The 123,227-nt window shown below is 43.3% G+C and overlaps 2 protein-coding genes across 7 annotated transcripts; one reads left to right on the top strand and one right to left on the bottom strand.

Annotated features, from left to right (window-relative positions):
* The first annotated feature begins 9,326 nt into the window (after window positions 1–9,326).
* On the top strand, window positions 9,327–30,242 carry FAXDC2 (fatty acid hydroxylase domain containing 2). Of its 3 annotated transcripts, none has more exons than XM_082211817.1 (9): window positions 9,327–9,413; window positions 14,702–14,758; window positions 17,833–17,924; window positions 18,016–18,119; window positions 21,873–21,994; window positions 23,711–23,916; window positions 24,689–24,794; window positions 27,443–27,609; window positions 28,689–30,242. In XM_082211817.1, exons 1-9 carry the CDS (start codon window positions 9,342–9,344, stop codon window positions 28,843–28,845), a joined length of 1,083 nt encoding a protein of 360 aa, XP_082067943.1. In that variant the 5' UTR covers window positions 9,327–9,341; the 3' UTR covers window positions 28,846–30,242. The 3 variants fall into 3 exon arrangements, with proteins under 3 accessions (XP_082067943.1, XP_082067942.1, XP_082067944.1); XM_082211816.1 differs by having other exon boundaries at window positions 9,327–9,422; XM_082211818.1 differs by lacking the exons at window positions 9,327–9,413; window positions 14,702–14,758 and adding an exon at window positions 17,533–17,684.
* LARP1 (La ribonucleoprotein 1, translational regulator) lies at window positions 29,631–97,822 on the bottom strand. 4 transcript variants are annotated; one of them, XM_082211749.1, is made up of 19 exons: window positions 97,024–97,822; window positions 61,820–61,881; window positions 58,107–58,172; window positions 53,218–53,392; window positions 52,720–52,860; window positions 52,179–52,331; window positions 51,402–51,564; window positions 49,889–50,033; window positions 49,218–49,392; window positions 47,094–47,263; window positions 45,471–45,824; window positions 42,566–42,689; window positions 41,530–41,735; window positions 41,286–41,392; window positions 40,831–40,982; window positions 39,524–39,668; window positions 39,171–39,280; window positions 38,493–38,620; window positions 29,631–36,863 (listed from the first exon to the last, which is right to left on the bottom strand). In XM_082211749.1, exons 1-19 carry the CDS (start codon window positions 97,514–97,516, stop codon window positions 36,618–36,620), a joined length of 3,315 nt encoding a protein of 1,104 aa, XP_082067875.1. In that variant the 5' UTR covers window positions 97,517–97,822; the 3' UTR covers window positions 29,631–36,617. The 4 variants fall into 4 exon arrangements, with proteins under 4 accessions (XP_082067875.1, XP_082067876.1, XP_082067878.1 ...); XM_082211750.1 differs by having other exon boundaries at window positions 53,218–53,389; XM_082211752.1 differs by having other exon boundaries at window positions 52,729–52,860; window positions 53,218–53,389; window positions 97,024–97,821.
* Window positions 97,823–123,227: the final 25,405 nt, after the last annotated feature.

The following is a 123,227-nucleotide window of genomic DNA, read 5'->3' as shown; positions in this document are numbered from 1 at the left end:
AATATTGTTTTTCTCTTATCCTTGATTGTTTTCCTATCTGGCAGGTTACTTGATTGGATTGCCTGAGGAGCCTGGTCATTCTTTTGTAGTGATAAATAGTGATGAATACTTAGTTCCTGGGCCATGTCACAGGCTCACACCCTATTCAAACACATCAACATACCCCTAAGACAGGATTTGTGAAGGAAAAGACAATGGGGAGGTTTTTCCACTTTGACCATGCAGAGAAACATTTGCTCAGTTTAGGAATAAAAAATGGCTTCAGGTCAGTCTTCCTGTGCTTGATCTATGTACATGCAGTTATGAACATTACCATATATCTAGACCTCAAAATTCCTATCACACAAGGTAAAGTCGGATCATTCTTCGAAATAGAGCCTGCAAGTTGAAAGTTTCCCTCACTACGATTTGTTGTTGTGACCCCATGGACCAGAGCACGCCAGGTTTTCTGCTGTAGATCGCCTCTTCTATGATGAATATATGATGTATAGGTCTTGAGCTACAGGGTGGGCAATTTCAAAAGTCTATATAATGGCTTGCACACCATTGTTCTGGGTTCCTCCTCCCTCCTGCATGGGGGGGGGGTGAGCACCCTGTTGCAACAGTTTATTAAAGATCATACTTTGCTGCTTTACTTCTCAATATTCTCTGGTCGGCCTCTGTTATTTTATCCTACCTATAGAGAACCTACATAAGGGCTCTGTATGGGCTCTTGGGTACCCCATAACGAAAAAGGGGCAGCTTTTTCTTAGAATCTCTTTATTTAGCGCTCTACGTGGGGCTACCTTTGAAGGTGACCCGGAAACTACAACTAATCCAGAACGCGGCAGCTAGACTGGTTACTGGGAGCGGCCGCCGAGACCACATAACACCGGTCTTAAAAGACCTACATTGGCTCCCAGTACGTTTCCGAGCACAATTCAAAGTATTGGTGCTGACCTTTAAAGCCCTAAACAGCTTTGGCCCAGTATACCTGAAGGAGCGTCTCCACCCCCATCGTTCTGCCTGTACACTGAGGTCCAGCGCTGAGGGCCTTCTGGCGGTTCCCTCATTGCGAGAAGCAAAGCTACAGGGAACCAGGCAGAGGGCCTTCTCGGTAGTGGCGCCCACCCTGTGGAACGCCCTCCCATCAGATGTCAAAGCGATCAACAATTACCTGACATTCAGAAGACATCTTAAGACAGCCCTGTTCAGGGAAGTTTTTAATGTGTGATTTTAGTGTATTTTTTGTTTCTGTGGAAGCCGCCCAGAGTGGCTGGGGAAACCCAGCCAGATGGGCGGGGTACAAATAATACCGTATTTTTCGTTCTATAGGACGCACATTTTCCCCTCCAAAAATTAAGGGGAAATGTGTGTGCGTCCTATAGAGCGAATGCAGGCTGCGCCGCTAAGCCCAAAGCCAGAACAGGAAGACGGAGCACTGCGGAGCGCTCCGTCTCGCTGCTCTAGCTTGGGGACGGCTGCCCGCAAACCTCTGCAGGGCAGCGAGGTGCCTTCACCCCGCTGTCCTGCAAAAGCTAGCAAAGCTGTTCCCAAGCCAGAACAGCGAGACGGAGGGCTCCATCTCACTGCTCCAGCTTGGGGACGGCTGCGCGCAAACCTCTGCAGGGCAGCGGGGTGCCTTCACCCCGCTGTCCTGCAGAAGCTAGCAAAGCTGTTCCCAAGCCAGAACAGCGAGAGGGAGGGCTCCGTCTCGCTGCTCTAGCTTGGGGACGGCTGCGCGCAAACCTCTGCAGGGCAGCGGGGCGCTGTGCTCCAAAGGCTTCAGGGATCATAGAATCATAAAATCATAGAGTTGGAAGAGACCACAAGGGCCACCGAGTCCAACCCCCTGCCAAGCAGGAAACACCATCAGAGCACTCCTGACATATGGTTGTCAAGCCTCTGCTTAAAGACCTCCAAAGAAGGAGACTCCACCACACTCCTTGGCAGCAAATTCCACTGTCGAACAGCTCTCACTGTCAGGAAGTTCTTCCTAATGTTTAGGTGGAATCTTCTTTCTTGTAGTTTGGATCCATTGCTCCGTGTCCGCTTCTCTGGAGCAGCAGAAAACAACCTTTCTCCCTCCTCTATGTGACATCCTTTTATATATTTGAACATGGCTATCATATCACCCCTTAACCTCCTCTTCTCCAGGCTAAACATGCCCAGCTCCCTTAGCTGGATCTTTGAGGCTGGCGGTGGGGGAAAGCAGCGCTTCCCCCCACCACCAGCCCCACAAGCTCTGGTGAATGAACGCACCTTGTTTTAGAGGGGGAGAACAAGAAAAAAAAATTCCCCCCTGTTTTCCCCCTCCTATGGTCCAGTGCGTCCTATGGTCCGGTGCGTCCAATGGAGCGAAAAATACAGTAAATAATAATAATAATAATAATAATAATAATAATAATAATAATTATTATTATTATTATTATTATTATTATTATTAGTTTGATCAACTATCTAGTTTGATCAACATGCCCCTGTCTGTGTCCACTCTAGGCAAACAAGGAATGTTGTATTTGACTGATCCAATGGATTACATCCCACACATATCTCCACCTTTGATACTGCCCTGAGCACTTACTTGATCTGATCTCCTGTCTCTTCCTCTGGTATGGAATTTCTCTATGTGGTCATTACCTCCTCTTCAACAATGCTCATTTGCCTACCCTTCCCACATTTTGCCTCTTGCTCCTGTTACCTCAGTCCACTGACCCAGGAGCTTTCTCTGAAGCACCATCCTCTCCCTTCTTGCCTGTAGTTTATGACCCATTATTCCCAGTTTTCCTTCACCCTTTATGTCCAAGAAATGGAGTATTTTGCTTACTCCAGTTTTCTGGAGTTTTTCTTCTCCAACTAACTTCTGCCCTCAGCATTCTATTCTATCAAAATAATTGATAATTTCCTTGTTCTGTAGGTGAGTTGAGTTCAGCACACCCCATGGCTTTCAGTGCCACCTTTATGCTGATAGCTCACTTCACTCCTTTCTTCCTTTATCTGTTCTCAAATCTCTAAATGCCCCTCTCATGTAAGTATTTTTCTAAATGATGTTTCATTGCTCCCTTGTGCTCAAAGAAAAAGGTCTTAACCATTCTTTCCACTCAATTTACTCCAGCCACACACAGATAGATGACACTGGTGTATGTTTCAATGGAATTAAACTGGCTTAAATCCAAGGATTATTGACCTGTGTACCAGAAGAGGGTGTAGATTATCATTTCATATCAACAAACAAACACACACTGACATCCCCTCCATCAGCAAAATTTCAATGTCTTCTTTACATAGAATAGGAGATAGTTGTTCATGTGCTATTCTTGGTCAGTGAAAGAGTGAAGCATATGGGAAAGTGTCCATGACCTTAGTTCTAGTGACATCCATATCACATCATCTAATCACTGCAGATAAACTTATTGATGTTAATTAAGTCAAAGTTTTAGCAAGAGATCATCAAGTTGGACTTAGCATGAGGTGTCCCCCGCCCTTGAGAGCGATCAAAACAGAACATTTTCTGCTGGGTGTGCCTCTGCCCTGGTTGGCATCTGCACTATGATCTGCAATAATTGCAGCATACCTCCACTTATGACAAAGGGACACGGGTGGCACTGTAGTCTAAACCACTGAGCCTCTTGGGCTTGCTGATCAGAAGGTTGGCAGTTCGAATCCATGCAACAAGCTGAGCTCCCATTGCTCTGTCCCACCTTCTGCCAACCTAGCAGTTCAAAAGCATGCCAGTACAAGTAGATAAATAGGTAGTGCTGTGGCGGGAAGATAAACGGCATTTCCTGAGCCTGAGAGAACTCCATACCATAATGGTGAGTGTTGGACATCATCTGGAGGGGCTATTCCATAGAGTTCAAGAGCACCCCGAGGGACAAATGGTGGGCTGCTCTGCCATCATGGAACCCATAAAAGCTCCAGAGAACCTGAAAGCTAATTTACACCTCCTTGAGAGAGGCTGTTACCGGAAAAATCTGAGGGCTCTCTTGGACAAAACAAAGACACCAACCAGGATAACTTGGAGCAAAACAGCAGCCTGTAGGCTTGGCCTTTATTGAACTGTTGCAACAGGGTATTCCCTTCACTTGCAAGAGAGAGGAAAAGACCCAGAAAGATGGTGTGCAAGACCTTATAAAAGCTTTTGAAATTCCCCTCCTCTAGGTCAAGCCCACCCCCAGAAACATCATGCATACATTACAGAAAGGAGGGGTTGACATCATGCATACATTACAGAAGGGGTTGACATCATGCATACATTACAGAAAGGAGGGGTTGAGGGAGGAGTTGTGGTGGTAACCTGAGTGTCCTGTCACCCAGCTGGTTCCTCCTTTCCCCCTCCCCATGAGTACTTTCCAGGTGACAAAAGGGAGTTTGCAGTTTCCTGCCCCCAGAGGGAAGAAGGGAAGATCTGATCATTGTCCTTTGTTTCAGTCTGTGCTGAATCCACTACCATATGCAAGTTCTTTGTCATTTTGATGGTCTTCTGTCTGGGATCATCAGGGTTGACATAGCAACTGGGCAGGGCTCCTGTGGATGTGCTGGTATGCTGAAGGGATTATGGCCGGACCAGAACCACCACCACCCCCTTTGATAGTCTTTGTCATATGGAGTAAAATAAAAATGGAACAGTGCAAATCCGATGTATGGTTGATTTTTCTATGAATTTATAACAGAAATGTGGCGTATGTAATGTGTGAGTGTGTGTGTGTGTGTGTGAAGTTTGTACAAACAGAATGATTGGGGTGGGGGGGTTCCTGCTACAAGGCACCATAGAACCATTTCCACAGCATCAGTGTTCCTCCAGAGTCTTCTAATGGTTCTCAAGAAAAATAATGATTTCTGCACCATTCTGATCTGCTTTCTTGAACTGTTCCATATAGGTCTGATCCATTTCAGAGGCTCTTCAGCATGGAGATTACCTCGTCTCAATAGACTTCATGGAAGTATACCACCATATGCCCATTTTACAACAGCCTAATCACTTCCTGCACTTTGCCCATGGCCAGGAGAAACACTCCCATTTGACCTCTCCGCAGTACCCCAAGTTTTCACCAAATTCATGATAGCCCACCTATGCACCTGGTTGCCCACCAATGCACCTGATATGTTCACATCTGGACAACCTTATGGTTACCAAACCTTCTCAGTCATGGGAGCACAGAAGGATTGGGGAACAACCATCCACTGCCTAAAGGAACATGGCTCCATCATCAACAGAGGCAAGACCCTACTGATCCCCAACCAATGTCTCCAACATATAGGAGTGGTGATAGACATTCCAGGATGAGACCAATCTATTCAAATGTGCTGAGTGACATTTGACATCCATCTCAGCCTTTCATGCGGAGAAGGGGATACTCAGCAACAAGGCCAACTGGCTGAGGCTCCAGCAGATTTAGCAGGATAAGTGGACTCTGCACAGGGAGGAGTCCCTCCAGATCTCCCAGAAGTGGGGCCTCCTGTGCATAGCCCTGTTCATTTCAGCAACAAATATGCAAGTGGACAGGTACGTATTCCAAGTCCATTATCAGAGGGCAGAGGACATGGATACCTTCACTGCCCTAATGGCCACAGGGGTTGTTGTGACCCCTCCACTTCTGCCCAGGTTCCTAAGCAGAGTCCAGGTTCTTCACACACAAGTGGTTCCAAGTTTCTTGGACTTGGGATGGACCTCAGCTCCATCCTACCCTGGCATCTCCCTTTGAGGTTACATCTCCTCTCTCAGAGGTCCATTCTTCATGTGGATCTGGAGTGTCCACAGTTTCATGCATGGAAACTAAACACCAGAGCCTGAAAGAGGGACTGTCTAACAGAGTCATCACCACTCTCCTTGCCTCCCTCTGGGACTCCACCTAGTAGATCTATGAGGCTGTATGCCTCCTCTGCTTTTCCAATAATGCTTCCTAGAGAGTTGATGTCCTGCATTCTTATCTCTTTCCTCATTCCATCTCCTTTCACCCAGTGTCCTAGATTAGCACAGTGAATCTTAATGTATTGTTTGTCAAGCCCTCTGTAAGATAGCAACCCAAAGCCAATAGTGAAGCCCACAATGAAAGTTCTACCTCACCAGCCCCAAATAGCAGTGCCCTGCCTGAACAATGCCTTGATGATATGATGAATAATACAAAACAGCACCCACATAGAAACACCACCCCATTCCATTTTACCGCACCCACATTCAGCTGCATCAAGCTTCAGAAGGAGGAACTGTATTTGAATGCTGAAGCTTTTCAAGCTGCATCCCACATACTTTCCAGAATATCAGGAAACCACGCCAACAACACAGAAACCAATAAATTGCACTCAAAATTCTAACAATCACTGCATTGTTACTATCATCAGTACAATTATTTTTATTTTATTTATGTGGTACTCTTCATTTACAACATCACAAAGTAGTGATACGGAAGGGGGGGCATGTCTTCTTCACCTCCTTCTTCGCTACAATATATCCATTTATTTTCAATTGTCAATGTCAAAAGGGACTAAAATCTATAAAATTCATAGAAAATCAACGTGCCAATTTGCTCAATTTCTCTAGGACTCCATGACACCTCCCCTGTCCTCCATAATCCCTCAAGCAAGGTGTCAAGACCCTAATCCTGTCAAACCACTCTGCCAAGCCTTTCCTCGGGCAAGGCCAGGTGGCAGACCACGCATACATGGACCATTGTCTTCTCATCAGGTACTCAGGATGTGCTTATCTGCGCATATCTCCAGCTCTGCATATTCCCCCCTCCCTCCTCCATATGTTAATCCTGTGTGACCCAACCTCTTCTTAATGTATTCATGATGTAACTGGGATGTATTTTGCACTGTATTCTGGGACATGGAGGGAAATTTCAAAATTTCATGTCACCCCTTTCTCGCTGTTCAATCTCGTCTTGAACCTGTTGGCAATAAACTTGGATCTTCTGCAGTTTGCTCCTGTCTCCGGCTGAGCTCATTTTCTTCCGCAGGGACCCACGGACTTAGTCCGACGAGCTGGGTGGCAGAGTAGCCTCGCACCCAGATTTTACCGTAACAGTAGTAAACCAAATAAAACCATAAAATGATGTATAAACAGGCACATAGACATCCAAATAAATCAACCCATAATCGCAAACAGCAAGTAAAATACATACTAGACTTATTTGGTGATCACTCGTAGCCGAGTAAGATTGTCTTCCATAAACACAGGTTTAACAATGAGTCCGTAAGTGACCGTGGAGGCCAATTCTGGATCCACACGTCCTTCCACAGTGGGGAAATTGGTTTCCAGGCGGGAGTTGTTCACAGTGTGGATTTGCCAAGCGTGCCTTCCTCTTAGCATGTTTCTCCCTTGCGTCCTGAGTTTGAGTGTCTTCAAAGCCCATGACACCTTTGGTAAATTGGAGGGGTCGCAGGCAAGTGTTTCCCAATTGTTAGTGTTTATACTACATTTTCTTAGATTTGCCTTAAGACAGTTTTTAAACCTCTTTTGTTGACCACCAGCATTACGCTTTTCATTTTTAAGTTCGGAATAGAGTAGATGCTTTGAAAGACGATCATCAGGCATCCACACAACATGACCAGTCCAACAAAGTTGATGTTGAAGAATCATTGCTTCAACACTGGTGATCTTTGCCTCTTCCAGTACACTGGTATTTGTTCGCCTGTGTTCCCAAGTGATGTGTAAAAAATTTTGGGGACACCATTGATGGAATCTTTCGAGGAGTTGGAGATGGTGTTTATAAGTGGTCCATGTTTCACAAGCATACAGGAAGGTTGGTAGTACAATAGCTTTGTAAACAAGAATTTTGGTTTTCCTGTGAATGTCCCGGTCCTCAAACACTCTGGACTTCAATATCGGGAGAAAGCTGCAGACATACTAGATTAATCCTACACCAACAGTGTAGGATTAATCCTACATTTCCCATCAGCTGCAGCAAGTGTGGCTGGTGATGATGGGAGTGTAGTTTTACAGCTTCTGTAGGACTAAAGCAGGAGCAGGCAACCTAAGGCCCGTGGGCCAGATGTGGCCCAATCGCCTTTTAAATCCGTTCCGCGGACAGTCCAGGAATAAGGTGTTTTTACATGAGTAGAATGCGTCCTTTTATTTAAAATGCATCTCTGGGTTATTTTGGGGGCTTGCCTGGTGTTTTTACATGAGTAGAACATGTGCTTTTATTTAAAATGCATCTCTGGGTTATTTGTGGGGCATAGGAATTTGTTTATTTCCCCACCCCCACCCCCCAAAAACATAGTCCGGCCCACCACATGGTCTAAGGGACAGTGGACAGCCCACGCCTGGAAAAGGTTGCTGACCCCTGGATTAAGGTTCCCCATACCTGTGATACAGCCTGCTCTGCTCTGAACGCTTCAAGAGGTCCCAAACGCCCTATTGAATAGGTGTGTCTTAATGGTGAAAGTACTGGCAAACCTCTCAAGACAGGGAGTTCCATAAATAAGGCAGCACCACTCAGATCACTCTTCATTACGTAATTATCCTATGGCAGTAAAAAGTACCACAAGAAGACTCCCCACAGCACATCTTAGTGGCCAATGGGTAAATACGAAACTCCATCAGATATTTGGGTCCCAATCCCTTTTTAGGCTTTACAAATCAACTTGGATTTCAAAACAAATAGGCACCCAGTGCAGATGAGGATCTATAGAAGGCATGCAGGAGAGATAGGAAAAGGAGGATTGAATGCAGGAGCCTTAGTGAAATTCATGAGGCTCCCTAAGTAAAGCTGGAGCAATGTTGGTTGTTTGTTTGATGCCATTGTCCCCCCCCCCAAAAAAAAATATAAACAGTTCTAAGGTACGTAGATATATGTTTGCACATAGCTGAAGAGGAGGGACAATTTGGCTGATTTGAATGTGCTAATTTCATCAGGAAAAGAGTCAGTTTTCATCAGACAAAATTCTAAAAAGCATTCTAATTTAGCATGCTTTTTAAAGCTTTGTTTACTAAATACAAATAAAACAGAGTACCCCATGCTAATTTCCCCCCATTATACGATTGGTATTTGACCTGAAATATTTGAGGGGGTTTTAAAACACACACTAAGATTTAAATATGATTCTATGATTCTATGAATAGTGTGTGTGTGAATATATATATATGAATACTTGTAAAAAGGCAAAAGCATGCACTTCCCTTACATTGTTTACTAAACTTAAGGGGGGGGAGGTACTGAAAACTGCTGACACGTTAATACATGGGTGACATGTTGCTATAACCTCTTACATAAGCAGCCATTCATGTTTGCCAGCACTAATAATGGACGTATCTGTTACTTTATGTGTAATTACTCCATGCATGATGTTTAAGGAAAGAGGCCAATTATCTGCTTGCTTGCAGGCTCGCCCCTCCTCCTTTTCCTTCAGCTTGCTGAATGCAGCTACCAGCAACCACAACAGACGAGACAGAAGGCAGAAATACTTGCCGGAGCAGTTGGCGAGCGCCGGTTGGTCAGGTAAATAGCTAGGGAAGCAAGAAATTGGAACGGAGAAAGCACAATTAAAACAGTTGTTTTCACTCTGGAGTACCTAAATTTATTTTAAGAATAGTAGCTGCGTTGCTTTGAGAGAGAGAAACTGGGATAATTCAACTTTTGCAGATTTGTAACTAGTGATAGGTGTTACGACTGCAGTCCTATAATTATTTCCTTGGAAGTAAGTAACACTGAACTCAGTGGGAGTTGGTTTTGAGTAAACCCGCAGTTTTCCAGTACAAACTGCCTACTTAGATCTCTCATTCATTTCACTGAGGCTTGTATTAGGGAATGACTATTATCCCCGTGGCAGTTTCCTGTAAAACAGTAAGTTCTCAGAGTTTCTGTCAACTGAGCTGGGACAGTCAGGGGGGGAAGGAGGCAGAGTATATTTTTAATGACAGTTTGGAAAATTTCTTTGCAGCTTGAAAGTCAGAATACTTACTCCACCTTAAACTAACAGTATTATAGTGACTCTAGTTCTTTCTCGAACGATGGAGAAGATAGGAGGAGATATTATATTGTCCCTTATGCTTTTCAACACCTACCTGACATCCTTGGGGGAGGTCATTAGGAGGCTTAGGCTGCAGTGACACCAGTATGAAAATGATACAGAATTCCATTTGCTAGTCCCAGGGAGGCACTTTTGAGATAGATAAGGGGAGCAAGCTGAATCTTAATCCAGATAAAAAGGGTGTGCTGTTGTTTAGGAAAGCTGACAGACTGGGTGGTTAAACTGTGGCATTTCTTTCTAAACAATGTTAGCAAATTAAGAAAGATTTAAAAGGCGATTACTGTAGATTAAATTGTGCAGAATATTGCAGTTACTAGTTGTGATAGCCTCCAGCTAGAGGCAGCATTCCAAAGATGCTTGTGGGGACCAAGCATTTTGATCTTGTTGTTCTTGTTTAGTCGTGTCCAACTCTTCGTGACCTCATGGACCAGAGCACACCAGGCACTCCTGTCTTCCGCTGCCTCCTGCAGTTTGGTTAGGCTCATGTTTGTAGCTTCGAGAACGCTGTCCAACCCTCTCGTCCTCTCTAGCCCACTAACCAGGGTTCATCAGACTGATGTGTATGAGAAACTGTCTCTTCATTGGTGCTCCCAAATTTCTAGAATCCTATCCCTATATGGCTTTGTCTGTATCGTGTCTTTTTTTTCTTTTAACCCTCTTCATTCAGTGTTTTTGTGATCGTTTCACTGGTCATTAGCTATTGTTTTTAATCTGAGTTTTGGACTGTTCAGCTTTCAGAGACATAAAGAACCCAATAAAATACAACGTTAAAGGTTTGGGGGCTGTTACACTGCCTGGTTTCCAGTCATTGCATATCCTGCAACTTCTGGCTAAAATCCCATAACTTTTTACTACCACAAAATGTTCTAGTTTATTTTCCCCTTGCCTTTGGTTTTCCTATAGCCCCTCTGGGCAACAGCCTTGGTGAAACATCACAAAACTAATAAAGCAGATTAAATCCACCACTAACGCTCTCGTATAGTGACAAAAAGAGCATGTTGCAGAATAAACACCAGTCTGGAGGGGGCGCACGGCTGAATGGTCCAGTGGGAAAAGAAACCTTTAAACAGTTCATAAAACGGCACTGGAAAGGCAGGAGAGGCATTGCCACAAGTCGCAAATGATGTGAGAGGTATTATTCCATGAGTGTTTTTGACTCTGCAGCATGGAATGGAGGTGTTGGGTGGAGGTGTCAAGCTGTGGCTGAATCTGCATTAACATACAATGTTATCATAACATATATCAGCGCTGTTTGAATACTTGAGGAAATGTGATAGCCCAGAAATACTGCCTTAATGAATGACTTGAATGAGGCCCAAACAGGAATTTATCCTTGACTCTTAGAGAAATTAATGAAGGGATCAGGTAGAAAACGTAAACTCCCAGGTTTATTTTATTTTTTGCTAAGTATGCACATTCTTAAAACAAATATCTTAGCTTATCTTCTTTCAGAGATAACATATCTATATTTACAGAGAGCACATTAATACAATCTGCATTGATAAAGGCAGTATAATGGGCAAAGGGACTTATGGAAAATGAGGTAAAAGGTCTTTTTTAATCAAGAAAAAAAGCCTTACTTCAGCAGGAAGATTAGGCCTATTCTATGTAATTGAGTATGTTTTAGCAGATGTGTCCATACCAGAGCAGTTTCTCCTTTCCCTTTTTAAAGTTTTCTTTCTAGTGAAAAGCCTTTTGGCTCAGAAGATATGAGTCAGCAAACAGAGCACAAAGTTCAGAAGAAAACAAGTCAATTGTCACTTTATAGTCCTTCGGGGTTCTCTCGGACAGTTTTTGGTCCAGCACAGAAACCAGGCAGGTTGCACTTTTCCCTGACCTTGTATTTCTGTCAGGATTGCCAACACCTGGCTGTCACCTGATCTAGGGGCATGTCAGATGAGGTCCTTTGAAAATCCGTGTTCTGTATTCTGAAAGTGTACTAAAGATCAGACCAGACATCTATGCCTTCTAGGCCAACCACTTATTCTCCAGGGTGATCTTATAATGATATAAATTTTAATGGGTCTACTCTGAGGAAAACTTAGTTGAACAACATCCAGATTGTTTGTGTTATGAAATAATATATTCTGGAAATAATATATTCTCTTTGGTCCTTTGAAAATGCACCTGATTTTGCTCTCTGCTTTGTCCTTGAAATTCCGTTGACACAGAGGGGACTGCAAAAGGTTCAGGATTCAGAGAGAATATAAAGCATGTTCACAAAATAAACTACCCCCATATCTTCAAAATGACATCACTGGCATCCACCATTCATGCTCAAATGTTCATGTTGTCTAACCCACGTTCTTAAGTACAGGTGTACCTTGGACCTTGGATTCCTGCAGCCAATCAGAAGCCGCAATTTAGTTTTCGAACGTTTTGGAAGTCAAATGGACTTCCGGAACGGATTCCGTTCGACTTCCAAGGTACGGCAGTATATAGGAAGAGTCATAGGAGAACCTTGGGTGTGCATGTGTTTATGAATCAATAATGGGCATCTGAGACAATAGCAGAAGTGGGGAAACATGCATATGAATTTGTTCTTTGTGAAAACTGCTATAGTTTTGCCTAGAAGGCTGTTGTGTAATGCTAAGGGATGGTCGAGAGCCAGTGTGGTGTAGTGGTTAAGAGCGGTAGATTCGTAATCTGGGGAACCGGGTTCGCGTCTCTGCTCCTACAGATGCAGCTGCTGGGTGACCTTGGGCTAGTCACACTTCTTTGAAGTCTCTCAGCCCCACTCACCTCACAGAGTGTTTGTTGTGGGGGAGGAAGGGAAAGGAGAATGTTAGCCGCTTTGAGACTCCTTCAGGTAGTGATAAAGCGGGATATCAAATCCAAACTCCTCCTCTTCTTCTTCTTCTTCTTCTTGTATGTTGAGAGATGTCCAATATTTTTTCTCTCTCCAATGGCACTGACACAGAATAGGTGTGAACAGTGTTAGAAACTCAGATATATAAGCTAATCACCAAATGGCAACTTACACCTAGGTTACAGTCACCACAACAGAATATCTAGGCACCTGTTTAGCAGTAGTGGTGGTGGTGGTGGTGGTGATCATCATCATCATCTATACCACTTTGTTTATTTATTGATCTAAAAAAAAATCTCAAAGTGGTTTACAACACAATAAAACATCAATGCAGAATAAAAACTAATTCAAGCTTCAAGGGGAATAGTTCAGATCCTTCTCTAAGGGACATTGTCCTTTCCCCATATTTATTTACCTACTTAATTTATATAGCTGCCCTATAATAAAATAATAATAATAATTTTTATTTGTATCTGAGGCCAGGCTCAGAGCGGCTAACATCATAAAAACAACACAATATGCATAAAAACAGACATCAATTAATTAAAATACATATTAAAATTAATTCAGACAAGTTAAAATCTGGGCAGGTGGCAGTTGTCAGGTTGGAGTTGAGAGTGGTTAATACTTTTCCAGGACCAACTGTTTTCACTGATTGTACAAGGACCTGTGAGCTGGTTAGGGGCCTCCTTCAGGCTTGTTTTATATTAAGAAAAGCACGCCAAACTGCATCCTGCCCAAAGGCCTGGCGGAACAGTAGAAGTACTCTGGGAAGCCCATATGGTGTAGTGATTAGAATGTTGGTCTAGGACTTGGGCGGGGAATCAGGTTTCAAATCCCCACTCAGTCATAAAGTTCACCGGGTGACCTTGGCTAGCCACAGCCTCTTAACTTACCTCACAGGGGTTGTTGTAGGTATTTACTGAGGAGGGGGGCGAACCATGTACACCTTAGAGAAAAAAGTGGGCTATATATGCAATAAATAAATGCTTCTGCTTACCTGCCGACTGGAGGGGCCAGCCAGATAGAGATGTCAGTCACCAACCTGGTACCCAGAGATCTCCATGTGGTCACAATTTGACACTTGCCAGTTGCAAAACACGCCTGGCTAATTTCTAACACTGGTTGCTGGGGATCGTGAGCAGCAGAGGGCTATAGTACTCGTATCGTGCTTACTGGCTTCCCACAGGCACCTGGTAGGCAAAACTGGCGTGAATGCCAGTGACAGGGCAGGAATGGCTTTCCTTCAAAACTCTTGTGCAGCGTTGTGTAAGAAGTTGCTTTAAGCAATTAGGCAACTCCCGTAATCCGACAATGGATTTTGAAAGAGAATTTTCTCAAGACGTGTTCTGTTTATGAGGACGAGAATGGGTTTGTGTACTCATTGAAGATTGGCATCGTTTCAATAATTACAGAGGCGTAGTGTGGGAGAGGCATTGGGGCCATGGCCCCGAGCCAACATTTTTGAAGGGGTGCAATCAGGTGTCCCCATGACAGGCAAGGAACCCTGGCAGTGCGCACCCCAACCCCAGCTGCCCAGTCTACGGGGGGGTGGGGGTGAGACCGCCCCAGGTGTCAGCAATCCACGAGGCCGCTAGATGAGTACAGTGGTACCTCTGGTTATGAACTTAATTCGTTCCGGAGGTCCGTTCTTAACCTGAAACTGTTCTTAACCTGAAGCACCACTTTAGCTAATGGGGCCTCCTGCTGCTGCCACGCCGCCGGAGCACGATTTCTGTTCTCATCCTGAAGCAAAGTTCTTAACCTGAGGTACTATTTCTGGGTTAGCGGAGTCTATAACCCGCAGTATTTGTAACCCGAGGTACCACTGTATAGGCTTTTCCCATGGCCTTGACTGGCACAATCAGATTATAAATCATGAACCCTCATCTTCAATCCCAGTTTCAGTTTAATTTTGTGTATTGATTTGCATTTCAGATGATGAAGGAAGGTGCTACATGCTGGGAACCTAGCTCTCGAGGACGTCAGAGACAGGTAAAAGGTACCACTCCCACAGCTTTCAGTGGTACAGTTTTAAAGTTGATAGGGAAAGGCGCCGAATTCCAAAAGCAGAGAATTCAATCCATAGCTACAAAGGAATTTTGGAATGCGCTCAGAGTGCGCTCCTGATGCTTCCTTTTGAATTCGCTGCATTATTTTTCTTTATTCATTTTTATATACCACTTATATCCCAAAATATAACTGGTGTACAACTACAAAATCAATACACAGTAACAGTTCCTTTGGGGCGTGCAGGCCTGGATTTGGGCAGGGAGAGCAAGATAGCTTTCCATTATTTTCATTTATTTCATAAAATGTATCTAATGCTTGATTGTATATATATTTAAAAACCTCAAAGAGATTTACAAACAGAATAAGACAATAACATGCACTAAATGGAGGTGCCAGGGAATCCTCACATACAACACATTACAGTAATCCAGTCTTGAACTATCCCATGCATAAACTACTGTGGCCAAGTTTCCCAGTTCAGGAATGGTCATGGCTGTTGTACCATTTTCAGTTGGTAAAAGGCACTTCTAGCCACTGAGGCTACCTCCAATGATCCAACTACCTTCTGGAGTTGGATCCAGAAGCTCCCCCCCCAAAAAAAAAACCTGTGAATCTGCTCTTTCAGGGGCATTGCAACCCCATCCAGGGTAGGTAGGCAGTTGACCAATTTCTTGGACGTGGAAACGATTACCCACAGTGCCTCTGTCTTTACAGGATTAAGCTCAGCTTGTTTTACTCAGAGACTGTACATTCTGTTCAGATTAAGATGCTGTGGAGAGATAGAGCAGCTTGTCATTTGCATTCTGAGGGCACCTCCCTACAAGATTCCTAATAACCATTCCCAGTGTCTTCATATAGATATTGAATAACAGTGGAGATTAGTTCAAGCCCTGTAGTTAACCCTTTTAATTATGGTGTGTGTGTGGGGGGGTGTGATTGACGAAATCGAAGCTAAACTAAACTAGGGCGTCACCTTCACCGGTCAATAGAATTGGTGTTAAAGTCCACTGCTTATTCCAGCAGATCAATGCTAATAATTTCTCATCAACATTTCAGAACAATCCTGTGACACACCACCCCAATCTCTACAGCGGTGTGAGATTCCAGGGGTCCAGGCACTTAACCCAGGGCCTGAGTTTCCTTAGGAACTGAGGCACCATGGGGACTGTGGTGTCTTTATAATATATGGTATATTTGCACATATGTACATACCTGAGCCTACATTGGGAGGTAAAAAACATTACCCTCCAAGCAGGTTCCGTTTCTTCCATGGCTGCTGCTTGGATTCAAACTGTCATCCCACATTGCTCTGATTCCCCTTTCTACAGCTTGGAAACTCCCTGCAAAGCACAACCGTTTTTCCTTTAGCTTACTGTATTTTTTGCTCCATAAGACACACTTTTTTCCTCCTAAAAAGTAAGGGGAAATGTCTGTGCGTCTTATGGAGCGAGTGTGTGGTCCCTGGAGCTGAATTGCCCGGGGCGAAAAGCAGATCATGCCTTTTTTTTTTTTTTTGAAAGAGGGAAGGGGGTGTTGAAACAAAGCCGCTGAGCAGCTGATTGGCAGGGAGATAAGGGACTCTAGCGAGAAGTGCTCTGATGGTGTTTCCTGCTTGGCAGGGGGTTGGACTCGATGGCCCTTGTGGTCTCTTCCAACTCTATGATTCTATGATTCTATGAGAAAGGAGGCTGCCTGGGAGTGGGGAAGTAAAGACAGCAAACTTGCAAGGAGAGGAGACAGGAATACAGTGGTACCTCTGGTTACGTATTTAATTCGTTCCGGAGGTCCGTTCTTAACCTGAAACTGTTCTTAACCTGAAGCACCACTTTAGCTAATGGGGCCTCCTGCTGTTGCCGTACCGCCAGAGCACAATTTCTGTTCTCATCCTGTAGCAAAGTTCTTAACCTGAGGTACTATTTCTGGGTTAGCAGAGTCTGTAACCTGAAGCGCATGTAACCTGAAGCGTATGTAACCTGAGGTACCACTGTATTAAAACAAGGAATGAGGAGAGAAATTAGAAGAAAAGGAGGAGGATAAAACTGTTCCAGCTAAGGAAAGGATTCTAGGGCAAACAAGAGGGAAGGGGGTGTTGAAACGAAGCCACTGAGCAGCTGATCAGCAAGCGATCAGGAGAGAGATAAGGGACGCTAGCGATAAAGGAGGCTGCCTGGAAGCGGGGAGGTAAAAGCACATGGATCCTCAGGATTTTTGCATTGGGTCACCCCAAATTAACCATCAAATCACATAGCATGTCCATGGCTACAGCCTGCACCCAAAAAAACATGCATCCACTGTTTCGTGGGGTCGCAATGGCGCAAAAACCTGGTTACAAAGCACGGATCCACATGGATTCTCAGGATTTTTGCATTGGGCTACCCCAAACTCACCGTCAAATCACATATCATGTCTGTGGCCACAGCATGAACCACAAAAATCATACACCCACTGTTTCGTTCAGAATATTTTTTTTCTTGTTTTGCTCCTCTAAAAACTAGGTGCGTCTTATGGAGTGAAAAATACGGTGCATTGTTGCCCACAGCAATCGTGAACCTACCCCCTCCCCACTCTGGCACTGTCTTTCTGGCTAACCCAGGGCTCAGGGCGGGGCTCTAGCCATGGCCTTGCACTTTATGGGCCTGGATTAATGATTCATCTTCCAGGTTATCACCAGGCTTTGCTTACCTAATAATCAACATGAGCTGCATCCAAACCACAGACTGACTCTCCAACCCTTCATTAATTCGAATTAGGGTGCCTCATACCCTACAAACTCACAACAGTACTCTGCCTACTGATATAACACTCGTCATTCATGGAAGGAGGTTGAGAGCAAACACCTACAGAGCTTCCAGTCTGTCTTTCCCCAAGGCAAGGAGCAGTAGCTTTTTGGAGAGTGGATGAGCCGGGTGTAAGTTCTGTCAACCTTTCCAAGGTTTTATATAACTCCTTTAAACTACATTCATACTTGCTAGATTCCCATATTCTGTTTCTCTCATTCTCTCCATTTTTTGGCTTATTGACATTGAATATGTCCTTGTGTTTTCTTGTATTCTCAGGTATGGAAGTTCTGGGATTCGATGAAAATCGCTGCCTTTATACTGGGCCCTGCCCTGCTCATGTTTGTTGCTTTCAGGAACTCAGTCACATGGTAAGTCCACCCGGTCCCTGGAGCTCAATAATGGTTTGGCCAAAAGGAAAGCAGCAACTACTACTGTCACAGGATCTCTTTTGTGTTTCAGGCACCTGGAGAAATTCTGGGGAGCCTCTGGCTTGTTCTGGCAGACTCAGTGGGAGAACGTTTACCACCTCCTAGGGAGAAATGAATGGGCGATTTTCATAGTTTGTGAGTCACTTTGAACTGAAGTCAGTTATTGTCTGTGTTTTTAATGGCTCTTTCAATTCTGTTAGCATTTAATTCCATTTTAATAATGGTCTTTTCTATGTTTTTAACTTGTTCTATTTTATCTGTGTAAGCTGCCTGAGTCTCAAATTGGGGGAAAAGGCATAAATAGTAATACTGTACTTATAATAGTAATAATAAGCTCATTTCTTATTTATGTATAAGGGTGGTTTTGAATATAAAAGTATTCCTGTAATATAATACTTTGTCATATCTGTTCACCATTGGGCGTGTGCCCCATTGAACCCAAGCTTGCTGATACATAAGTTAGGCCAGGGGTCTGCAACCCGTGGTTCCGGAGCCGCATGCGGCTCTTTTACATCTTTGCTGCGGCTCCGGGGCGGATACTAGCGAGGGGAGGAGGCGCATTGTGCGCCCCGACACTCCTCACTGTGGCGGGCGCTGTACTGGCTGTAACGTTGCATGGGGCGGTGCGTGCGTTAGTCATGCACCGTCCCGACGTCACCTTCCCACCCGCTGTCAGATCGTGGCTCCAGAGATATATTTGTTTTAAATGTCGCAATGGTTTTGCGGCTCCCAGTTGTTGTTTTTTCTTCGGAAACGGGTCCAAGTGGCTCTTTTTGTCTTAAAGGTTGCAGACCCCTGAGTTAGGCAAAACGTCCTGATTGACCAGTAATACATACTGTCCTTATTCCTCCTTTCCTTCACAACATGCAGAGTTATGTGAAGTGACTTAATTTAAAAGTTTGGGGCTGTGGCCAGGGCACAGATTATTATTATTATTATTTTAATATGATATTTATTGAAAGTTTTTGAGATTACAAAGAAAAAACAAAACAGAAAAAGAAAATAGAAGAAAACAAAGAAAAAACAAACCACATTCAAAAAACAAAATTACCCCGCAGACAAACAAAAATAAGTCCATCATTCTCAAATCCCCAAGTCTCATCACCTTCTTTCTTAGACCTCCTCCTCCTCCCTTTTTTTGTATCCTGGTTATTAATTATGCAGCAAATCCTTTCCATATTTCATAATATTCTGTCATTACTTTACCTTAATCTATTTTCATCTTATCTTATAAAAAACCTTAAAAACTTAAAACTTAAATCTTATTTTTACCGACTTCTCACAACCATAATTCTTTAAACATTTTTGCTAGAGCCAAATAATTTCATTCCAGCATTTTTCTAACATTCATCAATTTTATAAAACCATCCTGTTAATAAAAAGAGAAATAAAAACAATCCAATCTTCATCCAGCGTCCCTTCCTCCTGGTCCCAGGTTTGTCAGTCCTTTTTATCCCATTGATCTAGCGCATTAACCTGGCAACCTTATATCCGAGGCCCTTAAATCTCTTCCAGGTCCCTTCTGCAGCTCTTCTTCATATTCTCCTTTCACTCGTGGGAACTCCAACTTGATGATGTTTTTGACCCTTTTCAACAAATCAGCCGCTTTTCCATGGTCCAGACTCAACTCCATGTGGCATTTAGGAAGATGTTTCAGAATCCCTCCAAAATTGAGAGCCCCCACAGCTCCAAACATCTCACGGCCCATTGCCAGACTCGGAAAGTCCAAACATCCTTGCATAGGGGGGTCTATCCAACCCCCCATTTGCAAACCAATCCGAACTTTATCTTTCCAAATCTGGCTTTTTCCAAGTTCATTTGTCTTGTTCCTGCAAGGCCACAGCTCCTTCCATCTCTGGCTCCCAAGATTCAGCAGCATCCTCTTCTCTCATCTGCTCTGTCAGGACACACTCCTGATCTAATTCTTGGGTGGGCTCCACATAGTTTCCCACTGTCTGTTCAAAAATTCTGGCCGCATTCGTCATCAAATCCATCTTCTCACTTAACTGTTCCAGTAGGGCACTTGTTTTACAGAGAGCACACAACAGAGCCTCTGGAACATTGTCCCACAAGGTCACAATTCCTTTCCCACGATTGTAATCTGAGACAGCTGCAAGCTCCCTGGAATTAGTTACAGTTTCACAGTCTCCTTCAAGAGGTAGAACTTCTATTTGTTCTTGCAACAAAATATCTTTTTTGAGATATTTTGTCAATATTTGTTCCTTTAAAGTGCAAAAGGAAACAAAGGAATCGCTCCACAGAAATAACAGTTGACTCACAGCACCACGCCACTTCCCCCTCTTCACTTCGGAGCCCGTTTGTGGGTTCCTTTGCGGGTTGGCCAGGGCACAGATTAACTCTCCAACCCTTCATTAATTCTAATTTTATTGGAACATTATGGTGCCTCACACCCTACAAACTCACAACAGTACTCTGCCTACTGATATAACACTCGTCGTTCATGGAAGGAAGTTGGGAGTCACTTTGGACTCACAGCTATCCATGGAGGCGCAGATCAATTCTGTGCCCAGGACAGCTGTCTACCAGCTCCACCTGGTATGCAGGCTGAGATCCTGCCTGCCCACAGACTGTCTCATCAGAGTGGTATGTGCTCTAGTTATCTCCCGCTTGGACTACTGCAACGTGCTCTACGTGGGGCTACCTTTGAAGGTGACATGGAAACTACAACTAATCCAGAATGCGGCAGCTAGACTGGTGACTGGGAGTGGCCGCCGAGACCATGTAACACCGATTCTGAAAGACCTACATTGGCTCCCAGTACGTTTCTGAACACAATTCAAAGAGTTGGTGCTCACCTTTAAAGCCCTAAACAGCCTCGGCCCAGCATACCTGAAGGAGCGTCTCCACCCCCATCGTCCAGCCCAGACACCGAGGGCCTTCTGGTGGTTCCCTCACTGCGAGAAGTGAGGTTACCGGGAACCAGGCAGAGGGCCTTCTTGGTAGTGGTGCCCACCCTGTGGAACGCCCTCCCATCAGATGTCAAGGAAATAAACAACTATCTGACTTTTAGAAGACATCTAAAGGCAGCCCTTTTTAAGGAAGGTTTTAATTTTTGATGTTTTGTTGCTGTATTATTATTATGGGTGGGGTATAAATAATAAGGTTGTTGTTGTTGTTGTTGTTGTTGTTGTTGTTGTTGTTGTTATGGTGCTGCATCTCACCAAGGAACCTTTTGCATCTCTTCCTATGTAGCCTACTGGTATAATGCAAATAGCAGGGGAACTTGTGGCCTTCCAGAGCAGGGGTCAGCAAGGTTTACCTCGCCTGAGCTGGTTCACTTCAGTAGATCCCTCCATGGGCTGGATCGCGCACAATTTCCAACATCTGCGTTATGCGCAGATGCAATTTTCGGCGCTGCGCCGGTTTAGCGCAGCATGCGGGGACTCACCGAGCGGGCGGCTCGTGGGCCAGTTAAACGACCCCTGTGGGCCGCTTGTGGGCCTTAGGTTGCTGACCCCTGCTCCAGAGGATGTTGGACCACAACTCCTATCAGCCCCAGCCAGCATGGCCAATGCTCAGGGAGTTGTACTCCAAGAATATCTGTAGGGCCACAAGTTCCCTACTCCTACTATGAAGCATCAGGCGTGAACGTAAGAGTCTCTAGCAACGTAAGCTCTAGCAATTGCTCAAGTGAAAGCCACAATGAAATTCAGTCAACAAAAATAGAATTAGTCTCTCCCTTCCGCTTGTCCATTTGAACAACATCTATGACTGTGGTCTCTTCCCATGCCGCTCATTTCCTGCTCTTATCCTTTTCTTATTGAGCTGCTATCCTCTGGTTAGGAAGTTTAGGTTCCATCTCTTGTGTCTGAGCCCAAAAGAAGCCCTCCTGTCCCCATTCACTCTTTCCCTCTTCTTGTACTACAGGCACTGGAATAATTCCTGCCCTGGTTTTCTGGAGCTTCAATGGAATCTTGATGGTAGCAGATGTGACTGGGAAGCCGAGTTTCATCACCAAATACCGCATTCAGTTAGGAAAGAATGATCCTGTGGGTATTTTTTTGCACAAATATGGCAGCCCTGTGTTTGTTTGTTCTGAGTGGGAGCTGTTGATTCCTCCCCATCACAGATAGCCTTTCTAGCCTTGTCAGGGGATACATCCAGCAGTTAAAAATATGTTGATTTGGGTAGATATCATTTTGTTATTTTTATCTGTTTCTCCAAGAAGTGTCTTCTTCCCTTCGTTAGCTCTGTGCAGTAGCGTAGACTGAGGATAGAAAGTGACTGGCCCAAGGTCACATTCAGAGTGAGCTTCAACTCCCTGCATAGGCCCTACGGAATAAAACTGTTTTCAGCAGGCATTTAAAAATTGGAATGGAAGGCGGTGGCATTTTTAGTGACTGCTAGTTATTCTAACATTTTCTTTATAGTGGTGGGTAAATTTATCGTCCCAATTGTCCTAACAGAAGATGCACCTTCAATAAAATAAGAGAACTGTTTCCCAGTCCCACAAAAAAAGGATCAGTGTTGTTCCTATGCCTTTATCCTAATAGCTCCACAAGGACCATGAAGCCTGAATATGCAGTGACTGAAGATTTAGAACTTACCGCATTTTTTGCTCTATAACATGCACCCAACCATAACACGCACATAGTTTTTAGAGGAGGAAAACAAGAAAAAAATATTCTAAACGAAACAGTGGATGTATGATTTTTGTGGTTCATGCTGTGGCCACAGACATGTGATCTGATGGTGAGTTTGGGGTAGCCCAATGCAAAAATCCTGAGGATCCATGTGGATCTGTGCTTTGTAACCACGTTTTTGCACCACTGCGGCCCCAGGCAACAGTGGGTGCGTGATTTTTTTGGTGCAAGCTGTAGCCATGGACATGCTATGTGATCTGATGGTGAATTTGGGGTGACCCAGTGCAAAAATCCTGAGGATCCATGTGGATCCGTGCTTTGTAACCACGTTTTAAGTGAGGAGGGAAGGAAAGCACTCAAGGGACAAGGAACACGCGTGGGGTGGGTGGAGCAGGATGCTGTTAATAATGCAGAAGAGGGGTATAAGAGGAGAAGGCTCTTATAGGAGGAGTGGGGAGGAGAGAGGAACAGAGAGCCTGCTTGCGAAAAACTTTGCTGTTATTTAGCGAGTGGGGAGGAGAGAGGGACAGAGAGCCTGCTTGCAAAAAACTTTGCTGTTATTTAGCGAGTGGGGAGGAGAGAGGGACAGAGAGCCTGCTTGCAAAAAACTTTGCTGCTATTTAGCGAGTGGGGAGGAGAGAGGGACAGAGAGCTTGCTTGCTTTAAAGGAGCCAACCGGACAGGAGCCGCTTACACTTGCGTAAGCGGCTCCTCTCCTCTCCCGCTTTGCTCCTTTAAAGCAAGCAGGCTCTCTGTCTCTCTCTCCTCCTCACTCAGCGGCTCTTCTCCTGCTTTGCTGTTTCAAAGCGAGCCATGGAGGAGGGAAGGAAGGGGAACCATGGATCCTCTGCTCACGACTGCAGCAGATCCCCCCGCCCCGCCATCCGTAGGCATTCGCTCCGTAACACGCACAGACATTTCCCCTTACTTTCTAGCAGGAAAAAAGTGAGTGTTATGGTGCAAAAAATACGGTAAAGCCTTTTTATTTGGCAAGTAGAGAGGAAAAGCCACTTCAAGCCTCTAACTGTAGCCAAGAGTCTTCCAGGCTTGCAGAATGTTCCTCCCAGCATAGGCGGTGCTGTTCCACATTTTGACCCAGGTTCATTTTGCCTCTCCCCCTAGGTGGACAGAAAAAAACTGCAGAATGCCATACGAACAGCCCTGTTCAATGATTTTTTCATCTCTCTGCCCATGATTATCCTCATGCTCCCTATCATGAAATGGAGGGGGGAGCCATGCAATTTGCACTTGCCCACTTTCCATAGGTTTCTTCTCGAGCTGGCAATCTTTACGCTATTGGAGGAAATTCTCTTCTATTACTCTCACCGGTAAGGCGCACATTACATTGAGGTAACATGCTGGGCTCCCCTCCTGGGAGAGCCAGTGTGGTGTAGTGGCTAAGAGCGGTGGACTCGTAATCTGGTGAACCGGGTTCGATTCCCTGCTCCTCCACATGCAGCTGCTGGGTGACCTTGGGCTAGTCACACTTCTCTGAAGTCTCTCAGCCCCACTCACCTCACAGAGTGTTTGTTGTGGGGGAGGAAGGGAAAGGAGAATGTTAGCCGCTTTGAGACTCCTTCGGGTAGTGATAAAGCGGGATATCAAGTCCAAACTCCTCCTCCTCCTCCTCTTCTTCTAATGTGCAGTATTCTACAGGCTAGATTTAGACTGGCATTTTAAGGCTCCGGTTTCCACGCCTTCAAAAAAGTTATTTTCTAGTTAAACATAGCTAACAGGATGCGATAGATTAGATAGTGGTGGTGGTTGTTTTACTGAAGTGTAGTTGCCACAATTGCACATGTAGTGTGAAGTAATCATGCTGTTATCCCCATCCCCTTGTATTTACTCAAATCTAATGCTCACCTTTTTTGGCCAAATTACATTGCGAAAATTAAGGTGCGCATTAGATTCGATGGCACATTTACATTCGCCAGCAAATACCATTTTTGGCTTTAAGGTTCTGAAAATTGAGGTGCGCATTAGATTCAATTGTGCATTAGACTCGAGTAAATACGGTAGCTGCCTTGCATGGTGCCTCAACACCAGCTGTTCTGCCCACAGATAAAATATGGCACATTGTCTCTGCTTCTTCACCTGCAGGCTTCTTCATCACTCTCTCCTATACAAACACATTCATAAAAAGCACCATGAATGGACCGCTCCTATCGGTGTAACTTCTCTCTATGCTCATCCAATTGAGCATGTGGTAAGTGGCACAACTGGCAGCTGAAGGAAGTCTAATGAACCATTGCAACATCTGAGCTGCATGGCTTAATAAAGTTTCGGATTAGGTAATATTGGCAAAACAACATCTTATTTAAGCAGCTCACTTATATTGGCAAGTGTCTATTCTGGGAAAACTGGTTGCCCTTGATAAAATATTATTGAAAAAAATAATTACCTCCTGTGAAAGAAAATTCAAGTAGGTTTTGAAATATTTTTAGTAGAAATACTGCAATTCTGTGTTAACTGAAAATTTCCTTGCATAATGAAGTAAAAAAAAAATGAGTTTTGTTGATTATTGATAGTAAAGGACCTCTTGACGGTTAAGTCCAGTCAATGGCAACTATGGGGTGCAGTGCTTATCTCCATTTTCAGGCCGAGGGAGCCGGTGTTTGTCAGCAGACAGCTTTTCTGGGTCATGTAGCCAGCATGACTAAAATGCTTCTGGTGCCCAGAACACCATGATGAGTGCCAGAGTGCATGGAAACGCTGTTTACCTTCCCGCTGCAGTGGTACCTATTTATCTACTCGTGCTCGTATGCTTTTGAATTCCTGGGTTGGCAGGAGCTGGGACAAAGCAACAGGAGCTCACCCCATTGCATGGATTCAAACTGCTGACCTTACTATCAGACCCCCCGAAAGGCTCAGTGGTTTAGACAATTGCTAAGTGCTCATATAAAAAAAATAAAATGTTCCAATATACCTTTGCATAGGCATAAAATCTGTATAGACTGCACAGAGACCACAGAAAATAATGTTCTTAGCCGTGAATCTTCTTCTCAGAGGCATTTCCGTCTGCTTCAGGAAGGTTCCTATGAGGTGCCAGTCAGACATTCCCATTCACTGACCACAGTGGAATGAGAGAGATGCAGGAGGATGACTCTCAAAACCACCTCTGCTTTATAACCAAAATGGTACGGTCTAGGTGTAGGACTCTAAGGCAAGGTGGAACTAAAGGTAAAGGTAAAGGACCTCTGACAGTTAAGTTCAGTCATGAATGACTCTGGGGTTGCAGTGCTCATCTCGCTTTACTGGCCGAGGGAGCCGGTGTTTGTCCGCAGACAGTTTTTCCAGGTCATGTGGCCAGCATGACTAAGCTGCTTCTGGTGCAAAAGAACACTGAAACCAGAGGAGCGCATGGAAACACCGTTTAGCTTCCTGCTGGAGTGGTACCTATTTATCTACTTGCATTTTGACGTGCTTTCGAACTGCTAGGTTGGCAGGAGCTGGAACAGAGCAACGGAAGCTCACCCCGTCACTGGGATTCAAGCCGCCGACCTTCTGATCGGCAAGCCCAAGGCTCAGTGGTTTAGACCACAGTGCCACCCGCACCCCTAGGGTGGAACTACTGTCCCTTAAAATATACAAACAAGTTTAAGTACTGCATTTCCCATTCTTTTCTTAGGAGACCTTAGTTGTCTGTTTGGGGATATTAAAAAGTAGTTTTATTGCAGGTGGGCAACATGACTCCTTTAGCCAGCAAGGATAGCAGTACTAATTATGGAAAACCCTCTGCAGTGCACTTCTGCCAGGCAGCTAGAAGCTGCCTCGAGTATCTCAGGAAAACTGGGAGGAACTGAATGACTCAGCTGGATGACCTAATGGGTGAAAGACCAGAAGGTAGCTGACTACAGATGGCCTTTGGGGGAACAGAAGAGAGATAGTGGAAAGGGGTGGGGAGAGCTGAAGTGTGAACATTCTTAAGGATCTCTCTAAGTCACTGCTTCTGGCTGGCCATATCCACAGGGAAGGGGCTAAGTGAACTGGTCTGCCCATTTGAGTTGGAACAGCTTTCCTTATTGAGTAAGGTGACTATTTCTAAAGTGACTCATCTCACCCTAGTAGAATTATGCAGCAACTTAGGTGATCCTGTAAGAACCTGTCTCTTTTGACTGTTTTAAAAAAATTGGAGGGGTTACAGGAATCATAGAATTAAAGAGTTGGAAGGGACCCTGAGGGTCATTTAATCCAACACCCTGCATTGCAGGAATAAGCAGCTGTCCCATCTGGCGATCGAACCTGCAACCTTGGTGCTATCTGCACCACGCTCTAACCAACTGAGCTATCCAGAATGATTTCCTTTTCCTCTGCTGCCTCAAAAGGGATCTCTCACAACAGGCTGAGAAGAGAATAGATGACATATGTCAGACAAAAATAAGTAATACGAGCCAATCATGGTTCTGGGAATAAGATGGTGTAAAATAAGGCATACAAAAGGTAGCCCTACTAGTCTCCTGTTCCCGCTTATGGACTTCAATTGCTACTCACCCACCCTGGCATATCAACGAAGTATGAGGGAGACCAGGCCTACGGTTCTTCCTTCCATTAATTTGACACGGCTTCCTCTTTCACGTTAGCAAGTGCCCAGGGCAGAACCAGGTTAGCACTAAAGCACTTTTGGAGCGGGGGAGTAACGTCAAAGGAGATTTGCAACCAATATGCAGCGTCAGATATTAAAACGCCCAGCAGATCTCTTTGAATAAACCCTTTTATCTGCACATAGAATATATATGACACTCAAAGCACCAGCTTTTCCACAGTGGAGCATCAATCTTTGAAGCTCACCACCCTCTGTTTAGGAATATTTTCTGTGCACATGTTCACCATTATGAATCTGCACTTATATTCCAGGTTTCCAACATGCTGCCTGTGATGACTGGCCCAATCCTCATGGGATCTCATGTTACATCCATCATGGTTTGGCACACCCTTGCCTTTCTGGCCACCACCATTTCTCACTGTGGCTACCATTTACCTTTCCTGCCCTCACCAGAGTTCCATGACTATCATCACCTCAAGTAATTAGATTTTGTTCTTACAGGCCACATTTCCCTCACTCAGAATGGGGACCGGGGGGGGGGGCAGGTTGATGCATACAGCTGCTGGAACGGACTTCACTTAATTTTGTCAGCATTCTTAGGACCGTTGTCTAAGCCTTGGCTGAAGTTCAACACACAAGAAGATTCTAACTTTTTTGCCACAGCATCTCTGTAATATCTATTCTAATGCCTTCCATACCCCCCTTCCTCCCAAACCCACTATTATCCTAGCATATTAAAGTACTCAAAATCTTCAGGCATATCTTGTTTTCTGGGGTGGGGGTGGGGGAAATACTCTTCTGCGCTCTGTGCTCAGCTGCTTATTGTGGCTTTATGTAGCTGGTCTCACACTGCCAGAAATGAATTTGGTCTAGGCAAACTATATTGCTATCCATGGGATGAAATATTCCCCAACAGGCACTCATATAAATATTACCTCTAAGGCAATCTGTGGCCCTCCAGATCACTGCCAATTCCCATCAGCACCAGCCAGCATGGCTAATGATCAGGGGTGGTAGAAATTGAGCTTCAACAATATCTAGAGGTCCACTGATTTCCTACTCTGGCTCTGTGAGTCACATTACAGTTAAGTGTAGTGTTTCTACTTTCAATAACAGCAGTGTTTTACTCTTCCAATATGCTCTTTGCAACTAAAGCCATTGCCAGAGTTATTTGTGTTGGGGGTGGGGGAAGCAGCAATAGAAAGTTTCCCTCCCAATGCAAAGAGCAGTTTTATGGGGTTGGGTTTGGGCTTTTTTAATCTTCCGTATAGAACATTCTATATTCTAAAAATCTTCCATATAGAACATTCACAAACTGATAAGTCACTATTGCGCAAACATATCTATTTAAAACTAGAAAATTTAAACATGCAAGGCCCCCCACCTCATCCTGCTTTCAGATGGCAGAGAGCTTCAAAGCAACAATATGGTACAAAACAATATGGAGGATCAAAATTTAAATGATTAAGTCAGGGTTGAATGGAAGGGAAACGCCTACATTATTACAGTATGTTCACCATTAAAAGTATGTAATTATTTCCCTTTATTTTTCACCAGATTCAATCAGTGCTATGGTGTCTTGGGTGTGCTGGACCGCCTGCATGGAACAGATCTGTTGTTCAAGCAATCAAAGGCCTACGAGAGACACACAGTTCTGTTGAGCTTCACCCCCCTCACTGAAAGCATTCCTGACTGTCCTAAGAAATCAGAGTGACCCTTAAGTGCAGCTTATTTCCTTCGCCATCATCCAGATAATCACAAGAATCAGGAGATATCAGATTTTCTCGCAAGGCATTCTACAAGAGTATTGTGGCAGGTTTCATGTTTTCATTGGCAAGAGACAGCTTGACCTATAACACAGCCTCTGAAAAGGATCAGGGTAACACTCATGTTTGTAGAGCACCATGACAGAAGATGAATGAATGGTAGCATCTACAGCAGGGGTAGGCAACCCGCGGCTCCAGAGCCGCATGTGGCTCTTTTACACCTTTGCCGCGGCTCCAGGGCGGATACTAGCGAGGGGAGGAGGCGCATTGTGCGCCCCGACACTCCCCACTGTGGCGGGCGCTGTACTGGCTGTGATGTCGCATGGGGGCGGTGCGTGCATTAGTCACGCAGCGTACTGACGTCACCTTCCCTCCCGCTGTCAGATCGCGGCTCCGGAGATATATTTGTTTTAAATGTCGCAATGGTTTTGCGGCTCCCAGTTTTTTTTCCTTCGGAAATGGGTCCAAGTGGCTCTTTTTGTCTTAAAGGTTGCAGACCCCTGATCTACAGAAATGGTTGTGGTTGACCAAGGAAAGCAAACAGCTAAAAGTACTGTATAACAAAGGGTGCTAGAGGTGAGAGAATATACTTTCTGGCTTACAGAAAACAACCAACTCTCATAGAATTCCAAGTTAGAATTTCAGCCCAACTCAACAAAGGACCAAGAGCAGGGACATTCGAGAGCATTTACCGTATTTTCCTGTGTATAAGAGGATGTTTTTTGCTTAAAAAAATAATAGGCAAAAATTGGGTGTCATCTTATACATGGATAGTGAATGCAGATGGGGACGTGTGATTAATGGAAGCAGCAAGCAGAAGATTGGCAGTGGCGATTGGGCAGGTGATTGGTGGCTGCAAGGCCTGCTGGCGATTGGCTGTGGCAACTGGGCAGGCAATTGGCGGCTGTGGCAAGTGGGTGAATGGGCTGATAGTTGCAGCAAATGGGCAGACAATTGGCTGCAGCAAGGTGCGTGATCAGCAGTGGCTGTGGCAAGTGATCGGCAGTGGCGGGCAGGCGAGTGAGCAATTGACCCCCCTCCCCACACCCCCAAAAAGCTAAACAACTTAATTTCGGTTTTAAAAAATGGAGCTCGTCTTATACATGGGGGTGTCTTATACACAGAAAAATACGGTATTCCTAATATCAGAAGAAAGCAGGGGACTGAAATCTGCCTTCTCCCAGAGTACCAAGCTGAATGAGTAGTCCTACTGAATAGTACAATGTAAGACATCATGCTGTTGTATAGCAAGAAACTCTTGTGCTGCTTAACTGTAAAAAAAGGCGGTGGGGGGTAAAGTTTTATCACTCTATATGATCTATTAAAGATTTCTATCTATGTTTAATTGATTTTTTATTTCTATTTTTCCTTATGTTTGCAGCTGTTTCTATTTTAGCTGTAGGGCACATTGAATCCATCAGGGAAAAATGTGGATATAAATAAATATCATTGTAAGCCATGCATCTCCAAGTAACAATTGAAGATTTTTAAAGAGACAGTGGAGTTAATTAACATAGCCAAAGAGAGCATTATGATCTTCTTTTATACTCACTAAAACTCATTAGAAAAATTAGCTGTTTGGTGACCCTGGAATGGAAAGCAAACACAACCATTCTTGTTTTACTTCCACATGGGCCTAGTCCTCAAGGAACAGCAGATGAGGCAATAAATATCACTGTGCCACTCTAGGCAGAAGACATACAAGAGGCTTGAGTCCTACAATAAAACATCCCTAAACTTAAGAGCTTAATTACTCATTCCTGGAGAATGCTACAGTACAATGATCTATTCCAAATATTTAGTTGTCGGTGTGCAGTAATACTTATTTTTGTATGGAGGCCCATTTAGTCATTTGAGTCTATAATCAAAAGTGGCATACACACAGGTTGCTTCTTTGCCTCATTTTTCATTCTTTGAAGAACAGTTTAAATAATGTAGGCAACCAGGAATCTTGCTAGAGTACATAATACTGAAAGTGCAAAATGACATTCATCTTGAATAGTAACATTTTTAACACACTTATCCTGCCATTACATCATCATATCATGCATCTCCCAGTTCTCTGGTCCACATGTGGTTGCCATTAGTAGAAATAGCCTCAAGGTAGAAACAAGAGTGTGCAAATTGCATGGTCTTTTGAGGTTTTTATTTTTATACATTTTTGTATTAAAAAGGAAAAAGCATAATTACCACAAATTACAAAGGACTAAAGCACTACTAGAATAATGAGTCACATCAGCCTAGAAAGCAGATACTCTGAATAATATTACTGTTTATAATACAGGCTCTCATTCAAGTATTTTACAATTTGTTTCCTCTTCCTTCCCCTCTCCCCCCTCCCCCTCCCCCAATGTGATGATGATCCTAGCACATGGGTTAAGATTTACATACTATTAACAGATGGGATTGTGTATGGTGGGCCATATTAACAAGATCTTTTCCTCCCAGGTGATATACGGTAACAGTTGGTTTAAAAGTTCTCTCAATAATAAATACAGCTGAAAGTGATTACAAACACTTCTGGGGTTTTGTTTTAGCAGAAGGGGCAAGGTTGGAGCATGAATACATACAAGCCTGCTCAGGCAGAGCAAGCAAACCAAACAAACTGATGGTTCTTTTCCTACTGTGATGGCGTTATCAGACATCTATACAAAACAATCATTGCATCTTTTTGCAGGTTCCTCATCTGAAGGGTTGTTTTTTGTTTTTTTTTAGCAGCTTAACACAACTTCACACTAAGGAAGCTCCAACCACCACCATTTAAAGCTCAGTGTTGACTTCTGAGTCACAGTTTCATAGGCTGGAAATCCTAACCACCACGGTAGTGCACCACTGCAGGGACAAAGCCAACGATGATAGGAGAATTCAGCCATTCCTGTTTTATAGCACATGGCAATGCTACAGCAGGAAGGCTCTGGTGGGCAAAAGCTTCTGCCAAGGACATTGAAATCCATTTTCCAAAGGATATCAGTGACCCAGACCACCCTGTTGTACCAAGATCTATATTCTGGGAAGGAGGACAAATAGATACAGGAACAATACCATTGAGGAAATAAACAAAAAAGGGCAACAGAAGGCCAGACTTGGAAAAACAAAGTCTGTAAACCCAAAAAAGGATGGTTAAACCCATGCCCTTTCGATGCTTCCAACCATAGGGTGTCCTCATCACAGATACATCGGTCCTATGTTCAAGTGTCTTCAGAAAGTTAAAATGTAAACTAACAGAAATGTTATCCTTAGAATTTTTTAATTTAAAAAACCACTTTGTCCAAACCCATGTTGCTGAGATGAAATTTCCCGCCACCCCCCCCATAAAACCACTCATATATGAAATTTGATTAAAAAAAAATAACTGAGGCATTTAACAATGTAGCTACCCATCCCTTCTAAAAACCTAGCTGATTTTTAAAAAGTTATTGACAAATCCAAGTTTCAGAAGAGGATCCATATGGAGAGATAATAGAGCACGGCAGAGTTTGCTGCGTTAACAGATTTGATTGTTTTTGCTTAAAAGAAAAATGAGCAAGGCATGAAAGATGGCTCCCATCCCATTACTCTATTAAAAACAACAACACAAATGTTATGGCAGAGTACTGAGGTTACTGTGTCATGTGTTAACGGTACATTCAACTAACCAACTAGAAGCAAGATGGACAAGTACAGAACTGGAGCAACCCAACAGCTGCAAAAGTGGGAGAAGGAGCAGAATGGGGCTAAGGACAGACTGAGCACCAACACCTAATAAAGGTCACTTACTTTCCCTGTATGTCCTAAACCAGATTTCAGACCCCCACCCTATTACCCTGCCCAGAGGTCAGCTACCCAGGATGACACTTCTTTAAAGTTACTGCTTACCTATAAGACTGCTTGAGTTCCCACTGGGAAACACTTTCTGTTTTAACCTAAGTCTCATACATTGGGCAATAGCTGGTGGCTTCCTAAAAACAACACGACTAGAACTACCACTGCATATGTTTGAGGGACAGGATACCAGTGTCCATTGACTTGGTCTGCTTTAAAAACCAAGACATAACATTGAAACAAAATCGTTACTATACTCTCTTCCCAAAGTGTAGGGAAACTTTGAACCAGGGTGGTGAAAACTGAGTGTACCAATACCCACACAGAAAGCTGGATACCATCTTTATAGGAATAATGCTATGACTTTCTGGCACTGAACAGCCAAGGCACTGGATGTGCATACTAACAGTAACGTGTCTACAAACACATGCGGCCATTGTCATGTCAAGATGATGCAGGAGACTGACCCATCAAGGTTCCAAAAGGCTACGCTCCCTTCAAGCAAGCAAGTACCTTCAGCTTGTCGCTTGAACGGTAGGTAGGAACTTTGTGGTCCAATTTCATGGTATATCCTGGGACATCCACAGAGGAATCAATATGAGATTCTTATCTCCTCTTTCCACAAACTAACCCTGCATCCTTAACTGATCTCCTATACCACACCAGAATGCTTTTCTACACCACCAACAATTGTTTGCCTTCAGTTCTTCATCAGCAAAGACAAGCAGCTTATCACTGAAATGAAACAGACAAACCATTTTTAGAGCAAGACTTCAGCACTCATCGCCACTTGGATGAAAGTTCAAAGACCATTTCCTTTCAAAGATGAAACCTTTAAACAAAAATGCTCTGGTTAATCTCACTATGTCATCAAGCCTGAACACATACTCCTGTCTCACAAGCAGCAGTTCCCCAATACATGCCTTGCCTTATTCAAAACTGAATTGTGATCAAGTTACAAAAGTTAGGATTTCAGCCCATTACCAATTGAAATCCTGCCAAACAAGAAAAGCAGCTTCATTGCACCATGTTGTACTAGCGAAATTAGAAGACAGCAGTAGTTCTGACTGCCAATTCCATGTTAACATGGTTCTGCTACTGCAATGCACTTGGCGAAGCTCACAGTGGGTATTCTGCCACACCTGGTGAAATGCTCATGTCTTTTAATGGTACCACAATGAGAGGCTGAGGGTTTGATATAATACAGGATCACAACTTATGCAGCAAAAAACTAGAACCACAGGGCACAAGTTAACTGCATGGTCACCCAAGACTGCTCCATAACAAACTCCCATTAATAGCATGCTTGACACAGCTAAAATGAACTAACATTAGCTAGACACAACAGGCTCTCCTAAGGCAGTAAGGCCCATGTCCTCAATTATCTACATCTGCAGTAGCAACATCCTAGAAGAGGAGTGACAGAAATCAACCAACCGCCCTAGCATCATATCCCCTGCATTCCTAAAGTAAAAAAGTGTTGCTCCAACTGGCTGGGAATAAAAACATCCTTACCTGACACAGGCCTCATTGCCACACTCTTTGCAGCATGTTAAAAATCTGAGAAACAGGCCTAGAATGTAACCTCTAAAATGTGTGTTGATGACACACCTCTCTTCCTCTCCCCACCACTAACAATGGTCTAGGATCCAAAGTAGCGTAAGGGTGCTCCTTCGCACCCTTTATGGCAATAAGTCTCCACACCCAGAAAAGGCTGTGGGATCCTCCAGAGCAGAGCATGTGAGTGGCTGCAGATAGGAAGGTATTAGCCTCCAGCATCATGGAAGTGCCTCCAGCATCATGCATTACTGGGAAAGAAGGGTGGAGACTGTTTGGAGCCAGGCCATTGTGTGTAGGACCACATAGAAATATTGCCGCCACCATTCATCCCCACCACCATTCATCCCTCTTTAGAGTCACAGGGCAAGCTTGGGTGGCATAATGACCAAGCAATCGCAGCTCTTCCATCTCTTACTAAAATCTCTGGCTTGCAGAACAGGGACAGTACATTAGGCAATATAACAAAATGTAGGAAACAATAAAGCATGTTGTCAGAAACAAGTTGTCTGTACACATATGCTTCCATCTTCTCTGAAGTTCACTTCTATAGCTCCAGTACCAGCTGCTTTTAAGATGTCAAGAGCCATGCAGTCACACACTGCCAATAGTCTCAGACTTAGTTCCAAGCAGTTAACCCAAGAGCAGTTAAGTCAATCATGGTGCTTTGTATAAAGTTCTATGACACAGGATGAGTGGACATGGTTCCAATACATGAAGTGATTTCATGATGCAAGACAGTCAAGGTGTTGGTAGCTAGAGAAGAGTCTAAACACAGCTGGGTCCTCCGTGGCTACATGGTCAACCCAGGGAAGGCAGGCAGGCAGGCTAGCATGCCAGTAATTCAAGAGTCTACAGAAAGGGAGGGCCTGCATAGGGAAGTTAACACTTAGCAAGCCACCTCTTTTTTTGGAAACCACCACACACAAAAATCCCACCTTGTTTGCTTTAAAGCTCATTTCTCTGTACACACATTCTTCAACCATATATATTAAAGAGCAAGGATGTGTGCCAGTGGATCTTCTCTGTGCAATTACCTATTCCTGGCACATCTGCCTGCCTACCACGGGATAGGAAGAGTTCATGAGATCAACAGGCTAGTTCCTGGCCTGGCCTGCCCTGGTGGGAGAGGGAGGAAAATGGCAGTGCACCTGGAGGTCTGAGTGAGGCAATAGCATGTGTAGTTGCTGTAGCAGGAAGGGCACTAGAAAAGTTGACACATTTACATCAGCACCAACTACACAATAGCAGAAGTCTTAGATTTTAGTGCTCCAGTACCCCCTTCTCCAGAGATAAACTGTCTAGGTGGCTTGAGACAACATTCACCATCAACAGTACTGGTTCCAGTCGATGCAAATCACAGCTGGGTCAGAGGGGAGATCACCAGCCACTGCAGACAAGAGTCACTACTGGACAGGGAAACAGTAGGTATTATCACAGCCCGGATGAGTCCCAAGCAGATGCCATGTTCCAAATTTGCTCAGAGAAGTCAGGGATGCCTCCAATTTCCCAACTCCACAATAAGGCAACTTATTATTTTCAAGGAAGGAAGCAAAGACAGACTTTTTTTAAACAAGTTTTTTGTGGGGTTTTTTGTTTTTGTTTTGTTGTGTAAGAGAAAGCTGTTTTAGCAAAGTCTCATCATGAGAGTAGCATTCCTATGTGAGGGGAGACACTGTGCGAGTTTATGTTCTACCCATCACACAAAGGAACCGGGCGAGCCCAATGCGAGGTGGGCCCATGTTCAGTTAGGGTCCTTTGGTTGACTTCCAGTAGTCAAGTCTGTGATGGAAAAGGTGTGCAGCATGGAAGGGAAGCCGTAACAGAAGTGATACTTGTGATGGTGGTAAAGGGACTCCTTGTGCATTGTCATAACCAGAATGACAGGCGCCTGGTGGACTTAGAAAGCCGAAGGCAAATTCCAAATGGAACCACACTGTCCGGCCCACCGCCTCCAGCTTCTTTCAAGTGGGCTGCATAGTTGATCAGTGGGATGAGGAGGAGCTGGATCATGTCGCCGCATGATGCAGAATTGTTTTGGTTTATCCAAACAAACTTCTATCAATAATTTAAAACTTGATATAGATATATATATATTTATATTTATAAAAATCTCCCCCTTCCCAACCCTACCCCAGAAAGGCGCTAAGACGTGAAATTGTGTGGATGTGGCTCCAATCAGTAACTTAATCACAGCGAAGAAAAGGATGCTTTCAGCTTGCTTCGTCTTGTTTTCCCAGCCAACAAGAGAAATTGTGTGCGTTGTAGTCCCCACCTCTGGTAAGCAGCCTGGTTTTGGATGCCCACATGCCAACTCCCTCAAGTGTCCCTGCCCCCTTTCCATTGGAAGTTCTGGTGTGTCTTATTTCCCTATTGTTTGCGTTTCTACAGTCGCTGTAGAAACTGCATGTGGCTGGCTCAGGTTTTTGGCATCCTCCTGCACAGGCTGGCTAGATGAGGTGGGGACTTGGTTGGATGAGACAGAGACTTGATGGGATGGGGTCTGGGTGACAGGTTTGCTGGAAGACTGAGATGGGTATCGCTTCCTTCCATTGACTCCCAATGCTGCTGGGTATCTCTTGTGGCCACCTTCTTCCCCTATAGGGGGCTGAAACAGAAAATAAATAATTATGTAGCACTTGGGCATCCCTCTCAAGCATGCTTCATTTAAAGTAAAGGTTCCCCAAATCCTGGTTGTTCACCAAAAACAAAATAGAAGATAGCTAACAAGCAGGAATTGAACTAAAGGTAACACACAATGCGGATAGCAGCTAAAGTAATGATGCAAAAGTACCATACAATTTGGGTTGGGGATAAGTACAGGAGATGAAAGATTCTCCCATACAGAGATAGAAAAGGGAGAGAAGGTAAGCAAGTGAGAATACCAGATACAATTAGCTCTAGTTGTGTCAGCTGAATACAAGGCTTTGAAGAACACCTCTCTGAGTAACAAGACTGCCCTGTGTGTTCTTTTAGGAAGGCTTTTTTGAGATTCTAAAGCAACGTTTATATAAGGCAATGGACAATATGAAGATATTAGAGGTGAAATTTAAGGAGTGACTGTGTGTGTGTGTGTGTGTGTGTGTGTGTGTGAGAGAGAGAGAGAGAGAGAGAGAGAGAGAGAGAGGAGGGGGGGATGAATGTGAGAGGTGACTGAAATGAATTGGACTGTGCCTCTCAACAGAGCTGTAATCAGTCCCCGTGCCAGTGGATGCTGCTGCTACTGTACTTCCAATTAATCTGACCAACTACTTCTAGACACAGGCTACAGAATTAAGTCGGGTTCAGGTTTGCCCTTGGGAACTGTACTTTGAACTTATGAATTCTTTGTACTATGATTTTCTACCTCACTTACCAGTTTGCAGCAAAGAGATTTTGCTGTGGCGTCTGAATTGGACAAACTACAGTTATCATAAACCACAGTTTGCCTTCAAGCCAGAATCATTAACCCATTTTTATTTCTGGTGTGGACGTGGACTATGACCAAATCCTAAGATGGTCACAATACTAAAACTGGGCAAATGGAGGGGGGTGGGAGAGCACATGGCTCCAGAGATGATTTCTTAATCAGTAAGACAGCAAAGAGATGGTTCAAGCAGTAATTTCTCCCCCTTCAGTGCAATACCACAGGGAGAGACTTAGGGTGCTGTTCAATGATGCACAATCATCTGAAGATCACAACAATGAATGCCAACTTTCATATAGGAATGAGCCATCAGAGATATCAAGTTATATGGAAGTCTGTTACCTCAAACACAATGTTTTAGTAGTGTCCGCGCATTAAGGTTGGATGAGAATTTTGTTCCATTTCAAAGAGAACCGATCTCATTCACACCTCATAGATCAATATACTGATTAAAACACAAATATCCTTCAAATTTCACACTTATTTTATAACGAGTTGTAAAATGTGTGCATTCAAATATGCATTCTGTGCTAAAGGATAGGCACAATAACTATTTGATACATAAATAGTTATAAATATAAAAATTGAGGGTTCAGAAAATGTTTATTAACTGACAAACTAACTTTTAAGCAGATTTAAATAGGTGGCTTTACTGAGATATTGCATTGTTTATGTAATTATAAAAGTTGAGATTATATTTTTTTGTACACCTGAATTTAAGGTAAACTTTTGTTTAAAAGATACATTCCCCATGGACCCCTGCAGGTCTACAAGATGCATCCATTACAAGTGTCTAGTAGAAAACTACAAGAAACAGTTACTTCTACTTACATCCACTCGGAAGTCTTCAAGGCGTCGGAATTTGCTGAGGTATTCTTGCAATTTGCAATCAATGTCCAAGTTTTTGGCTTTGGAATATTTTAAGAAGGCCCAAAACTTTTCAAGCCCATAAAGCTGCCCTATTAAGACAAGGAGCAAAACAGACACAAGTCAGACCCTGTCATCAAAGAAGTTTCCAAAATCTCTCATTTAGCAACAGTGGAAGGGAAAAGGAGGAAAGCTGTAACTATCAAGTTTCGGTAAAAAGCTGGAATGAATAAACAACGGCAATCTAGCCAAATGTCAGAATAGAACTCTTCTGCAACTACAAATTGCTGCACGTTAACAGTATCCAAACAGTGCTAGAAGCAGTGGTGCTGAAGGGAAAGAAGGGGGTCAAGAAATGTGCCAGTCCTTTGCTGGAAGGGAGACTTCTCTAAAAGCAAGAAGGGTGATCATGTCCCCACAAGACAGGCTGCTGTAACATGTTCAAGATCCTTTAATAAAGATTTGGATACCACGCAATGTCCTCAGAACCCCCATTATATTAGGGGTCTGGAATCACAGAAGAATGCTTTTAGCCGAAAGACAGGCTGAACGATTCAAGGCATCATTCCTCACAGATCACTGCCACCGCAATGGCACAGAAGGAAGCCCCTGGAATACCAGCCAGTCAGACCCCCCACTTACCAGCTTCATAATCTTTTATAGTTTCTTCTTGGAAATCCTTAAATATGTCAAGTCGGAATTTCTTCTCCAGTCCATAGCTATAATATCTGAAAAGGCACTCCAGTCCATACCTGCAAGACCATGACATCCACCTCATCAACATTTGCCTCCAACCGTACCCTTTTCCTCCCCAAGAGCCTTCCACGCTGCATTTCTCTTCCTGATTAAGTCCCGATAAATTACACATCTCATGTTTCCTGCAGAAGACAAGGGCTCCCCCATATTCACCAATTTAAGCTAGCCCACATTTCTCCTTTCCATCCTTTAATATGCAAGCCACCTTATGGTGGTGCTCTGAAGACACAAGGACCTACCTGTACCCTTCCTTTGCATCTTCCAAGGCCAACTGCTTGAACTCTTCGTACATTTTCTTGTTGAAATGATCACGAAGGAAAAACGACCAGAATCTGAAGAGCGTATTCATCTCCTGGGACTGACCAATGCCCAGTCGCTTCCGCTCTGTTCAAGGGGAAAGAGGCAAACCTCATAAGAACCAGCTTATGGTACACCCAAATTAAAACACTGCATCCTGTCCTGAAAGTGGGGATCATAAAATCCCCTGGTTCTCCATGATTCCATTGTAGTATCTCCCCTTTCAAGCAAAAAAACCACTGGTATTCTATTTATTCCTTAGCACAGGGAATGCCCGATCCTTTTCCATATTGGAGTCAAGTATATGTAGACATTCCTTTAGTCTACGTCATCATTCTGCAAGGAGCAAAGACTAGCTACCTTTGAAACTATCCTATGACTACTGGAAATAGAATGGCTTTAAAATTAAGGAGAAACTAGATTTGCAAGGCTTCAAACATCATATAATATAACCAACTCAGTCACATTCTTGTCACAGAACTGTGTAGAACACAGATGTCCTTCCTCCAGATTACTAGAGTCCATGCCTGCTGTAGATGATGCAGATGTGCTGCTCACAGATCACTAAACTTCTTCAGAAATGCTGAAAAGCAGCTAAATTCAGCACCGGACAGTGTGCTGCAAAACAGACCCAAGAATGCAAGTTTTGGATGCCATCTGATTATCTGCTCACATTCTGCTAGAGGAGCACCAGCTATTCCTGCTCTGGTGAGTCTATCATTCCCATTCAGGAAGTATACTATATCATAAACATACAGTTCTAGCATTTGCCTTACAGTCAACTCGCATCTTACGCATGGGTTACGTTCTAGGGGTAGTGGGCATAGTCAGAATAACCCCTTGATATCGCTCCTGCATAAGCAATCTTACCTTCTGGAGCCAGCATGCCAAACAGGTCATCCTCCAAGCCCCCGGCCCTTCCAGGCTGCAGGAGGCTCTCACAAGATCTTGGACAGCCACACAAGATCTCACAAGAGCCTCTCAGAGCAAGGCAGAGCGCTTAAAAGTTACTTTCACATTGGGAAACCCTGCACAAAAAGCTTTCAAGCTCCCTGCCTTCTGTGCATTTAATTTGTGTGATTTCAACTGGCAGGCTTCCAGCTGCATAAAGCTGAAATTGCATGAGTTAAGTAACGAGTTGCCTGTACTAAGAAAAATGATTGCTGTCTTCAGCACCAGCTTGACTGCTATCAAGGCCTGCATAAAAGCCAAGCATCCAGACAACTTCAAGTGTATCTATACAACTCACCATTAAGGCAGCGCCGGCGATACTTGTGGTAGACATGTTGTGTGAAGCCATTCTCCTTGAGGAGTTCATGGGAGGGGTGCTGGAACTTGGGCAACGATTGTGGAGTGCAGCCATAGCTGCCAATGGCTGGTGTGCCTTCTGAGGGGCTGGAACTGAGCAAGGAGAAAACACTTGAGTCAGAGAAGCACTCAGAAGCATTACTGAAGGATTCAGAACGCTACAGAAATGACATAAGGTTCAACTAAACTTCAGAAGGGGATTTTCTCTGACTGCAAGCATGTTTCTGAGAAAATGCTGAAAACTAAGTTAATATGAAGAAGGGGTGTGTGTGAAAAAAACAGAGAACTTTAAAAAAATAAAAAATAAATCTGTTTTCATCTCTATCTAATGCCCCCCCCCCCGCCACCTGTTTTAAAACTTCACTGAGAATTATCAACTGCCTGTCTTTGTAGTACCTTATGGATGCAGTTCGAGGTCTATGCTCCCGGGAATCCATCACCCAACCAACATGACATTCCATTGGAGGATTTGAACTGTGCCGTGTCTTCCTCTTCCGGGGCGTCTGTAAGAAGCAAGGGCTCAGTTGACATAATGGAGACTGGTATTTCTTACGGTCTCCAAGTCAAGAAGAATCACAAATACACTGAGCATAATCACATGCATTTGGCACAGGCAAAGCTTTTGCTATGCAAGACTTACCTTGGCATCTATCAACCTGCCTTCCTTAACCACTGGGTAAAAACGGGGCGTCTGTGTTGGGTCTTTCAGTTGAGGTGTGCGAGGAGTCCTGGGAGTCCTGGCATTGCGATAGTTTGGGGATTCTGGCACAGTTGTTGGCAAAGATCGGGCAATGGTTGAAGGCTCTGGCACACCAAAGAGCTTATTTGCCAGAGCATCTGTAGGAACTAAAAAACAACAACACCAAAATCTCTATAGCTTCTCCTGCATATATGTCCAACATCCACATAAACACACTTCTTTCTGACTCTTAATAACCTGCCGCAAGGGAAAATAAATTATAGTCAGGGCTTTTTCCCCAGCCGGAATTCACTGGAACTCAGTTCTGGCACCTCTCAGGTGGGCACCATTGCCATTGTAAGAGAACAAGGGAGGAAGTTCATGGTGAGTTCTGGCACCTCTTTTTCTAGAAAAATAGCACTGATTATAGTGAATAAGTTTCGGGGGGGGGGCAGGGAGTGCTTTAAAAATAAAAAATATAAGCACCACCAAAACGATGGATAAGGACTGTAAAGATAAGAAACATACTAGAGTAACTTCCTATTTGTTGTTATTTTAACCAGCATGGTCATATGAACCACTGAAATATATACATACACACACACACACACACACACACACACACACACACACACACCTCCTGTACAATATATACATAGATACAACATTAAAACACAGTATCAACCAACACACACACACACACACACAAATACAAAGAGGTTTTTATATTTCATTCCCAATTAAATCTTTACAGTCCCAATTAAATATTTACATTTATCCTCAATAAATGTTCCCTCAGTTTTGGGGCACCAACTGCAAATCTCACAACTCTGAAGTAATTCTAGTTGCTAGACTTAACACGTCCAAACTCTGGAATAACAGAGCAGATAAGAGAATATGGAAATGTAATTTAAATGGTTGGAAGTGTTATTGGGCGAGACCCTCCTGTAAGTGAAATGATAACGCCGAGCATTTTGCAAAGGGTTTGGTCTCCTACCTTGTTGGAACCTTGGTGGTCCTGGAGGAACTTCCTGATTTGGATCAATGGGAGGCTCAGGAGTCAAAGTGTCAAACTGTTCTCGGCTGATCATATTGACTTTCTTGAAGTTCTCTACTTCTTGCTGCATTTGGGGGAAGAAGGAATCACAGAGAAATGAAACACATATCTGGAGGTGATAGGATACATAATAATAAATAAAATAAAATAAAATATAGCTTATTATTCCTTGTTTCATGTTTTTCCCTCCCCACCCACCACCCCAGGAAATGGCAAATCACAGGCTACATGTGTTAAAGAACAATGCACCAGTTTCAAGTGTGACAAAATCTACAAGTGAGTCCACTAGATGGTTGCAACTTTTAAAAAAAATCTGGTGAAACAGCCACCCACATCACACAAAACTTCTTCTGAGGCAAAGCTTTCTTCATCAGGAGACAAAGCTTTCATTAACAATCCCTGTCATGGAGACAACCAGTCGATCAGCTGAGACCCAACAATAAAAACAGGGTGCAGATTAGAAATAATTATACGTGGAACTCAAGACATACTAGAGGCCACTGTATATTGAGTTGACTTAAGAATATATAGAGAATATACAGACAACAACCGTTTTGTGCAGAAGTTGCATTTCTGCCCTGCGCACATCTGTGGAGCACATGCAAGTCTGCTCTGTTATGCGCCACCACTTTTTGAGACCACTTCCGAGTTGCAGCAACTTGTGTGGGCTTTGAATGAGCACAAGTCATTGCCTGTAGGAGGATTCATTACAACTCAGAAATACAGACCCCCATGTGCAGAGTTTGGTAAGCATAACCAAGCCAAAATAGGTATGGAGATGGTAGACACATTTTTATTTTCGTAAAAGGAGCGCACAGCCTAGCCCTCCCTCGGGCTGTTATTTCTACTCCTCCTCTTTATTTCCAGCTCACTTCCAGTACCACACCCTACATTTAAAGTACATGGCTTAGCCTAAAGAATTCCGGGAACTATAGTTTACCCCTCCCCCACAGCTCCAATTCCCAGCACCCACAACAAACTGGTTCTCAGGATTCTGCGTGGGAGAAACCATGTGTTTTAAAAGTCTGGTGTGTATACACAGCCAGAGCCAGAACAGGGAAAGTGGGGCAAGAGCAATCAATTATGGGAGTTTGAGCCAGAGGAGGAGAGATGGTTCTGCATATTTCTCTCCCATGTTTTTCATTTACAAGAAGGCCTTGCACCCACAGGCCAGTGAAGCCTGTAGTTACGGTAACTTGCAATTTCAAATTGCACTTTAGGAAACACCTTCTAGTAATCTGTAAATGCTCCACAAAGCCTCCTTAGGCAGCCATACCTAACATAATTCCTCTCTGTGAAGCAAGAAGCAAAATATATAGTATGCTTGGTCCTGAACATCTTTTTGTAAAGTAAGCCCTCAATTAGGAAATACAGAAGGATTCTCTGATTTGCTGCAGCCAGCACTGAACAGCTGCAGTCCCTTCAGCAGCAACTCTATGTTCCCATCTCAAACATCTGCCACCAGATCATCCAAGACCAGCCTTAATAAGGACTGCATATTTAAGTTGTAGGTCTGTGTTTAGTAGCTGATCTTTGCATGCTCTCAAATGTTGCAAGAGCTCCCTCTGGGAAGCAGCTGAGCAATTACCTCTGGTAGCTATTCATTTCTGAAAATAAGAGGCACCACAATCCGCTGGCTGGTAAGCCTGAAAACCCTTCTTCCTTACCCGGATTACTCAGTGGAAAAGTTAATAGCATTTGGCATGTGCTCAGAGGCACTGTTTCACTGAGTGAATACAGATTCCAGAGCTAGAACGAGCAGGGTTCAAATAAAGTCTTAACAAACAAGTGGCATAAAACTGCAAGGGGTTAAGGAGACAAAGTCCTTATCCAGTATGTGCCTATGGACTACACTCATAGAATTTTGCACCTAAAAAGTCAGCTTTGCCAAAATTCACCATCCCAAGCAAGAGAAGACGAGACAACAGCACAACAGAAAGTCTTAAAAGCAATTGCTCCAGAGAGGAAGACAAGACAGCACATGAAAGCATTTGAGGCATAATAGGTTGCAAGCACAATGGCAGCATAAAAGCTGAAAATTAAGGGCCAGTTTAAACAATACATCAGAAATGTTTGGGAGGGGAGAATATTACCTGTTTGGTACTACACATACTCAGAAGTATATAAACAGAGTATGCCAAAACATGTTAGTTTGTCAGGGACCAGAAAGCCTGCAATGCAAGCATGATAACATGGCATGCACAAGTACTGTCAATTCAGATTCTAAACAACACATTGTCAAAACTGCACATGTATTATTTTTCAGCAAGTCCAGAATCATCTTTAAAACTAGGCCTAAGTAACAAAAAAGCAAGGCATGGGTGTGATGCAAGGTGGAAGGAAACAATTACGTAGTGAGAAGACTTCTTACAAATAGGTGTGGTACTTATTGTTTGGAATCCATAACCAGGGTTATCATATATTATACATATATTGAAAAAGATACAATAAAAGAAACTGAACAATACTTTCATACTCAAGATACAAGCATATAGGAACATAGTTAATGACTGCTGGTTCCAATTCTACTTTCATCAGTCACTTCCACACAAAGGAAGCAGAAAAAGGTAGCAGAGACAACTTGCATGTTAGTCACGTTCCAAGGGCAAACAGATGCTTGTCAGATCCACTGCTTGCAATGCTCCCAACTCAGTTACATATAGGTGGGTTGGCAAGTGATTTAATACTTTTTGCGCAAGGCAAAAGTAATATCTCATAAATTGTGAAAATTAAACCACCATTGAACTAAAAATATGATCAAGACACAGTACACACAACTCCTTTTCCTGCTCTCAGAACACAACCATTTTTTTTTGCGCTAAGGTGGTGCACCCCTGGTTCTCACCTTTATCTGAGAGTACTCTGGCTCAAACTGCTCTGTCCACAGGTCCTGCTCATAGTAGTACAGCCCATCATTGATCACCTTAGCCAACTCTGAGCTCATCTTCGCCCTGGATGTGTGGTTGCCCGTTCTATCTCCCCCTGGATGCCGGCGCAGATAAGGGGGTGTCTGTGTTACAATCAAAATCTTATTCACGTCTCTGTCATCAATTTCGTAGTCTGAATCCTCATCTGACCAATCTGTAAAGGTGTTTTTTCGGCCATCCATCTGTTCCATCTCCTCATCAAACATGAAGTCCAGCTCCTCAGGCTCATCCTGATCTTTCTGCTTCACTGGCGTTTTGGATTCTTCTGGTTTCTGGTTTCAAAATAGATAATGCTGTTAAGACAGAAGCTGCTGGGACACTGATCACAGAAGACTTATCTAGGGGATCCTATGCAGCAAAACAAGACAGGCAAAGGTTCAACCTCAAAACAAAGGTCACCGCCTAACAAACCAAACACACCCTAGTCACATAAAGCCCAGCCCACCAGATGACCATCTTCCACCCATCATGATCCTCCAGGCACAGCAACCCTTCCATAGATGCTCATCCTTCAAGCATAGCAAACCAGCCTTGGGGCCTTAAAAGTAGAACCCTGGACAGCTATAACTCCAAGAGACGTGAACCAGCATCTAAACCTCACAAAATTCAATAGTACAAATTACAGAAAAAGGATAGATGGAATTATGATGTAGTTTGTGTGAAGGAATAACTCTTTTGGGAAAGAGCAGAAACACCATCTCCCTTGGCACAACTAAGGGGAGAAAGTGCCACATAAACGCTCTAGAACAGGGCCGGCAACTATGGCCCACCAGGCTCGTAAATCCAGCTTGCAGACCCTGCCGCCCGCTCAGTCAGTCCCCGCACTGAGCTAAACCGGTGTGGCATTTCCTTGAAAAGAAGCCGCGGACGCCTCTGGGCGGGCAGTGACGCTGGCGCGGCTTCAGATTGGAAGTTCCTGCAGCCAATCCGAAGCCTCGCCACGCACACACTGAGGTAAATCTGGCGCGGCCATGGATGGAGAGGCCGGCGGGCGGGCGGCAGGTCTGAGCCGTGCCATGGGCATTGTGACGGGCGCATCGTGGGGCTTCAGCTGGAGCTTGGCACGCATGCTGGCCCTGTGCCTGGCTCAGCGCTGCTGCTGGTGGCATGCTCCGCAGCCGAGCTGGAGGATGAGCTGCACACTGCCTGCCTGGCGCTCTGCATGCGCTGCCTGCCCACAGACCTGGCCTCGGACGATGGGCCATAGCATGTGGTGCATACGGCCTGGGAGCTCCACAGGGACAGGCTGATGGAACAGCTGCTGCTTGTCAACAATGCCGGTGACGTGCTCCTGAGCACATGCAGTGTGTGTTCCTCCTCCAGGTCCAGAGGCAGCTGCAGGACCGGCTTGCAGGGTATTTCTATTTTTCAAATATAGTCCGGCCCCCCACAAGGTCTGAGGGACAGTGGAGTGGCCCCCTGATGAAGAGGTTTGCTGACCCCTGTTCTAGAACCTCCTATGTCTTCTGCCCAGCATTAAATGTGTCCATTTGTAGGACTGACATACATGAGGATGTCAGCTAATGCAATTCACCAACTACCTTGGGTCTGATTGGAGAAGGCCTAGGCCTCTTCTTCACTTCAATCCATGCTTCAGAGTCCAAGTCTGGCAGGCTGGCAGAAAGGCCTTTGGGCATTGTCTTCAGATTACTAACTTCCTCTGTCTTCGTTGGCACAGGACTAGCAGAGCGGGGAGACCCAGGAGCAGATTCTGTAACATGGTATTTTAGTAAAAGATAAATATCTGTACATGCAGGCAACAGCCCTTTACAAAACACCCACAAGGATAAGCCCGGTGCTGTGAATAGCATGTGCTTTGCAACTGAGTGCGGGTGGCAACTTTCACCTCCCTTTACAGAGCTATCATGAACATCTGAGATGAGTGGAAGAGCTTTGGCTATTTACATATTTTCTACTTAATTTGTATTAAGCACTCATGAAAAATTGTTGGTTCTATTATATGATCCTTAGAATTTTTGCCTGAGCCTTACATAGCCCTGGCTAATTATGATATTCAGTGGCTTTCCTTTCACCAGCTGAGACTCTCATTTCTCTACAGGGAAGAATGCTAGAAATATATAAAATGTTTTCACCACCTGCCTGAAGCACAACACAGAAGGGGCCAGTCTAACCATCCTTGGGAAGGAGTTAAAAAATGAGAGCGCTATAACAACAACAAATGCTTGTATCTCCACCTAGCGCACCTGCCTTGGTGGTGTAATACATGGAAGAGCTATGCTAAAGATTACTGTAACTGATGGGCAGGTTCATACAGAAGCTGTTGAAATATCCTGGCCCCAAGTCACTTAAGGTGTTACAGTTATTAGCCAGCACCTTTATCTGGACCTAGAAATCAACTGAAAGGAAGTGCAATTTTAATGGTCAGAAAAAATGAGCACCAGAAATTAAGTTAGACTAACCAATAACTACCAAGAGTGGTAGTATCCAAGGGGGGCTTTGTCAATAAAAACCTTACAACTGTTTCCTTTAATGGAGTTAGAAAGCAGCTCTCATCCAGAGAAGCATTAACAGTCTCTGCAATCCAAACAGCCAGCCCTCCTCTAGCACTTTTACTCAGTGAATATGTATATGGATTTAAAACGCAAATGGTTGGTCTCAATCTTCAAAGCAATTTGTCCACATCCTCAAGCTCAATATTTAAGTCACTAAAATAGCAGACATCTTAGATCAGGTGTTCTTAACCTGTGGAGGTCCATGGAACCCCTAGGTGGTCGATGGAGGGCTTCAGGGGGTGAACCAGTAACACACAAAAATTCCAATGCAAAAAATAAATTGTTTTGTGTGTATGTGTATTTTTCTGGGGAGGTGTTCCATAGTTTTCATTAGATTCCCACAGGGGTACATAACCCCAGAAAGGTTGGGAACTGCTGAGCTATAGATTCAGCTCAGATATAAGCAATTTTATTGGCAAATTATTTTGTCAACTGGCCACAGCGAGCTGCCTAAGGTCCCTCCTCTTTACCTTGGGGACTAGTATTTAATATTCCCTTCACTATTTAAAACAGCTTTGCTGGCCAATACTGTGCTCATCAGGCATACACCAAGAACAAAACAGAACACAATGCCTGCTCAGCAACACACAACACACTCAACTTGAGTGTGAGGCATAGGGCTGTACCTTTCAAGATCTTGATCAATTATATTTCCAAGAAGCTCTCAAAGCCAGCACAAAGGGAATCAGACATTATATTTCTTAGAAGAATCTGTCTCCTAATGGATTGAGATCACCCATTATCTACATGACTGGATAGCAATACAGTCGTACCTTGGAAGTCAAACAGAATCAGTTCCGGAAGTCCGTTCGGCTTCCAAAGTGCGGCTTCTGATTGGCTGCAGCCAATCAGAAGCCCCATCGGATGTTCGGCTTCCAAAAGAACTTTCGAAAACCGGAACAGTCACTTCCGGGTTTCAGTCGTTCAGGAGCCAAAACATTTGAGAACTAAAAAACAGGATGTACACATTACATGTTCAAGAAACTCTTGATAGAACAGTGCAGTCAACTTTGTGTGCACGTGTTAGTTAAGTAAAGCTGAAGTTTTGCTAACCATTATACAAGCTACATAATGGTGCCCTGGTCTCAAATTCATCACCACCAACACAAATAAAACTGCTGGGATAGAGTTTCTAAAACACTATCAACAGACCTGTTTCCTTTTGGAAGCTTTGCCTGGGCACAAACTCTGGGCAGTTGATGAGCTGAGAGAAGTCAGTCTGTGCATAGTCTGTCATGGGAGGGCCAGGTAAAGGCCATTTTTCTGGTTCTTCCTTTCTCCGGATTTTCTGATCCACAATCTCTACCACTTTGCTGTCTTTCAATGCCTGAAAAACAATCGCTGTCAGCATTAATACTAAAGTAAGATACCCTTCTCCCTTCTCTTCCTCCCACATACCCTCTCCCTACTCCCCACAGCATATAAAGGTTCACCTTCCTTTTTCTCCAGACCATTGTTTGTTTACAAAAAAAGTTCTCTAACACCCTTGATTGTGCAGACAGAGAAATCCCAGCAGAAGTATGCAAATAATATCAATGCAGAACAGAGCTGCAAGCCCTGTTTTACAGCTATTTAAAGCCTCAGTCTTCAAAATGCAACTGCATCCTGAAAACTGCAAGCATGCAGTTGGCAGAATGCATGAACTACCTTTTGCATAACTGCAAAGAACACAAGTCTGCTTAGACATTTGCCACTCTGCTCTGATCATCTTGCTCTGAGGTATATCAGGACATGCCCAAGGGTCTGAAAAGCGCATTTCAGTCTTGACTGCCCAGCACTCCACTACAAGTAGCCCAAATAAGAAACACAAGGTAATTTTTTACCTTAATTATGAGGCCAACATCTGTAGTCAAGGCCTGCACCCGATGGAAACTGGCAATCAGAGTGATGGGAAGAAAGCCTTCTGTATCCATTTTCCGTCTCAGGAAAAAATCTCGTTCCAAGTTGTCAACACTGAAGTAGTACTCTCTGAACACAGCAAATAGTAGCCGATGAAACAAACACACACACATGCACCAAGTAACACTTAACAGAATAAATACCTCTGACCTCCTGAAAATTCCACCCCTCTTTCTGTTTACTAATACTTCACAAAAATAGGTACCGTAATACCAAAGCTTTCTTTCAGCACTAGATGCTATGGGGAAAATTCCAGGACCATAGCTCAAGAAATGTCCACATGAATAAGTATATATATATATTTTACTGTATTTTTAATATTTTTAGGCCCCCTTTCAGGATTATTTTCCCCAGTATGAAATACAATAATTAAAACCATTTGAACAACAAACTGCAACATTTAACAACATAATCTAACACACATTAATACATCTATCATTTTAAAAGATTCTAACAGAATCCTTTAATATCAACAATAAAATATAAAACAAGCAGCAGAAAATCCCCTGAATACTAATAAAAATATTGATTCAACCCTGCAGAATGTATTCAGGTGGGCAGAAGAAAACTCATTTCCTCCTTTCTTCTCTAGTTTCAAATAAAACTAGCCCAAACTAAGCTAATTCTGCATGAGTAAAAGAAGCTGAATGACATTCTAATAAAAAATAACACCTGAAGGACGCAAATCCTGAATTCAGCTGTTCCAGGATTTGGTAAGTAGTCCAACTTGCATGTCATGCTCTAACTAATGGGCTGCCAACTTCTGAAGTCTGTGGGAACCAAACACTTAGGGACATCTCTGTTTAGCTATGCAGTGCCCAGGGAGTCCAGGCTATCCCTTGAAGGGGAAAGCAAGGCTATGAGTTTCCTCAGGGCAGCCAATCTCAATTCTACCAGGTCTCAATGCATGAAAAAGGTGATTCATTCTCTTCCTCTGCACATCAGGACAGAGTGCAGATACTGAAGGTGTAGGGTGCAACTTCCACCAAAAGGCAAGCTTTCCTTTTCTAGGAAGCAGGCACTACTACCACTGATTCAACAGAGGCATTAGCTGGCATCAAGTACAATGATATGTTTCCAAAGAGGCAATTTATGTCAAAGGCTGCTCACTTTTCCTGCTAGAGTCTTAACTGTAAGTGCAGGGCATGGCTACGGAGACTGCCACCGTTGATTCAGGGGCCAGCAAAAATCTTGCATATTTCCAATTGGCCACCCTGTTATAAACAGCAGTGTTTATAGGCTGTGATGATGATACAAGAATCCCCATTCTATCTACTTTTACTTTGTAGAACAGCAAGGATCAGGATGAAGACCATTGTCTTTGCAAGCACAACTCCCAACTTTTAATCTACTACAAAAGGTATAAAACTAGGTACAACTCTTCAAAAGGCAAAAACTGTTTGGTTAGCTACTCCTAAAATCAAAACCGACACTTACATCTGCCTTTTGATGTAGTCCTTGAGCAACTCTTGGTCAACACTGTACAGCTCAGTGCTACTGATGTTGTCAAAATAGTAAGTGATATTACTGGTGTATTTCTGAGTGCGTGAGCCATCAGAGCCATCAAATTTCCGGTAACCGTACTGATAATCAAAGTGAGCTGCAGGGGGAAAGAAGCAAAAGGAAATTTCTTAAGACCTCAACTTTTCAAAGACCACTCTATGCTGTCAATATCCACAGATTAGGAGAACCAGGCTTGCAGCAGCCTAATTTAGGAACTGGAAAAGGCATTGACGTTTTCTTTTGGAAAGACCATTTTAAACAGAATTGCAATGCAAGATCCACAGAAACTGTGCATCTAGCACTGGTCAAGCAAAACAAAGTTGCACTATATAATAGCAGAGGTTCACACTGGCCACTTCTTGAATGACTATTATATTTGTAATACATATTCGAGAATCTACAAAAAGTCTGTTTTCTTAGTGTAGTAGCTTTTTAGTTCAGTTAGCTAGTATGGTTGCATTTCCAGTGGCAATAATTTACACAAAATTTACACAAACATTAACAATGCTCTTTAATGGTACATTTATTTTAGTGCATCTACTCAAACTGTGCTGGGTCACAGTCCAGCCAAAACAATGCAGTTGATCCCTAGCCATTGATATTCCAAGTGGGAAAAGAAATTTGTTGTCTGCCAGCTCTTTATCTATAGCATCAACCACATCCTGTACACAAAGCCACAATTATAAAAAAATATTACGGTCTTATACGTACAGCGAGTACCTCCTCTTCCTCGCCCTCTCCCTCGTCCCCGACCACGGCCTCTGCCCCGGAAGGAACCACGCACAGTTGCTCCCTCACTCTTGACACTAGAGGTTTCATCATGGTCAGGCCAGGTTCGTTCATGTTTGTTATCCAGATGCCAACCTGAAAGAGAATATTAGAGATGAGCATACCCCTAAGAGCTGTGAAATGCTTGGGAGATGCTGGTTGAATCATGGAGGGCTGCAGGTTTCTATCTCCCTCATACACGTTATGCAGACAATGACAGAAAAACAAACCAGTTCCTTGAATGAAGTACGTAAGAATTCAGATGGGATATTATTTTGATTTTTTAAAAAGAGTCAACACCACCACCACTCAAAAGTATCAGTAGCATGCACTCATCTACTTTGTAAGGGAACTCCCAGTCAAACTGCTAAGCCTTTGAGGCTATGCTGCAGCCCACATGGAAATTAGAAGCCTACCCTATGAAAGAGCTGAAGGAACATGACAGCCTGAGCATTACAAAAAATATAATTAAAAAATACATTACCAAAAATACCTTTTGAGTCACTTCGGTTGTTGGAAGGGTGCCGGTGCTGCTCATTCTGTCTGTTGTTGCGAGAAGCTGTTTTGTCTCTTGGTACCTCAGACTTCATGTCTATTTGCAGAGGGACCCATTTGTGTCTGCTACCTGCAAGGCATCAAGGACCGGCTGTTACAAATCTTTATAAGTACAAAACATCTCACCCAGGAAGGCACAAGGGGAGAAGGCACATCATTCAGGTCTTCGTAACTGACCTTAGCCAGCAAAAAGTGTAAAGAACATAATAAAAGTTCTGCCGGATCGTACCTTGGACATACCAAACGTCAGCCTTTACCAATGTTGTGCCCTTCAGAAGTTTGAAACCACAACTCCCATCGGTCCCAGTTAGCACAGCTGGGCCTGATAAGAGTTGTAATCCAAAGCATCTGGAGGGCATCAGCTTGATGAAGTCCCTGAGATCCCAGACCACTGTGCTTCAGCACTTTCAAATAAGTTTCTTCTCACCCTTCTTCTTCTGAGCTGATTTCTGGTTGTCATCATCTCCATTCTTCTCCTCCCCCGATTCATCTGACCGGGCTTTCATGTTCTCTTTACCATCGCTCCCTTCCCCTTTCTCCTGCTCCTTCATGTTTTTCTTAATAGGAACCTTCCGGAGAGATTGAGGCTTGTGTGGCAGCTGCTGAAAATGACAATCAGACATGCAAGCTGGGAATCAAAATGGCGGTTGTGCAAAGGCGGATCACAACTGACACAGCAAGCTCATTTAGCTTCCTGATGTGCTCACAATCACACTTGCATTCACAGTCACTCTTATGAGCCCACCTGAAGAGTCTAGAAACCAAGAACAATTGGTTACCCTCAAGAGAGAGCTCCAATTCATGAGCAATAACTTCTTGATAAAGCACGACTTCAAGCCGAAGTAGTTATTGCATAGTTATATAGGAGCAGCATGTTCCGAAGTTAAGAAGGTTACAAGAGCAAGACTTTAGTCAAATTAGAAGGCAAGTGAGTACTTCAGGCACATGCACTGCAGAATGAGTCCCAATGATTTCTGAATGATACAGAAACCAGACATGGTAAGTTTGGTGAATGAAGACAGGGCAGGACACCAGACCCAGAGAAGGGGCTGGCTGACAAGAGATAATGATGCTGGAAAGCTACTGCCAAAGGGGAGGGAAGCCCAAAAATAGAAGTATGCTTTAAGCACTTCTGCATCTGCGCTGTGTCCCTCTTTGAGTGCTTATCCCACCCACCATAAAGCAGCAGACAAGGCACTGGCTCCAGAAGCCTGGCTTGGTGCTAAACAGCCCACCTGCTTCATCCCCTCGTAAGAACAATCCCAGGTTTGCCTGAAGGCTTGGTAAATTTACCTTCTCCGTTGTGGCCAGATTTTAGAATGGGCTCCAAGCTGATGTCCCAGAATAGCACCGCTGAGCTAGGGAGCATAGTGGGCAGGGAAACCCTAAAAGGAAATCATCTGCCTGGGATCTGTAATGAGCTATTCCTGGCTTTCTCCTAAGCAGAGATTTAGCACCCCCAAAAAGTGTTGCTCAAACTGAACTCTCAGCAATATGGGGGGAAACAACAGACTCTGTGCCGCAGCATGAATTATCATGTTTCCACACTTCTTCACCTCTTCAAACATTCACCCATGCATACATCTTTAGGCATATTTGACCAAATACGCTCATGGTAGGGGAATATCACTTTAATTTATGACATGTTGGTACACCACATGAAAGTAACAGTAAGAATGTACAGGTAAAATCGAACAAAAACACATTTTTGCATATGTGTGCGCGTGCGGGTTTTTTTTTTGGGGGGGGGGTAAAAGTAAGTATATTCTTGCCTTCCTTTAATCTTTAAAAATATAGCACTTTTTTCTTTTAAAGGAGATGAACTTGAATATTTTTAGTAAGTATACTGGGGGTTGCTCAAATAGCTCAATGCTGTAGGGTTTGCAACAAGAAGGAAGCACTCAGCAGGAGGAGCGCAACAAAGAAGGGGATGGAATGTGACTCCTAGAAAATCGTAGCTTACCTGATAGGTAAACTAATTGTTCTTTCTTTCTGAACTTTATCAGTGGCGGGTCAGTTTGTGCTCATGCATACAATAGGAAGAATTGGAATTTATACCACAATTTGCACCCTATTTGCTTCCTGGTGCTTCCACTGTGTTTTTAAACAAATTGTCAGGAATATTTACAGTGGTACCTTGGGTTAAGTACTTAATTCGTTCCGGGGGTCCGTTCTTAACCTGAAACTGTTCTTAACCTGAAGCACCACTTTAGCTAATGGGGCCTCCTGCTGCCGCTGGAGCCCGATTTCTGTTCTCATCCTGAAGCAAAGTTCTTAACCTGAAGCTGAATCTCTGGGTTAGCAGAGTCTGTAACCTGAAGCGTATGTAACCCGAGGTACCACTGTATATGCCATCCAATAACCAAGTTATATGGGCAGCTTATGCAGCACCAAACTAAAAGAGAAAAAGCAGAAAATTGGTCCACCTGCAAAATCAAACTGAAAATCACTTTCAAGGACTAAGAAGAACTAGATAAATAAATGCTGTGGAGAGAATGGGAATTCCCTGGAAAAAGAAAACACACCCTTTAATCTTTGTCATTTTATACAAAGCACCATGTTGCAATTCTGCTATCACAACATCAGCCAAAGGAAAGTTGGCTTTCTCCACTTAACAGAAGTAGAGACAGTGGTAAATTCCCAGCAATTGAGAATCTGGCATTGAAAAGTGACACTTTGCCCACTGAACAAAGGGTTATTCTTTAACTTGCTTTGTAACTGATTTGCTGTATATATTTTTTTAAAAAAACAACAACCTTCAGTGAGTAGGCTTGAAGACCTTTTGAGGATGGACCAGGAAGAAGACTGAGCAGCAGCTTAATCCAAACAAGATGGAGGTGTTGTGGGTAGGAATCTGGAAGTCTTGAACAGAGGTGTTCAACCTGTCCATGATGAGATTGCACGCCACCTAAAGAATCAAGTTCCCAGTTTGGGGGTACTGCTAGATTCCTTGCTGTTCAGGTCCTGATGGTACTCAGGAATACCTTTTACCAGCTTAGTCCGGTACACCAACTGTTGCCCTATATGGAGAGATCAGACTTCACCTAATTTATCCACCTATGTGATATATGGCCCCTTCATGGATCACTGCCATGGATCACCTTACCAACAAAGGTCTGTATAGTTAAAGCCATGGTCTTCCCAGTAGTGATGTATGGAAGTGAGAGCTGGACTATAAAGAAGGCTGATCGCCAAAGAATTGATGCTTTTGAATTATGGTGCTGGAGGAGACTCTTGAGAGTCCCATGGACTGCAAGAAGATCAAACCTATCCATTCTGAAGGAAAACAGCCCTGAGTGCTCACTGGAAGGACAGATCCTGAAGCTGAGGCTCCAATACTTTGGCCACCTCATGAGAAGAGAAGACTCCCTGGAAAAGACCCTGATGTTGGGAAAGATGGAGGGCACAAGGAGAAGGGGACGACAGAGGACGAGATGGTTGGACAGTGTTCTTGAAGCTACCAACATGAGTCTGACCAAACTGCGGGAGGCAGTGGAAGACAGGAGTGCCTGGCGTGCTCTGGTCCATGGGGTCACGAAGAGTCGGACATGACTAAACGACTAAACAACAACAAATGATATATGGATTGGACTACTGTAATGTGTCCTACATACAGAACTGTCTTTGAAGACAGCACAGGTGCTTCAACTAGTATGGGATGTGGTTGTCCAGGGGGTCACAAGATCAGAACCCATTATACCAATTTTGTATTAGATGAACTGGTTACCAGTGCATTTCCAGCCCCAATAAAAAGTGTTAGCCACTACTTTAAAGCCCTGAAACTAAGTAGGCTTAGGTTCAGGTTACATAAACGACTGCCTTTACCTAACAGGGACTGTTGGTTACTGAAATAATTTTGTATGAGTATAAAGCCCGCCTCCAAAATGCCGATTCATTTTAAGCACAGCAATGTAATCTGTTTTATTTACTTCTACCTCTTTCCATCAACTATGGATATTGTATGTTATCTATCTGTGTGTACATTAAACCACCATTTTAATTGAGCTTTCATAATTATGTGATTTATTGCATCCAATAAACACTTTCAAACAGTAAATTGAGGGATCACCGATCTTTGGAGGCAATTAAGGTACCATTCCCCCCCCCCCAACCCCCCATTTTTCTCGATTTTCGTTACTGGGTGTAAGGGGACATAGTTCTTACCACCCTGTTACTTCCCTTTCAACACACACACACACAATAATCTGCAGGGATTTCTTACTCTATATATACTTCTCAGCTTTTATTTAACTGGTAGGATTTAAGGAACACTAAATAGGCACTGCATTTATAGAAGGGTGCAAATGTTAATCCTGATGCACTGCAGAAATTTAAGCCTAAAGTTATTCTGGGTTGTATCCCACTTAGTCACTGCAACACAACTTCCCCTCTTCTCTCCTCCCCCTGCATCATCCCCAAATCTGCTCTAGAGGGATGAGGGAACCGCCAAGAGTAGTTTTTGGGCTGTGGGAACACACAGAGAATAGGAGGTTCCACTGTGCAAGAAGTTGTTCTGCTCACACAATCACTTAGTTGAATATAACTCTGACTCTAAAAACCTTTTTAAAAAACCTTACTTCTAAACTAGACAAACTTTCACAGTGGTGCCTAGGCATAAGAAAGATATATATCAAGGCTGCAATTCAACACAGTTACCTAGAGTAGGTCTCATTTACCGTATTTTTCGCCCTATAGGACACACTTTTTCCCCTCCAAAAATGAAGGGGAAATGTGTGTGCGTCCTATGGGGCGAATGCAGGCTTTCGCTGAAGCCTGGAGAGCGAGAGGGGTTGGTGCGCACCAACCCCTCTCACTCTCCAGGTTTCAGAAAGCTCTGCGCAACCCCAGGGAGCCCGGCGAGACTTCGCGCCAGGTTCCCGAGGGTTGCGCAGAGCTGCCTGCAGCACAAAGCCTGGGGCGCACTGAAGAGCGTGCCCGGGCTTCGTGCAGCTCTCCGCAAGCCTGGGGAGACTGGCGCGGCTCCCTAGGCTTGCAGATAGCAAGCTGTTCTGGGGGCTGGGGTCGGGGGGAGAATATATTTTTTTAAATTCCCCCCCCCAAAAAAAACTGGGTGCGTCCTATGGGGCGGTGCGCCCTATGGGGCGAAAAATACGGTAACTTAATGGGACTTCCTGCTCGGTAGACATGAATAGGATTGTAGTGCTACCATCATAGCTTCACTACAAGGAATTTCCCAAAGGCCCATGGAATCGTTTGCTTTTGCACAGAACACTATTTGTTCAGGAACCCTAGTCATCCGCAATCATGCCAAAGAACAGAAGCACCTTCCTTCTCAAGTCAGAATGGGTGTTTTACCTGGACACTCTTGTGAGCTATTTCTCCTGGCGTTGGCCAGTTTGTGGCATCCCCAAAGTCACCAACCTAGTAAAACAAGCAGAGATATCAAATCAACAGAGTATCATATAACAAGGAGTTCCTCTTTGTAAAACTGCAGTATTTCTCCAGCAGGAGAACTTTTCACCTCCTTTAAAAATCCATATTAAGCACCTACTATTTCCGTCCTTTTTCATGGTGAACTACATTTCAGAGGCCATGACAGAGTACAGTAAATGGGCAGCGCCTAATCTTACATTCTCTAGAGAAGGGGTAGCTAGCATGATGCTCTTGAGGCATTGTTGGACTACAACTCCCCCCATCCCTGACCATTGGCTATGTTGGCTGGGCTGTTGAAAGCTGCAATCCAACTTTGGAAGGCAACCCATTCTCTAGAGGCCCATTAATCTTTGACTTTGTTACCCTGTGACACCAATTGCCAGAGAGAGTAATTCTTAAGACTATTTATATCAAGAATTTTGTGCAATACAAATGTACACAAGCATTTAGAAATTAAAACTGCGTAAAACACTTTTAAAAAAGAGCAGGTGTGTCTGCTGCAGCACTGCTGGGTACATTTAATCTGCCTTCTTTAAATTCTTGTTCTCTTGTCATCTGAACTGTTCCTGACACATTTCAATGCTGCAGTTTCCACAGTCTTGTGTTCCTCCTTAAAATGCAATGGAAGGAGGGGCTTCAATTCAGTTTCAGCAATTAAGGCATGACTAAATGTTGTCATTGCAAACACAGTGCCACCTAGTGAACATTGATTACACTAGCAACACAGGTGCTACGAAAGGTTGGGACGATAATTAATTCTGGGGGTGTGGCTAGCCATTCACATAAAACACCTATTTTGAAACAACTGCAATGGTTGCCGATTATCTTCTGGGCCCAATTTAAGGTGCGAATGGCAAGATTCAAAGTTCTAAATGACTTGGACTCAAATATCTGAAAATACACTTCATCTCATACCAACTGGCCTGGTCTTTAAAATCTTCTGGGGAAACCCTTTTGGGAGCTCCCACACCTAATGAGGTCTATGGTAACCAACATCTATGGAATTACATCCCCTCTGAGATGTGTCTCACCTCAACACAGTTTTCTTTTAAATGGCAACTGAAGATGCACCTTTTCATCCTGGCCTTTCAGGAGAGATGAGGTGCATTGGGTATTGCTAGCACTTCATTTTTCTGTTGCTGCTGCTTAGTGGCTTTATTGCTCTGTGACTGTAGTCTAGATTATATGGTTGTTGCTGTATTTTATGTTAATTTTGGTTTTCAAGTGCATTTTTCACACCTTTAAAACTCAGTAGAGGGCATATTTTTAAATGTTGCAAATAAACAAAAAACAAAATTAAATAAATAAACAGAAATAGTGATATTTGGGGTTTAAATGACAAGAATCTCATACATACAATAAGGAGAAATCTCAAAGGCCAATCCTAATCGATTTGGCCCACATTTCTTGCCTTGTAAGGATACTTCAACTGGGGCCTAAAAGCAGTTTCACATATTTTAGAAAGAGCCAAAAGAAGATATGCAAGTGCCTCACACATATTCCTGTGTGTGCATTTCAGCAAATACACACAAGCTCAACAGATGCACATGCAAGGAGCATTTGTATCTTCTCTTGGAATAATTCCAGCTGCCCTGGAATAATTAAGTGGATCTCCAAGTCATTTGTGCATCTGTTTCTCCGCACTGTCTGCAACATGCAACATCACCTTAAGATAAAACTGACTTATACTATAGGCTTGCTTTTAAAAAAAGGTTGACTTTATTCTTCTTATGTGGATGGGGATATGGGATGTGGAAAGAGAAGCAGGTTTGAGCAAGGACAGATGCTGCTTCCCAAGTAAGTATGGGAAGAAGGAATTCAGTAACTAGAAAAAGGAGGAAATAGCAAGCAATGATATCCTTACAAGATAGGGGAAGTTGCACGATATTGTAAAATGGATTAGTCTTACACGGGGAAGATTTTGCTAGCCTTACACATGACACGGCATTTTTTGTTTTGCAAAATTGGCTGCATAAAGTTAACCATCACCAGCTCTTTCCCTTACTGAGCCAAGGTTGCTTGCTGCATTACTGCCATTATGTTTTCAAACAGTAATATTGTTATTCATTAAACATCACAGTCTATGCCTAGGAATACCGGATGGCACATAAATGCTATAATTCAATGAACTTTGCCATGACTGACTGAGCTTAAATTAGCAGAGCCTCTTGATTTGCAAGCACATCTTGAGCTTTGCCCTCTAGCAGAGCCTGTGACTGCAGATCAAATCAATGGCATATCCTGCTTCCAGCTGTTTTCATTTTCTAACCCTTGATATTCCATTGAGATTTCTTCTGATCTAGCCTGAATTATGTCACCTTAAAGACCTCTCTAAAATTTGGAACAGAACCTGCATGTAAGGTGTCAAGTCCCCTTAAAAACTACATATAAAGTAAGCAAAAAGGTTGCAGAGAGGCCAAATGAAGCTGGACAAGAACAACACGAGAGCACACTTTTAGGAAGGAAGGCATTTCATTAATAATGAAACTTTATTGCCTACCACCCATAGCAAACATACAAGGGATACTACTTTTGTTATACTAGCGAAACTATTTTTGTTATTAATTTGTTATCACAAAGAGGGCCCCCTGTAACAAAATGTTGCAGTGGATCTCTGGTGCGTGTGCCTGAGTGGACTATTTAAGTAGTCACACCCCATCTTTTGCTTTAATGGGGAATTGGATAAATTAATGGTGGGATGAAGTTAAACCTTGCTACTAGTATTGTTGGCCTCCAGGGCCAAAGATTGCATTCAGCACCAGGAATGTGCTATTGCCCTCACATCCTGCTTATGGACATACCATAAACATCTAGTTTGCCACTGTGCGGAACAGGATGGGTCTCTGATCTGATTCAACGGGTCTGTTCTTATAATGCAGTCTCTAGTGCCCAGAAAAAAACAGCAGCATAAACCCAAGCCTACTCGGTACAGGTATAGTAGCTAAAACCAGACATGCAACTTCAACAAGCAAACACCAGTTTTTCTGATGTGCAGCATTGCAGACTGAAGCATTTTTACCACAGACTAAAACTGCTCCGTGGGCACCAAGTGTAGCAGAAGGCAACCTATTGTACTGATGGTCAAGGAATAAAAAGCAGAGAAGCCCAGAGGGTTAAAGAAACCAGCCAATGATGGAGGGTGGGAAGGATGTTGGCACATCTTCCCAAAAAGAATTAACAGGAGTTGTTTGTTACCAAACCAGTAACAGGCAAATTGAGTCAAAGCTGAAAACGTATTTGCAAAAGGCTTTCCAGATAAATCTCCTGTCGTAAGACTGAATCATCCATTCACCAGCAGCTGCACACAGATTAAGACATGTACTTGCAGACCACTAAGTGCCACAAGCACAGAACAGGTGCACAAGTACTGATGGTGCACAAGCAAGGAAAGCCTAAGAACAGATACACTTAAAAGGTGCTGATCATGAAAGTTAGAAACAAAAAATAAAGACCCCTAAAGCTGCCTTCAAGTTTTGTCAAGAAACCTCAAGCAAGATAGCTCTGAGAACCACCGTTAACCCACATAATAAAACTGAAACAGTCCCACAAATTCATTCTGATACACAACTGAGTGTCACATTCCACCTCTTCCCACACTTCGTGGAGTATTCACAAATATGAACATTAGTACTTGCCTTGCTTCCTTTACGTTGCCTTGGATTTGCAGCTTTCACCACCTTGGCTGGGGTTGAATGCTCTAGTGAGAGGGAAGAAAAGCCAAAAAATTAATATGCTAAGTTGGTCACTGAAGCGGTTTTTAGTCCCTATTGTATCACTCCATGCAATCACACTTAACATTCATCTACCTTCCAAGGAACAACCAGGTCAGTCTCTAAGAAAATCAAGTCTCTCTTCCATAACTACTGGGAAGATCAGTAGATTGAAACATGATATTCAAATTCAATATGTAGAGCCATGACTCTACTGAGATTTCCCCCCCCCCCTTCTTAATAGATTGCTCTAAGCACTCTGTACCCAGAAAACGCTCAGTGTTCCATCTGAGAGTAAATGGACAGCATTATCTTCAAATGGTTCTCACCCACCCAAAGGCAATACCTATGTTTTCAAGCCTGGCATGAAGAGGAGTTATTACCAGCTAGAACTGGCTCCCAAAGCCAGGCTGTGAACCTGCTGTGTCCATTCACTGCAAAGGAAGGAAAATGCCAACTCTTGGGAGGAAGTAGGAGGTACTGCCTACTACCCAGGAGTAGGCAGTGCTTCCTACCTTCTCTCAATTCTTTCTTCAGAGGAGCCTGCCCCCTAGAGGAGGGTGTGACAGAGCATCCCAGTAGCTGGACAATGCCAAATTGGGAGAATACCTTTCTTTCACTAGTAAAATAATCCATGAGACCAAGAATTTAAATCCCCTAAAGTTGCTGAATACAACAGCAGCAGCAACAAAATGTATCAGAAGCAACTACCTATAAATCAAAATCTCAAAATAAGCAGACTTCCCCACCAAAGCAGGGCAAAAGTTAGCTGCTTAGAAGCCAGAAAACAGCAAGTTGCAGAGTACTCTCCCAAACTCTCCTGCCAGCTTCTATTACATTCCCTTACTATTACAAATAGGTAGCTGTGTTGGTCTGCCATAGTCAAAATAAAAAAATTCCTCCCAGTAGCACCTTAAAGACCAACTAAGTTAATCTAACTTAGTTGGTCTTTAAGGTGCTACTGGAAGGATTTTTTTTATTCCCTTACTATGGTTTTCCCAGTATTTGGGTTGTGTATGGGTCTTCAGAAATACATCCTTATACAGGGAGCATACAGTTTTGTTTTGTTCATCCAACAGGGGGGGGGGGAGAGAAGGTTGGTAAGAAGCTTACTGTGGCCCAACACTTTTTTGTGGATCAGCAACCAATGCTGAGAAAGATTTTAGGCACAATGATACCAGAGTCTCTCCTGAACTTAGATAGAAGCACAAAATCACCATTGCAAATCACCATTGCTGTAAGAATCCTAGTATGCAACATGTGCTAATGAAGGGATAGTGTATAGACTGCCAACATTATCCACAATATGCATCTCATGGACAGAAGGCAATTTTTTTAAGTGAAAAAAGGAACTCACTTCCAGGCTTTCCAAAAGCAGGGTGTCAGCTAAAAGATCTGAATTAGCATAGATACTTAACGCTACTAAAAATTACATTGTTGAGCAGAAATGCTTCTATTATTGTATGCATGAAATGAGACCATAGCTGAGGAACATCACTCCTGTGTTTCTTAGTGATTGGCTATGGCCCTGGAACTGGAAGCAGGGAAGGCAAATTTGAGAAGGGCATGCAAGTGGGGAGGCTGGTACTGGCTTTTTGTTCAGTATCCTGATACCCTTCAAAGCACTCAAATTAAAGCCAGCTCTATTGCTATTCAGCACATCCAACCATAAAGGGGGTATTTTTGCCGGGGTGTCTGTGTAAGGGTGATTAAAATATCCACATAGCAGATTTCAGCAACCCCTACCCCCATGTACACATGGGCTAGTCCCGCCAATTTTAACCTGCAACAAATAAACTAAATCAGAAAAGACCAGTGCATGAAAAATAAATTGCTATTTTGACTTTGTACCATACAAAAGTCTCTGGTTACAGATCAGGAACAGCTATATGCAGTACTGCTGCTGGGAGAATCTAGTGTAGAGGAAGAAAGAATGCTAAAACCCACAGCTGAACAATACCTTCACTGGAGCAATAAAAGTACTGCCCAACTATGGATTTTGGAGGGTTTGTTTCTTACAGACCAACACTGCTACCGTTGCTTATTTTTTCACTGCAGTGTTACTGTTCATTTAAAAGTTGTTTACAACATAGAACTTGACACTCTACTAATTCTCATGGCTTGGTTTTATACAAATTCAGCATATATAGCTTTTCCTTCCACAACATGTTTATGTGGATTTTCATAGGCAGCTAGGAAAGTGCTACTCTACACATGAAGAAACAGTTATACTAATTAAAGTTCATTAACATTTCCACTGTCAATACTGTCTTCCTGCCACGTGCGCCTGTTTCTAAACTATGTGAGTATCTCTGAGGATTAAAGTGCAGAACAAATCAATCCACCTCATGGATTACAGAAAAGGAGTTCATGATTGAAGGAAAATCTGCTTTCTGATCCCGAAGAACTCAGAACCCCGAGAGCTAACAAAGGAGCAACCCCCAATTAACATACTACAAAGTGACCTACAGGAACAGCTAATTTCCCTTAACAATGAAAAGGCTAACAGTCCCTGTTCAAAACAAGAGAAAAAACAGAAGGCACTCAGAACCAGCCACAGCCATTTGGCCAAACTATTTCACAAAAATGGAACGGGACACTGCCACACGAGACTCTGGATGGTCCTAAATCAGGGGTCTGCAACCTTTAAGACAAAAAGAGCCACTTGGACCCATTTCCGAAGGAAAAGAAAACTGGGAGCCGCAAAACCATTGCGACATTTAAAACAAATATATCTCCAGAGCCGCGATCTGACAGCGGGTGGGAAGGTGACGTCGGGACAATGCGTGACTAACGCATGCACCGCCCCCATGCGACGTCACAGCCAGTACAGCGCCCGCCACAGTGGGGAGTGTCGGGGCACACAATGCGCCTCCTCCTCTTGCTAGTATCCGCCCCGGAGCCGCGGCAAAGGTGTAAAAGAGCCACATGCGGCTCCGGAGCCGCAGGTTGCAGACCCCTGTCCTAAATGATATAGTAACTTGCAGGGAGTTATTCACAACAAGCTGAGGCAGCAAAAATTCAGACTTTGCTTGGTGGATAGAAAAACGTTCCAATGGTTGGTTTCCAAGGGTGGCCACTTCCAACAACCACTGCTGAGGATCACTTTCTAGGAAGCGTTAAAAAAATATGGGCAAGTTTTCCTAGTCTGTCAAGAACAATGTAGCACTTCTTCCCAAAAGCAGACTGAGCTTATGGGGCAATGACAGGAGCAATCAGCCATTCACCCTCAAAAATCATATGAATTAAACAGTCTTCTGCTAAAGTGCATACAATCTTTAATATCACTTGGCTTAGTGAGATAAAGGCTGTGATAGTCACAAGAATCTATTGCTCCCTAGAGCTTTCTTTCCCCTTCCATCCATTCTGAACTTCCCCCAAGGGAGGGGAGAGGAAAGCCATAGTTTGAAAACCGCTGGGCTAAACGTAAAACTACAACAACCTACAATGGTAGAAAAAGACTGCCATTCACCCCTCTCTGAACAGGTTTGAATTTGAAAAGAACCCAAGTAAATAAGAAAGTCAAGGAACTTCTACCACATCAAAAGCTTAGCAACTTTTAATTAAGGCTTACTTTTTAATTTAGGGAATGATATTGCATTCACCAATTTTGTACGGTTATGTAAATGTTGCATGATAACAATAGCAATAAGCAAAATCCAGTGATTAGTACTGTATATGAACAATAGTATACCAACTCCTGTTTGGCATGCAACTCTCTGCTGAGATTCCAGGAACCAAATCCACTTAGTGTGGTAAAAGCCTCCCAGCAACTACTGTCAGGCACCACACTAGGAATTCATGCTGTAGCCCATGGGTAGGCAAACTAAGGCCCAATTGCTTTCTAAATCCAGCCCGCAGACAGTCAGGGAAACAGCATGTTTTTACATGAGTAGAATGTGTGCTTTTATTTAAAATGCATCTCTGGGTTATTTGTGGGGCATAGGAATTTGTTCCTTTTTTTCTTCAAAATATAGTCCGGCCCCCCACAAGGTCTGAGGGAAGTGGACCGGCCCCCTGCTGAAAAAGTTGTTGACCCCTGCTCTAGCCAGTGTTTCCCAACCTTGGATCTCAAGCGGTTTTTTTGACTATAATTCCCACCATCCCTGACCACTGGTCTCGCTAACTAGGGATGATAGGAGTTGTAATCCAAAAACAGCTGGAGTCTCAAGGTTGGGAAACACTCTGCTCTGGAGAAAAGAGCACATTATTGCTGGAGAACTCATAACTTTCATAACCAGTTCATGCACTTGATTTCTGAAGCAGAGAACAATTTGCATGTGTGAATGAGCAATTGCATATACAAGCGTACAGACAGAACTTTTAATATTGTTTTAAATCAGTGTAGATAATCAAATGTTAAGCTATCAAGTGATGCAAATGTCTGTGTGAGCCATTATGTGGGATTCTATTACCTAAAAAGAGTACACAGAGCTGTAACAATTTGTCTCCAGTTACATTCCCTCAGGGGGAGCATGTTTAGGGCCACATGCCAGCAATGAGTAGAGCCAGAATAAATTTGCAATGCTGCAGGTTAACATCCTTTATTTGTGTTCCCATTTCCTCCATTTTTATATCTGGTTCACGCTTTGCACTTTACCTTTTCCAACAGCACAGGGTGGAAATATGCGCACCTGCATCTATCCATTCATTTTGACTCCACCCATTTCCATCCCTGCCCCCCCCTTTCTCTTCATGCTCCATGAATCCTACAGCTCAGTGCAAGCCACGATGCATAAAAGTAAGTGATTCCCAGAGGGGCTGATTGAAGACCAACACTGGACTGCAACAGCTGTATCGTCAAATGAAAGTAGGCCAGGGGCTGGGAAAAACTGGTTCCCCACCACTACCTATATATTATAGTTTATGTTCATTTATATTGTGCTTGTTTATAACAAAGCACCTAAAAACTTAAGGACTTCTTTACTACTGGTCCAATACTTTATCTTTACTACTTTTCTACTGGTCCAATAATTTCATGTTTTCATATCCCCACCAAGGAAGAGATGGCTCAGGTCCATCTTTTCCGCCGATGCTCTCCTATAGTAGAAGCTTTGTGCAATGGTGGACTCTATTTCATTTCATTATATTTATACACCACTTGATTGTAAACAAACACACACGCACCCAAAATCCAAAGTGGACTTTTTTTTTTACTATGCTTCTAGTTTCACTTTTAATTTAATTCTCAAAGCATGATGTGCTATTGATGAAATGAGAGATTAGAGCATAAGGCAAAGGAATAAAATTAGGCAGGTGAGTGGAAGCTGTAGCTCCACCCTTAAGCCTCAAGGAAAAACAACTATCATCTGGCAGAAACCATTCCATCAGGCTACAGCAGAGGAAGAAAAGGGAAGCAGCCAAACTCCCACCAATTCTGCTGGAAGACCAATTCTATTCGGTTTCTCCTCTTCCTTCAACTGTTTCTCCCCCAGTTTCTCATTGTAAGAACTACGTAACATTATAAAGAACTGATACCTGAGTTTGCTTGCTTTTCTGTTCCCTCTCCATCACTTCTTCCATTTGTATTGCATATTTTGGACTGTAAGCAAGAGGGGGAAGGAGCTGTCTCACTTTTGACTGATTGTTAAGGCTGCATTACTATAGCTCAGTCGGTAGAGCATGAGACTCAATCTTAAGGTCATGAATTTGAGTCCCACATTTGGACAAAAAAAATTACTGCATTGAAGGTGGTTGGACTAGATGACCCTTGTGGTCTCTTTAAACTCTACAATTCTATGATTCTACTATCCCAACGCCACTCCACCCCACTCCTGCTAACAGCAGTGGGGCTTGATGGGAGTAGCACAGCCACTTCTATAGCTCTGCTGCTTGCTCACACCAGCTAGGGCAGAAAGGGAGGGGTTAAGAAATGCCCCTTTGTCGCACCTGCTCCCAAGCTGATGTAGCAAAGAGGCCTGGATTAGGCCCGTTTCGGTGACAGGGCAACAGCAGAGTCTATTCAAGATCCAGCAGATCCTGTGCCAGCTTCTAATCACCCCCTTTGGGGGGTTTCCACTGGCTATTGCTGCAGAATAGCTTGTGACTACTGTCCAGTTGCACTGGAGCCAGGTAAAGCAAAGGTGGATAGATATTTCCACGCCATACAAACCCCTCCAGTATAGCAGATCAATGGTTTGAACTGTTCTGTATATCACAGTTCTTTAAACAAATATAACCTTAAAAAAAAACTTTTAAAAAGCTGACATAATGGCATCCAGTAAAACACCTTACAGGGTATTGGTATCCTGCAACTGCTGTGTAGTGTATTTTTTTTTGCCATAGCTGTTTGCTTTAGATGTTGTGAAAGCCATATTGATAGCATTCCCAGTGCTAGAATTCTCGTGAATGTAATGTAATGGATTTCCAATTTGCAATGGTTAACAATTGTAAGAAAAGAAAAGAAAAAAAGCTTCTCTGCCACCCCATACCAGGATTTGTAGTAACTCCCCATGTAGATGTTTAGTGGTAAATGCAAATCATTCCAATGCAGTGGGCAGCAGGCTCTCCCTTGAGCCATCTTTTTGCCTCTGGCTCCACCTCAGCCAGTATGCTGCACCTGGCTCCAGGTGGTGGATTCTCAGGAATCCAGTTAACAGAATAGATTCTGAAAGTCGGAAGCCTGCCCACCTCTATTGTGAATTATTCTAAAGTTCTAACTTGCCATCAAAATAGCTCACAAAAAGCATCTATAGACCTTTTATCACCAGATGGCAGCATACTGTAAATGCACTACCAGCCCTTTCGGTCCTGCACTAACAAGGCAGATCTACTAAAAAAACACCAGTTCCAGAAAGATACAGAGGAGCGCTTATAAAAACCAGTCTGATGTTAGCAGCAAATGCATATTTAGCACACATGCATGAACAGACACACACACACACACACTTTGCAAGGGAAGGCAAATAATTTACATGCTCAAGGTCATATGCTCAAAGGATTTCACTCCCATTCTAATTCAAAGGGCACCTCCCCCCCCCACACCTTTTTCAAATCAGCTAGGCTAGGTCACTGTGTCTTTTCAAATCAGACTAGAGACGGAAAGACAGAGAAAGAAATAACAGCTTTTTGACAAATGTACCTCCTCACTTGCAGCATATTAAACTGGAAAACAACAATTCAGTGGGAAATCCAAAGGTTGATTGCCTTTCCAAAAACAGGCAAGTTAATCAATTAGCAGCTCTCTATATCTATAGGCTATATGCCGTATCAGAACCCTGCATTTGCCACTGTAGTCTAATCTGGAAGCACACACTCAAGGTAAGAGAAGCTGTTAACATAGGAAAGAGGGAGGAGGGAATGCAAGTGTGGGCTGGTTTTGGTCACTTCCGGAAAAGAGCTGCAACCCAGCTGAATGCCACGTTAGTCCTTCCACCTGCGCCTGTCTATCATGACCATAGGCAGGGACTGTATGACATTTCTTGGGAAAAGCTACATATTTTTCAGCTGTCACAATGCACCTCCATGAACACAAGATGCCGGCTTCTAACAACTATCCTCACCTGGGCAACTTCACAGAGCTATGCTCAAGTTCACCCAATGGCTACAGCAGCTTAACAAGTCAGCAGCAAAAAAGTAATTGAACGGTATGTGGGTCAGACTTTCTTTATACTAAAAATGAATAGCACCTCTTACAAGCAACGTCTCTCTTAAGCCAAGAAGCTTCACTGTTGAGAAGTTGTACCTCAAAACAGTGTTGCAGTATGGGAGTAACTGCCACACAAGTTATTCAGGGAATGAACACTAGCGAGCATTCAAAGAGGGGGCATCAGCCTAAAAGGATTGCAACCTTGTCCTGAGAGAGAAAGCAGGTTTTTCCACAGAGCCTTAGCTCTGCCTCCCTGTGCATATACAGTCAGGCCTCTAATGAAAAGCTCGTTAACAGTTAATTATTACCTATTCAGATACATGATCTCAGCACAGCCGAGCAGCCAAGGAAGGAGGAAAATGGTCACATGACCCAAATCTTGTTCTATGAAAGCAGAGTCAACTATATTTAGTGCTATAAATAATGCCTACATTCCCACCCTCAACCCTCCATGACAACCCAAAGAGGCCACCTATCTCTGTTCCACGCCAAAGGAAAGCCAATCCCCTCCCTCTTGTCAGATATCTTTCATCCCCTTCTGCCAAGGTAACTGGCCTGTGCCCAACTCTGCAGAGAATGGTGCACTCTGCATATGAGTGACAGGCTGCAGTCCAGCAATACAGGGTGATCTGTTCTACTTCTTGGCCCATGCAAATGAGAGCAACAAGTTCTGCAGCAGCCACCGTGACAAGGAGAGCAAAAAGCGCAGAGGGGTTTGCAGCAGAATTCCAGAATCTAATTTAAAATGCTTGCAGTTCCCTTCAGAGCCTCAGAGAGCCCGAGTGACCACTCTCCCTTTTGCAATGTAGTAGCAGTGCCTTAGCTGCTTGTCCAAGCACAGATCCTGTAGCAGAGGGACTCAGTTTTGATGCAGGTTCATTTTCTTCAGATAGATAGCATTCCATACCAGACACAATCCTACTTACTGCTGGAAAGTGAAAACCTAATACGCAAAGACAAGCAGTTCCCATTCAGGAAGGGTACCTTAAAACTGTACAAAAATAAAGAACTCAAGCAGAAAAGCATAACTTACATTATAATAAATTATTATTATTAGAGAACAACAACTACCAGACTTTTAGAAGACATCTGAAGGCAGCCCTGTTTAGGGAAGCTTTTAATGTTTGATGTATCATAGTATTTTAATATTCTTTTGGAAGCCGCCCAGAGTGGCTGGGGAAACCCAGCCAGATGGGCGGGGTATGAATAAAAAATTATTATTATTATTATTATTATTATTATTATTAGTCACAGACAGATTTTTAAAATCCCATAACAGGGCCGTCCAAAGGTCAGCCATGCCTGGAAAGAAACAGAGATGAAACCCCCGGATGCATTATTACAACGTTCGTTTTGAACAGTTGCCATTAGGGCATTTAAATGAGCAAAACATAGCTCTGAAGCATCCTAAAATGGTTTAGGTGTAAGCAATTAACGACACAAGACACAACTCACTCAAATAACTGAATGATATAAGCAGTGTAGAAACCTATACTGTTCAATAATATATGTTTCTAATTTTAAACACTGGTTAACTGGATTAACAACAAAAAAGTAAAGCAGAAGAAAGCAGCAAAGCCTGAGAAAGGTGCATTCTTTTGGCATGCGAAAGAGACCCTCTGTGCCTGTAGCTCAAGTACTACCTAGTATGTGTCCTAGAACTAAAAAGGAAAATTCTAAATCAATAGCAACAAAACTTACTTAGTGTAGCAACCAATAAAGTTTTTGGTACAAATATATAATATAAATATACCATGAAATATAAAGCTATTATAATCCAACATGGATAGTTGACAAAACACAACCATCACTGCGAAGTTAACCTCTCAAGTGCCAGTATTTTTATATATCCATCTTCCAGCTTTATAGTCCTGCAAAAAGAAATCTGATGTAAGGACATGTTTCAGAGCTTTAGTGGCACCACTTAGAAAGTCCTGTCTCGTATACTTGCCACCTGTCTTCTCACAATAATAGGATAGAAAGCAGGGTCCCTAGCTGAACTTAAAGACTGAGGTGGTTCATTATGCCTGGTTGTTTGGAATCAAAATATGCTTTGAACTTGCTAATTCTGGTTGGCTAAACCCATGATTTGGGGTTTGAGGTCTGTGAGCCTTAGGCTGAAATCTTAAACATCTGAGTAGACCTGCATTGGATTCTACTGTTAAATGTTCCATTGAAGAGTGTCAGAAACCCTGGATAAATGGCCTCTTTTCTTTCTGTTTTTAGATGAGTTTTATTATTTTTAAAATTTCACACAACTTTTAATGTTTCATGGTCTGCAGCTTTCAGATGTCCAATTGCTGTTGCTGCGATTTTTAGTGCCTTGCTTATGTTTTTTATTATTACATTTTGTGATTTTATTACATAAACTCCTTGATAGATTTACACAAAGTAGCCCAATAATACATAAAATAATTTCAAAGCTACTTCTGTGCTTGAATTTTCTATCTACTCTGCATTAAGCTTTACGTTCACTCCACCCTCATCTCTACTTTACACTCACAACAATTCTGTGATGGTACCACAACCAGCTCAAAGATCAGAAAGCATGGTTCATGGCCAGACAGGAGAATCTGAACCTGACTACCCCAGAGCTGGTTCTCTGCAAGCCACATCATGATTTGCAAACCCACCTCAACCCATGGCTTCAAATTCTACTTTGGTAGCCCACACATAAACTTCAGAAACCATGCTAAGCATTCTCAACTATGGCTGACCATGATGTCCAAACTGACTATAACTATGCATTAGGATGGTTTCTGTGTGCTGATTTTCACAAACATTGCTTTCTTTTTTCAACTTCTAAGAAAACCCAGTTTGGAGATGAGATGCCTTTGAAATGAGGAAACTGTGCAAAAGTCCCGAGTTACTATGCTGTTTTATTTATTATGGTAGAGTAGACCTCCCTTCAATCACATTCCCTATGTAGTATACAAAAAATAAAATTAGAATGTAGCAAGTATTTCTCAAAATGATTAGGCAGTCTTGAGGTCAATCAGTTTAGGAGTATGTAAAGCAAATCAAAAATAAGAATATATACTACAATTAAGAACTGAAAATAGATTTGAAATTTTAGCAATTTGTTTTTACCAGTTATCCTCCCCCCCTCCCTGAAATGATAAACAACACTGTTCAGATGCATTCATCCACAGTAAACCTTTATTTTCTGACAAGCTAGCACAGCCTGCAAATTCAAATGAACAGGAATCCTATTTACTGTACGGACCCCACAGAAAATCTGGAGATTAATAGTGGAATCTAAAAATACAAAACTGATAAATTTTGGATTGACTCTGAAGCACCTGGTTTAATTCTCTGCTCACATACAGGTTCACTTAATTGTTCTGGACAATTTCCACTCTTGCCTTTAACACCCAAATAGTAAAACACAGTTCATCAACCACTTTTGTCATCAAACCCAATGACAAAGCCTTCAATGCAGATCCAACCTCCATGCCTCATTGCAATTCTGCCTCAAGCGTACTGAGCAAGAGATCTGACTGCAACGTGGCAGGCATACTGGATGGACTCTTATGCCAGAGGCACCCTCTTCTACTCCTGCGTGCAATAAAGAACTGCTGGCTGGCCACCCAGGCTGCAAAAGATGACCTACCAGTTAAATACCAGGTAAATTATAACTAAACTACTATTCATTATTTATTCTTGAAGGAAGGGAACTCTCTCAGCTACACCCACTTGCCGTATTGATGCAGCACCAAAATTGGTCTGGGGCAGGGCAACTTACTATGGTGTACCACGCTACAGACCTAGAGTTCTCAACTGCACCGTGGTGTGGAGGGTTTTTCAGTACCTCCCCAGTCACGTTCAGACCACTTCCTGCTGGGTTTAAGCCAGCAGCAACTACTACCCTCTGTAGGGGCAGCAAATCCAGTAGGGCAGTCCAGAAATGAACTTAATTCAGGGGTTTCCAAAAAGTCCTCAAGGAGTTTCCTGTTGGCATGTCCAGCACACCAAGCCTTCGTCTCAATTGCTCAGGAAGTTAGCACAATTGTTCCTAAGGGTTCTCTCTCACAGGGCAGAGCCTGGTTTACCTAGTAACTTAGCTAAGGAAGCAGGCAGCAAGACTACTAGAATGCAGGTGGTAGAAGGCTCACATTGAATATGACTAAACACAGGTAAAAGTTCACTACTGAGCCTACTCTGTGGCCATAACAGCAAGGAAACACTTCTCTGCTAACCATCACATACTTGGGAGTGGTGTCCAGCAGAGATATTCCAAGCAGCTCATGGCTTAGTACCACATGAAAGGATTCAAAAAACCTTCAGCGCCTGCTGTAACATGTTTGCTAAACATGTTGTCAAGACAAAATCATTTACCTTCACCTTCATCAGAGTCTAGATGCCACAATTATGGCAGTTCAGTCCGAGGATGTGTCAAAAGCACTGTCTGATGTAGCATTGTGGGATGAATTTCAGTTGATGCAGCTTGAAAATGCAAGACAAGGTGCTTGGGGCTATGTAACCTACTTTTTGTTCACTTGATCTTTACCACTCATGGCTAATTACTAGAGATGGGGAAGATCTCCCAAGCTTTCCTCAGATTAGCATGGAAATTACCAGGGTTTTTAAAGAGAGAAATGGAAGAACTCTGATGAACCTGGACACAGACAGTCTATCCAGTTATCCATACTTTACTGCAATGTGTTAGGAGGGACCTGAACAGATTTTGCAAGCTGCAGTTAGAATTCTAGCAGCACGTTTTAGAAAAACTGGGGTCTCTAATTAGAAATATGATTTTTTTAAATAATAATAATAATAATAATAATAATAATAATAATAATAATAAAGACCTTTCCTGGCTGTTTATTCAACTTCCAATATCAAGTCAAAGTGCTCACTTTTAAACCCTTCACAGCTTGGGATCCAGGTATCTAAAAGAACACCTACTCCCTACTACCCATATATCAATATTTAGTGACATTTTCCACCAATTGGAGAGGGAGATGGAAAGTAGAGAAAGAACGTTTATGGCTGTGTTATAGTGTCTTTGGAATTCCCTCCAATGAAACCCACTTGATTCCTTCTTTATCTTTTAAGTGCCATGCAAAAACTTTATTTGCCCAGGATTTATAAAAATATATCTGGTATTTTAAGCTCCCTATTCCTATAATTGACAGTATTTGACACTATTTGATGGTTTTAATACTGCTTTATATTTATTGTACCTTAATGCACAGAAATACCATTAGCCACCCTGGGAACCATTGATGGTAATATGAAAATCTTTTTTAAAAAATATATCAAACCTGTGCTTTACATCACTTATCAAGGACAGTATACAAATAGCTAATATTTAATGATATGGTTTGAGGCCAGCTCCAAGCCTGTTTAGCATCTGGACTGGTGACCAGAGAGCAGCAAAACAGCTACAATCTCCTCTCTAGGAGCCCATACAATCATGTTAACTGGGTCGTTCATTATACAAATTATTATAATTACATGTCAATTTATGATAGCACCTCATGCATCAGATGAAGCAGACTTTACTCTATGAAAGCTTATCCCACAACAAATTTGTTAGTTTTTAAGTCTGTTTTATTTGATGCCGCAGACTAAAACAGCAATCTTTCTGGCCATTATTTTTGTAAGGCTTGCAATGTTTTATCTGCAACAAACAATGAACTATGAAAAGGAGCTTAAGGCAAGTTTTCAAAACAGCCCATTATACTGATAGAGGGAGAACCTTGCACATTTTTGCTGAGTCAGCCTCTACATTGCTAATCGTGGTTTAAAACTATGTGGCACTTTATAGCGTTTGGCTTGTCTCTCTCCATCATACACCAGCTGCAGCTTTAGGAGTTATCTATGAGTCCAAACCATAATAAAAGCTCAGTTTTGTTTGTTTACAAGAGAGTAAAGATTTCTAACAGCATTTATGTCCAGGCAAAAGTAACTGAATTTAGTTATAGCTCAAATAAACATTTCTTTATCTCCACTTTGAAAAAGCTAACATCTTTTGAAATGTATTTTAAAGCAGGGTTGGAGAACCTGCAGCCCTTAAAATGTTGCTGGATTGCAACTTGAATCAGCCCCAACCAGCATGACCAATGATCGGGGATTGTGGGAGATGTAGTCCAACAACATGTGGAAGACCATTGGTTTCTCCACCTGTTTTAAGAAACCATCCACACCCCTTCTCCTTTTAAGAAACTTTAATGACCATACTGTGTCATCAGCATCAGCAACCTATTCCTCAAATTCGCTAACATTTGAGATGGATACTATTCAACCAGGCTAAACACAAAAAACTGCATTAGAGCAGTTTGTCAGTGAGGCAGCTTTAATGTGACCAAGATAACAAACATGAAATAAACTCTTAAATTTTGCAAAGGCAGACAAAAGAAATTCTCAGAACAAACTGCTGCTTGCTTTCTGGCTCATGGAAGCAGCTGCAAACTCAAAAGGGACAATTAAGCAAGGACTACCAGCAGGGTCTAGAGTTGTTGCCCAGCCAGAGATAATCCCAATCCTTACTCCTGCAAAGCCAAAGGATATCCAGCGAGCAACATCCCCATAATGCATTCCCATGCCACTGGAAAAAAATATCCACACGATCAGACCGATCATGTGGATCTTTTCCACCTGACCAGCGCTCTGCCACGAGAAAGATTAGCAAGCAGGTGAGCAAAATCCATGTGGTCAGCTTGCAATAGCTATGCACACTTATGACTGGACGATAACTGGTTTTCAATATACAGTGGTGCCTCGTAAGACGAAAAGAATCTGTTCTGTGATTCTCTTCGTCTAGCGTTTTTTTTGTCTTGCGAAGCAAGCCCATTGACGGATTAGCGGATTAGTGGCTTATCTGCTGATCGGATCAGCTGATAAGCGGCTTAGCGGCTTAGAAAGGGGGGGGGGAAACCAGCAGGAACTCACAAGACATTGTCGTCTTGCGAAGCAAGCCCATAGGGAATTCGTTTTGCGAAGCACCTCCAAAACGGAAAACTCTTTCGTCTAGCGAGTTTTCCGTCCTGCGAGGCATTCGTCTTGCGGGGCACCACTGTAGTGAGATATCACCAGCTAAATGTAACAATATTATCAATATATCAAGATATCTGAAATAAAGAAGGAACCATGCAGAGCTGAACAGGACAATGTCCTAGCAACTGTTACTACTTAAGGGTCTAAAACTGATATTATCAATTACCTCATGGTCACTTTCATTAGCAGGCAAGCCAAAAGGCATCCAAATGAGACTTTTGGTTTTGGACTTGCCTACCAAATTGTAGTATTCAGGACAATCCAGAGTATGGTGATGAGTCATAGTATATAAAAATAATCTGGGACTGCCAGACTGCCAGCAGCCTGGCAGTGGCAGAATCCACATAGTCACTGCCACAAGTCCTCGCAGGCCGCCACCATTACTTTTTGTAACTTTTTGCTGCCGCCACAAGGCCTTACTGGCCGCCACCTCCTGTTGCTGTAAAGTCTTGCAGGGTGCAGTTAGTGCCATCACTCCCTTGCAGGCTGCCACCAGTACTGCTGTCATTTCCCATTGTTGCTGTGAGGCCTTGCAGGTTGCTGCCATTACTGTCACCACTTTTTGTCACCACCACTAGGCCTCGCAGGCCGCTGCTACTGCCCCCACCTCCTGCCACTCCCGCAAGGCCTCGCAGGCCGCTACTGCTACTGCTGTCACTCTCTATCGCTGCCACTGTTTGTGCCACCACCGCAAAGCCTCACAGGCTGTCACCAGCTCCTGTCGCCACCACAAGTACTCGCTGGCCACCATTGATTGTGCCACCAGCACAAGGCCTTGCAGGTTGTTGCCACTTCTGCCGATACGTATCACGGTCAGGGTGAGCTGTTTCTGCCACTGCTGCGTCTGCCTCCTAGCAGGCCTGGTGGCAGTCCCAGATTATTTGTATTCACTATGACATTGCGATGTTTAGCTGGTGAGCTATCGCAGTGTTGAAAACCAGGTATCACCTAGTCTTTACAAATGTTGTGATTTGCAATATATTGCCAGCTCAAATAATATAAAATTATCACGATGTGAACAATTATATTGATATACTGCCCAGCCCTAATGCACACTTTTATTCCAGAGATAATGGCTCCGACACGGGGGGGATTAGACTTTGCATTAAAGTTACACAAGTATTCCAAGTTGACCTTCAAAGATGTGTACAAATAAAGCCACAAAAACAGAGGTTAAGGCAAAGGCTTTCACAACTCTGCAATCCAAGATCCTTTTAACTACAGATGCCTGGAATTTAACCCACGGCTTTCTGTACATGGTGCACATGTGCTACACAACCAAGTTCTACACTCCTGAAGGCCACAGCTTTTATTCTGCAGAAAGCATGCAGGTATTTTAATATAAAAGTGAAAATGTATGTGTATGCACACCGTACCTAGGATTTATTGAAGAGACAGAAACCACTTTTGGAAAAGGATTAAGCAACATGTTCAGGGTGACAAAAACACAGTCTAAATACATTTAAACTTCTGCTCTTGGTAATATGTGGCTACACAAGTAGCATTTGTGAAGGGTAATAAAACCTTTGAAAGCCTGCCTTAGGAAGTTCAAAAGAATATGGGCGAGGTTGACATACAGCCAGAGGTCCTTTGGCAACAGAGCAGAGAGCCCAAGTTTATCAGCACCTTTAAGCAAACATCAACTTCAAATGTCAGCCCACAGAATATCCCTGTTGTGTTTTTTTCCCCCTTTCTTGAACAGAATATTCCAACCAGGACCTAGCACTTTTAAAATGACAGCCACCTATTTTAAAACATTATCTGCAAAGTAGTTCTGTTAGGGGAGTTCTTACACTTGAACACTGAAAAGTGTGACCTCAATCATCCAGTTAAGCCAGTCAGCACCAGAGGTCAATCTCCAGGAACTTTGATGACATCCCTTTTATAGTTACACTGATTTTGGAATCTGCTGCCAAAGCACCTGCTTCAATTTACTTGAAGGGATGGCTGGTCCTGCCTAGGAAAAACGTGTAAGGTGATGGGAAAATACAGATGCTGACAAACATAGCCAATATATTTTGTTTGCCTGTCTGTTTTTTAAAAAAGTCAACAAAAGACACACAATAGTAACATTCAACAGGCCTCAAGTGACTGCTTGAAGGACACACCTTCACTAGCTGAGCCCCTGCAAGTTTAAGATTATAAATTTACTATGCCGGTTACCAGCAACTAACACACTCCTTCTAAACAAGATAGCACTTTCTTTGGGCTGCATCCACTATAACTGGAACAGAAGCAGATGGGAGATTGTTAAGAACTGCTCCTGCGAAAGCATATGTAAAAAAATCAAAACGAGCCCATTTCAGGAAAGTAAAGAACCTCCATCACTTTTGTTTTAGTTGCCTCAAATGCAGCAACCTGATTGCCTCAAGTTTCTTAAGAGGCTCGCAAAGCAAGACACTGTCAGGACAATGGAAAATGTGGGAGCTTTGGCTTTGCACCTCTCTTTACACCAACAGTGAGTCACATCACTGATCTCCATATTATTCAACCTCCAACACTAGGGAAATATGACTGCTATTGAAAGTCATTTTGTTAATTCAGGAACATAAAATACATTATGCATACTTTGATTTACTATTGAATGGTCATGTCTGGTGTATTAAAAATAGTTTACGCAGACAATAATTATAAACTGATTTCATTATTTCAGGTTTTTCTTACAGATGGAGCTAAAAGCCACTGAACTGTAAAGGAACCAAGCAACTCTTTGATTTTGCCATTTTATGAGAAGTAGGAAAAAACAATAAAAACAGAAATCATGCACATTATAGTACAAGAAGTTATTATTTATTCTGAAAATTAGTCCACCAGTGTTAAGCACACATCAAGCGCTCATTTCCACAAAAAGAGCAGAGAAAAGAAGATGAGGGGAGAAAAAAACTCAAAGAAAATCACATCCTTCAAGGGCAGCCCCATAAAGCATTATGTAGTGGTAGTCTAGACATAAGGTGCCATTTAGCTCCTAGCTTTCATATCTCAGTTTCTAACACTGCTCTCTGCCTTTTTTTATTCATTTGCAATAGCCTGGTACACAGTATTAGAAACTGGGATAGGAATGTTAGGAGCCATGTGGCTCCTGGGACCTGGGTTGTGGGCTCCAAAAAAAAATGTCTAGGTGCCTTTTGAGGAGGAGGGTGGAAACCAGGCAGCCTTGCAGGGAAAAAATTAATCTACCGGGCGAATCAGATGGTCTGCAGGGTAGCGCGGCAGCAAAAGACACATCTCGCGCTACCCTGTGCCAAACACCTGATTCACCCGGCAGCACAGCAGCAGGAAAAAAAAATACTTGCTGCCAAGTGAATCAGGTGGTACGCAGGATAGCATGGCTGCAAAAGATGCATCTTTTGCTGCTGCGCTGCCGGGCAAATCAGGCGTTTGGCGGCATAGCGTGGTAGCAAAAGACGTGCCTCTTTTGCTGCCGCTGTGCCTGGCAGACCAGCTGACTGCAACCAGGCAGGGGGAGATGACAGGCACCAAGGATTGCTTTTTATATCAGTCCTGGAGGTTTTGTTAAATATGATTAGAAGGGACCAGTTGATTAAAGGTATACAAGTCGGAGCTAGACAGTATAAATTGAGAGCCTTTGCAGACGATTTAGTATTGACATTACAGGAGCCAGAATCTAGTACTAAAAGAGTTTTGGAACTGATTCAAGAATTTGGTCAAGTTGCAGGATTTAAACTGAATAAGTTAAAAACAAAGGTTTTAGAGAAAAATTTAACAGCGATTGAAAGAGAAAGGTTTCAGAATGAGATAGGTTTAACAGTGGTTAAGAAAGTGAAATACCTTGGGATTAATATGACAGCTAAAAATGGTAACTTATTTAAAGACAATTACGAAAAATGCTGGACGGAAGTGAAAAAAGACTTGGAAATTTGGTCAAATTTGAAGCTTTCACTGCTAGGCCGTATTGCTGCGATAAAAATGAATGTATTGCCTAGAATGTTATTTTTGTTTCAAACATTGCCAATTTTGGACAAAATGGACTGTTTCAAGAAGTGGCAGAGAGATATCTCTAGATTTGTCTGGCAGGGCAAGAAGCCTAGAATAAAATTTAAAATATTAACGGATGCAAAGGAAAGAGGCGGATTTGCCCTGCCAGACCTTAAACTTTATTATGAATCAGCAGCCTTTTGCTGGTTGAAAGAATGGCTGCTTCTTGAAAACACAGACATCTTGGACTTAGAAGGTTTTAATAATGTATTTGGATGGCATGCATATTTGTGGTATGATAAGGTCAAAGCACACAAAGCATTTAAAAATCATATTGTCAGGAAAGCATTGTTTAAAGTCTGGATAAGATATAAGGATTTATTGGAAAACAAAACCCCAAGGTGGCTGTCACCGATGGAAGCGAAAGCTCAGAAAAAGCTCAATATGGAGGCCAAATGGCCGAAATATTGGGAAATTCTGGAACAAGAGGGAGATAGACTGAAACTGCAGAGTTTTGAGAAACTAAAAAATAAAGTGCAAGACTGGCTTCATTATTATCAGATAATGGAGGCATACAATTTGGACAAGAAAATTGGCTTCCAGGTGGAAAAATCAAAATTAGAAACAGAACTGCTAGAACCCAAAACTAAGATTTTGTCAAAGACGTATAACTTGATGTTGAAACGGAATACTCAGGATGAAACGGTGAAATCTGTTATGATTAAATGGGCACAAGATGTTGGACATAACATAATGATGGCTGACTGGGAACAGTTATGGACCACAGGTATGAAATTTATGGCATGTAATGCCTTCAGAGAGAATATTATGAAAATGATATACAGGTGGTACATGACACCAGTCAAGCTTGCAAAGATCTATCATTTGCCCGATAATAAATGTTGGAAATGTAAAGAAACTGAAGGTACATTCTTTCACCTTTGGTGGACGTGCCCAAGGATTAAGGCTTTCTGGGAGATGATATACAATGAAATGAAAAAGGTATTTAAATATACCTTCCTGACGAAACCAGAGGCCTTTCTCCTGGGCATAGTCGGCCAATTGGTGTCAAAGAAGGATAGAACTTTCTTTATGTACGCCACAACAGCAGCAAGAATACTTATTGCAAAGTACTGGAAGACACAAGATTTACCCACCCTGGAAGAATGGCAGATGAAGGTGATGGGCTATATGGAATTGGCAGAAATGACTGGCAGAATCCGAGACCAGGGAGAAGAGTCGGTGGAAGAAGATTGGAAAAAGTTTAAAGACTATTTACAGAAATATTGTAAAATCAATGAATGTTAGAATGATGTTGGATAGAAATTAAGTGGTTTTTAGCTGTAATACTATAAGGGAATATGAAAAATGGATTACTAATAGGTAAGAATTTAATGTTACAATATTTTAAGATTAAAGACTAGGATAAATAAAGAGGGGAAGGATTTGCTGAACTAACAAATTGAATTGGAATACAAAAAAGGGAGGCGTGAGGAGGTCCGGGAAACAAGCTAAGGAAAAATAAGTAATGGAAAGATTGAGTTGTTTTTAACTGTTTTTATTTTGTATTTTTCTTTCTTTTTCCTTTTTTCATTTTGTAATATCTTGAAAATTTTAATAAATATCTTCTAAAAAAAAAAAGATAGGCACCAAGGATGGCATCCGGACATCTCCATCCAGTTGCAAAATGCCGGTTGGCAGTCACAAATTGTGACTGGTGCCCAGCGAATTTCAAACACAGCTGGTGCAATATCAATTTTAAACATACAGATCAAAAGATGGCTTACAATTCCTTCTTATTTTGTGTTAGGCAATACAGTGCATTAAGATTCAGTTTATAATCAAGTGATATGACATTCACGCATGCTGCAATTCAAGTATAGGCTTGTGCAATTTGTTTTAAAACAGCAGTGTTGCTAGCTCATTTTAACACACACACACAGAGAAAGAGAGAGAGAGAGAGAGAGAACGTTGAGAGGTTAAGCTATGGTAGCTATTATGTCCAAACTTTGATTTGAGTAAATTTACCTGCAAGCAAACATTTAAAAACACAATGAAACAGTAAACCATAAAGATGCTACAGTTTTAACCTGACCCAACGTGCAACAAAAGCCAAACTGCTGAACTTGGCTCTAAGATTTGAAAATAAATATGAAAAGATTTATTCCAACAATTACTACTGCAATAAAACATATACACCAGTCTTGCATTTAACCACTCATCTGGATGCCACTGGCGACCAGAGAGAGAACGTGGAATCTTGTCTCCACACCCCAGTGTGTAGTCTGGCAAAGGAGGAGCAGAGCAATCTGTCCATCTTTCACAAGTCCACTTGGCTTCCACCCAGGCCACAAAGGAAGAGAAGCAGAAGCAAAACACTCAAGATATGGAGGAATGGAGCAATCCACCAGCCAACTGTGCTTCTAAGCTGGACATAGAGGAAGCAAAGCCCCTTCTTGCATGTCCAATTTGAAATCAAGCGGACGGGTAGCAATCCATGCCTCCTCCACCAACCTGCTGCATTTCCAGACCAGCCTGGGGAGAGGGGGAAATCACCAGCCTGATTTTGGGGGGAATTCCCTATTTGAGGTAAAACAGACAAATAAAAAGAAAATGCAGGCTAGTAACTTTTGGGAACTTACTAAGAAGGCTAACATATATACAGGTGTATATTACAAAAATAAAAGGTCACAGCTGCTTTTTCTCTCAGCGACTTATCTGTACCTGGAGAGAACGGGACATTCCCTATCGTAGCCCCCACCCTCCTGATAACTGTGCAAATTGGATAAGTAGCAAAATCCTTGCCTGATTCACAAGACCAAGTGCCCCACTGTCAGTGTGGAGAAAGTACTAGGTGGATTAAGAATGAACAAGAGAAAAGTAATGCCCATTTATCAGTCCAGTGAAGCAGCTGGTGACCCAGCTCCTGTGCTCTGCCTTTTAATCACCAGTAAGCCTTAAGTTATACTGTTAGACACACAGAGCCATGGGGAGGGAGATACAATGAGCCAGATATACTGCTTCACTGCCCTTCCGCCAGCAAATGAAGGAAACCTGTCACCTGTAGGCACTACAGGATATACGGAGGCCAACAGACTTGACACTCAGTTTAAGCTAAGCCTTTCAATGGCCATTCCAGTTAGAAAGAAGGCGCTGCAATCAAACAAGAAAATATATTTTTCGTTTGCACAACACCTGTGACTAACTATAGGGAGAACTTTCAATATTGTACAAATCAGTTATCTGTAAAGAAGAGGCAGCATTTTTGTACTGCAGCAGTCCCATTGAATTTTCTCATTATGTAGCTATGCGTCACATAAAAGTACCACTGGGAGGACAAACTGAGACAAGATAGATTATGCTAAGGATAGCCTACAGCACCTGAGCACCCTCCAGTTTTGATGCTGGTCACACATGGAGTGTTTGCAGTACTTTATTGTCCCAATAATGGTTCTGCCAGATGTTTCCCCCTCATATAACAAATATTGAAAGAGAATTCCATTTCATCAATGACTGGGCCAGATGTTTTCCCCTCAACCTAACATACTACTTCACAACTGTTTGGCTAAAGACAGCATTAAAACTTCTTCCAGTCAGTATCATTTTTAATCATGTGCTTTTTTTAATGCTTCTTCCAAAAGTATGTAGAACTTCTCTCTAAAACATACAAAGATACTTTTCAGGAGTTCTACCTACTACTAGAATGGCTGAATTATTAATATTCTCCAAGAGTGTGCCATTACTGTGACCACAAAAGTTAACTTCTGAATGGTAATTTAGAGCAACCTTTTAATTTGGTCATGTGCAGCAAGTAAAAGTGACCTCCAGCCCCCATACTCCTCTCACTCCCCACCAAAAAAATATGGGAGGCAGGAGTACATACACACAAACCACAGATCTTGAGATAAAACAGAGGAACATTCCAACTGCCTCTGTATCTAACTGCATTCATACTCTCTCTCCTGGCAGGCACAAAGGGAAACAGTACCCACTGTGCTCATGGATATGACTTTTTTTTTATCCCATCCCAGCTGGCCTTGACTATTGCAGGTGCCAGCTTCCAACAGGCTAAGTGGGAACAGGGTAAGCAATCACACCTGCAATACTTATTTTCAATGCTCTTTTTGAATAGCATTCTAGAATAGCAGCTCCTTCAAATTAAGGGCAAGAGTATTTTAATTGCTTCCTTAAGAGGCTCATTTTTGTGCTGTTTTCCTACTGGTATCACAGTCACTGGGTAAATTAGGTGGCAAATTATTGCTTCCTCAAGAAATTAAAAAAATAAGGGAATTTTATAGCTGAGCTGCTCTAATATTCAAACTTTTAAAAAGATGCTTAAGTGTATTTTAGAGCACAGTATACAGAACTCTTTTATACAGGAAACAGTTTGATAACAATACAGTGGTACCTAGGGTTACAGACTCTTCGGGTTACAGACACTTCAGGTTACAGACTCCGCTAACCCAGAAATAGTACCTCGGGTTAAGACCTTTGCTTCAGGATGAGAACAGAAATTGTGCGGTAGCAGTGAAGCGGCAGTGGGAGGTCCCATTAACTAAAGTGGTACCTCAGGTTAAGAACAGTTTCAGGTTAAAAACGGACCTCCAGAACGAATTAAGTTCTTAACCCGAGGTACCACTGAGTCATTTCAAGTCATGATATTTGCAAACAAAACCCTGCTTAATATTCTATAGAAGTGTAAGATGCACAGATTTGACAGAAATATCTTTGCAATTGCAGAATCACTATAAAGAGTATAATACAAACCTGGCAGCACGTACATTCTGACGAATGTGCTGGTACCACAAAAAGAGGCAAAAGTTAAACTATGATACACAAAAGCTTGATTTCAAATAACTTTTCATTGGGCAGATTCTTCATTTCTGCTGAGTTCATTGTGAGTGAACAATCGATCAAAAGAAGCAGTTTTCCATGGCCAATTACAGCTCAGTGGCAGAACATCTGCTATCCATGCAGAAGGTCCCAGGATTAGTCCCTATTAACTTTGGCTAGGGGGCTGGGGAAAACTCCCTCTCTAAAACCCTGGAGAGCCACTGCCAAATTAAGGTAGATGGACCAGTGATCTGACTCTGTAAGGCAGCTTCCTATGTTTCCCATTTTTGTCAGACCACCATAAATTCTAGACAAATAGTATTCAATAAGCAGTAAGACACCACTGCTGCATTTTTCCAAGTGAAAAAAATGGTTATGGTGCCACCATTAAACTACAGTAGTAGCACCACAGCAACATTTGACAGTTTAGGGCAGTGTATTATCAGTTACAATAACCGGGTCAGAGGAGTTATAAAAGTTCCACATCTTGTCTCAACATGGAACTAATGGGAGAAGCTGTCTAGAAACTGAGTAAGCTGCCACCAGTATGCAGACATCCAACTCTATTTCCCCCTATTTCAGCCAGATATGGTGGTGTTAATGATTGCTTGAAATCACTAATGCACTTGATAAGGGTACATGGACTCAATCTTTACAAGATGGATAGTTATCATGAGTGAGCCTTGGGGGAGGGGAATGTGACTTTGCTATGCTAGAAGGACTTTTGAGTTTTCAAAGTGATAGTGGGGGGTTTGATTATGGTCCAACACTAACCAACCTGACTTAGCATCTCTACAGCCCAGGACCTCCTTCACACTTCGGTCTACCCTACAAAGCTAGTACAGCCTACACAGTCTAAAAGGTTTTAATTCCACCCAATCAATGACATTTTCTTCCTTCACAGATTTAGGACTGCAACAACTGACAGCTTAGCTCTCTGAATAATGAGAATGTCCATGCTACCATACCAGCTCAGCAATGTCCAGACACTTTATCACAAGCATGGCATACTGTAGATGCTTAGAAAGCCCCACGGATACATTTGTAAAGTATCAGTCCTATAATGAACTCACTCTAGTATAAAGCGCCCTCTCCTCACACCCTGCAGAGAGCAGACTAAGTTGTCATATGCCATATGTCAGGCATAGGAAAACTCAGCCCTCCAGATGTTTTGGGACTACAACTCCCATCATCCCTAGCTAACAGGACCAGTGGTCAGAGATGATGGGAATTGTAGTCTCAAAACATCTGGAGAGCTGAGTTTGCCTATGCCTGCCATATATACTGGGCACTCCAATGGATTTCCACAGGAAGCAGCCATTCTGCTAAACACCTTCTCACACAGACTGCACCACAAATATTAGTAAGACTGGGGCTATTTTGCAGCAAGATGTCGGCCCTTGTTCCTCTTCAGAAGTTGTGACATTCATAGACAAGGAAGTCCCACACCTAGCAAAAGATTATCTTGCTCTTTCACCAGCAAATATTTCCAAAGAGACAAACCTTCACCTGTGACAGAAACTGCAAGTGAAGCTCTGTTATGCCATTTAATGTGGACCTTGTTCTTAAAAGGAGAATGACAGGTTTAGCCTTACTAGACTGCCTTATGACACTGAATGAACGAAATGCGGGCCCATTCTTTACCTAGACTATCTCATTAACCCTTCCTTACAGCTCTGCAAGTCCATCCAGTAAATTCACAACAGAGGAAATTTTGGGGGACATTCTTGGCTCTTACTACGCACTAACAAGGGATTCTGTGCACAAATTCAAGGAGAGAGAGAGAGAGCAGCTTCTATGAAGAGTAAAAGTCAAAGGTGGGGGTTTTTTTGCACACAACTCTTTCTATCCTCCTAAGCAAGCAAGAGGCATTATCATAGATAAGAACGGCTAAAGCACTCAAGGTGAAAGTTGGGGGCTGAAGAGAACCCTGCATTTCAAATACCAAAAGTTCCTCCACCCCTGCCATATACACCATGTGCTCATGGGGCCCTTACGGAACTAATGAGGAACTTGAAATGCTCAGGATCGGTGTCAGAAATTAGCCAGGTGCATTTTGCAACTGGCACAGGTCCAACTGTGATCACGTGGAGATCTCTGGGTACCAGGTTGCCGACTGACATCTCCATCTGTCTGGCCCGTCCAGTTTTTTCAAGCAAGTAAAGCAGAAGAGCTTATTTATTGCATTTACCGTATAGGCCACCTCTTCCTCCAAGGAGTACATGGTTCACCCCCATGAGGTAGGTTAAGAGGCTGTGACTGGCCTAAGGTCACCAGTGCACTTCATGACTGAGTGGGGATTTGAACTCTGATCTCCCGTGTCTTTGACACTCTAACTACTACATTACAGTTACAGATAGGTAGCCGTGTTGGTCTGCCATAGTCAAAATAAAAAAATTCCTTCCAGTAGCACCTTAAAGACCAACTAAGTTAGTTCTTGGTATGAGCTTTCGTGTGTATCTGAAGAAGTGTGCATGCACACGAAAGCTCATACCAAGAACTAACTTAGTTGGTCTTTAAGGTGCTACTGGAAGGAATTACTGCATTACACTGGCTTCCTAGGGTACTTCTGCTATGGGGCTGCTATATAAATTAAGTAGGTAAAGAAATATAGGATAAGCAAAATGTCACTTAGAGAAGGATCTGAAATATTTTCCTTGAAGGTTGAATCCACTTTAGGCTGGATTGTTTTATTTGATGTTTTAATGTGTTGTAACCCACTTTGATATTTGTTATTTAAAATACAAAGCGGTACAAAAATGAATTAATAATAATAAACTTCAGTGCGAAAAAGGCACCTAGACATTCTATTGTGGCAACCATAACGCAAGTTTAAGGTGCCATTTGAGAATTAGCTTATATATTTGAGTCTCTAACACAGAGTATGAGAGCCATTTGTTTTAGGTACAAGTCACATATAAAGTAAGCAACGTTTATTCAGAGAACTTTATATGCAAGTGAACTAACTATCAAAACTAAAGTCTGAAGTAACTTGATTAAATATGAGTGCTTCACTGACACTACTGAATACACAGAAAATAAGACAAAAATGCCTGCTATGGCTACAAGATGAATGACTCTTGCCCATTTAGAGTGCCAAACACTATTTCAAAAAGCAAAGTGTAAGAAAGGTCAACTGCAGCTCAACTTCCAGGATGTTGCTCAAAACAATTAGTTTAAACTGTTAACAGATTAACACTGAATAGCTATGCAACTGCACCCTCTTTACCATTATTGTCCTCCAATCACTCTTCCATACTATCAAATTCTCACCAAAGATACAGCCCATATAGCTTAAAAACACCAGCTAGCCCTCTGGATGCAAGAACAGGCCTCCTGGATTTTAAGACATGCAGTTCTAACAACCACCCACACAAGATCACCCTATTAAAACAGACTGCACACACTAGATTGGACAACTGGCAGCTGCTTTGGGAAACCATCCTTCTTTTTTGAAAATATTTTAAATGTAGCCAATTGCCATGTAAACTCACTAGCATATGTGGAGTCCCACACAAAGGGAACTATGACTGACACAACTAAATCCCCCAAATGATTCAAAGTTGAGTCCCCTCTTCCTGGTGAAAAATCCTATGCCTCCCTCCATGCACTTCAAAATATATTCCTATGCAAATAAACCAGTAATTCCACAATGCTAAGCTGATCAATTCATTCAACAGTGAAATTCACAGCTCCCAGGTCCTATCAGCTATTGTCTCTGCTCAGACCAGAGAAACTGCTGGTTAAACAACTGCACTGCAGGGCCACAATATGAAGCCGTTTTTCACTATTAATCCCTTCACTACTCAATAAAATGTGGGTCTCTATCATTTGCATGAAGCCAATCACCAGGATTTCAGTTATTTCCCTGTTTTTAAAAGGTACATTATACCAGGATTCCTAAGCCAGTGATTTAATTATTGAATTATTTATGTACCTTCAAATACAAAACTGAGGAAGCCACGGCAAGCCAGAAAAATCAAAATTATGACCAAATTAACAAGCAAGCTTCCCTTAACTATAATGTATAATATGCATCACAGTACACAACACAACTGGCCTGCTCTCCCCATCATAAGACTTCTCTATAAAACAAAGAAAACCATACAAGTAGCCCAAGAGACCAGAAGGAGCAATCTTGTGCCAAGACAAAATACAGTGGTACCTTCGGTTATGAACGGGATCCGTTCCAGAGGCCCGGCTATATCCCAAAAATTCCGTAACCAGAGGACCGCTTCTGTGCATGTGCATGGCGCCACAGAGCACTTCTGCGCATATGAAAGCGGCAAACCCACTTCTGGGTTTGCAACGGCCGTAACCCGAAGATTCCATAACCTGGAGGTTACGCAACGCGAGGTACAACTGTACTGACTAGGAGCATTCAGAGTAGGGAGATGTGTTGAAGTCAATTCTGCAAGGTGTCAGTCAGGTCTTCTACAAACTCACTATAAAATTTCTATGATTCCTATGTCACTTTTAGTCGGCAAGACACATAAAATTATCTTCACCTCACATGCTTCCTCAAAATGTCACACCTTAATATTGTTGTCCTGCTGACTAGAACCGAGGCAGAGATATTTATTAGCATGTACACAAATCCAACTTGCATAGTACATGCTACGGCTTCATGAGTCACCAACTCCACTAATCCTGCCAAAGGCAAATCAGAAAACACAGGGGTGAGTGGGAATGTAAAATCCAATTTACTATGGGAGATCTCCAACCAATGTATCCCATCAGTGCTAAGGAACTTCTCTCCTCCCCCTGCATGATCCCCAAATCTGTTCTAGGGGTTCTCTTAACCCTTAAAGGAAATGTAATTCAAAGTAATTTAAGTTTGAGACTTGAAGAGGGCTTGCAGAAGTCACAATCCACCCTGATTATCAGTAAGATTCAATGTAAAAATGTTTTCTAAACTGGGAACATCCTTCATTTCCCTCCTTTTAAAATAACATTAAGCACCTTGCATACTGTTTTTGGGAAATATATTCATACATTAATCTTAAAATGACCGTAAGATGAAAACCCTAAACATAGCTACTTTAGGAGGAAATCACACAGAAATGAATGTACTCACTTCCAAACAAACATTTAGGCTTGGGATGCAAGTGCCCAGACAGTTCCAGTTAAAACAAACCAAAGAACAGGGTAGAAAACTTGAATGAGAGGCAACTAGAGCCTTTACAGTTGGAAATCCTAGAGATTTAGGATTATTCTAGGGAGGACCAGACAATGTGCCATGAATCAGTTTTCACTCAAACATTACATTCCACAGCTTCTCTTGAACAAACAGTGCACAGAGCAAAGGTCTAGAATAAAACTGAAGGGCATAGTGAAGGGAATAAATGACCTTTGATGCACTTCAAAAGGAGAAATTCCACCCAAATGACTTCTGTCAAACATTAAGAAGAAAAACCATTCCTGAGTAGTAGATCATAATTAAACCAACTTTTTAAATAACATATCCTTTAATTTTGGAGTAAGCTGCATGTACATTTGGTGATGAATTCCAACACTGCAATTCTGCCCTTACTCTAAAACCATCTTTCCCTACCTGGTGCCTTCTAGTTCAGGCTCCCTCAACCTCCGCCCTCCAGATATTTTTTGGCCTACAACTCCCATGATCCCTAGCTAGCAGGACCAGTGGTCAGGTGTGATGGGAATTGTAGTCTCAAAACATCTGGAGGGCCGAGGTTGAGGAAGCCTACTCTAGATGTTTTAAGATCACAATTTCCCTCAGCCCCGGCCAGCATGGCCAATAATCGGGGATGATGGATGTTGCAGCCCTACGATTTCTGGAGAGTTAATCAAAGCCAACAATACTGCCGTATGTCACAGAAATGGGCAAAACATGCTGCTGATATGTTATCTAGTCCCATCCACAATGCTGTGACATGTTGCAGAAAAAAGGTTGGAACCATGCTGCTGTCAGCTCTCTCACAACTAGCAAAATTAGTTTCATGGTTGAACTGAAGTGAAGTAAGTGCGCTTCAGCTCTCACTTTTCTGCAGCAGTCAGCTGAGTCACATGTTATTTTAATAACCTTTTCAAACAGAAAACAATTAGGATGGAAACTTTTAAGATTAGGGTGAATAAAGGTGTGTCCCTGTGGAGGAACACCTTATCCTACAAAATCATGCAAAAAGGGGTGGATAATAGGACACTTGGCTACTTTCTCAAGAAGTATAGTTCATATATTAATTTATAAGACCACAAGACACAAAAATGTGTTTGTTCAACTCATGGAAAACCATAAGGTGATTTAAAAATTTTTGGCTAATTGACTGAGCAGATTCATACACCAGGCAACCTCAGAGGCAACACAATGGCTCTTCTCAGAAATATAGAATCCAAAATTGTGTGGTTTCTTTTATATACCAGTTGCAATAGTAGTAAAGTGCACATAAACCTCCTCTGCACGGTCTACTGTTTTCCAGACTAGAAGAGCCAAATATTCTGTTTATTATTTATTTAGTCCTCCAGTTTATAGGCCAGCTTTCATCACATCAACATGATCCAAGGGTGATTTCCAACAAAGCAAAAAATCTAACCATGATTTAAAAACAGCCCAATAATAAAATAATTAATTGAGAAACAGCATGAGAATTAAACCAGAGAGTACTTACTGATTTACTGCAAATGCCTGGGAAAAGCAGGTTATTTCTACAAGTCAGCGGAAACTACCAGAGTTTCTGCTGCCTGAGCTTCAGTGAGAAAAACATTCCAGATTTGGGGAACAACAACACAGAAGACCATCTCGCACATCACCATATTGGGATGGAACAGCAATTAAAGCATTACTTATCTGTGTTAAGTGAACCTGCAACTACCTCACAAGTCAAACAATGATTTATCACACTATCCTATTCCAGTGAAAACTCTCTACATTCTGATCATTAGCATGTTTGTGAACAAGCTCTGTTCACCGACTACTGAATAACCATGCACTGGCCTGCCACTTTAATCTGCTGTAACTAAATCTGTAGCGGCCAACCAATTGTAGAACTATGAAAGTCCCAGAAATTATAGACACACACATTTCCAGGACTTGTTGGGGGAAACCACAATACTCAATCGCTTTCTGAATTTATGTTACTTTTGTATTACCATAAAACAAAGCATGGATGTACAAAAAGCAATGGCTGCTTTCTCAACTTTTTCCCAAAAACCAGCAAGCTCCCAGACAGGCCTATATCCCATTATTGCAAAGCTCAGATATAAGACAACTTCCTCCTAGCTAATCAAGCTCTGACATGCAGCACCTTCGCTTGTCCTAACTGCATGCAGAAAATTGCCTTTTAAAATCAAAATACGTTCAGTGTTTGAGAGTCACCAGTCTACTTGCCACCAGCCTTAATAGCAAGTCCATTACTATGCTCTTTGGATGTTGACCCCATTGAAAACAGTGGGATTCTACACAAACATGTACTGACCATACCAGGTTGTCAAAATAAATAATCTACAACTGTACCTTCCACAAACTTTTGTAATCCACCTACAAATGCTTTTCAGAATTCTCAATAAGCACCCTTGGACTGAACTTAGCTCCTCAGATAAAATATTGTTTGTGCCATTCAATGTAGCATCATTATTTAAAGACATTCCTGTAAGCAGCACAATTTAAAATATCATTATATTTGGCATCATGATGTTGCACTTCTATCTTACAACCCTTCAGTCTGTTGCCCAATACTGCAGGCAAAATTCAAACAGCAAGCTGAAAAGCTCAATTATACTTTTAGGATGTCATATCCATTGTTCTGGGTAATCAAGAACAAGGCTGGTTCACACATAATGCCAAACAATGATTTGGTATTCCATGCATGAGCCTTGTGCTAGCACACTTCCCCTCCCCCTATACGTGCTAAGTCAATGTGACTTTCTTTTTATCACGAACCATTATTTTTAATTATGTGGAAGCTGGAAAATTATGCTTTGCACTTGTCTTGAAACCAGGATTACAAGTCTGCTTTGAGGTTTGCAACCTGGATTCAAGTCAAGCAAAATTCTTGTGGAACCAAACCAGGAGTTGGTGTTATGGCTACACTGAAACATAGCCTCTGGCATGGTCCAGAGGGGCATGATGCAGCAACTTTGCGACTAAGTCAGTGCCAAAACCAGAAGCTGCTGAAAATTATACATATATATATTTATACACTAGCAGTTTGATACAAGTTATAGACTTATTTGCAAGTAGCATTTTTTCCCAAATCAGTTGTGGGCAAATTTCCCAAATATAGAAAAACAGCTGCCACATCACCTTTGCCAATATTAAGCTTTAGAAATCATTACTACAACGCACAAAGGTTTTTCTTAGCACAGAAACTTCAGGATGCTTACACATATATTTTCAAGCAGAAAGTACTAAATAGAGAAAACTCCCATATTAAGTTTTTTAATTTGTGCAACATGCTATAAAAGAAAGCCACCTTAAACCAAAGCCTATCACACAGTTCTCAATCACTGCATGGTTCAATCTGGTATTCTCCAACTACATCATGTTTATGTTGCAAATTATATATAAAATAACAAGCAGCAGAAAAAACAGTGCTATGAGAGCGGAATAATTTGCCAAAGCTAGTATTGTACAAATTATGGCCACTGCTGCCAAGAAGCAGAAATCTTTGCAGCATTTGCTTTACCAGTGGGCTTTTTAGACAGCCCTACAAAAGGTGGATTACTGAAACACTATGGGTATGATCCATTTGCACCATGAGATGGCACTTGTGAACAAGTCAATTGGGTGGGGGGAGATTTGCAAGTACTTTCCAATATCCCTGTCCAGTCCTCCCTCTCCATGCATTGCAAGTTAGCTGTGCTTGCATCAGGTGATGATAGAATATCAGTATGGGGATATGTGACGTGGCTGTCCTGTCATACCACCTACCTGTGCACACACAGGTAAGAGGAGAAGGGCATAAGAGAACAAAACTGTTAATCACTACTGGAATCTTCCGTTTGTAGGTAAAGTGCCCACCACACAAGTGCATTGTGCCCTATACATGTTTCTTTCACAAAAGTGACATTTCTTATTTAGGAAAAAATTTAATTGTACTATTGTACTGTTATGGGCTTCCTCGTAAAGTTTTACATATGTTCACCTACATAAAAGGTTCATTAAAAACAAAAACATTTAAATAATGAATTTCAGTTATGGTATCTTACCAGCAAAAGTAAAGCAAAAAAGTAATTTACCCAACTAGTTTAACACTTGAAGTATCCCAAGTGTTCCAAGTACACTCAATATTATACAAAGCATGCTAGAAACTCTCTACGTACTGGAACTTTAACCTCTGGAAGACTCGTTCATAAATATGTCCCAACAAGCCAGTATTATCATACTTCTAAGCTGATACAGTTGAACAGACTGGACAGTATTATTAAATCTATTCTAATGATCTTGCATTTGTGATAATAAGCACTACCACTCCCTGATTTTGAAGGGAGAAAAATAGCATTTGAGCCAGGTGCTGCACAGCAGTGCGTCTTACAGGAGCTTCAGTAAAACTTGATGATTCATCATATAATATAATATAGTACAAGCATTCATGAGCAATCTAGTATTACGTTTGGCAATAATATAAACAATTTTGAAGACTTGGACTCAATAAAGCTAGTAGTTTAAAACTGCTCCTTTTGTTGTTGTTTCCTCAAAAAGCAGTTCAGATTTCACCTCCATAAGCTAAACATGAGCTTAGCTATCTCTCCTGTAATAAGTTATGCCTGCCCTCCCTGCATATCATCCAGGAACATAAGGAAGGGGCATATAAGAAATAGCTTTCTGGTAGTGGTCTGATTATGCAATACTCTCTTGAATTTCTCCAAGGCCATCTATATATGTCAAAAGGTGGAGAGAAAGTTGCTGTCACATTCCAAGCGACCGCCTCAGTGTAACAGGCAAGTCTCCAGCCTCTCTATTCCACTCTTCCCCCAGTTTCAAAGCTAGAAATAGAGGGCTAGAGCATGTCATCTGAATTCCAACTATGAACACACTGAGAACCCAGACCGAAGGTTTAAATGTCACAGTACTGGCCCAGTTCAAACGCCAAAGGGTGAAAAGGCCCAGCAGCATTAACCTACAAAGGATATAAGCCCACGTGGACTTTTGGAAGACCTTTGTCCCACATCCACTACGATATGGATCCTCCAGTAGCATTGTAACACGTGTCCGCGAGTGTTTCGGGGTTACTGAAAGGGAGGCGGCGGTACTGCAGAGGACGGGGCCGCACATGGGAAGCCCAGCGTCCATGTGCGAGGCCTAGCTCATCTTTTCCTGCTTACCCGCTTGACGGGGGGGGGGGGGGGTTCACTGTCACCCTCGGAAAAATACGCGCTGAGGCCCTGAAAGGGGATGGAGTGGGGGTTTCTTCGGAGCCGCGTGTCAAAAGAAAAGCGAGCGGCGACCCGGGGGGGGGGGTGTCGTTGGACTGGCGGGGAGTGAGAGGAAGAGAGGTCCAAACGGGAAGGCCCCACGGCGAGCTCAGGAGAAATCACATGCTCTCCGCGACAGAAAAACCACGTTGCCTTTGCTGCAGCGGAATGCTGGGAAAGGGAGGAAGCGCCGAGCACGGCGGCGCACAGAGTCACACACACCCACGCCCGGCCATTGGGCGGCGGGGCGCTGAGCGACGGGAGCTTTCAAACCGTCGCCAGAGGCACGTTTGCACCGGGGCCTAGAGCGGCGCGGCGAAGAACCTTCGGAAACGCACCGCCTCCCTCCTTCCCGCCTCACAGCGCGGCCGCCGCCGCCGGGCCGCGTCCAGCCTTTGGGGCCTTCCCTTTCCTATGCCTATTTGCATACAACATGCTCTCCTCAGGGGTCTTTCTCCAAAGGGGCCCCCAGCTGTCGGCCCACCCCACCGTGTAGAAGACAAATAAACGTTCGACAGTTTTAAACTACAACAGCCAACCTGCATTTTTAAATCCTCTCTGGCTACTTTGAAAGGTCACAGTCACACTCCACACCCCCCAAATATGCCGGGCTTCCGGGCCGACTTTCGGTCGGGGTTACGTCTAAGCCTCACGAGCTCCTCTCCCCCTCAGCCAACCAACCACCACGCCATTTAAAAAGCGAGGCTATTCGGGGAAAGGAAGCGGCTTTGGGGGGGGGGGAGATCGCTCATTAAACATTCACGATCCGATCAATGCTGCAACGGCGGGGGGGGGGTGCCTTCCGTGCCCGATTAAGTCTTAATAGATTTATTCACTTCAGTTCCCGCAGGGAAAGCCCGATTCCCTGAGCACGCACGCGGGAACTGGGGAGGCACGCGGGGGTGGCACCCTTCCTCCCTCTCCCCCCTTCTTTTCTTTCCCTTCAATAAAGGTAGTTCCATCCATGCCCAGCGCGGGCGTGTTTCCCAGCGAGCAAGGCCTTGGTCGTCTCACGCTCGATTTCGAAAGCCCCGTCCCACCATGCTTGCATCCACCCTCCATTTGCCTGCCATCGATCCCGCGCTCGCTCTTTCCCCCCATTAATTTTTCTTATAACGAAGCGGTTCAAGGAGCGGAGGGCGAGGTGAGATACAAGCAGGGTGGATGCAGATGGACAAAGACGGGGTGGAGTTCCACCGTCGGGGGGGGGGGAGGCGTGTGTGTGTGTGTGTGTGTGTGTGGAGAAGAGAAAATGTCACCATATTGCGGAGGGAAGATCACCCTCCGCCAGTGGCCGCGACGCTCTTCCTTCGCCGATTGCCCCAAACGAGACCACCATCACCGAAAGCACCGCCCTTCCTTCCCTCCCTCGCCCGGGCCCCCCGCCGCTGCTACCCACCTGGGGGCGACTGTCCGTTGAGGGTGACCAGCGCCACCGGGGCGTTCTTAGTCCAAGGGTTCACCTTGGGCGGGGGGGCCTCGATGAATTCCTTGCGCCCAACGCCTCCCGTCTCTCCGCCCTCCTCGCCGCCGCTGCTGCTGCTACCGGCCTCGCTGGGCAGCCGCGTCGAGTCGGTGCCGCCGCCGCCGCTCCTCTGGTGCAGCAGGTTCTCCTTCTCCTGGTTGTTACTGTCCTCCTTCTGCTGCTTGATGCTGGGGGGCTTGAGCAGTGCCCCGTTTCGGCGCAGATGCTGCTCCCCCACGTTGCCGCCGCCGCCTTCCTTGCTGCAGCTGTCGGGGCCGCCCCCCTTGCCCTCGTCGGCGTCGGCCTTCTCTCCTTGGTGCAGGAGGTGCTGCTCCCCTTTCTCCTGAGGCTTCTTCATCACCAGCCCGTGCTCCTCGGAGGGCAGAAGGGGGTTCGCGGGCAGGAGAGCCTCCACCTGGGTAGCCATCTGCGCCCCCGCGGAGCCGCCTCGTGCCCCCGGCTCCAGGCTCTCCCCGGACAACACGCGCCCGCCCCAAACTTTGCCGACTTCCCCCTCCCACCCCCGAAAACCGCCTCGCCTCGCCCGGAGCTCTCCTGCCTCCCCTCTTTCTCCTCTCTCTTTCTGCGCCCCCCAACCCCTTCCTCAATCAGATGCGCACCCCGGAGCCACGGGGTGGGGGCTCGAGCCGCCGGCTTCCTCCCCCCCACCCTTGAAACCCAACCCCGGCGTGCCCCCTCCCCGTCTCCTCTAATGCCGCCGCAGCAATATGGAGAAGCAAGGAGACCACGCGACTGGCCGGGCGGGAGCGCGCGCCCTTCAGCCAGCTCCGCCTTAGAGAGGCCCCCGGGAGCGCGCACGCCGGTCCCGGCCGCGAGCGCGCCTAGGAAGTTGGGGAAGGCGAGCGAGCGGGCAGGTAGCCCGAGCTCAGGGCGGTGGGTGCGCCGGGGACGGGACGCGCGCGTGCCTGATGCAACTCGGCGAGAAAGAGGAGACGCTCCTTAAAGGGACCGAAGCAGGCGCGGTTGCCGAGTTGGGGCCTCTCCGCGCAGGCGCCGCCACACTGCTTCCCGGCTCCGGCTAGCCCTCGGGAGGCAGAGCACGGCCTGCTCGGCTCCAGCGAAGCTCTAGCTAGCTAGTCCTTCCAGCTGTTTGCTTTTGGGAGTAACCAAATAACGTAAATAACGTAGCCTGCCGAGTGGCCGGATCCTATGGATCCTTTTGGGAGTAGATCCCGCTAAATGCAAAAGCGTGTGCATAGGATTGCATTTCTTTCTCTCCTCGGTAGCAGCCTTCAGAGCCATTTAAGGCTCTGAGCAGGTAGCCGTCGGCCACAGAGGGGAATCTACTGGCTCCCACTTTCCTGTATCCTCCTAATTAGCAGCTTCCCCTCTTCTGTACATTCAAACTTCGTCTAGCTTTGCGTCTTCCAATTGCAAAACTAGCTGGATCCATCAACCTCTCCTGGGAACTGTAGTTCTGTGACAGGCAAACTGCAATGTGCAGGATTCTTCAGGGAAGTCATGTGTTTTAATTGTTTGCTTTGTACACAGCCTGACATTCATGGGGATTTGAGCCTGAGTCTCCCAAGTCCTAGTCTTAACACTAAATCATAATTCTAACTGGCCCTACTGGATCTTTGTCCATCAATGGAACTTAGGCAGATAACCTACTAGAGGTGGTGGAGGGGGAGAGAGATCCTCAGAATCTGGTTTCCAGGATTACACCTATCCCATGAATGACATGAACAATCTTTTAGTGAAAATCTGGAAGGAAAGTGATAAAGGGAAGGTGCAATGCTAAAAACTTACAATGCAATTTTGCCTCAGTGAATTTCTGGCCTCCATTTCACAACTGTTTTAATTCCGACAAACTATTATTAGGTACATAGTAGCATATAACAATGCCGGAACCACATTATTAGTTTGCTAAATGTATCTTTGCGCTGTATTTGATGGAAATATTTTTGTTCTTTTTTTTTTTATAAAGGAGTAACATAATGGGAAATTTCTGCATCACCCTGCAGTGGTACCACTAAGACATGGATTTACCGCATCAGTAAGAACTAGGTGTAAATTAAACAGTTTAGTTAAGCCAGTTGACCACAGACATTTCAAACTGGAGACCTTTAATCCCAGTCTACAACATAGCTCCTACTTTTCAGTTTTTATCCGTGTTTGTTTTTCTTTCTGCTTTAACGGCCAACTTGATAGATTATGACTTTCCCATTGAATATCAATATGCTAGTCTAACCAGTCTGTTTCCTAAATAAGGGAGGCAATATGGATTCAACACACTATATTGCATTATGTCTCAGTGTAAAGGTAGCTGCTTGGACCAAACCACCTTATAACCTTAATGAAAACTCTGGGATGTGTAATGAAGGAGGAGCATCAAACAGCAATTTTTGACAAGCAACACCTACATTCTGATACCTATAGAAACAGCTCGTATTTCAAAATCTGATTCAGATAAAAATTAGACTGTTGAAGACATCCATCAGAAGAGAACTACAAAACTATGAAAAATGCCTGCAGCATTTACAAATTATTCTAGCTTCTTTCTGGCACTTCATTTATAGTTACCTGTCATGTACACACCATCTCTAGTCTGGTAACAAGAATAATCTGTCAGTTGCAGTAATTAGGCCCCATAGAAACCCACCTTTGGGAAGAAAAGGATGTCATCAAATGACTATTTCCTGATGTGGAGTAACTGACAAGCATCACACAAACTTGCTTTACATGTGCTACCAGCAACAATAGTAAATGAAACATTTGTATACTGTGGGTCAGTATTTACACAACTCTGAAAACAAGGTTGCTGACGAATAGCTACATATTAAAACTTTAACTTTCAGAGAGGTGTAAAACAAGAGATGCATATGTTACAGATTGCTTTTCCATAAGCTCAAAGTGGTTTTCAATGAATAAATTGACACTTAAAATAGCATTTAAAACTGCAAAATAAAATAACAAAGCATGCAAGATTTATGTAAGACAACAAAAGATAACAGACTCCACTGGCTTCCAACTGAATTGGCTGAAATCACACCCTTATCAGACAGTTAAAAAGTCATTGGGAATCAGCACATCTTCCTAAAACCAGCTACATACAACTTTGTAATCTGGGATTGAAATAATTCCACAGCATCAAAACCACCATTGTGGAGGCCCTGCTCCCAGCAGCCAAAGGTCTCACTTATTAATGGAATACAAAGCAGATCCTCATTTGATCTACTTATTTGGGGTGGAATTGACACAGGAGAGGAGGTCTCTTAAGGTGTATGAGTCCCAGACCCTGAAGGGCTTTAAAGGTTTAAACCAGAAGCAAACTGGCAGCAAGTGTGGATGATATAGGTGAAATATGTTCAAATATGCTCCCCAAATTTGTACTGATTTGGCTGAAAACACACCAGCAGCCAATGCAGATAATATAATGCTAGCTAAACATATTCACACCTCCCAGTATTCAAATGAGCCAGGCAGTTGCATTTTCTATCCACTGAAGCCTTCAAGAGCACAAAGTGCATTCAAGCCTTGAAGTTGATCACATAGTCAGATCACCTCTGTCCAAGAAAGGGCAGAACCTACATGATAAAATGCATCTGGTGAGATACGTCTCTGGCCACCATAATTATCTGCTTATCAGAGATCTGGGAGTTGAGAAAAGTTTATACCTGCTCTAAGAGGAAGAGCAGTTTTTCAGGGTCTGAGGATGACTCGCCCACAGTATTTGTATTCTGTTTCAACCTGATTGCCTCATCCATCTGACAAAGCACTGGTTCGAGGCAGAAATGGCAGATTCCAGGTGCCTGATCACAGAAATCTAGAACTGGTTGTCATCAGCATACTGTTGACACCTCACTCCAAACCCCCAGATAAGCTTTATGACTTGATAGAGAGATGGGAGTGGGAAGACCTTTTTCAGCCAAGCACCATGTTCCCTGATGGACAATCTTCTGGTGGGTGGGGCCAGAGTCAAAAGTGGGCGGAGCAAAGTATGGCCACTACTGTTGTACAGTAAACTACATTTCAGTCACACATAAGTGAGATGTTTATACACACACCTATCACCATTCAGGCAAGCAAAAGGCATTTAAGGACACACTTCAACCAGGGAAAAGCAACAATTGGAAAAGTGTGCCAGTGGTGAGGGGTGTGGTCTGGGGATAGAGGGTGTGGCCTGGTGAGAGTTCCCAGGGCCTGATGAAGAAGTCTAGAGGGCCATATTCAGCCCTCCATCCAAGCCTGAGGGTTCCCACTCATATTATAGATATCATATAGCCTCTGTGACAATAAGGGAATTAAACCATCTGAGAGACAGCACTAATATTACAAACAGATGACATTCTTATGTCTTTCCAATGTAGAACAGTCAGAAGTAGCCTTGAATGCTCTTATTTAGACCTATGAATTTATTTTGGTTTTTTTAAAAGATAATTTGGATAAGGGGAAACAGAAGTAATAGATTAAAAAAAAAATTAATCCAAAGATTTATTTATTTAGGTAAGTTCAGCCAGACAGAACGACCTGTTCAATTTTTAGGTGTATATTTAACAAAAGAAGATAAGGATCTGTACCAGAACAACCTGATCACTGTACAGTAGTTTGAAAAGGAAGGGGGGACCCAAAAGTGACATTTTGATATGGTCAGCTCTGAATCTATTTTATAGGGTGAATTCAAATATCCATTTAATCTGATGTGAACTTTATGTTGTCAGATGCTGATGCTAATGCTGATGATTTATAGGGGGGTGAGAGGGATATGAGTATCTGCATGTCTTTCGCTCCCTCCCCTTCCCTGCACACACACGTGCAATGCAAGTAAACCAGTTTTGGATTGTGGTTTTCAGCAGAAAACTTGACAGAGAGGACCATTTTTATTTTATTTTAGATTTTATTCTCTCTCCTTCCTCTTCCCTTCTGTGAATGTTCTATTTCAGATGCCTGAATCTGGTCAATTTTTGTCTTGAGATTTGCCAGTGCTCCGTTACCTGAACTGCATTGACTCTAGTTCCACTTTGTACATATTACAGTTGCCTTTCCCCAAGAAAATAGAAGCCCTGGGCCCATATTTTAATGCTTGTGTGCTACTGAGACATATCTGTAATTATAAAGGAGCAAGTTTGAAGTAGATCTATAGAACCTTTTTCAGCCCAATAGTCATATTCCCTTAGGGGCAACCTTCCAGGGCCTATATTGTGGGGTCTCAGCTACTCCATCCTATTCCTCTCCCTTTGGTTTTCCATTCCCTCCTCCCAAAGTTAGTCAGCATTCTATGGCCACTGAGCTCACTCAGTCCGGTCTTGGTTTTGGATAATACCCCCCTTCTTTTCCTTACTTAAATATTGTTTTATTTCTTCAAACCTTGCGATTCCCCCAAGCTTCACTCTTGACGAGACGTTTACTTCTGATGAGTCCTTGCCTGTGGCCAGACTCCTGTTTGGATTGGCCAGGTTTCCCTTTGGTACTTAAGGCCCTTGGGACCCATTCAGCCTTAAGGTCAGAGACTAAACTCATCCTGGGTGTGGATGGCCCCTCCTCAGCATCATCACAGGATCCTGGCCCTCAGACAGAGAGCCTGACCCAGGGCTTGGTGTAAGGGCGGGTCTTCTGATGAGAAGTCCCCTGGCCAAGGCATGACAATCTCCCATCACCCCTGACCATTGGCCATCAGACAGGGGCTGATGGGAGCTGGAGTGCAACACACACACACACACACACACACACACACACACACACACACCAGGTATATAGTGTACAGTATAATATGCACAAACATTTCAACCGACTCATGCATGCCATATAACAACAATAGGAATAAATCAAGAATTACAAATGCACGGTGCCTTGTAATTTAGTTGATTGTATGTTAGCACAATGGTTCTGTCACCAATTTGCATCTCCACACTTAATAGGCCAATAATAAAAGGGAAAGTCAAATGAGTTGAGTCCAAGTTGAAAGAATCAGTGGTCCCCATGAACTAGTTTGGCAGGCTGATCAGGACATGTCTGCATTTCTCCTAACCTCTTAAGACCATATTTCCCTTCAAGTTCCTCATACAATTATTGCTGTCGATTCAGCTGACTTCATCCTTGCAGAAACCTCATGGAATGCAGCTAAACGTACAGATCAAGGTTATTAAACTTCTCTGTTGCTGTGGCTTTTTACTTGTTTTTGTATGCTTTAGCTCTTTTGAATGGCTAGTTTAAAAACTTTTTTTATACCAAGCCCTTCTGAGAATTCTCAGGGAGGGGGATAGCATATAATATTAATGACTATACAAACAACAACAGGAATGCAGGAAAAGAAAGAGCAATTTGTTAGAGCAACCTGCAGATCTTTTAGCTCCATAGACAAAAAGAAGAGAATGAACAAAATGCATTTCAAAGAGCTCTAGCAGAGCCTTCTTCCTAATGACTGGAAACTTGTTTCAAGTGCCACTGGCATGAAACCATAAAGGTAAGGCAAGGTGTAGAGATGTACACCACAAAAATAAAGGTGAGACAATCCAGTGCTTCACAACTACATACATGCACTCTTACTCTTGAGAGTAAGATTTCTTCAAGGTTGTGGAACTTACTTCACAGGATCTAACTACCCATCTTCATACAATTTTTGAGTGTCCAGACAAGTGTATGCATGTTTACTTGGGAGTAAATCCCATGGGGTTGTTTCTAGACTACTTAGTTGCATTTGGGTACTCAAAAGTAAGTCTTGCTGAATTCAGTGGAGCTTACTCTCAAAGATGGAAAAGATTGTTGATTTTGGTTCCCTCATTTCCTTATTTTCCCCCATCTTAAATTCAGCTCTTCATATTTCTGGATTTTTTCTAAACAAAAATCTTCATGAAAATGCACCAGCATTTTAATGTGAATTTCTTCTAACAAACACATTTTCTATGCTCTTTTGACTAATGTACATATTTTTGCAAAAAAAATCCCCCTACTATGATATTATAATATAATGCACATTTGTATGTTATTTTCACTAATATATTCATTTTTATGTGCACTTTCCTCTAACACATGCATTTTGTAAACACTGGTTGATTGGAGAACTCCATTGCAAAATTTGAATAAATGTGCATTTTGAAGGACAGCTCTCAGTTCTCAAATTGTTTTGAAAAGCTTAAATTTGTTAGATTTTCCTTTAAATGTTAATGGAATCACATTTCGCCATCATTCCTACTTCCAGGTAAGAGTGTATACAACTGCAGACTTAGGGTTGTATCCAACTTAGGTAGAGCAGACCCACGGAAATTAATGGGCCTAAATTTGTCGTGTTCATTATTTTCAGTGGATTTATTATGAGTTGGACTAATATTAGATACAACTCATAGAATTTAAGTGGGTTTGACTCCCAGGTAAGTTTGCAGAGGATTCCATCCTTACTGCAAGTGCTATTGTCTAAAGCATCACTGTTTGTTTGTTTTTAAGGGGGGGATGTTTACTAATCGCAAACACTGTTCAGGTTGTACTTATTTACAAGAAGGCCGGCACTGACAAAAGATAAAGGCAGACTGTAGTATAAACACTCTTGGTGCTTAGCAACCTACATACTAACTCAACTTCTTTTCTGCTAGGTTTACTTCCCACATTCTCCTCTGCATGCACGTTTCTTGGCTGAAAATTGATAAAGTTACCGTATTTTTTGCTCTATAAGACTCACTTTTTCCCTCCTAAAAAGTAAGGGGAAATGTGTGTGCGTCTTATGGAGCGAATGCAGGCTGCCCAGCTATCCCAGAAGCCAGAACAGCAAGAGGGATTGCTGCTTTCACTGCACAGCGATGCCTCTTGCTGTTCTGGCTTCTGAGATTCAGATTTTTTTTTCTTGTTTTCCTCCTCCAAAAACTAGGTGTGTCTTGTGGTCTGGTGCGTCTTATAGAGCGAAAAATATGGTACACAACTGGAATCAGTAACACAGAGTTACTGTGCTATGTTCACGAGGCAAAATGGAGTGTTTTAAAAGTTTTACAGACTTTGCCTCCCTTTCAGATTTCCTTGAGATGCCTGGGACCATAACAGCACGATGCATTTCTGTATTGAATTCTCTAATCATGATGATTCGTTGTCAGATTGCTTTGTGAAGAACTAATGACATGTTGAACACATTGTAGTCAATCTGAATTTTCACACAGAGGGGGAAAAGTTTCAGGGTTGGTTTCAATTGTTACTTTCTAAACAAGTGTCTTGTACATAATCCTCATATAGAAGATAAGTGACACAGAGGCCGCTAGAATGGAGGTTAAATATGCAAATCGGATCAGTTAACCAAACATTGCCCTGAGGTAATGTGACTAGCTACTAGAGAGATGGCCTTCTCAGTGGCAGTGTCCTATCTGCGGAAGGTTTTCCTCAGAGGTTTGCCTGGTTGTGGGCCAGGGATGTATTTTATCACAGCACAAAAATCCAGGGGTCCATGAGGGTTCAACCCTGGAACCTGAAGTCTCCTTGGGGGAGTCCATAAGCAAACCTCCAAACTGATGGTGACCTTGAAGGACCATTGGACCTGGACATCCCTGTCCTGGGACTAGATGTTGGATCAGGACTTGTAGCCCATCCAGTTAAACCTCTCGCTTAATGCGAGAAATCAAGAGTTAGAGTCTACAACAGTTGATGGCTGCTAGCTCTTGAAAATCCTCAGCTACAACTAAACAGCAGTACAGTGGTACCTCGGGTTACATACACTTCAGGTTACATACGCTTCAGGTTACAGATTCCACTAACCCAGAAATAGTGCTTCAGGTTAAGAACTTTGCTTCAGGATGAGAACAGAAATCGTGCTTCGGCGGCGCAGCAGCAGCAGGAGGCCCTATTAGCTAAAGTGGTCTTCAGGTTAAGAACAGTTTCAGGTTAAGACCGGACCTCCGGAATGAATTAAGTACTTAACCTGAGGTACCACTGTATTTCCAACAGACAGATATGAGTAGTGAACAGTAGTGGCAGATTCACAATAATCTTACCCACCTTTGTGCCTTTTAGTAACAGTCTTGCAAAAATTGTCTAAAAGGATGGCCTTCAGATTCTTTAACAAATCCTATGAAGGATTCTAAATATTAAAAATGGTGCATCTCACTATTGGATTTTTAAAAATCTAACATTGCAACACAAGACAGTAAACTGGATTCTCACTTGGAAAAACCCTTATATTCCTCAGATCCTTGACATCTGCTCCATTATTAAAATAATCTTCATTAATGTTACACTTTTAGCAAAATAGATAAACTCCGAAAGTGACCTCCTTGTTCAACAATGATGCTCCTAGACACTTGATCTAATCTTTCTGGTAAACTGACACCCTCTTACTGGGAATATTCTCTTTTGTTCCAGAAGTTTTGATGTACTAATAATTAACCCACACAACCTGGCACAGTCCATGTTCTTTGTATTTTGTTCTGACCATTTTGCCCAATGAAGAAGTGTGTGAAGTTGACTTTGTGTCCATGGATCGTTTGGTCCAATGCCAGATATCATCTCAACCTAGTTATATTGACTATACAAGTCTGTCAAGCTCATCTGCCCTATGAATTCGGACCACATTGTTCCAGTCAACAGAACACATTAACAACGGTTGAAGCATCCTTGCTTCTATTGTGCTTTATGTGAGCCTGCTACTGACTGTCATTCAGAAAACATAGCAGGTTTGAAATGTGCTGCCTCCCTTCTAAGAGAGGGGATTGCTGGGGAAATGCTGCACTATTATTGTGTAATCTCCTTTGACGTCTAATACATTCCAGCACACAATTTAAGGTCCTGATATGTGATGTTTCTGGGAACTTAAACCAGGGATTGGCAATTCTTCTTCTTCTTCTTCTTCTTCTTCTTCTTCTTCTTCTTCTTCTTCTTCTTCTTCTTCTTGACAAAGAGCTCCTAGGTTTTGTTCAATCCATCATGTGGTGCATTGGGTCAGTGCATCTGGCTGTTAACCAGAAGGTTGGTGGTTTGAGCCTGCCCAGGGGCAGTTGTGGGCAGGATTCCTGCATTGCAGGGGGTTGAACCAGATGACCCTCAAGGTCCCTTCCAAGTCTACAATTCTATAAACTGTTGCAGACAGCAGTTGAATATTGCCCATCACATTACTGGAGGTAAACACCAACTTCATTGCTTTCCTCATGCCATCTTCTTCTTTTATTTTGTATGAGAAATACTCCCAAAACTTTTTTTTTTAAAGTACCCACCCCCCCAAAGAGTGTTATCATTCCCTTGCCACAGCCATGCCCCACCCATTTTTGAAAACTTCTCATTTTTCCTTCCTTCATTTCGTTTTTCAGAGGCTGTGTGCTCCTCTGTGTCTCCCTTCTCACAACGACTTACGTAAAGCAGAATATTGCACTACTGGTGTTGCATTGGCACACAGCACTCAGAGTAAAGCTCTTCTGTTCCTGGAAAAGTTCTAAGATACAGTTTTGATCTGTTATTCGTTACAACAGGGTCAGGGGTGTGGGTGTGTGATCTCAATATTCTTTTCAGTACTGTTTTTAATGCATTTATTCATTGCTTTTTACACTTACGAGTGTCTCAGAACAACTTACGAAAGCAAGACGATAGAAATAACATAAGAAACTTTTAAAATCAAATATAAAAACACAGATAGGACAGTGAGCAAAGTTTTAGTGTTCTAACACACAAACCCTATTTTTGGTTGTGTCCCCCCCCTCCTTCCAAGTGTCCTTTATCTCAGTAGCCTAATTATTTTGGGGTGGGGGGAAGGAGCAGAAAACTTTCTGTTGCTGGTGTTGCTAATCAGTTGTTTGTCAGAATCTTTGCATATTTGCTGCAAAACACTCAGAGATTTACCAGTAGATCTGGATCAATCTTCTGCCCACCCCTGCATTAGAAAGTTTCCTGGCTGCACCAGAATTCAGATTCCAGCAACTTGCCTAACAGCAAACACCTAATTCAGAAACTGCTGAGGCTGCTCAGATCTCTGGGGGCTACAATTCTGAGAACACTAACTAGGAAGGAAATCCTGTTAAGGAATAGGTTGCGTTTATTTATCATTCCTCCTGATTTGCTTGCAGTGAGATCAGAAGATGCTGGCTATTTAATGAGCATTCATTCTGAATTATTTGCAGGATGCAAATGTTATCCTATGCTTTCCAGTGTGTTTTCACATCACTTTGCTTATTGCGAAAAGCCCGATCTTTTGGGGAAGTAGGTGTGTTGCAGAAGATCTCCTAATGAACTATAAATGTGCAGCCTAAATTTGCCAGAATGTGAAAATAGTGGAAGCCCAGAAGTGCCCTAATTCGCCAGTGTCCTTCTGCATAGGAATGCCTGTAAATTCTCTTAACCTAGAAGTTCTATTGATAGGACAGAGAGCAGTTCATGGGTTATTCTGAAACTGTGAAAACCCTCTTTGGATATAACCAGAAAAGTCTGAATTGGAAGAAAACATAAATTTGGCGGTTCTCCTTGTTTCCTTTGTGGCCCTGAGCCTCTACACAAGGGATATGGTTGAGTTAGGAATCAAGCAAACAGAACTTTCTCCATTTCTGTACCAAAGCATTAATTTCAATTACAGGCAACTCCCCATTTACGTGGGGGTTATGTTCTGAGGCCCTGCACATTTAAGTGAAATCGCATATATCAGGAACACCATTGAAAAAGCCTGCAAACACCCACCAAACCTCCTTGCTCAAACTCAAACTCTCCACAGGCCTCAAAGGTCGGTGCAAGGGCTCCTGGGACTGTACTTGCAAAGGCTCATTGGATTGCTAGTTGCTGTTTTCACACAATTTTTTCTCTTTTCATGCTCTTTTACAGCTGTTTTTGCCCCTTTTTGTGCCTCTTCCAAGTTTGCAGTGATGCGCACATGTGCAATCGCATGTGCCTTCAATGCGTGTAAATGGGGAGTTGCATGTATAGCCCTTGGCTTGGCTCACTTTTTGGTGCAAATCACTTAGCATGTGGTATATATGCTAAGGAACCCCTATACACTATTTATCTACTTGCACTAGGGACGCAGGTGGTGCTGTGGGTTAAACCACAGAGTCTAGGGCTTGCCGATCAGAAGGTTGGCGGTTCTAATCCCTGCGATGGGGTGAGCTCCCGTTGCTCGGTCCCTGCTCCTGCCAACCTAGCAGTTTGAAAGCACATCAAAGTGCAAGTAGATAAATAGGTACCACTCTGGCGGGAAGGTAAACGGCGTTTCCATGTGCTGCTCTGGTTCACCAGAAGCGGCTTAGTCATGCTGGCCACATGACCCAGAAGCTGTATGCCCGCTCCCTTGGCCAATAAAGCGAGATGAGCGCCACAACCCCAGGGTTGGTCACGACTGGACCTTATGGTCAGGGGTCCCTTTACCTTTACCTACTTGCACTGGCATGCTTTTGAACTGTCGGGTTGGCAGAAGCTGGGACAGAGAAACGGGAGCTCACCCCGTCGCGGGGATTTGAACCGCCGACCTTCCAATCAGCAAGTCCAGGAGGCTCAGTGGTTTAGACCACAGCACCACCCACGTCCCTATACATTCTACCATGGGGAGACACTCCAGGGCCGGCCCACTCATGTGGTTAAGTGCAGCAACTGCCTCTGGCAGCGGGATCCACGAGGGCAACAGATTCCTCCCTTGCTCCTGGCGTAGATCTTCATCCACACCTTCTTCCCTGGCAGGGGACAGGCACTGTTTGGTGTGTCACTTCAGGTGCCAAAATGTCTGAGGCAGGTCCTGAATCACTCCTACCTCCTTTAGCGTTACTTTGACCGGATATTCAAGGTGTCCTCCTGCTCAGCCCTGTCTTCTTCTTCTTCTTCTTCTTCTTCTTCTTCTTCTTCTTCTTCTTCTTCCACACCCTCCCCCCTCCTCTACAGCCTGCACACAGCACCTTTGTGCAGCATACTTCACTGGTAGTGATATTTCCTTGCGGAATTCAGGCAAAAGGGCAGGCAGATGCCAAATCTGTGAAAACACCAAGCTGCTTCAGCTTCAGTTTCCCAAAGGAAGCCTTTCAGGTGCAATTAAAAATTGGGGAGAAATTCAATTCCATTTCCATCTAAAGGTGAATTTACCAAATTCGCACATTCCAAAACAATGCACCAACGGAAACACAGCCATCCTTCATAATTCACACTTACTTAAATATTGCAGTGTGCTTCTCCAGATAAGAAAAACACAAATGAGAAATTGAGAGAACTAAAAAAAATGACAGTTTTCTCCATGCTTAGGTAACAGGCTGGAGTAGTCATCAAACGCTGATGGGAAAGAGAAGGAACTCATTAGATTCCCCAGTCATTTGGCAATTCAGAAAGAACATGCAGCCACAAAGGCACCCTTTGTTGTCCATCCTGTGCCCTGGGCCTTCTCTCTTCCTTTTTGCTGTTTAAGTATTTTTTTTATTTCATTTGTGGAACTGCCAGTTTCTACACTGTACGGCGGGGATAGCCAACATGATTCACTGCACATATTGTTCACCTCCCAACTCCCAAATCCCATTAGCCTCAGAAATCATGGCCATTTATTTATTTATTTAGGGATATGTATACCCCACCTATTAATCAAAGTTCTTGTAGAGACATACAACATATTAAAAACACAATAAAATAGAAATATATATATACAATAGACACTACACCAGGGCACCTCCCTGCCGTTCTGCAGAAGAGTTTCCTGGGCTGCAAATAACTGTTGAAGCAGTTATATGTTAGTCCCACACAGACCAGGATATTATTACTGGGTGGCTGCTGCTAATGTCCCTCACAGCCCCAGACTGGTTGTCGTTTTCATTAAATTACATTATACCATTTCATATTTTATTACTGTTCACTGTCCTGGTATCCATAAGATTGAGGGCTGGTTTCGAAATGTTTTAAACTAGCACATAACAAATACAGCATTTCAAATTAGGAACATCCATCTTTCTTCTTGGAATGGATATGAAATATTCACACACACTCCATGTGAAAAAGATAAATCCAACAGAAAGCAATAACAATTCAGATGTCCAAGCCGGGTTTCTCAAGAACATTCCTGGATTTCTGAATCCTGTTTTAGAGTCTACACTCTCCCTGTCCATATTTTGAAGTCTGTGTTCTGCCTGTCCTGTTCCTCTCATTCTTAAACAGCTCTGCACAGTTTACATTCCCAGCAAAACAACTCTCTGCTTCCCCTGCCAATAACACCCTGTCAGCAACTGGTCAGCGAGTCTGAGGTAAAAGGGGTTTCAGCAGAGAAGTAAAGTGCAATGCCAGCAATAGGCCGAGGGCTGCTATTGTACAAGCATGGTCCATGGGACACAGAGAAGGGATTAAGAGATCTGTGTCAACAGCATGCTTGCATATATAAACAGTGCAGTGGAAAAGAATTCAGGTTCACACATTCATTATCACTGATGAAGTCATCTGCAGTAAAAGCCAAGCTCTGCTCAGGCCGGGGCACAGCATTATTTTAATTAGTCGTGGCTATTGTGCTGTTGCTGGGTCTGGGTCTCAAGTTGGGGCTGATCTTTTTTGGTGGGTGTGGGATGAAGCCACCCAAGAGGTTGACTCCATCACATTCAAGAGCTTGGCATCTCATAGAAAAAGAGTCAGGGAACAATGGGAGAGATACCACTAGTCTGACGCCTCATCTCTCAACCCAGGAAAGTGCTGACTCTCCAAGCGCCCCTATTTCCCAGGGACCAGTGGCGTAGCATGGGGGGTGCAGGCGGGGCCGGCCACACCGGGCGCAACATCTGGAGGTTAGTGTTAGGGGGCGCAAATCCACGGGTTAGGGGGCACAAATTACTTGCCTTGCCCCGGGTGCTGACAACCCACGCTACGCCACTGCCAGGGACATTCCCAGATTTGAAATGTTGGAGGGTATGAAAGTGATGTAGAGCTGGCCCAATGCTTGTGCCTAGGCTCAAAAGCTCTCTGCAAGTGATCAGTTCATGCCTCTGGCAAATGTGATCTTTCCCTCCCCCAGCAGCCCACTACGTAGGGAGAGGAAGAGGGGGAGTAATAGAAAGAGGGAGAAAAAAATGGAGTGGTTCCACCCAGTTTTGACTCCAACACCACCTACAATTGTAGTTAGCCACACTCTGTCAGCATGCAGCCCCTGACACATTACCCCTGAGAGAGCGTGGCCTGGAAAGTAAAAAGATTGCCCATGAAGGAAATCAAGTTGTTAGTGTGGCACACAAGGCATTTTGATACTCTGGTAAGAGCACTGTTAGGAAGCCGTTTGTTCCTTCACCAGGGCTCTTCTCAGTTAAAAACATAAAAACATGGAGTTAGCATGGACCTGAAGGTCACCTGCTCAAACCAGAAGCATAAGGAGTCAAAGCCCATTCTCCCTACTCTAGTGCAGCCCTGCCCAAACTGTGACCGTCTGAGTCAAACACAAACTTCCAGCCATGTAAAGCTGCTTGACAGTCCCATTTTATTTTATTTTTTAGAGTTCCAGGCAAGCGGCATAAACAGCAAGTTCATCTGGCTCCGAACGGGCTGACATATATAACTGGTGAGCTGTGTTCTGCACAGTGGACCATGCCGTGTGTAGGAAGGAGTCAAACTATCTGTCTACAAGCCCCTCACGGGTAGAGAATTCCATAGCACTTTAAATCTTCCTGTACACACTTTGCCAGTCCAAATTGGTTTGATGAATATCAGAGCTGGCCCTAGATATCACTCTCTTCCCCCCACCCCCCTCAATTCCATTTACAGAATCTGTAAAGACTTGCAGCTGAATCTTACTTCAGTCCTGGCAATGGGACTGCACCTTCCACTTAAGAACAACAGGCTCAGTGGTGCATGGCACACATAGTTCTGTTCTCTAAGGAAACTCAAGTGGAACAGTGGAAGGTGCAGGCTGCTACCACTGCATTTACTGCCTGAGGCAGCCACCTCATTCAGCCTAATGATAGGACCAGTCCTGCTTCTACTGAGGAATGAACATGAGAAACCACAGAGAACTCTCACAACTTTGATCCCAAACAGGTATAAATCATCCAACTTGGGCAGAGGAGATGTATGGGCTTTCATCATATGCCGAGATTGAAGCAACTTGTAACATCTCTCAGAAAAAGCAACATAAATGCATTTTCTAATGAATAGCTCCCCAAAAAGGACAGCAGTGGCAGTTCCTTCTCCCATCAATTATTTTATTAATGAAGGCATCTCCAGTACCAGGCACCACAAGGCCAAGGTTGGATCATAAATCTTGTTACAGATCTAGAGTTAGTGAACTTTAGAAATTAGTAAAATGGCAGAATTTAGATAATTTTTGGAGTATTGAAGGGAAGATTCCAGGCCAGTGGAAAAATACAGGCCAGGGCTTCGCGTGGGACAGAGATCACTAACATGATGAAAGGTCTTGGTGGCTCATCACAGAGAAATCCTTGGGCCAGCAGAGGTTGCCAAAGTTATGGTGAATGATGTAATCAGTTTATTCTCACCTTTTAAAACTAATTAATTCTCACCTTTTAAAACTAATTAATTCTCACCTTTTAAAACTAATTAATTCTCACCTTTTAAAACTAGGCTTGGAAGAGGGGAGTGAACGGATGGGGAGGAGTTTCTTGAAGCAAAGTGTTCTGGGAACAAGAAGGGGGAAATAAGTAGAACTCTATGCAGGTGCTGAAGGTCAGAACCATCTAGGCAGGCTGGGACAGAGACACAGAGATGTACTGGAATCCTATACTATGGGGAACAAGCCCTTCGAAATGTGAATGCTATAAACTCTGCAGCTCTCTATTGCAGACTTTAGGTGTAAATATGTGTAAAGTAAACCATATTTCTTAAAGACACTAGCCTCCACCGTGCCTTGAATTCCCAATGGAAACACAACCCTGGGTGAGTGCCTGTAACTACCTGGGATTTTGCTATGCTTGGTGGAGATTGGAGGTAACACTATTTGTATAAATTGATAGAAGCTCTTGGAGGAAACAGGACACATCTTCCTGAATTTTTACTCTAAAAAGAGCAGAGGACTGAGGGGTGTTCAAATGACCCCTCCCCATACATGCAACAAGGACAACATGATAATGACTACTGGCAACACCCTAAAAGGGGCACCTCTCCTCCTGTGGCTGTACCTTCTGCATTGGTATGAAGGGACACTGCACACAACAATATGCATATGCAATTCCTCCATGCAAGCAGCAACTCTGGCCCACCCTGGTTCCCAGTGACATACAGCAGCCACCACACATATCCGAATGCATGTAGGGCCCTTTAACATTAATGCTGAATGTGTAGCTACTGGCTAGCAGATAGCAGATAGATGCAAAGCTGCTCCTTCTCACACAGAAGCAAGGGAATGATGTTGTCTTATGAATTCCTGCCAATGACTCCAGAATATGCTTGCTGGTTCCACCTGCACACACCTGCTACACATCCCGCAAGCTCTGAAACCCAACTCAGATATAAGGCAAAGGACGAACACGCTGCTAAGAATGAACTGCTGCAGTGGCTATTTGCAGACTGAGAGATATGTTACTGTCACTGAAAATAAACATCCCTGCAGTACAGTATTCCCTGGACGCTGTATGTGTAATGGAACCAGACCGAGAAGTTTGTCTTCAGAGCTGCACAAACATTAATCTGATGACACTGGTCTAGGTGTGTGTGTGTGCGCGTGTGTGTGTGTGTGCATTTTGTAGCACACAATGATCTGGTTTGCACCTAATACTAAGTCAAATTATGGCTTAGCACGAATGAGCAAATGTGCAGGTTCAGTGTTTGTCCCTTGGTTTTGCTGTTGCTGAGCTACCCATGGTTTGGATTAGTGTTACATCTGAACCCAGGCTTGTGGTTTATCTCCCTCCAAATGCTGAGCTGTAACCGAGGTTTGTTTTTTGTATACCACTTGTGGTTTGTCTAGGGGAGACAAACCACAAGCTTGGGCTCAGACATAATGCTAAGCCAAACCATCATTTAGCCCTGGGTAGTCTATTTACAACAATCAACATAGGAGCATAGCATTATATTGAATTGGACCATTGGTCCATCTAGAATAGAATAGAATTTATTATTTATACCCCGCCCATCTGGCTGGGTTTCCCCAGCCACTCTGGGGAACATTCCAACAGAGTGTTAAAATACAGTGGTCTGTTAAACATAAAAAGCTTCCCTAATGAGGGCTGCCTTCCAATGCCTTCTAAAAGTCTGGTAGTTGTTCTTCTCTTTGACATCTGGTGGGAGGGCGTTCCACAGGGTTGCCACTACCAAGAAGGCCCTCTGCTTGGTTCCCTGTAACTTGGCTTCTCACAGTGAGGGAACCACCAGAAGGCCCTCGACGCTGGACCTCAGTGTCCGGGCAGAATGATGGGGGTGGAGACGCTCCTTCAGATATACAGGACCGAGGCCATTTAGGGGTTTAAAGGTCAGCACCAACTCTTTGAATTGTGCTCGGAAATGTACTGGGAGCCATCTAGCTCAGTATTGTCTGCACTTGACTGGCAAAAGATCTCTAGGATTTCAGGCAGGATTCTCTTCTAACACTACCTGGAGATGCCAAGGACTGAACCTAGAATCTTCTGCTTACATAGCAGGTGCTTGACCACTGAGCTATGGCCAGCCCTATAGCATTTGGTCTGCTGGACACTGACATATGCATATAACCTTTTCAATTCTGAGTCAGAGAACTGAAAAGAAGGATGGAAGAATTTTTAGATGATATGCTGTTCATACAGGCAAGCATAACAAGCTTGACAAATTACCGTAACGTACAGAACTAGTTCGTTACAGATTTCAGCACCATTCCTAGCTATTCTTGTCAATAGCATGTTTAAATGCACATGCCATTATTTCCTATGAGAAGATTGAAAACAGGTTAAGATACAGAAATCATCATTCATGTTACCTACAGAACAAGAGGAAGAGTCCCTAACTCTGTAGCTGAAGTGATCAGATGCAAGAGAGGGCATTTGACTGTGTCCAGCTTCTCTTAGCATTACTTTCAAAAACACTGTAAACCATTCTCTGTGACAAGATTTATCTACCAATTTACCTATCAATATGTTCACTTCTGTACAACCAGCAAAGATACAGGAAGTGTCTCCTCTTATGCATGTGGTCAGCTTCCTTCCAGTCTGCTGGCATTTTTAAAAGGATCTTTGTAGGTTGCCTGTTGTTGTTGTTGGCACTGCTCCTATGCCATTTAGAATATCTAGATCCTGTATCTAATATGCTTATTTTGTTGACCTTATTCATAGCAATCTATAATCCATTTATTGCAGAGTTACCCTGTTAATTAATAAATTGGATTGCTCTGGAATCAATATGTTGCAGATTGCCTGTCTGTAGTAACCACCTGTTGTTTCTACGTGGAAGCTTAAAAGCCGACCAATTTCAACAGAACTTGCATTGTTTGTGCCCAGAATTGTTACTTCTAGATTGGGGAAGGAGCCAATGTTTAGTTACATATTTATAAAGTGCCAGTTGATACACTGAGTCCTTTGTTGTTGCTCTTTTACTTGGGGATGCCAAACACCATGACCACAGAAAGACGAAAATGATGACAGATGCATGTCACAGTTAAAGCGAATTTTGAAACATGCAGCATTTATCGCTCATCATGTTTATTGCTCCGGATTTGACAATCATTATGTTTCACTATCAAGCTGCTGTATGATTCTCTTGTGGAGAATTGCTCTAAGACATCCACATATAATGTAAAGTGGTACCTCTGGTTACGTACTTAATTCATGTACCGACTGAGAACTTATCAGACAAGCCCAGCACCTGCAATTCTCATTTCAGAAGCACGAAGAATTCTTCTAGATAGGTACCTCAGGAGACATTTAAGCACAGCTTCCCTTTGTTGATAAGGACGCAGTAACTTTTCTGGCTTGGATCCTTTACCTGTCATCATATGCCCTCGTTCAAAATTTTAAAAATTACAGTTTAAGACTAAATGGGGATGATCATCTTATTGTCATTAAGAAGTGCCTTGACATTTGATAAAACTATCTCTTAACTATCTTGTTGTTAACTACTCAGTGAACACACTGTGTGAATTTAGCTTTCACAGAATCCTGTTTTTTAAGATCCCCATCACAGGCATCCACTATTCCACTTTCCTCTTCTGATGCAGGAGAAGAAGAGGGAAAGAAAACCTAATGGATTTCTCTTCGCTTCCTCTTATGCAGTCAAACAGTTTTGTTACTTATTTCATTACATGTCACTGGGGAGAGTGTTTAGCATTCTGGAGATGTGTGTGGATGCCAGCCTAAGTTTCATTATTATAATCTACTGTATTTTTCATCCTATAGGGCGCACCAGCCCATAGGACGCACCTCATTTTTTGGGGGGGAAATGAATAAAAAAAAATTATTCCCCCCCGCCGCGGCTGCCGCCCCAAGCCTTGCGCACACCTGCCCGAAGCACGGGGCACCCTCCGGAGGGCTCCGCGTGCTTCGGGCTGCAGGCTGCCGCCCCAAGCCTCGAGCGCCCGGCGCGACCTCCCGCCGGGCAAGCGAGGCTTGCAGACACTCGCTGCCGCCCCAAGCCTCGCGCGCTCGGTGGGACCTCCTGCCGGGCGCGCAAGGCTTGCGGACACTTGCCCGAAGCACAGGGAGCCCTCCGGAGGGCTCCCCGTGTTTCGGGCGACAGGCTGCCGCCCCAAGCCTCGCGCGCTCAGCGGGACCTCCTGCACCGATGCCTCTCGCTCTCCAGGCTTCAGCGAAAGCCTGTATTCGCCCCATAGGACGCACCCAGATTTCCCCTTCATTTTTGGAGGGGGAAAAGTGCGTCCTATGGGGTGAAAAATACGGTAAGCAACTAGAACTGGAAACGTTATTGGTTCATACTATTGTTATTCTGCTGCGATTTCCCCACAAAACCTTTTGAGCTTTCTGAGGTTCATGGATAAATGATTAAACAAGGTAGTTTTGCAATTTAATTTTATTCTGTAGATTGGACTTGCACCTTTGACTTAGATGTTTTTATCTTGCTGGGAAAACTGCTGCCAACATTTGTGCAGGTTGCTGCAGAGAGAGAGAGAGAGAGAGAGAGAGAGAGAGAGAGAGAGAGAAGGAGGAGCAAAGCCCAGGGCTTAACACAGGCGACCTCACATCTCCATACCACTGTTAAAGGATCTGTGTGGGCCAGAGGTGTTCCCACAAAGAAGTGGGCATCAGCTGTAAACAATGAATGATTGGGATTCTCCCAGTGGGCCTTAAATTGTGATTGTCCCTTCAGCCTCACATTGTAGAGGGAGGCCTGGTATAGATAGTGCCACTGCCAAATCTTTGTAACGCTGCCCCATTTCTTTCTCATGTAGACCTTGCACCGGTTCCACCATTCTCCAAAAGATCAGTTTACATGGACAGGAAAGATGGCAGTCATGTTTATATATCCCTGGGATAGAAAAGAGTATACAGGAAACCCTCCTCAGAAGCATCAGCACATAAGACTGGATTCAGAGTCAGTCATGGCCATTGACTGAAATATTTTCCTTACACTCTTTCAGATCCCTGTAAAATGTCTATACATGGGGAATATATAACATGACTGTTGTATTTGCCATATTTCCTTTCCCAGACAAACTACATATTTCTTGGAGAACAATGGAACAGTGGATGTACTTAAAGTACAACTAACCATCTGGACCATACCCATTACACAGGATCATCATAGGTAGGTACAGATACTAATACTGTACACTAGTAGAGTTTAGCACATGTGCCCACAGGAAAAGACTGTTCTGATTAAACAGATACTAGCATAATTAACTAGTCTGTTAGGTGAACCTGTAACAGCCAAACTGAACACAGCCCAGTGGCTACTTATGGTGGTCTGGCAGGTGCTAAGTAAATAGGTCAACTCACTTCCTGCCCTGTTTTAATAGTCCACAGCAGTACACAACAGTGTGCATTTCCACAAGCCACTGGTGAGTTTATCATGGCTGGTAGGCCATGTCTGGCCTGCTAGGTCACAAATTTGTGTGCCCCTGGTGGTCAGAGTAGCAGTGGGCAAAGTGACTCTATTGTGTTAAAGAACCACCCATGACTTACAATCCCAGCTAAATAAAAACTCATACCCTCCATCATTTATCAGACGAAAATAAGGACACCCCAACATTACTCCAATGAAAATAAGGATGTACTACTAAACCACAGAGCCTAGGACTTGCCAATCAGAAGGTTGGCGGTTCAAATCCCCGTGATGGGGTGAGCTCCTGTTGTTCGGTCCCTGCTCCTGTCCACCTAGCAGTTCGAAAGCACCTCAAAGTGCAAGTAGATAAATAGGTACCGCTCCGGCGGGAAGGTAAACGGTGTCTCCATGCGCTGCTCTGGTTTGCCAGAAGCGGCTTAGTCATGCTGGCCACATGACCCGGAAGCTGTACGCCAGCTCCCTCAGCCAATAAAGCGAGGTGAGCGCCGCAACCCCAGAGTGGGTCATGACTGGACCTAATGGTCAGGGGTCCCTTTACCTTTACCTTACTTGGAAGTGAGCTCTCCTTTATCGCAAGCCTTCAGGTCATGCTTGGGTATGTCTTTATTGTTACTGCAGCAAGTGTGATACTGAAGTGTACTTTGGCATGTCCTGTCTGAGATTCCTTTTTTGCTACTAGGAATAAATCGCAACATCATCTGTCATGATGCTGACACAGAATAAATAATGAAATACGTAAATGTGTCATGGTGTAGCATTCTCTGGCCATTGCCACATTTTCTTCTGTTGACAAATTAACTACATCAGTGTAAAGTATCTAACACCATCTGAGCATGAACGAAGGAAGTGAATATATCTCAGCTTAGCCTATGTCCATACTCCCGGGGAAGTGAAGTGCACATAACATTAGCTACAATCTATATCTATCCTGTATTTATCTTCTCGTTTCTTATGAAATACTACATTTTTATTCCCCCTCCCCCGAAAAGCCCCCTAGTTTCAATCAAAACTGAGAAAAACAATGACTTGGCTGCATGTTAAGCTGGCAATGTGTACCCAGCCTTAGTTATGCAAGCTGTGCAGGTCATGCATCCCATTTTAAGGACAAACATCACATAATTTCAGTGCATCCGACTCAGGACTCATGGCATACGTTGGCATTATGAACACACTGGATTCATTGTACAAATGGGCTAATCATGAGTTCCAGTGGCATTACTAAGTTTAGGCATAACTAATCTGCATTCAGTGATCTTGTGAATACTCCTTTCACATCCAGACAACTTATCACCACTCTCAAATAACTTATATAAATCTAGATTTGGGGACTGCTGCAGGACATACATAAGGAGAGCCTTGCTGGATCAGACCAGAGGCCTAATAGTTCAGCAACCCATTTTTCTCACAGTGGCCACAGTTTTGGGGAAGCCCACAAGCAAGACAGGAGGGCACTATCCCTCTCCCTCTTTTGCTCTCCGACAACTGGCATTTAAAAGGATGCTGCTTCCACTAATGGAGATGGCATATATAGCCTTAACGACTAAGAGCCACTGATAATCTTATGCTCCATGAATTTGTTTACTCCCCATTTTAAAGCCATCTAAATCAATAGCTATTACCATGTACAACACACATACGGCTACATATATGTTTTTGCCAAGAGGCGTTTGGAAGCAAAAGCAATTGCTGAAAGCCATTTTGGGATGAGATTCAGGAGCAGTTGGTGGGGTAGGGGTGGTGCTCTGTTAACTCCCCCCCCCCAGCAGTGTTGCTGCTGCATGTGTACTGGAAGAAGCAAAGATCACCAGTGTCAAAGCAATGATTCTTCAACATCAACTTCGTTGGACTGGTCATGTTGTGCGGATGCCTGATGATCGTCTTCCAAAGCAACTACTCTATTCCAAACCTAAAAATGGAAAGCGTAATGCTGCTGGTCAACAAAGGAGGTTTAAAAACTCTCTCAAGGCAAATCTTTAAAAATGTAGTATAAACGCCCAAAACTTGGAAACACTGGCCTGCAAGTACTGGAATTGGAGAACAGCCTTTACCAAAGGTGTCATGGGCTTTGAAGATGCTTGAACTCAGGATGAAAGGGAGAAACGTGCTAAGAGGAAGGCACGTTTAGTAAACCTTCACTATGATCAATTTCTGCCCGGAAACCTATGTCCCCACTGTGGAAGGTCGTGTGGATCCAGAATTGGCCTCCACAGTCACTTACGGATTCACTGTCAAAACCGTGTTTATGGAAAACAACCTTACATGGCTACAAATGATCGCCAAAGAAGAAGCAGCAGCTGCATATATCAGAGTGGGGGTGGGGCGGGGCAGTGTTGTGATAATAATAATAATAATAATATATATATATATATATATATATATCCCACATTCCCCAGCCGAAGCCGGGCTCAGAGCGGCTAACAACAGTAAATGGGGCCTGCATAGACAAACCACTGCACTTTGGCTACCACTTCTGACTGGAATAGGGCTGCAAAATCCTTTGCTCTCCTGCTGTTTCTTTCTGCTCTAAATCAGCTACGTTTCTACCAGCAGGGACCTGTTTCCTTTGGAACAGGAAAAAAATATCTCTGGAAGGGTAAGGGTAAGCAGACTCTCTCTCTCTCTACATCCTGCACTCAAGACTGAAGCTTGCCATATTGTTTTGTTGTTGTTTGTTTAAAATAGCCACTGAGAGAAGCAGGCCCAGCAATGTGTGCCATGTACACTTTTCAACCTTCATGTTCTCAATCATGGGGTGTGTGCCCAAGGGCAAGTGATATGACCTTAAAGAACATCCGGCTTGTGAAATCGATGAACACAAATAGTGCTTGAATGTGGCCAGGCACAAGGGAGCATGTCCATGAGATGGCGGGAAAGGGCGAGGTGGAGAGCAAATTTGGGCTACAAACACTGCACTCCTGACCTCTGTGGGGACAACAAACACACATACCAATGTGTGTTGTGCTCGGTTCCTCAGATACAAGCCAAAGCAATGTAAGTCAGCCTTGCATTTGGCAGTCAGAGAGCCTCTGTGTGTACAGTTCTGGTTGCCTCACCTCAGAAAGGATATTACTGGATGAGGTGAAGTTTGGAACAGGGCAAGCAAAATGAGCAAGGGGGTGGCACAAGGGGGTGAGGAAAGGTTGCAGCATTTGGGACTTTTCGGTTCAGGGGAAAGGCAGGCGGGAGTGACATGACTGAAGTTTATAAAAGTATGCATAGGATGGGATGGAGGAAGTAGTTTTTCTGCCCCTCTCATAACAGTAGAACTCATGGCCCTCCAACGAAGCTGAATGTTGGAAGATTCGGGACAGATAAAAGAAAGCAACTATGGAACTCACTCCCATAGGAGGCAGTGATGGCTGCTAACTTAGATGGCTTTAAAAGAAGATTGGGCAATTTCATAGAGAAGGCTATCAATGGCTATTAGGTAGAGGCAATAATGCTTCCAAATCCCAGTTTCTGGAGGCCACAGGCAGGGAGAGTGCTCTTGTACTCAGGTCCTGCTTGCGGGTTTCCCACAGGTATTTGCTTGACCACTGTGGGAACAGGATGCCGGATGAGATGGGCCCATTGGTCAGATCCAGCAGGCTTGTCTTACGTTCTAGTACATTAAGGCCAAACTACATGTTACACACTAGCGAATGCATATCACTGAACCCAGAACCCCCTTTCTTTCCCCCCATGAAAGCCTGCTCTGAGAGTGCCAGAGAAGGAGGGCAAAATAGGTGCCCATTATTTCCCTGATCCAAATTGCCCCCACCCAACTTCTTTTCCCCTTCATGGGTTCTATTTCCCCCAAACACGTTTTACAAGAGCTCCAAAGAGCTCAGCCTTCGAGAAAGTGCCTGTCCTGTTTATAATTCCTCCTTTTCATTGAGATTTTAAGCTCTCTGTTGATTCCTCAAGATATCTGTCTGGTTATTTTGCCATGGAAACAGCCATTGCCTAGCCTTGAAAGTCTTCCATTCCCCTCCCCTCTCCCCCAGCCATCATTCTCCATCCTTTCACCTTGCAACTGATAGCCATAATTCCAGGCAAGACAATGCTGAGCTTAGCTGAAATTATCAGCTATTGTCCTAAATAATTATCCTCTACAGTTCTCATCGCCACCAACAGATAAACTCCAGGCCCTCCATAGTTCAGAGATGGACTCTAGTTATCAGACAGCATTAAACATACTGAGTCACTGCAGGGAGGCAAAATAACTTTTCATTAAATTACCTAAGGCAATCATTTTCAGGGAAGGTGGAGAGGAGCAAGGGACATCCTTTATTCACGCTCTTGTGCCATGTTATAGTGGGCTGCTAATATCACACACTGCCTGATTGGTTTTCTCAACTAGTCTGCTGACAATG

This window comes from Podarcis vaucheri (assembly GCF_965113315.1).
Source record: "Podarcis vaucheri genome assembly, chromosome: 2".
Taxonomy (NCBI): domain Eukaryota; kingdom Metazoa; phylum Chordata; class Lepidosauria; order Squamata; family Lacertidae; genus Podarcis; species Podarcis vaucheri.
This window is presented reverse-complemented; position numbering and strand designations above follow the sequence as displayed.

Coding starts and splice junctions, on each gene's coding strand:
- FAXDC2 (XM_082211816.1), top strand. CDS start 9,342: ATGCAGCTACCAGCAACCACAACAGACGAGACAGAAGGCAGAAATACT. Junction 9,423..14,701: donor GGCGAGCGCCGGTTGGTCAG/GTAAATAGCTAG, acceptor TTTGCATTTCAG/ATGATGAAGGAAGGTGCTAC. Junction 17,925..18,015: donor TTCAGGAACTCAGTCACATG/GTAAGTCCACCC, acceptor TTTGTGTTTCAG/GCACCTGGAGAAATTCTGGG.
- LARP1 (XM_082211749.1), bottom strand. CDS start 97,516: ATGGCTACCCAGGTGGAGGCTCTCCTGCCCGCGAACCCCCTTCTGCCC. Junction 52,332..52,719: donor TGACTCAAAAGGTATTTTTG/GTAATGTATTTT, acceptor ATTCTCTTTCAG/GTTGGCATCTGGATAACAAA. Junction 39,281..39,523: donor GATGCAAAGGAAGGGTACAG/GTAGGTCCTTGT, acceptor ATGGTCTTGCAG/GTATGGACTGGAGTGCCTTT.